The sequence below is a fragment of the Platalea leucorodia genome, assembly GCF_965183815.1.
Source record: "Platalea leucorodia genome assembly, chromosome: 5".
NCBI lineage: Eukaryota > Metazoa > Chordata > Aves > Pelecaniformes > Threskiornithidae > Platalea > Platalea leucorodia.
In genome coordinates this window covers 58,873,159-58,988,488 of record NC_138827.1, presented here as the reverse complement: position 1 = coordinate 58,988,488, position 115,330 = coordinate 58,873,159, and the positions used below count along the sequence as shown (strand labels likewise).

At 44.5% G+C, this 115,330-nt stretch overlaps 1 protein-coding gene across 5 annotated transcripts; it reads right to left on the bottom strand.

Moving 5' to 3' along the window:
* Positions 1 to 17,722: 17,722 nt before the first annotated feature.
* ADARB1 (adenosine deaminase RNA specific B1) lies at positions 17,723 to 108,678 on the bottom strand. 5 transcript variants are annotated; one of them, XR_014228400.1, is made up of 11 exons: positions 108,546 to 108,665; positions 65,041 to 65,115; positions 57,298 to 58,220; positions 47,626 to 47,740; positions 45,096 to 45,264; positions 44,433 to 44,581; positions 43,655 to 43,823; positions 33,019 to 33,200; positions 24,601 to 24,779; positions 22,615 to 23,873; positions 17,723 to 17,790 (listed from the first exon to the last, which is right to left on the bottom strand). XR_014228400.1 is itself a non-coding variant. In XM_082314272.1 (11 exons), exons 3-11 carry the CDS (start codon positions 65,066 to 65,068, stop codon positions 23,697 to 23,699), a joined length of 2,091 nt encoding a protein of 696 aa, XP_082170398.1. In that variant the 5' UTR covers positions 65,069 to 65,115; positions 97,716 to 97,777; positions 108,546 to 108,678; the 3' UTR covers positions 17,832 to 23,696. The 5 variants fall into 5 exon arrangements, 4 of the variants coding, with proteins under 4 accessions (XP_082170398.1, XP_082170396.1, XP_082170399.1 ...); XM_082314272.1 differs by lacking the exon at positions 17,723 to 17,790 and adding an exon at positions 97,716 to 97,777 and having other exon boundaries at positions 17,832 to 23,873; positions 108,546 to 108,678; XM_082314270.1 differs by lacking the exon at positions 17,723 to 17,790 and having other exon boundaries at positions 17,832 to 23,873.
* Between the last annotated feature and the right edge of the window lie 6,652 nt (positions 108,679 to 115,330).

The following is a 115,330-nucleotide window of genomic DNA, read 5'->3' as shown; positions in this document are numbered from 1 at the left end:
GTGGGAGGAGGCTCTGGTGCACACGCTTCTTCAGTGCCTCTTTTCCCGCTTCTGCTACAGACTCCATCACACCTTGGAAGAGGTACATGGAGAGCAGCTGCACGTAGTTGACATCCTGGTGGAAAGGAGGAGCAAGACCTCAGCACCGGCTGCTCCAGGCCCACCTGGCCACGGGTCTGAAAATCCCCAGGGCTCAAAGTTTCCTGGCAGCACCCAGCGCCCGTGGTGAGGGGCACAAAGCCTTACGTTGTCAAAGAGCGGCCGGAGCCTCTCAGCCAGCTGCAGAGCAATGGGGCTGGCAATTGGGATGTCTCCGGCCAGGAGCACCTTGCTGACCACATAGAGGGTCATCCCGACCACCTCCCTGTCTGCATCCTGCAGCAGCTCTATGAGACCTGGCAGCAGGAACTGCATTCTTTTGGCCTGTGTGGAACACAACGCTGTGTTGGGAAGCCATAAAAGGCTGCACTGCCAAAACAGCTCCGGCAGTTTGACCCCACGCTGCTGCCTCGGGGCCCAGAAGCCAAAGGCCTGCCCCAAATGACTCGGGCAGGTGAACGGGGAGGCAGGAGAGCTGGGAGCAGCTGCCATAGCTCCCAAAGCCCAGCCAAGTCCAAGCTACTGTGTTACCCAGCACCCCTTACGCAGCCCCAGCTGGCTGCAGCCTTCTCACCATGAAGTGTCTCTTGCAGAGCGCAATGAGGCCTCTGAGCACCAGGCGACGCATCACTCAGCGCTCACTCTACAGGTACCTTGGGACGAGCTTCAGGATGCTGTTAGCCCATCCCCTTATGTCAGGGCAGGCCAGGAGCTGAAACACACAGAGCAGTGACAGGGGTGCCTGGCCGGCAGGACGCTAGCACCACGCAGGGCTGGGTCCAGCCAGCAGCACAGGGCGTGGGCACCGTCCCAGGCAGCCGAGTCCAAAGGCAGCAGCGGCTGCAGAGAGCCCCTGGGCTCCCTGCCCTGCGCTGCGGGGCACATGGCGCAGGTCGCTCACCCGCTCCGCAGTGCCTCCCAGCTCTCAGCAGCCTCTGACTCCTCGGCCTTCGAGGAGCCATGATGGAAGAGCGAGAGCTGGCGCTAGGGAGGCACGAAACACAGGTGGGGACAAGCGTCACCCCAGCAGCGAGCGGCCAAGGGCATGCAGCAGAGCCCACCCTCTGCCCCAGCTCTGCCGACTGGGGCACGCCGTGCCGCTGCGGCTACCAGAGGGCAGAGTGGTGGGAGGCAGCTCAGCGAAGCAGCGCTCGCCATCATGCTCACCTCGACAAGGAATGCCATGGCAGGGACCTCCCACCGCGGCTCCTTCCTGCTGAGCAGCTCGACCAGGTAGTGTGCGATCCAGTAACGCAATGTCCTTGAGATGCCGCGTATCTCTCTGGCAGGGGGAAGAAGGCACCATCGACCCTGAGCAAGGGGGGCAAACCTCCTTCGGCACTGACTCACACAGGCCTTGTCTTTCCCCACCACCCCTCACCAGCAGGCTCCTTTTGGGGAGGAGACTGGAAACACACCCTTCCTGCCCCACAGCCTTCCCTTCTGAGGAGACCCCTTTCCTGCCCACAGGGGACTCATGTCCCCCAGGCTCTGTCGCTGGCCCTCAGTGCATCCTGCCCCAGCCAGCTGCCCTGGGTGGGGCTGGCTGCAGACAGACCCCCCCGCTCTGTGCCGTCAGCCCAGGCCCCACGGGAGGGGTGGCTGGTGCTTTGGGAGGTGGCTGCTCCTGTGCACCCACCTCTCCCAGGCTTTTCCAGTCTGCTGAGCCATCCTTCAGTGACAAGGCCCTCTCTACCCACGACCTGTCTGCAGGAGACGGGTAGGGGGCCCTGTCTGCAGTACAGAAATGGTGGGGGGAGCGGGGAGAAGGGGGCTCTCACCTGGCCAGCAGACCCATTGTGCAGTGGTGGACCTCAGCGTTGAGGAGTGTGTCCCAGCCATGTTTACGTTCGACTTCAAACACCACCTCCTCATACTCAAGATGGCAGAGCAGTGCTTTCACAGTCAGCACTGCAAATCTGTGCGCAGAGCAAAGCCCAGGACACACTGGGAGCCCCGGCCCCAGCTCCGGGGCCATGGGAGGGATGGGAAGACTGGGATGGAGCACCTGTTGGGGTTGGTGGGAAGGCAGCCTTCCTGCTGGCATCGCCTCCAGAAGGGATCGACCTCCTCTGGCATCTGCTCTGTGCTGGAGAAAATTTGGAAGAGTAGAGCCAGGAAGAGGCATGGGAAATGCGCCTTCAGCCTCTGTGGGCACCTGGGCAGCCGGAGCATCTCCCACAGTGCCCTGGTTACCTGCAGAAAACAAAACACCTGGAGACAGCACTCAGTGCCGAGATGGCCCCATGGCAGGGCCTGAGCGTGGGAGGACGAGGCTCAAGCACTGCCCTGGGCCACGGGAGATGCAGGGGGAGCACCCGGCCTGGCTGCCTCTCAACCTGCCCCTAACCCGGGTTTCCAGCCCACTGCGTGAGGCAGGGAGATGCAGTGGCGGGGGAGGATGGAGAGCCACCCAGAGAGGCGACCCTGGGGATGAACAAAGGCCTGGTCCAGAAACTCACGGCCAGGGCAAAGACGTCCTTTTTGTCCCCATCAGAGGTGACCGTGCTGTGCAGCGGCCAGTCCCCCAGCACGCAGAGCAGCTCCAGCAGCACCTTCTCTACAGTCCTGCTCGTGGAGACCATCGCCCTCCACATGGTCGCAGCAGCTCTGCAGGCCCAGAGCTCTGTGTCAGTGGGGGTCTCAGCCACAGTGCTCTGGCCTGGGCAACCCCGGGGGCCCGGGCTGGCCACCGGCCCTGCCTTTGCCCACTGCCCCTCACCGGCAGCACCCAGCAGGCCTGCCCCTGCAGGCAGCAGGCGGCTGAGCATCGGTGCCTTGAGGGGCAGGAAGGGAGCGTGGCAGTGGGCTCGGGGGCTGACACGCCAGGGCTGGGAAATGGAGGGGCCGGAGGGTCCTGAAAATCTCTGTCTGTCTGGCAGCCCACATAGGACGGGCTCTACAGGCTGGTGGGCTCTACAGGCTGGTGAGCCCTGAGCCCTCAAGGCAGGTGGGCCCCGTACCTGTCGCATGATGGGGCACAGTGCAGGAGGGTCACCACCACATCATGGGGGTGCGCGTGGGTCAGCTCCAGAAGAGCGTTGTCCAGCCTGTGCTTGGCAGACACATCCGCGTTGCACGTGAGCCACTGGTAGATGCACCTCACGATGCTTGGCACCTGGAGAAGACACGGCTGAGAGCTGTAGTGCTGCCAGAGCGAGCCATTTCCCCAGCTTCCCCCGAGAAGTGCTTCCCTTCCCACCACACTGTGCTGGCCTAAGAGGCTGTCGGGGGCCCAGCGGACCCTGCTTCAGGGAGCACACAATCCCCAGGGGAGCTCGAGCCCTGGCCACAGGCTACTTACATGCTTCAAATTGGAGGCATCGTTTTCCACAAGCACATCCAGCACGGCAGCACAAGCCTCCGCATTATAGGAGCCAGAGTCTGCCATGCCCCTGACGGCCGCGATGGTGGTGTCTTCACGCACGGCGGGCTTGAGGGATTCCCAAAACACCTGCAGGAGAAGGAAGGGCAGGGAAGAGAGGGATGTCACATCCAATGCCCCGACGGCAGTGCTTGGCTGAGCAGCGAGAGCAGGCCCAGCCCAGGTGGGGATGGCTGCGGGTACCTGTGCAATGCTGTGGGAGAGGGCAAGGGCGTGTTTCTGCTCCTGCTCCTCTTCTGGCAGGTCCCAGTCTGGATCGGGCAAAGTCCAAGCGCAGGCAGAGCTGAGGGGCTGCGGGAGAGGCTGGAGAACACAGCCAAGCCCCGCGCTCCCCAGACAGGGCCAGCCCCGGGACAGGGGCTGGTGGGGACACTGCCCCCCGTCTCTCTGGCCGCAGATTGGGGCTGGGGGTGCCCAGTGGATGGAGCATGGCCGGAGCCCAGCCATGGGGCACAGCCCCAGGGCTCTTTCCCTGGGGATGTCCATGGGGGATGGGATGGGGCCAAGCCGGCTGCAGCCATTAGCCCTGTGGCCCAGCTCAGCCACTCACCCGCTTGCAGCGGCTGGATCTCCTCCACCTCATCAGGCTGCCATGTTGGGGCAGCCCCAGTGCCTTTCTCCTCCTCCTCCTCCCCCGCCATCCAGGCCAGCCTGGGCACGCTGGGGTGTCTCTCCGCCATCCTGCTGAGGCCTGGCCTCGGGGGCTCTTGTCGCAGGGATGGGAGATGCCTCGGAAAAGCGACACGGACGCGGGTCTGCAGGGAACGAGGGGGCTGTGCAGGGGCTCCTCGCAGCCCTTCTCCGTCCCATCCTGTCCCGTCGCATCCTCCGCGCACTGTGGGGTGGCCACGTCACCGCCAGCGTTCATGTCATGGCGGGTCATAAAGGGCCCTGTGACCTGCTGACACATGCCTGTCCCCTGGGCCTCCCGCTGCCCTGTCCCCTCAGTGCGTCCTGCCAGCATGTCCTCGGGGCCTCCCGCCAGCCCATCCCTCAGGGCCTCTCACCATCTCATCCCCTTGGGGCCTCCCAGCAGCCCAGTTTTCAGGGCCACCCATCGGCAGCACCTTGTTACAGGGCCACCGAGCCTTGGGCAAGAAGGACCTCCAGGTCTGCCTCGCAGCACAAAAACCCTTTTTGCTCTCACTAAAACAAATTTATTATTATGGCATTAGTAATTTTTCTATGCATATTATTGATAATATTTGTTCAGTGAGAGCAATGCGATTGAAGAGGCTTCATTCGTGTTCATTTTGAACATCTTGGTTTAATGCTCTGTGACACAGCGATGCGCAGGTCCGGTTCTGGGGTCAGTGTATTTGGGTTCTTGGTTTAATGGCCGCCGTCACTGGAAAAGAGACCTCCAGCGGCCATGAAGCTCCAAATGCGAGAGGGGCATTGTTGGCAGTGCTTGCTGCATCCTGATGGGCCCCCTGTGTTTCTCAGTCCCACCTTCTCAATTCTGCAAAGGGTTTTGCTGAAAGTCGGCCAGGAAATTTCCTCCATCCCGGATGTCGCTCAGTTGTTCTTGCTAACAAATCAGGAGGTCTTGGTGCCTCTTTCTATTCTTAACAAGTGGCTTCAAAACCCTCTGAAACTCTTTGTCTGGGAGATCACAAAGCAGGTTAGAAAATTCTGTCTCCAAGTTTTAGCAGCATACAGAGGGAGAGCTTTTACGCATGACATGGCAGCAAAACCATTTGATGGAAATGTTTCCGAAGATCTGCTTTCAAAATGCCCTCTCCCCAGCACGGTTCCCTCACAAAAGCAGTTACGTTCTCGCTCCTTGGCCACATGTCACCTTCACCTTGAAGGGACAGATTAAGAGTGTTTATTTTTCTGAAAATATCTTTTGGGTAGTGTACTCCTGACAGACCCTTGTGCTCACAGAAGCAGCCAGCAAATCTGGAAGATGTGTCTTTTTGTGCAAGAAAATGCACAACTCACCTTCACGTGTGACAGCTCTTTCAAGTGCTTTGCCATGAGATGACCAGCAAGCAAACCTCTGTGTGGCACAAAAGATTTTTGTGGTCACTCCCCATTTCATGACCACGTATTGTAAAGACTCCACGGTTTAAAGGTCTTGTTTTTATAAAATGAACCACGTCAGTGCAGCACTTTGCGTACTCCTGGCTCCAGCTTCCATGCTGCAATCACTTGCCTATGAACAACACTGTGAGTGGCTTTCACATGCTACCTCTGCAACCTCACCCTGGGATCTGATGTTTTATTGCAGCCAAAGCAGCCACTCCGCCACTGTCCTGCCTGTCTCGGACCTGGACCATTGCCATCACGCACACTGTGATTTGCTTCTTGTGCCAGGGGTTTCCACACCACGCTGCCCAGCCATGTCAGGATCCTCCCCACAAAAGCCCATCTCGAACATCACTGTACAGTTGGTGAGGCCCTGGGAGATCTTAGGCAGGTTGGAGGTGGGGCTGGAGGAAATACAGCACCCGCATGGCTGGAATAACATCAGCGATGACGCCAACTCTGAGATAGCGCCACAGGGTAAGACACAGCAGTCTGCTTTGTGGAAAGGCTGTTATTCGTTCCTCTCCTCATTGATGCAACGTATGAACCACCTTATTACCCTCCACAAACAAAGCTTCAGCTGTCAACTGTCCACCAGTGAGCCTTGTCTATGACCCTGTCACTAGGAAAACAAAGATCAAAAGAGATGAAAAGCCTTACACTTTTTCTACAACTGGGGATCCAGCACATATTTTGGGGGCCTCTCCAGGGTTACTGCTAAGAAATTTCCCTTTGTGGCAGACATCACTGGAGGGTTTAACTTGCTCTACCTCTGCACGGACCTTGTAGAGCACCAGCCTGTTGGGGACTTTGTGGTTCCTTTATTGCACTGTGTCCCGACTGACAGGAATAAATAGAAGATTGTGACGGTGACATCTGGTATGCCACACTACGTGCCGGTAAACCACCAGTACATCGACACAATCACCATCAAAATAGACTGACTAGGACAAGCATCTCACATTTTGCTTTGTGAAGGTGATTGTGAAGCTGCATCTTTGGTCCCGGAAGCCTCTGATATTTTAAGAAACCACATCAAAACGGTAGTGGTAAAAAATTATGGAGACCTGTCCTTTGACATGAACTATCACAGAGCCCAGGGCAGCAGTGGTCTCCCTGGGTTTGAAGGCATTCCTGTGAAGTATGCTGTTGCTGTTGGACATATATACTGTAGGCTATTCTGTTAAGCTACGTATTACATCACCACTCAAGATACTGCAAGAAAGATGTTTGGACATGTTTCGAAGGTTGTAATGGACAAGTTGGAAATGCCAGTAAAATAGAGGGGATCAGGCCTTGCTTATATTTATAGAAACAGCCTTAAAAGAAAGTGATGCCCCTGTCATGCCCCTGAAAGGGAAGGCCCACCTCATCCCTTTAAAAAAAAAGAGGAGGATGCCTGACAACAGAACGGCAATAGAAACAGAAATCCCAGAGAAAAAGGTCCCGTCCTACCACTACATTCTGATTTTACCTGGGATAGAGTTAATTTTCTTCATAGTAGCTTGTATAGTACTGTATTTTGGATTTGTGATGAAAACAGAGTTAATAACACAGGATGTTGTTGCTTTTACTGAGTAGTGCTTGCACAGCATCAAAGCCTTTTCTGTTTCTCTTGCTGCCCCACAAGCAAGGAGGCTGGGCTGCACAAGGAAGCTGGGAGAGGACACAGCTGGGACAGATGACTCCAACCGACCAAAGGAATATTCCAGACCATATGATGTTGTGCTCAGCAACAGAAGCTAAGGGAAGAAGAAGGAAGCGTGGGATGTTTGGCGTTCCAGTGTTTGTCTTCCCAAGTAACGGTTATGTGTCATGAAACCCTCCTTTCCTCAAAATGGCTAAACATCTGCCTGCTAATGGGAAGTAGTGAATGAACTGAGGACTACAAGAACCTTGCTAGGGCATGCAGAGATGCAGTCAGGTAGGCTGAGGCTTGGCTAGAACTGCAATTTGCCAAGAATGTCACGTACAACAAAAAAGGATTCTTCAGATACATGAGTAGTAAGCAGAAGCACAGGGAAGACATATGCCCATTACTAAACAGGGCAGGGAATGAGTCACTAATAATGACGACAAGGCAGAGGTTCTTAATGCCGCCTTTGCCTCTGTCTTTATCAGTGTAGCTGGACCCCAGAACAAGTAGCTATGACAACACGTGTCAACCCACCAGTGGAGGAAGGGCTGGTCTATTGCATCTTGCAAGAGCTCAACCCACATAAATTGTAGAATCATAGAATAGTTTGGGTTGGAAGGGACCTTTAAAGGTCATCTAGTCCACCCCACCCCCCCCACCCCCCCCCCCCGCAATGAGCAAGGACATCTTCAACCAGATCGGGTTACTCAGAGCCCTGTCCAACCTGACCTTGAATGTTTCCAGGGATGGGGCATCTGCCACCTCTCTGGGCAACCTGTTCTAGTGTTTCACCTATGGGCCTGGATGGAATCCACCCCAGGGTGTTAAGAAAAGTGGCTGACATTGTTGTAATATTTGAGAAGTCATGGAGATCAAGTCCCTGATAGCTGGAAGAGGGCAAATGCCATGCCCATCTACAAGAAGGGCCCGAAAGAGGATCAAGGAAACTACAGGCCCATTAGTTCCCAATCCCTGAGAAAGTACTGAAACCAGTCCTAGAAACTATTACTAATCAAATGAAGGTGATTTGATTGGGAAAAGCCAGAATGGATTTACCAAGGGTAAATCATGCCAGACTAACCTGATCACCTTCTACAACAAAATAACATCTTCTGTTGAGATGGGGAGAACAGTGGATGTTGTTTACCTGGACTTCAGCAAAGAATTTAAGACTGTCTCCCACAGCCTTCAGCTGGACAAGCTGGCAAGGTACAGATTGGATGGATGGTCTGCAAGATGGGTTGGAAATTGGCTAACACTCAGAGGGTTTTTCAACATCTTCATAAATAATCTGGATGATGGGATTGAAAGCACCCTCATCAAGTTTGCTGATGACACCAAACTGGGTGGTGAGGTGAACATATCAGAAGGGAGAGCCATCTTACAGAGAGACCTGGACAGGCTGGAAGGGTGGGGCTGGCAAGAACAGTATGAACTTGAACAAGGCAAGTGCAAAATCCTGTACCTGGAATGACGTAACCAAAGAGCCCAGTACAGGCTATCTGTGTGGCTGGGAAGCATCTTTGCTGAAAGGGACCTGCGGGTCCTGGTGGACAACCAGCTGAACATGAGTCAACAGTGCACTGCTGCAGCAATAAAGGCAAATCATATCCTGGGTTGCACCCACAAGGGCATTACTAGCAGAGATAGAGACATGATCATCCCACTCTACTCAGTGCTTGTCAGCCTTCACCTGGAGTACTGGATCCAGTTCCAGTCCCCACAATTCAGGAAAGATGCAGACAGTCTGGAGAGGCCATGAAGATGATCAAAGGGATGGAGAACCTGCCCTATGAAGAAAGACTGAAAGAGTTAGGTCTTTTCTCCCTGGAGAAAAGAAGGCTCTGGAGGAATCTCATCACAGTATTCCAGTACTTAAAGGGCAGCTACAAAGAGGACGGAGGTTCTCTCTTCACAAGGAGCCACAAGGAGAAGACAAGGGTACAAGTTGCACTTGGAATAATAATAATCACTCACTGGAACAACCTCCTCAGGGATGTGGTGGAGTTGGGGGTTTTCAAGATGTGATTAAGCAGGGTCCTAGGCTCACTTTCCCATGAAAGGCTGGACCAGATGATCTTTTGAGGTCCCTTCCAACCCAGGCTATTCTATGATTCTATGACTGAATTCCTTATTTTGCTTTGCTTGTGTACACAGCCTTTGCTTTACCTATTAAACTGTCTTTATCCCAGCTCAACAAGTTTTCTCACTTTTAATCTTCTGATTCTCACCCCTATCCCTCTGGAGGGGAGTGAGTGAGCGGCTGTGTGGGGCTGAGCTGCCTACCAGAGATAACCCACTACACACTAGAAAAGGAAATATATTTTTAAAGGGATGGCTTTTCCTTTAAAAGGGATGGCCACCCAGAGGAATGTACCAAATCTGAGCTGGATTTGTTTGAAGTGTCCCCAGGACAGACCAGTACTGAGAAAAGCTTGTGTATTGAGGTGCCTCAGCTTTCCACTATTGCAGAGTTTGCACATCTGGACTTTTTCACAGCTGGGAACAGGGAGGATTACATAGGTCTAAACAACACCCTACTGTATCTATCTTTGCTGCAAGATTGTTAAAGCTGATGCATCCTACCTCAGAGCCAGTGAGGCCATGGGTCTTCTGAATTATCCCCCATTGGCCTCTATTTTCAGCTAGCTGGCCACTACGCTGGGGAACCAACTGATAAGCCAGAGCAACCACTGCTACCCCTCCCATGCCTTCATTAAGTTGCTTCTCAGTCACAGCTGTGACATGCTGTCCATGCACTTCTCCACAGGGCCATCTTACAAAGACACAGGAAGTGGTCATGCTGGATGGTGTTGGGTAATCAGGGGTGCAGGCAATGCTCAGCTCTGACAGCCCAGAATAGGAGGATGGAACCCTTGTGACCCCTCCACAGCAATCTCTTCTTTCAAGACAATATTTTGCTGAAGAGTGTGGATGTAAAAATTAAGATGATGGGCATCAAAGATGGTTTTGTTTGATGAGCTCCCCAGCAGCAGGAGCTTGCAAGGTGGTTATTGCCTCCGCCTCATTGCTTGTGAAGAAGGTGCAGGTGGCGCTTGGAGTGTGTTGAGGGTACATGGAGGCATTACTTATGGTCAGCTAAATACCCCATGGACTGGGTGGGCATGAAAGTGTCACCATACCAACTGTCAGTTGTGTCAGCAGCCAGGAAAATTTGTTTCTGGAACATCTGCCCAAGCTTGTTGTTACTAGGTTTGTTGATAATGGCATTTTTAGCAGCAATTATGCTGAGAATCCTTTTAACTTGCCTTCCCAGGTGCCCTTACACAACAGATGTGAGGCTCTGGAATTAGAAAGACAGGGACATGATGAGGTGGATGACGATCCATCTATGCTAGAGGAGTCACCAAGACCAGGTCAGCCTATTCCCTTTATCATGACCACCTCCATGAAGAAAAAACATGGCTTTTGAGGGGAACAGATGAAACCCACATTTTAGGGAAGTTTCCTGCCTCCCTGGAGCTCAGGTTAAAGACGTTACCAGGAAACTTACTAGCTTGGTAGGGCCCTGAGATTATTATCTGCTATTGCTTTTTTGTGTGGGTACCAACGAAGTCACGATGAGAAGTCCAAGGGTGATCAAAGAGACTTCAGGGCCATGGGGAGATTGTTAAAGGTTTCAGGAGCGCAGATAGTATTCTCCTCTATCCTCCCAGCTGTAAGGAATGACATCTAAAGAAATAGGCGGATCCAGTTTATCAATATCTGGCTCTGAGGCTGGTGTCACTGGCAGAATTTTGTTTTTTTCTATCAGGGGATGGTCTATGCAACACCAGGCCTGCTAAGGCCCAACAGGATTCACCTGTATCAATGGGGGAAAACAATTTTTTCTCATAAGTTAGTGGGGCTGATTGAAAGAGCTTTAAACTAGATTTGGAGGGCAAAAGAGATAAAATCAGGCTTCCTAGTGGTAAGCTATGGGATGGCATGACAATGTTTGAGGGATGGTGTGCTAGTAAGGGCTTTCATGATGTACTGAGTACACTGGAGAGCATCTGAAATATTTGTACGCTAATGCATGCAGTATGAGGAATAAACAAGAGGAACTAAAAGCTTTGGCTCAGTCTCAGAGCTACAACATCATTGGCATAAGGGAGACTTGATGGCAAGAGTCCTGTGACTGGAGTGCTGTGATGGCTCTTCAGGAGAGAGAGGCAGGTGAGGTGGAGGGGTAGCACTGTATATAAAGGAGGGATTGGACTGTACAGCACTTGCAGTTGAGGACAACATGGTTGAGAGCCTCTGGGTAAGGATTAGGGGCAAAGCTAATAAAGTGGATGTTGTTGTGGGATTCTACTATAGATCACTCAGCCAGGATGATGACACCATTGTTTTATCCTACAGGAACTAAGGAGAATCTCCAGATCAGTTGCCCTTGTCTTTATGGAAGACTTCAACTTCCCAGATGTTAACTGGGACTGTCATACAACAGACTTGAAACAGGTCCAGGAAATTGAAAGAATTGTAGTAAATGAGGCAACATCTGGCTGACAGACAATCAATAGTGGTGTTCCCCAGGGCTCAGTTTTAGGGCCAGTCCTCTTCAATGTTTTTATCAACAACCGGGACGCAGGAGTTGAGTGCACACTAAATAAGTTTGCCGATGATACTAAATCAGGGAGAGACGTTGATTCCCTTGAGGGCAGAAAGGCCTTACAGAGATATCTTGATAGATTAGCACACTGGGCAATCACCAACTGTATGAAATTTAACAAGGAAAAATGCTGGATTCTGCACCTGAGACAGTGTAATCCTGGATGTATGTATAGACGGGGACAAGAGGCTGGAGTGCAGCCCTGCTGATCTCTTTTCTCCAGTGTTCAGTGACAGGATACGAGGGAATGGCTTAAAGCTGCATTGGGGGAAGTTCACGTTGGCTATTAGGGAAAAAGTCTTCACTGAGAGGGTGGTCAAGGACTGGAACATGCTCCCCAGGGAAGTGGTCATGGACTGTTGGTGTTCAAGAAGTGTTTGAACAACACTCTTAGATATATGGTTTAACTTTTAGGTTGCCCTCTGTGGAGTCAGGAGTTGGACTCGATAATCTTCATGGGTCCCTTCCAACTCAGGATATCCTACAACTCTATGAACTTCAAACATTATTATATAAATCTGTGGCCTTGTAAGTGGATGGTGAACAAACACCAGCAAAATCGCTGCAGCCTTATTTTGAGAATGGCTGCCGGTGAGAGAATACACCCAGCTCCTTCAGATGATCAGCAGCTGGATGAAAGATCATAGCCTGTTGGCTGACAGGGAAGAGTTTGCCCATGGACATACCCTGTTCACCTTTGACCTGTCTCCAGACGAAGAATGCGCTGATCACTGTTTGACTTGTACGATGCCATAGTCATATGATGCTATTGCTATATGTCAAAAGTACTACAGCAGGAGTCACCTGAGCCAGTGAAGGCTGAACCTCGTAAGGAACCAGGCAAGTGCAGCAGTGATCCAACCTGAGCTGGTTTCAGCACCCAACAGTCCAACACAACACACAGTCCTGAATGACCATCGCAACAGAGGAAGCTCAAGTCATGGACTAAATTAACTGAAGAGACATTTGAATGGACATTTGAATGGGCGTGGCTCACAGACTAAAGAAATGATACCTGTGTATATGACAAAGGACGAGGAAGCAGGCAGTGGTGGCTGATAAAAATGTATTGACTACTGTAGGATGTGAGCATGATGCAAATAGTATGGAATAAGCGGTGGAGATGATTGTACTGGGTTTGGCTGGGATGGAGTTAATTTTCTTCACAGCAGCTGGTATGGTGGTGCGTTGTAGATTTGCAACCAGAACAGTGTTGACAACACACCAGTGTTTTAGCTATTGCTGAGCAGCACTTGCACAGCGTCAAGGCCTTCTCTGTTTCTCACTCTGCCCTCTGGAAGTAGGCTGGGAGTGGATGAAAGGCTGGGAGGTAGTGGTGTGGTTTTGTTTAGATGATGAAGGAATAGAGGCTAATAAGATCATGATGATATATCTTTTCATCAGTGGCTGCTTTGTAATACAGTCAAATGACTTTTATCCTGCCACCGACCAGTGGTCCTGGCTGAGCACTCTACAAGCTCCCCATCTCACTGTGCTGCAGCAACCCACTCCTGCTCCCATACAAGTCTGCTGTTGAAATCTGCTCTCTTTAGATGGTTCATCTTTTATTTTGTTGTGTAATACAAATATTCAACAGTGGCCCCCACCAGAGGGTTCCCATCGTTTCCATAGTAGCAATTGATACAGATATGGAAAAAGCACCCATTACCTTCAAAAGCTGTCAGCACCCCATCACTGATTGCACAGCCATCCAAGAAGTAAGATCCTACTTGATATTCACCACGTTGTAATGCATAACAGATTTGAATATTTTCAGCCATGTACATAAGAGAGGGGGCCAAGTATCTCTTTTTCCTCCGAAAAAGAAGGGAGGGAGGAGTGCAACTCTGCTAGGTTATAGGAATGTTCACCAGTATGTGGCCATGTGAGTAGAGGCCAGTGCAGTGCACTGAGAGGTGCCTGTACAGCAACAGACCTTCACCTTTTCGCTGTGTTCTGCCTCACAGAAAGTGTGCTGGGTCATCACTGTAATCTCATTCCCATATGCATAGCCTCCCTCAAAGCGTTTACCTCTTGTTGGCAAAAATAACCCAGGGGACCAAGTAACTTGCCTGCTGGTCCCGTCGCAGGATGAAGGCTCTTTCCTTCACATCTTCGCCCATGTTGCCCACACGATGAATGTGTGACAGGGCTAGCCAGTTCCCCATTATCTGCACCAAGCGGTACCTGGCAGGAGCCCAAAAACACAGATGCTGCGATGCGGGGGCAGGGGAAAGCAGATACAAGTCCCCCCTGAGCCATGGCATGGGACACAGCAGATCCTCACGGCAACATGCCAAACCCCGCAGGTGGCTAGCAGCAAGCTGCAGAGGCAGACACAGCTTGGCTGGGTGGCAAATGCTGACTCAGCCTTTACAGCACCAGCAAAACCACAGCTGCAAACTGAGCCCTGTCCCTGCATGGGGATAGGCTGGGCATGCTGGCATATGCCAGCCAACAGCAGCCTTGGGGATGGTGCCCCACAGACAAGGGCTGACCAGGGACCCTCTCCCACACCCTGTTGCCCTTCTGGGAATTCAAATGGGTTCTCATCTTGCGATTTTGAGGTTAAAAAAAAATTGCTCTGAAGGCTGTCTGCCACCATGGCAGATGTCCCAGTGGTGCCCATGGCTGTGGCAGTGATGCTGCAAGCTGTCCACTTCAAATGCGGGTACACTAGCTAAGCTTGAGGCGATGCTTCTCATGCCTGGGAATATTTTTGCTTGTTTTTAAAAGGCATGCAACCATTCCTGCATAGCATCTAAAGTAGTTGCCACTGTTCACTGTTGCTATGAAGCATTATCTTTGAACAGCTCTAATGTGGGCATTAGCTAGACCATGACATTTAGCAGGTGGATATGTCCCAAACACCTTTGCTGTCCTCATAAATATTGAATTTTGGCTGACATGCAAATTCATTGGGAAGCCTGAGTGTTAAGTTGGAGACATGGTGACGTTCAAACATGAAAAGCTTGACCTTGATGGTCAGTGGCTGCCTCCAAGGGTGGTAAAGATTTTCCCTTGCCACTGGGTCCCACCTCCCAGAGTAGTCACCAGCTCCCCAGGGCAGCAAGTACAGGCCCTCCAGGACCTGCCCGTCTGGGTCATCACATAGGTGGCCACCTCTGATCACTGAACCCAGGTGCATTTGCAAGCATCCTCACAGGCGTGCTCAGGAGAGTGAGTTCCTGCTTACCACTTACCTCAAACTCTGTAAGGGAGCACGTGGTGCTTCCTCACTGCGCCATAGCCAGCACTTCTGTGGGGGACACATCCCCCTGCAGGAGCTGGGGCGGGGCCAAAGGCTGCCGCAGCCCTGGGACTTTTACAGGCCCCACTTGAGTGCAGGCTGTGGGAGCGAGAAAAGTGACATTTTTAGCAGCTAAGGTCACCAGGTCTGGGCTGATCTCGCATTGGGAAGAGCTGGGTCAGCAGCAGCACCAACAGGCCTCACCTCCATGTTCACATTGTGGCAGGGGGCACGGGTGAGTTGCAGTGATTCTGGCTATTTGCAAAGCCTGGAAATGGAATTCAGAGCCCAGCTCTTTGATGAGGCTGCAATAGAGTTGAGATAGGGAAGAAGATGGGAAAAAAAATCCATTAAAACATCCTACAGTATCTGCAGACTGGTGCTTCCTGTAAGACACCAGCACACAAAAAACTGCTGACTCACCTCTCCCATAACCTTCCCATAGCCCTCACCAAGGAATTTGCCACAAGGCACCAATTTTCAAGTCAAGGAAACCGAGTAAACACAGCTTCACCTTCAGGGGGAAGAGCTTTTCCACCCGCCCTTCCTGCCTCCAGCCATCACCATCCTGCTTTCATTGCACAAGGAAACACCTCCAGAGGAGATCGCTGCCCTCCCCTAAGTTCCTGCTGCTGAGTCTGGTGCAATAGGTCCCTGAGCCAAGATGGTCTCAGCAGGTGACAACGTCACCTGGCTGGACAAAGCCCAGTGTCACCAGGCTGTGGGGAAACATGTCTTAGCCAGGAGCTGCTCTTGTGTCTGCTGCCTCTTGAGGTGGTGCCACTGGCTGAGCAGACAGGGTGGAGGGGACAGAAGCAGATGCTAGGAGGAGGAATTGCTCTCTGCTCAGTGGCCTCATCTGCTGGAGGGATGGGGCCCTGTTGTTACACAGCAGCTCAGACGCCAGATCCAGCCAGCACACGCATGCTCACAGCAGTGGGCAAAGGTGCTCAAAACTCATGTCCTTCCTCCACAAAGCTACTGCCTTTCTTGGTGAAACAGAAACAAGCTGTGCCTTAGAGCAAACTGCCCAGAGCGGAGTGGGTGGGTTGTGCTGTGCCTCTGCCAACCCCATTGCTTCCCCCTCTGAGCAGTTCCCACTATCCAGCATCATCCAATTTGTGGTTGTGCTGGGGACCATGGCATGTGGTTGGTGACAATACGCATCAAGCCATCATCTCAGAAACCATTTTTACACTGATGGAGTTTTCTTTTGTATGTGCCTGGTCTTTGCTTTCCCTGTTGTCCATAAGGAAGGTCACAGAGCTTTACAAGGGGTCTTTCCAAAAAGGGTGCATCATCCATGCAGGGATCTCCCATCTTGCTCTTTCTCCCAAACAGGAGCTGAGCTGATAAGCCAGGTGAGAACAAATACCAGCCTGAAGGCCACCATCTGCATCAGTCCCACAACAAGCTGGTTGTGGAGCTGAACTGACATTGATCTGTCTCCTTTTTAGGATTAATTTCCTCCATGCAGGGTCAGATGAACAGTGCCCAGATGGCAGTCAGCTCTGTCATCTCATGCGGTTTGTGCATGGAAAGGTGTGCAGGGAGAGCACCACCTCAGTGGCCCATGAGCTCTGCATCTGCTTCTGGAGGCTGGGCTGCATGCAGAGGGGTCAGGGGGTCCCTGCCATGCCCCAGCCATCACTGCAGCCCCTGATCTGAGAGGACATTTCTGTGGCTGGTCAACTCAACGGACGCCAGGATCTTCCACTCCTCTACTGGGGCACTTCGGGGGGGGGAATGTCCCAGGGCTCTGTTGGCGGTTTCCGGATGCTGCTGCAGAGATGTCCCTTGAGCAGGATGCAAGAGCAGCACATTTAGGACCAGCCTCTCTTACTTTGCCAGGACAGGTGCTGACTAAGGGCGAGCACCAGGTGGTTGGGCTTTTGCTGTCCCCAGCACTGGGGAGCTGGGTTCCCACCCCTGGTGGCGGCAGTGCTGGCACCCTACAGGGCTCACTCAGCCCACCCGGCAGCGGGGCTCAAAGCTGCGACCACGTGCAGGATCCAAACCCAACAGAGGATGCACACTTGGATGAAAACCCTGGTGACCACCAATAAGTCCCTAGAAATTAGGGGGACATCCACTTGGCATTTGAGTAAACAACTGCAAAACAACATTTTCCAAAAGCAGCAGCAGTCGCATAGCCCTCCCCAGCCGCAAGCCATGCATCGATGCTGGAGGTGCAGACCTGTTGCGTATTTTCTTGCCCTCCCCTCTCCTGTGCTCTCGCCAGCAGTGACACCATGCATCACCCACCGCACTGCCCCCAGACAGCAGGTTGGTGTTCCACAGGCAGGGAGGGCAGCTCCCACCTCCAGAGGTTCCCCTTTCCAGCTGCAGGCACCCGCACACCCTGGGTGCTCCCGCTTCCTCTGTGAGGTGGTGCCGTAAGTTCCCAACTGTGCAATCCCTGCCTCCCTCCCTCCCTTTCTCTTTGCAAAAGCTGCGATTTCAGAGATTGAGTTGGCAGCTTCAGAAATACACCCTCAGTTTACTTCCTCGCTAGCTCTTCAGGATGTAACCAAAACCACCATTTCAAGGACATTATTTTGTGACTTTTCACTTATTTTTTTGCTGCCACTAGAAATATCAATATACAAAACCAATGATGAAACTTAGCAATGATATAGCTCTTTATATTTTCAAATCTCTGTACAAACATCAATTAAACAAAGCAAGGTAGTATGCAAAACAGTCATTGTTTAGAATAATTGACCGATGGGTTGTGTTTCAGTGGTGACACCAGGATAAGAACAAGTGTGCTGTAAGGAAAGCGACAAACCAGAGGCAAAATGAGGTCTTGTCTTCAAAGTTAGGATTATGAATGGAGAAAATAAGTGTTGAGGACAATATTTGAGAGTGTTCTTTAACATCCTTACACCAGGTAGGTAAAGCTAATGTATTTGCACTATCACACAGGAAGACTGGGGAAGAAAAACTGCTTAATGCAAATAATATATACCTATATATATACATGTATAAATATATATTCACACACACATTTGATCTTAAATTTGTTAAAGATGTCTCAGTTGAACTACAACAAAAATGATATTGGTATGATAATGATGAAGATATTAAAAATGTAAAAAACCCTGCAGTGACCTCGACTGGGGATCTTTCCCTCCAGAGAACAGAAATTCTTTAAATCGTTACACCTGATGAGACTGGCTGGCCTCAGTACTGACAGCAAACACAGCTCTTAATTCCTCTTTTCTGGAATGACTGAAGAAAACAAAACATAGCTACCCATAAAACTCATTCCTGCACATGCAAATGCCCTTGGCACAATTAATTGCCCATTTATTAACAGGCAACAGGACAGACCTTTGGCTGTAAAGGCTCTAAAAAACACCATATGTTGACATGATCCAAGGAGAAACTCAGGTCCTATCTGCTCTCCACCGGCTCCGATAGGTTCAGGATTTCAGCCACAGCTCATTTTTTTGAAGCCCCCATAGGTTTGCATCGTTCCTACCACAGCCAGCTCAATAGAAACAACGAAAGAAGTTGTTTTATCAGAAGCACCGTAACAGCTTAGGCACGTGATGCTAGTGGATGCACTTAGGGGCCTTAGTTTTATCCACCTGGGTGTGTTTTAGGGACACACACCACCTGCTTAGTGATGAAACACCATGCATACTGCGGCTGTAAATACCCAGCCTGCCTGCCAGAGAGACCCACGCAACATTCTTCCTTGGGGGTCAACCCAAAATTGTTTTAAATAGTCCAGAGCAGTTGTTTCCATAAAGAAATAGCAGCAAGCCCAATGCACCCTAAAAGCCTCAGATTTGCACACAGCTGGGGCCCACCTGTGCTGGGACATCTCTGGGAAAGCTGGTGGCTGGGAAGCACCTGCTGCCAAGGGGACAATTCATTTGGCCCATGCTGCTCATCTCCTGCAGAGGGCAGGAGGGAGCAGAAATCCCATCCTACGCCATCATTTCTGCTTTAGGAACTAGAGAAAGCAGCAATTTCTCTCTCCTCCTCCTGCTTCCGTCAGATGCTCACTCAGAAACAGCTGTAGCATATCAGACTGAGCTACCAGCGGTCTCCACTGAGCCACCAGCAGGACAGGGACCTGCCCCTGCACCAGCCCCTTCCTGGCCCTGCGGCACCCAGTCCAGTGTCCCTTCCAAAATCCACTTCATGCCCCTTTCAAACACTGTGCCTCTGTTAGCTCAAGGTAACTCTGGGATAAACGCCAACTCCTCTCCAAACAGGAACACGCTAAGTGAAGATGCAATCTTTTAAACTCAACTGAAAACATTTGGCATTAGAAAAAAAACCCAAAAACAGTAACACACAGCGATTCTGAGACAGGATAATTATATTTTATACATTTTATTTCTGTGGGTTCTTAGGTTTTAAATAACATTAGACATTTTTGTACTGACTGTATACCTGAATTGCAGCTCTTCTTTCTTTTCAGTAAACTTTGGGATAATTTTCACAGTGGACATTTTATAATGATAAAAATGCAAGGAATTCAAAGTGTAGCTTCTCTGCAAGTGTGAGCCTCCCAAGCATTAAAGCCTAATTTAAGGAATGGCAATAATAATCTTCGCTATTTAGAAAACCATAGATATTTAAAAAAATATATTCTCTATTATGTGGTGACCACGACCAAGCAATTCTTAGAATTGATTCTCAATTCCTCGTTGGTTATTTTTTAAAAAGACAGCTTGGTTTCAAAAGGCAGCACTACTCTTCCATGAGACACACGCTCTGCTTCAGGCTACCAAGCACTCTGAACCAACAGCTTTATTTCATGCACATTTTCACTGAGAGAGAGGATGAGATTTATTTTTTTCCCTTGGGTCGGCAGCACTCTTAGACATCACAGAACTGGACTGATGAAATGCAACACCAGCTCCGAGATCCTTAGACTTTCAGCTGCAAGTTATTTTAGATTTAGAGGACATACAGAGTAACAGCACACAAAAATCTTCTACTCCTGAGTTTCCTATGTAGTAACCAGTTGTGAAAAGATTTCTCTAAGATGAGGAGAAGACCAAAATCACCAGCTGTACAGAAATCCCATTGCTGTACATTCATAAGTATGCAGAGTCACGATTACCATCACTAGCTACATGAGGGAGAGCACGGCCTGCGAGCATGAGAGCTACGTGGACATCCACGCCGTTGGGGGAGAACAGTTGCTAACCAGCTCCTACACACAATACTCTTCACACACAAGTGGTAAGAAATAATCTATAGTTATTACCAGGTCCTGAGTACAGCCATAACCGATACTCCAAGTGTTAACCTTTAGGCCCAAATTTTCTTAAAATGATCCTGCAGAACACATACATTTCAAACATCTATATTTAAAATTATGTATTTTACTAACCTACAAACTTTATTGTAGCTAGACTGTCATCTGAAAAACACCTTAAATTAGATTTCAAGTATTCATCAACATTAAAGTTGTTACTCTTTAAGTCCTTTGAAGATCCTGAGACAAACACTCATATTCAATAAAAAAATAAGAAAAAAAATAATTAGAAGAACTGAAGCAGCTCCCAGAGCAGCATTGCAAGTCCCTGTGCAGTCCAGCACCCATCCACCCAGCCCAGGCTTTTCAGATAATACCACTCAGCCTCCCAACCCACGGGAAAGACTGACAGCTCCTAACAGAAAGGTCAGCCACAAAATTCAGCAGCTGCCAGAAGCTGAGTTATCTTTTGCAGCCACTCAGAATTATATACATCGCTATCCATTCTTGCTCAGTGGTGGTGATTTGCGAGGAATATGGGAGCATCAGCAATCACAACTCTGCCTCCCAACTTCATTCCATGTATTAACTGCACAAAACGGAACAAGCAAGTGAAGGAAGCCACGCAGTATTTTATTGACTTCCAGAAGACAGATACGGATTGCATACAACCCTGGAAAAGTTTTTAAAATGTCGGAATTATAAACAAGAGAACTCATTCCTCATAAATAACCTGACACCATTCCTTCGTCAAAAGATTTTGGCATGGAACATATTTCCTTTACAGTTTAATTTTAATCACTCATTTGAACAGCTTAAAAAACTATGTCTATAATAATACTTAAATATATTGCTCATATTTGTGACTTCATAAAAAAAATAGTTTGAGCTAATACTTTCCTAGTCATCAAAAAAATCCAGAGAGACACCAACTTTTGAATGAGCACTTCAGAAAGATGGGTAAAAATAATTTGCTGGAAATTATCAACAGACTTCAGTTATCAATAGACTGAGCCCCTTAAAAATGTGCATTTCATCTAATAGCAGTAATGATTTCAAGAAAATGCACACAGTGCGACCAGCTTTCCCTCGATCCTGCAGAAATGTATGCACGTATCCAACTACAGCCACAACAGACTTCTGCAACATGAACGAGACAATGTTGATCTCAAAGTCAGATGCCCGAGTGCTTGCAAAATCTGACCACATACAATTAAATTCCTTCTAGTTTTAGAATAGGTCAGTCCAAGCCTCAGTTGGATGATGACCACAAAAGCCTTGTTGGGCTGGCAGAGGCCACGGGAGCACTCTTGGTTTTAATGAGAAGCGGACAGGACAGCTTAAGTCGCCAAAGCTGAATTAACACAGCCTGTCTATTGCAGCTTGCAACATTTCTTCCTCTGGTGTCTGGAAAAGGCAGTAACCTGTGGAAGCAACACAGTCCTTTCCAAAGGGATCACTAGGCCACAGAATTGCTCGTCTTCCCACAGCAGTACTCACTATTACCCATAATACTGCCAAAAATGCGTTGTTTGCACGTCAATGCATTACTTCCAAGACACTAACCCAGAGGCTTCAACTAATGCACAAGTGATTTTCAGGTTTGATCATTTTTTTAAGTTGAAAATGGGTTCCTACATGAGCAATAACGAAGCAGCACATCTCCTTGGCATTCATGATTAGCCAGAAGTGTTTTTTCATCAGTCTCCAACACCCCAAGTATTCGTACCCCCTAGAGATGCTGGGGCTGAGGTACGGTAACTCCAGTTACAGCTTCATGATACACAGGCTTTGGCCATGAAGCTGGACGAAGGGACCCACACTCCACTGCCTCCGCAGATGCACTGGCACAACTCTAAACTGGATCTCTGACCCAATGTGGGTCTGAAAGTAACACTTGACTTCAAAGCATGGACCTGCCCGCTGATCTGATGTCCCATGCAGCACAGGCAAGGGGCGGTGCAGCAGAAGGACAGGAAACAACAGCTGGAGCGGTGGTGCACCAATTTGATTTTGTCAGGCAAACTCCCATGTCACAAAGCGTAACTTTCATCGTTTGCAAAAGGAACATGGAGATGCTCTTCAGAAAGCACAGGTGATACCTGGATGAGCATGAGCCAAGGGATGTGTTTGGACACACGCCATGTGAGCAGAGAAGCGATACCGGACGTTGTCTCATTGCTCCTAAACATCATGTACCAAAAAGTTTTTAAAAATGCCTTCTATACACCAGTTAATCAAACTGATCTCACAATATTGCCCTTCTATCTTACATTTTTACATAAAGCAGAAGTGTCTACACCTTTAGGAAAAACACCTTTCTAAGTAATCGTCAAAGCAAACGAAAGCACATTTGAAAGCAACTTACCTAATTAGCTTCATGAAGACCATCACACATGTAAAGCCAAAAGGCAAGGAAATCTCAGAGACACAATAACTTGGGTGAAAGCAGATATAACTCACAGGAAAGAAGTTTTAACAACTTTTTGTCCATACAAGAGCTTTTCATTTCTTCGAGAGGAGACCAATCAATACCCAACAAGTGACTGTTTTTGGCAATTCAGGCTTAGTGCCCTTAAAATGAGTGATATTTTTTTTTAAGTTGTCATATTACTGTTACAGTTACGATTGTATTCTGATGAGTCCTTGGGATATATAAATCACCTACTTCTTAAACACGTTTCTGCACGTTATAGACTAAACTTCTTAACTTACAAATAATTATTTTGCTGTTTCCAGTCTACAATGGTAAAAAAAATGAAGACTTCACAATGTGTGTAAATGGGAGGTAAATGTATTTTTAAAAACAGAATAAAAAGCTGCATGTTAAAAACTGGATCACAGACTAATAAATACATACATCAAAGACATGAAATTTTCAGCAGCTGGTTTTAAAGAGCAAGGAAGTGGGGAAAAACTAGCTGTCCAGACTCCATTCTGGCTCTGTGGTCTATATGCTAGAAATATCTGCAGTTCAAAACCAAGTTAACAGAGGAGTAGAATCAGCTTTGTCACCTATTCTCTTTTAAAAAAAAATTAAGCTACTTCCTAAAAGTGTGGTGCAAAACCTAGAGAAACTTTCATTTCTTCATGCACTTGATGACATTGAATTAAAAAAAGAAATTATTTTAACCCAGAAAAAATGAGTCATTGTATACTGTAAGGACAGCCTTACTGCAAGTTTTCTACAGTAAAAGTATTTCTAGAAATGCACCAGAAATTACCTTCCCATAACAAAATATACAATTATGTGTCAGATCATCATTGAGTTTCAATACTCAGGCAAAACAGAAACAGTTACTATGAAGTTTCAAAAAAAAACCAAAGGAAAAAACCTAACTCCAAACAGTAAAAAGATGTTTTGACAGCTGTGGAGATGCCAGAAGGCAATGCTGGACACCAGGAATTTCCAGAACAACCCCCTTTCCAAAGTGATGTGCAGTCTGTGAATTAGACCGTGAGAGAAAACTGATCCTGTTCTATGGGCTTCTCCACCCAGGCTCCAAGTCCTGCCTTCAGGAATGCTTTAAACAAACACTCTTTGGCAGCTTGATACTCAGTGGCTCCTTGCTTGGTTTCGTGGTACAGGTTAGGCTTGAGGATCTTTGAGCGCAAGCTAGAGGAAAGCTGTGTGGATTAAAGACAAGAAAAGAACAGAGACAAGAAACTATTAAGCCAAACAGTTTGAGAGTGACTGAGCTATTAAAACAAAGCAATGAACTACTAAACCAAATGTTCAGGCAAAGGCAGACAAGTACACAGTACTGCTCATTCCAGCCATCACGGCTCTGTACCCAGCTTCACCGCACCCAAATACAATGTTTGCCTCTTGCAAAGCAAGCCCTTCTGCAGCGCCATGCCATGGCAGAGGCACTCTTTGGACTAGCCTCACCCCAGCTAGCCTGCCTTTTGCTTCCTCTGGATTATCATCTGCCTTTGGTGGAAGAAATCTAGACACTGAAAAGCCACTGACAGATACTTTCTTGAAGCTTTTCTTTCTAAGAGACGACTAAGCGAAACCTCAGTATGTTTGACTGCAGTGAAACTGGGATTATCCTTCCAAATAAATTAAAATGAGAAGGCAAGCTCAAAGGAGATACCACCCTTTGTTTACTTAGCTATAAACCAAGGATTATTACATCCTTGCAGGTATTTTGGACCTTTCATCATCAAATTAAAAAATAAGCTAAACAAACAAATTGTTCTTTTCACTTACTACATGGAGCAGTAGCTAACATCAGGCTCAGCTTAAAACAGGCTCAGAAAGTGCCTTCTGAAGACAGAAAGCAGCATGCACAGATGTTTCATTAAGAATTAAGATGAAATGGAAGATCTAGCACTCTGGAAGATATACCTTTGCATGAATACGCATCCAGCGGCTGTAAAAAGCATGCTTACAAAGGCGAGATGCACGACCCATTTCATCTTTGCCGGTTGTAGCATTAATAACTTCAAGACCAGTGTCTCCTACTGTCCAGTTCACACTGAAGTTTGGTGCTTTCCCTGGTTGACGGGCTTCTGCATTGCTAATACCTGAAAGAAAAGCAATGTTTAATGACAACAGTAAATACTAACTCGTGATTTTTGTTTTTACTGAGGAGTAAGTGATACAGCAGAGCTACTGAAATCACATTGCTAAGCAGTTTTACAAGTGGATCTTTTATTCTGAGGAAATTCTCCTGCAGATTTTTCACCAACTCACGGTTGCATGCACAACCATGCACATCGCATTCTCACCCTGGCTAAAGTGCCCCCTCCTTCTGTCCTTCCTAGCAGGGCAAATGTGCATCGCTGGAGCTGTGAGAAACCAGCCTCCTCAGCAGAGGGGACTGCAGAGAGGCCTGTGGCAAGGGTCCATGCGGACGGTAACATGAGTGCCTTGCCACATCCATCTCAGGAGGATCTGGTCTTGCTTACAGGGCAAACAAATGAACTAATTATTAATCCGCAAATAACTATGAAGCAGAAAAAAAGTTGCTCTGCTCCTGCACAAGAAACCGCTGCTCTCAGAGCCCACTCAGTAGCGGGACAAGTCGAGTGTAGGAAAGAGCAGATGCTGTGAGGTTTTGACAGTTATAACTCTCCAAATCTCCCTTTTACTTTGCTGTTGTAAAAATTTAGGTGCGTGTTGCTTATCTCATTTCAAAATGGGTGTGAAACTATGAACCCTGGTCATGTTTCAACACACAGTTAAAATTCAGCTAACAACTTTGGACTGCAGTCTTATTCAGTGAGGTTGTGCTTATTTAGAAGTGCCTACAACGTGCTTTTTCACTTTCCCTCATAAAAATGGAGAGCAGCGGTATGAGATGGCAGGATGCCTTGCAAACCAAGGCATGAAGGTGCCTACATTTCAGCATCTGTCAAGCACGTTTCATTAAAAGCTACCAATCTATTTCCTCCTTCTTACGGACTACACCGGGGCACGGCGTGACTAGCACAGGCAGCAGCACTGATGCTGTGGGCATCCAAGTTAGACATCCTCAGCATCCTGCACAGAAAGCCAAAACTGGCAGATATTTGAGTCTTTCAGCGTAAATCCGGCTATGCTTCAGCTGCCTCCCCACTTTACATGCCCATCGCTACTTACAGTGCCCAGAAATGGCAAAACACAGGACTCAAGAGAGGACACAGATCATTTTGCTCAGATGTTAAATAGTGTGACATGTCTCAAATACGGCTTCATCTCTACTAATGAAAAAGCAAAGCCACCAGAAGTCTAACCCAAGTGTGAAGCGAGGCCGGCTGCCTGCCCAGGGCAGGATTTATTCCTCCACAGTACCCCAATGCTGCAGAGACGCACTGTATATAATGACCACAGTACTGTGCTTGAAGATCATGGCAGCTGCTGCCATGCGCGTGCAACTCCTCTCCTGGATATGCAGCGGGACGGCGCTCGGTGCTTGCAAGCAGCAGCCAGGGCCACAAGTTTGGGTTGTGCGTGCTATGGAAAAGCTGAGGAGCACATTGCTTTTGATCCTGCAGACATCATAGGGGTGGCAAAACTCTACCTTTAAGATGTCTCAGTTGTCTCACCAGGAGAGAACAAACAGGATTATTTTCTTCCTAATAAGTAAAGATCCCATTTTTACTCTAACGCAACTCTCACTGAGAGCCTATTTCAAAACCACTCCGATGTTATGCTAGGTCCTACACTTTATAAAATCTAGTGAATTTGTATAAATTGAACATAAGTATTGCAGCAGGATGCATTTCTGACTGATATTTGAAACACAATCTAATAAACAAAGTTAAGCCAACCTCATGCACCCAAGTGCAGGACTGGCTCACTTGGCCCAGGTCTCACAGCACCTCTGGGCCCAGCGCAGAGAGTGTGTGACATACGAGGTCTGAACAACACAGCAAAATTTAGTTTGCTTACTGTACTCAATTCCTCATTTACTAAATAAACAAACATTCTGAAATACCAATCATACTGAACTGCCTGAAGCTGTTGTATTTTTATGCTTGGTTTATGTCAACCTGGTCACTATGACTGATAACCAGTAGTTAAGTGAATAAGTAAATAATAAAAAATAACCCTACCATTCCCCATTTTCTTAAAATATAAGCTGAAAAAGTTGAGAATTGGAACAAAAGTTTCCTGAAGAGCTCTTTTGTGATTTCTTTTAGGAGATGCATCCAGGAGCTAAAATACAGCAGGATGCCACGGATCTAGACCCTGTAAATCTGAACATCGGTGAGCAGGGATGTGGGATCCACACACTGACCGATCCAGGAGGGCAGACAGCAGTCCCTGCTGAGCAGGTACCATCAAGAATATCACACAAGCAATACTTGAGGAAGACCCAGCAAGAAAAGGGCTTTATGACAAGATGAGAGTCGAAAAGTCCTCATCACAGCTTCTGTGGTCCTTCTGAGCAGCTGGCAATGAACATGTACATCACACCTCCTGAAAACTGGAGCTGATCATGCACAACGCCTGTGCATGTCCCGTGCCATTGAAATCCAAATCCTGCAGAGCAAACACTGCCACTCCATGAGTCACACAACAAGAAGCTTGGACCTAAACACCTAATAAATCATAAATTTTGGGTGCACACAAAACAAATCGGAACTCTGAGTCTCCAAAAGCATATAAATTCAGGCTGCTGTTGTGAAGCTTATGTGAAACAGACCCACGTTGACAAACCTCTTAATCAAAAATTGGTTTTACCAAAACTACTGAGGCAAGAGGGCTAAGAAATTGCCACCACATGACAAGCAGGTCAGTCATCTTTTTTCTTTAATTTAATGATATCTATACTATTACCTTTGCTTTCTTTCCATACACTACTGAACAAGTACAGCAATCAGATATAGTTCATCGAGGAGTACTGCAAAACACCATTTGCTCCTTGAGCCTGCTCCTACTACTCAGACACCTGTACCATTACAAGCACTTGCACAAGCCCGGTGCCTGCTCCTGCCCTATCAGCTACTCCGACACCTGTGACATCGCAAGCACCTGCATAAGCAAATCAAATAAAGATGAGGAAGCTGAACATCCAGTATGGACTACATTTCCATGGCAATCATGCAATTGCATTCCTTAGGTTATTTTGATGAATTAAATAAATTAAAGATTCAGAATTTCAAACAGACTTAAATAACAACAGTCTGTTCAGCTGCTTAATTATCTGCATGAACCGTGGAGAGATGGCAAAGGAGTCCCTGAAGGTGGATCACAGGTAGCACGGACAGGGAATAAAGGTCATCTCAAAAGCAAAGCATCTGATAACACTTTAGGTGGATCATATCTTCCCCCTCTAAACTTAGACATGAACATAGCACAATAAGCTGAAACTAGTAATGGGAGAGAAAGCTAGCACAGAAAGTAAAATATTTTATTCTCCTTTGAAAACTGATATAACTAAGCTATTTAGAGACATCACTCAGAACTTCTTTTTGAATATTATTATAATGGGATATAATAAACAAAAGCAAAGGTCACAGCTCTTTGTGCCAGTGCTTATATAAATAATAAAGCTTGACAGTTCTTTGAGGACAGAGCTCAAAAAAGCTTAATTAAAAAGGAGACAGCTGAAAAACACCAATGTGAACAGGAGGATAAGGTACCAAGGAAACAGCCAAAAAAAATCACCAGAAGTTCTGCTGAAGGATTTTTTTTTGTTTACAAAAAAAAAAAACGGCAAAGGTAGACAGCAGTCAGAAAAGTGCTGAGGAATAAACATTTATAATAACAACTCTTGCTGTAGTGGCCGAAGTCTTCTTGTGTACAAAAAATGAACGAATGTTTTGCAAAAAGGGTGGGTGTGTTCCCAGGCCAGAGCCCCTGTTCACAGGCAACGTGCCAGAGGAGCCATCTCAAATTGAGGTGCCATTAAAAATAGTTCTAGTATATGTGTATAAAGTAAGCAAACACCGGTTATGGCACCCAGACAATATTCAACCATGTTCAAGGAAACTAAAGACGAGGCAGCAGGAACAGCAGTCAATGGTACATAACCTCTCATCACAAACCACACAGGTTCTCCAGGATGAAAGATGGCCAATGCAACTCCAATTTTTAAGGAGTTTAGAGGTGTGCCAGGGAACCACCAGTCAATAAACATGACATCTGCACCAGGAAGGCTGCAGGAACTACAATAATGCCCTACTGGGCACAGATGTAAATACAACAATATTGGGAAAGACTCAACAAAAACTGCCTTAGTAACTGAAGAATGGAGGTGGCCAGTGTGATACTAATTCTTAGAGAGTCCAGGGACTAGAAGGCCTGTCTGTTCAATGTCTACCTTAAAAACAGACTTAATGAACACCTGGATGAAGACAGTCTCCTTGGGAAGAGCCAACACAGCTGGAGACCCTCAAGCTCTGTGCAGACCTGGAAAGTGTGTGTGTGGGGAAAAACAAGGTGAATAAGATTGGTGATGATACTAAGTTATTTAAGAAGGTAAATAAGAGAAGCAATTGCAAAGAGTAGCAGAAAAAGAAGTTTACAACATTGGGTGGCTGGGCAATAAAAAGGCAGATGAAATTTCTCACAGATAAATATTAGGTAATATACATGAGGAAAAAACCAAGCAATTTTGCATAAGGAGTGCTGGACTTGGAGCTGGATATTAGCATTCAGGAATAAGATTTTAGTTTCTAATATTTAGTGCTACCAAAAGGTCAGGTCAATGATGAACAGTAATCAAAGGCAGCAAAGTGAATGTTAGGAATTATTACTGAAGGACCACATAACCGAACAGAATATCATGATGCCACCACATAAATCAGTACTGCTGCTTTATCTTGAGTATCAGGTGCTGCTCCAGTCTTACTAGCTCAAAATCGCGATTGTAAAATGGAAGGGATGATCCTTACATGTAAGGGTCTCCACGCAAGGAACAACAAAGCAGACTAAGACTTTTCAGCTTGCAAAAAATAGGACTTATGTAGGAATATGGCAGAGGTATATAAAACTGAACACCATGACAAAAGCGCCATGACAACTGCTTACAGCCTGTATCATACAAAGCACTGAGGAGCATCTAATTAAATTAGCAGAAAGGAAATTCCATTGCACAAATCTTTACATGTCCTACAGCCCTCCTTACTAAAGGAGACTGTGGATGGTAAAAAGTTTAAACCAGCTCAAAAAAGAAAACCAGGAGTTCACGAATGAAAGATCCATTAAGGATTTCTAAACACAAAGATTCTCAATACCTGACTCTGGATGTCCCTGATCCACAGATTACTGCTGCGATTCTCAGGAGGTATCTGCAGAGGCTTACTACTTCCTTTTGCTTTTCATTGCCTACCTACCTGTGGAAAAGAGCACTGGGCCGGATGGATCGTACCTTAATATCTTGGTCTTACCTAAGACAGTTCTTATGCGGGTGACAAGACAATCAGCAGATGTGACACTGCTCCAGGATGTTTCAGCCAAGAACTGAAATAGAAAATACCTGCCAGCAGCACCATGAGGAATGGGTCAAAACTGCCAACAACGTAATTTCTGATAATACTCTAGTAAAAGATGGGAAGCTCTAGAGAAACTAAAGCATAAGAAACTATCAACTGACTGGACATCAAAACAGAGATGCATGTATTAATATTATAATCACAGCTAAGAAAAAAGGCATTGTCCACAAAAACAAACACTACTGCAGGGTTTGGGCTTCACTTGAGTAGCCGTTGCAGACAGGAGAGCACGTTGGGGTCCAGCCTGCTGTCTGCTTTGTGGTCATAGCCCCAGCAGATGCCATTAGCCCAGGTCCTTGGGCATCTGAGGTACACCTACCAGCAACAGGAACCATACGGACAGGTGCCTGATGAAATTTGGTTCACATTAGTTGCCTCCAGTAATGAAGAGCTTGCATTCTATATGTAACACCCTACTTTCCCCCGGGTGAACGCCTTCATGCCCACCTCCCACAATGGCTCCAAAAAGAGTCTGTGCAGATTACCCTGAAGACTGACACTTGTTATTGGCTGATTTATGCAATCATCCCCATTCTATTTGATTGAGAAATTTATCCCTTTTCAGATTATTCTAGAAATTCACAAGATTCAAACCTGTCTTCTCTTCAAACAAGCTGGACAATTCTCAGTGAGAGCTCACGTGCCCTCACTGCTGTGGTGCTAAAGGCATCGCGAAAGGCTGGATCCTGCAACCAAGGCTTCCAAGAGTCAGAGCACGGAGGGAGTTTTCTACCAATATATGTGTTTCCCGCATCCCCTAGCTGAACACCAGCTACTCTGATATGCATATTCACATTTAACTTGCTGGCAAAAGGAGGTATAAGTAGAAAATATCCAATGAGGAGAGAAAGATGATGAAAAGACAATTTTTAGCAGTAGATAACAATAACTCAGTCTGACTTTGACTTAATGCAATTGTCCCTGCAGTCATAAAACTTGTTTTATGAGAGGGAAAAAACCAGTTTTTACAGTACTTTCTCAGCTAAACAGGTGAGACCGTGGGAAAAGACAGCTATTTCTCTTTTAGTTCATCCCTCTGGTAGAAATGAGTCACGATCACACAGTTGTGTCTGTGGTACCAGGAGGAACATAGAATTGGGGAGAGGTATTTCTGCGGTGCTTATTCCAGGTAAGAATACACTGTAAAATGTGTGAATCAAAGAGCAGATGGGTAGCTACACAAATGCCCCCGCTGAATCCAACAGCATGGGTCAGAAGACTAGCTTTCAAGACTGAACCAGTAGAAGAAAATCCATCAACACAATTCTCCGCCCAACCTCCCAAAGCAGCTTCCCATATATTTTTGAGACATGTATTTTCATGAAAACTCAACAGCTGAGAACATTTCTGAACTCTCTCTACTGCTCAGCAACTCCCAACTGAACTGTTTAAACAGATGGTGCTATTTCATGGCAAATAGATGATAACAATATTTCAGAAAGATGATTTTTAAGAAGACAAGGTACTATTATATGTTCTGAAAAGGATAACAAAAACTCCTCCCACCCCACCCCAAACCTGCTGTCTCGAAGAACAGATAAAAATTCCCCAAAATCAGGCAGGAACAGTCCATACATCAGCTAGTATGCCCATACAACAATGTAATATTTGGTACTGTGAGTGTTGTAACTGTTACTTACTTGCTAATATAAGGACAAATACGTTACTCAACATTTTAATACGTCCCAGTCCAGGGAATCCTTATTAATTGCCTTTCTTACCTAAAGAAATGCTGGTTGTTCAATATACTCTTTTCCCCACTCCCTCCCTAAATCTATTTTAGAAATTCATGTCAAACTTTAAACATGCTTTAAAATACTGAGCTTTTTCTTCCCTGGAAAATAAACAGACACATGCTAAAAGCCAAGCTCTACAGAACAAAGCAATGCACACAATGAGAGGGAGGATAAGAGATTTCCGTTTTCAAGCTTTCACAGCAGTACTGTAACTAGCAGTTTTAGAATTTAAGACACTTCAGAACTTTCTTTGAAAGTCACGGCTCCATTAGAAACTATGACCTGTTAATTCAAACACTGCCATTCCTTTTAGCCCCACTAGAGCCTAGGATCAGCGTAAAGCCAAAGAACAGTACTTAAATGTTCAACAGCAGCTGCAAAAGACAACCACTAACTACAATGGCCGGGGCTTACCATATTGCTGTCAGTCAGATATATTTAATACTCTATTAAAAATATTCCCAAAGAATGGGCCACTGGGCTCTGAATGCAGCATTTGTGCCTTAACCTACAAAGTGGAAATTAAAATATTATTATTGGGTCATGCAAACAAGTTGGGTGCCATGCTAATTAAAGCCAACGCTGCATCCAACAGAGATTGATGACAAAAAGAAAATACAACCAATGGCAGCTGTGATGTTCTCTCCATCCATTTTTAGTTGGTTATTGATCTAGAAATTGTGAACCAAATGTGTCTGTCTTGGCATACTGATTAATGATGTGGATGTTCAACAAATATCTGCAATGGCAAGAGAAGTGACAGTGAGAGCTAATACACTATTTCATGGGTGGGAAGAGGTTTCACTAAGCCAGGGCCTTCAACTTGCCTCACATATTGCTAGGGCACGCACCAGACAGCAATTATGCGAAACAGCATCCAAAGTTTCATACCCCAGTTCTCTCCACCTTTTAACTCACAAAGGGTCCTTGATATGGTATTTCTGACTGAATATCTATATTAGGTTTAGACCATAACTTCTCTGTTGTAACCAGAAAGCAGTTTACTCACAGTACATAATTTGCAAAGTTTTGAGAACTGCAAAATCACATTGCTACTGGAACAGACTTAGTTACCGGCACGGCCTTCTCCATTAGATACTTGCCACTAAGTAAAGGTCTGTTGAGTGTATAAAGAGGTGGTAGATCTTCTATCTCTGCTATCCTCTGGTATACGGCTCTGGATAGATGATCCCCATGATATAAACTCCCCAAGATGATGCTAGAGAAGTAAATTGGCTCCACAAAGAGGCTAAGTAAGGCTCCTTGAATACCCAATACGTTCCACCTAAGAGGGAGGGAAAAACAAAACAAAAAAACAAAAAAAACACTTTCTTTTTAATGGAACAATTAACATCTGCCAGACATAATAGCAGTCAATCACAATGGACCAGACTTTCAACCCTTCCTCTTGACCAGCACATGACTGTGGTAGCATAGCTGTGACACCTGCCAGAATTTCAGAGATCAGCTTATGGGATGCTCAATGAAATCCTGAGTATATCCTGACCTATAGCAACAGGTCTACTGTCAGCATCCATTTCAGGAGCAGACTCCATAACTTTACTTCCCCACTAACATGTCTGCTGATGCCTTTCCAGCACCCTAATGCCAGAGATGGGCAGGATCATTCAATCAGAGAAAGCCAAACTGTGAGATCCTCAGTCAGAAACAGTAGCTGATGCCTCCAAAAGACACCTGGCAGTGGGCAAACCATCCTTCCCAGAACACAAGAAGGATTGTGTCTGCAAGACCTCAGCACCTCATCACCATAAGGGAAAGCTTGTCCTTCACACCCTAGCCAAACTGTCCACATCCTGCTGCCAGAAAGGACATATGCAGTTGCTTGCAATATCCACGAGCGGGGAGAAAACTGAATCTGAAAACTGAAAATATGCAAAGAGTACATATACTCTTTGCTCACTTTAGCTGCTTCATAAACTGCAACCATAAATCCGTATCCGCACCACTGTGACCTACACTGGATCAGGTCCGGTGGCAGGGATATAGCATGCATAGGAGCAAAATACCGATGTTTTTTTGTACCTATGTTCATTTGATCACGTTTTGGCTCTCAATTTGTATGTAACAGCCATACAAAGTATTTTTTAAAACCTCAAAGTCTCCTGCAGAGTTTTCTGACTGTCCTTGTCTCTGAGGTATACTTGCAAACACCTTGGCACTATTAAAATAGCATACTTGAGTACAGCTGCAACACCCAGACACAAGTAGCAGGAAAGTTTCTTTTCATGCTTGAATAAAACAGATGAGCACAACTGAAGCTCTCATGCTTATATAGCATTTTAATATGTCCTTATTAAAAGGCCCATCCTAAACCAGGTTGCAAGGTTCCCCTAGGAAAACAGGGAACTCAGATGTTGCTAACAGTGTTTCTTGCAGCTTGTGCCGGGATGGCATGGGTACACATCATCATCATTTCAGGCTAGAAACTATAGAGCACAACTGCTTCACTACTGCAAAAACTGAACTACACATATTGGCTACAAGACTTGCAAAATGTTTAAAAAAAAGAGTAAACCAAAAATTGCAATCCAAGGAAACAATTTCTCTTTACTGAGAATGAAAATGGAGGCAATGTGCATTAGCTTACTCACCTGTCATTAAAAAAGCTGGTCCTAATGAATGAGTAAAAATACTGTGCTAATAAAAAATAAGGCATATTTTACATTGAATAAAGGCATATTTTGAAGAACACTGAAAATGCAATCAGCCACCAAACATCAGAGTAAAGATATGAAGTGAAAATTATTGCTTCCCAGGGCCTAGATGCCTTTCTAAGGACCTTGCCATGACTAGAATTTTGTAAGCAGAGAGGTATTTCAAGTGCCAAATGAATCACAATAGTATTTTCTTGTTATTTGCAGTATTACCTACATCAGGCATAGAGAAGCATATGGACTGCTACAGACACAGATAATATTATGGAAGAAACATCTCAAAAGAATTCAAGACTAAGCATTGCAAACTGGAATCTTACAATTGTATCTGAAACTTTCAGGCACACAAACAGAGCTTCCGTCAGTTAGGCACATCACATTTTACTTTTCATGACTAGTACTTGAGTGACAGATGGACATTTTAAAAAAGGCCAAAACATTCCTCTGTCAGGCCCTAGCTCCCTAAATAAAACCTTTGCCAGACCCTTTTCCTTGCTTCAGTCTTCAGTATTTCCAGAGCTTGTGTTTTGCTGCTTCTTCCCACACTTGCGGACCTTCTCCAGCACAGAAAATGAAAGCTGAAGTTTGTCTTGCTCAACTTCTTTTGATTAAAAGAAGAGGAGGAGTATGGACACCTGAACAAGCTTCTGCAAGGTGAACTGTATGAACTGGTATTACAAGAGCTACTCTGTGACTGCCCACACGCCTGCTTTTTTGCTGGGGTGTGCTGCATCACGTTTACCACTGCGGTACATGCTCATGAGCACTGGATTCGAAGCAGCTGGCTTGCTGCAGAAACCGTTCATACAACCAAAGCCTCAAGTTCTTAATATTGATTAGGCAGGATTGGATGGTGTTTAAGTTTATAAAACCAGCTTTAAATTTCAATTGTTATAATAAAAGAAAATATACTTTTCTACTGAAACATATACTTGTATGAGAAACTGCCAGTAATGCAGAGATAAACACGAAACCCAAATGAAGTTCTGCAGATTGTAACAGAGTCAAAAGGAAGGACTGCACAGAGACTTTCTTGTTGTTCCTTTTTTATACTGTACTTCTTTCTGTCAAACAGTAATTTCTCACTTCCATTAGCACGTACACTAAAAACAACCTTTATAGATATAAACTGAGAAGAAGCTACACCAATACCACGCATCAGTTTTCAAAAGGCCACAGGCATTGCCTCCTGAAATGGTAAAACTGCCTCATCCTTCCCTTTTACAAGCACGAATTGTCAGAATGCATGCCAACAAACACTGTCAATCTAAGTACTAAGTTTACTGAAACCACAACTTCTTTTGAAGTTAATGGGTCAAATTCTGTATTTCACTACAAACAGTGTGTGAGGCGCAGAGCAGAAAGCGCAACATTTATTACAGAAATCTTTATAATAAAGTCAGCGTTGCCTTTCCAGTGAAACAATTAAGCAAAGGATTTTTTCTTCACATTACAAATAGTATCAGAAAAGGGTTAAGTAACTGAAGTGACTTAAATCTAGGTTACAAACTCAAACCTTCCAAGGCTCAGATGTAGATTATACATAACACAGAAATGAACCTTTCCACACTGCAGTAGAGCAGACATAGACCCTGGCCACAGCACAGTACTCATTTAGGAGCACTTGATGGCTCAAGAAAGTGCAAATGGAAGACAACTCTCCCATCACTAATTCACCAGTTTAAATCTTTCCTACACCGGCCATGGGCAAAAATGCAAAGCTCCCACGTAAAATGACCTGATCTTGGGTCCAGTATTACTGCGCAGATCACAGAGCAAACCGGACCCATGCAGTATGTTTTTCCACTATTAAAGCAGGAAAATGGCACCATGTTTGCAAGAGAGAAAAGCACTAAAGCACAAGAGTAAGTAGAATACAGGAATGCTGCATCACATCAATGGCGATACTGAAATGCTTAAAGTAGAGCATGTAGACAAGAGATTTGCCAAAGGGGAAGAACACCTCAGCAGGCAGGGAGACACCCTCCAACATAAAACTCACTGGAAAAATGTGAGATGCTTGTCTCAGCTGAGCATAAAACCAATGCCTCTTATGACAGTATTTTACATATTCTGAGTGTTCTGGTTTTAAGTAACTACAAGAATTTTCTGTCACAACCTTTATAAAACTTCAAAATAAATTTAAAATACAAGCTTTTATATTGACACAAAGCACGAGCCACAGGATTTAGGTCCAGACTGCCAGTGCTTCCATGCAGGTGCCTTGATTTGAGCTGCGTGCCTAGATCTCATTACAGTTAATGGTGATTTACTCAGCAGCTGAGTACCACCATAGTTGTTGGGCTGAACAGCTCTCCATCAATGAGTCAGCCGTCTAATGCCAGGGAAGCTGGAGAACCTGGTGTGGATGAGGAAACCTGCAGCCGAATGCCAGCTGCGTGTTCAGCAGCGTGCAATACTCTTTCAGCTTCAACTCTGCAGTTCTGCCAGTGATGCACGGCACAAGGAAATGCAACCTGATGTGATGCCAGAAAGTTCAAACAATGGCTTATTTACTCATCTTGAACTGGCCTTTCACTGCTGAGCTGCCTTTTGTGAGACAGAAGATCATTCAGAGTCACCAAGCAGTTTGGTTCACTCTTTACCAGGGGCTCATTGAGGTGATGTTTAAGCCCTACCATGTTTCACAAGGCAGCAAAATTTCTAAAGCTCTTCTAGCAATAATTAGAAAAGTACTTAAGCATGAGAAGGGAAACAAAAGCTGCAAATCAAAACCACAGCTCTCCTTTTTCCCTAGACAGGCCAGCCAACACACCACAATGGCCCAACACACTGCAATGGCACCTGGATTAGGAGGTTCAGTGTTCCCATCACTACATGTATGAGCTACTGTTGCTTTTCTGGGACAAGGATAAAAAGAAATGATAACTTTATCTGACTATCTGGCCACTGAGCAGCTCCAAACAGTTAAAAAATATAAGGAGGACGACAGTCAAAGAATGCTGTAATTTGCTGCTGCTATAAAGTGTGAAGTTGCACCCCATCATTTCCCCAGCACTAAGCCTGACTGAAAAGGACTCTGCCTATCACCACCTTGATCCTCCTCAGCCTACTAATTTTATTGCTCATATGGGTTTCCATAAAGTCAGATCAGTGACATGATTCAAGTTTTTTAAAAATAAAACCAAACCCTGGCCTTGTATTTTTAAGAGGCAGTTTCTCTAGTCTGGTTTACAGCACAGCTCCACAAACAACTGTGGGACCACCACTGAGAGGCAGGGAGATGCAGCACACAGGAGGGATGCAGCACCTGGGCACAGGTGCTGGGAGTCTCCTAAAACACATTCTCCATCAGAGAATACACTACCGAAAGCACACTCCCAAACCCATCTGAAAGTTAGCTTGCTTTTAGAAAGGAAATAGGCACTGGACAAATGATGCTTTTTCCTGCAGGTATTCTTATTGATTTTGGAGGGGCCACTCTGCTGAGCATAATGATGCAAGATGGAGCAAACTGTCTGAGAAGCAACAAATTACATCTGGTCTAACCGACATATAACATGTATCCTTTTAGTAACCTCTTATTATTCCTCTCTAAACTCATTATTATTTCATAAATTCATATATTCACTGTTTGCTATGAGGAAGAAATAATACATAATTACATACAGTGCTCTCATTTGGTATCAGGTTTGTTTATTGAGAACTTCCATCAGTTGTACCAGCAGATCATCTTTTTTTGATGAAGTCTTTTTCTTATACAAAAACTCTGCTTTCCACTGAGTATTTTTGTTTAGCATGAAAAATTCAGCCATCTAAAAATTTCAGGTGTGAACCAAAAACTACTTCAATTCAGAAACGCTGCTGAGATGTTTCCCTGGGAGTATAGCTTGGGGGGCCTTGTATCCCCACTTTGCTTTACAGTTCACAGTTCTCCATGCACACTTAGCTACAGTGAGACTAAAAGACCTGATTTTCCCTGTCACCAAGATTTTGCCATGTCCTCTACCTCATCTATGAAGTAATCTTGTGCCTGAGCATCCAGAGAAATGCTCTTTCAAACCACGACATCTCACCACCATTACAGACCCCCATGGTGGCCTTTGCAGATCTGTGCACATGAATTGTGTTCAACTCCTGACTATTTACACAGAGAGTATTCTCTGTGTAGTGTGTGTAGTGTGCTCACCTGAGGTTTTATAGACAAGCACTGCACTGGGGAAATCTGAATTTTACAAATTTATCATACTCACTGATTTCCTTATTCTGTATTCACCACTATTGTTAACAATCTGGAGCATGGATGCATTTTCTCAACCTTTCTGCTGTTCTCAATCAGACTGCATTAAAAAAAGAGGGCAGAGAAACCAGAGACCGACACCAAATCAAGAGGATTCCTCTCTTCCTTGCTGTGTTGTTACACTTCTGCTTTAGACTACTGTGTGCTCAGAGGCAAGGGTATCTACAGTGGGTTCCTAAAAGGTCTATTGATTTCTTCATGACACACAGCTGATTTCACAACTCTTGATACATGAAAAGGTAAGTACAATTTAACTCTGCAGCAACACTTTCACAGGGTGTGCTAGTGCACCTCTTGCAAAAAAAACCAGGTTGAAAATACATGCTTCAGGTAAAAACTCTCCTCTGAACTTTCCAAACCCAAACTGCATAGAAATTCTGTTATTCGCACTATTTTAGAGAAAACATAGAAATGAGGGGAGCCTAACAGCAGTAAGCAATGGAGCTTGACGCTAATATCAAATGTCTTAGTATCACTCTCAATAATTTTTATGCAGACAGTAGTATGGAGGAGGTCAGTCACTATGTGTTGCATTTAAAATGGTGTGCATGTGGAACTGGTGTCAGAATTCATCATAGGAAAATGAATAGTCTCCTTCAACTACCATAATGAGAGTTTACTGTTGAAAAAATGAAGTTATATTTATGATAGACTGCAAAACCTGACAAGAACATGTTTACAATTCAAAGTGCTGCTCTTATCAATATCATTTATAAACATCAATGACTATGAATACAGGAAAATTATTTAGTAGGCATTTTGTTTATGTCAATATTTTACTTGCAACTGATGGCAAGGGAGAGAAGGTGTCAATGGGTGAGAAGATGTCAGACTATCCCCAGAAAGCATTTTGCCTCCTCACATGCATCTCCTTCCCTCCTCCGTGACAGAGGCGCACAGCTCAGACGGCAGCTGTCTCAGGGAGTAATCTCAAAGGGAGGCTTGGCTTACCACGACACCAACAAGGTTTCAAGGTCTTTTGAATTGCAACATGAACGAAGAGCTCCCCATGACCACTGTGCATCCAAGATGTGGGGCAACTTGCTTCTTACCACGAAGACGCTGGAAGCTGCAGATCCAGGGGCTCCCGCTAGCTCTGAACAGAAGGCGCTTGTGTTTGCAGTAGCTGCGCCCGTGGGTTTTCCGGCATATTTCTGGTTTCCAAGACTGCTGTGATCAGCCTGCCAAGTTTGAGCCTGGCAGCATCCCCAAGGATGCTTGCAGAAGAGCCCTGTGGTGGCCTTCACCTCTGTAGCTCAGTGACAAGCACTTGCCTGTCTTTGCAACCATGTTCACTGCGGTTCATCATTCATGTGCAGGGACACTTCTGCTGCTCAACTTCAACTCAGACCCACACTGGGCAGGTCATGATCTGCTTGCTGTGGACACACATCTAGCTGGGCTTTAATCTCATCACCTGGCAGAACGAATGGGCAGAGCTGACTTCATTCAGCTAACTGCAATCTGGTTTCTTTTCTGATTTTAAATCCAATTTCTCTTTGTTCCCTTAAGAGATTAACTGAATCTCTATGACCAGCCCGTGCCTTTCATGAGCCACAGCATAAACAGGCAGCAACATCTTTACGTGGAGTGGAGCCAGAGCTTCTTTTACATGAAGTGGCTCGGTCAGCGGCCCACACTATCAATCAGTAAGTGGAAGAAGTCCATGGTCTTTGACAGTAGCACTTCTCGCAAACATCTTTTTATCTATCCTGAGGTAAGATTTGCAATTACAGACAAGAGAATCTGTTTTCCCTTGTAGCTGTACCTAGGCTGGCAACCACACAGCTTGTCCCAGGTTTTCTGGTGTTGCCTGGATTTGCTGCATACCAGTGAGCCTGGGTCAACACTCAGGTCACTGGTTTGAGAGGTTACATCATGCTACATCTGGTTATTTAGATGCTACATCTTGGGTAGTGGTTTCCTACCACTTTTCCCCAGGTTTTTTACCTAGGTGTCACACAGCCACCACATATCAAAGTGAATACATTCACATCGGCCACTGTCACTTGGGTTAAGAACTGGTGAGAACTGCTCTTTCTGTTCAGAAATCTGTTCAGAAATCACATGGCTCTGTCATGGAGCTTGCCACTTAGAAATAACTCTCAAACTCATGGATGGGCATGGACATAGCTGCAGAACATGCAGCCTTTAGTGAGCATGCAATAGGATTTTAAGATGTGTTTGTGCAACTTCATCAGTCCCAAAAAACTAGGTGGTAGGGTCAAGAAGACAAAGCCATTGGGGAAATAAAGAGAAAGATTGAGTTGCAAACTTTCATTCTGATTTCCCACCCTGAATAAGCCAAAATGAGGCTAGTGCACGGGCACATGATGTTCTTTCACATGAAAGATTATCAGAAATAATATTTTCCCTTCTTTAGAGTAGAAGAGCACCAATCACTTCCCCTTTAACAACTCGACCTAATGTTAAAGCTCTTCTCAGTTCCTACAGCCTTCCTACCAATGAAACAGGGTGCAAAAAAATTTTGTTCTTCTCAGCAAGACATTAGCCACAACTGGAATGTTTCATGAGAAGTTAAGTAATTATATGAAGCCAAAAAACTTAAAATGAATGTGGGTGGAAAAACACATCAAAAGGAGAATGACAAACCCAGACATCATGAAGTACCATGAAACAAGGTTAGGATACATTTAAAACAAATGCATGTATATTAATGTCCCAAAACAGCTACTCTGGTCACAAAAAACACCCTAACAACTGCAGTGCCACCAGGCACTAACACACTAGGATATTCCTGTTCTAATGCTTCTGACCCAAATGGGATTATGTTCATGGCCCTTCCATGTTTCTCACAATACTTATTGGATGTTCCTACCAGGCTCAGGAGGGTGCTAGACAGCACACTGCAACAAAGCGCTCAGAGGCTAGAAATAACAGCTTGGATTATACATATAATCCACACAGATGGGGCTGTTCAGATACAGGGAGTTTTCCTCCTTGTGCAATCCTGCAACCCGAATTTATCCATGTCTTTTCCAGGCTGGGACTGTGAACCTTTGGGAAAGCTCAGTGGAAATTCACAGGGCTCAGGCATACTGGAGGACTGACTGCTGGACACTACACAGCAATGCGTTCTTTCAAATGTAAATGGACTAAACACGGTCATAAGTGTCAGGGAAATGTAAAAAAAAAAAAAAAAAAAAAAAAAAAGAGAGAATATGAAAATTTGGGCCTCCTTACCCATCATACAGTCTTTGTTCTGGGTCAAGGGGTTCTATTTGCTTTCTTCACTGGCATAAACAAAATTATTCCCATTAGCCCCAAGGAGAGGTGACAGCTAGCTACGCAAGCGAGAGATGGATTCTGTTCTGCATCACACAAAGTCAACAAAACAGTCAAATGTGTTCTAGCTCAACAACTGTTTTCATTTTTTTATTTGCACTAACAGCAATGACGATGTGATAAAAGAAGTCAAATGAATGTGGCGCAATTACTGTGTCGGGTGGTTGGGAGAAGTCCCTGGCATGAAGCTGGGGAATTTATTTGGTGAATTTTACTGAAAATATTATAAAAGAAACCGAAATGTAATCTTTGTAGAATTACCTTTCAACAACCCACTGTTCTAGCTTCTGAAAGGCCCTATCCATTTATGTTAGGCGGATTTAACCTGAAGTAAAATGTCTTCCTTTAGTAGAGATGCTGATTACTTGAGACAAGACTAGAGGAACAAAGCGATTAGATAACCTTCCTCCTGTATTTTTGATTTGGCATACACAGTTCACAAGAGTAGTTCCAACTTAATACACTTAATTTTTAAATCAGGCTAACTGTGACTTGACAAAACAGCAGAGCTATTTAATTAAAAAATAACTAAAATATCATCAGCTGAAAAACTTGGCATTTCTCATCTATTTTGCAAGAACACAGAGGCTGCAAACACACAGAGTCATTTCAAAAAATTATGTTGCAACTCTCTCATAATTCTGATACTGCTGCTAAATTTTTTTGGGTGGTAATCATTTGTCCATTTATGATTTTAAACAAAAAAAATCTTTCAATCTTTGTCAAAAAGGGTAACAAAGAAGGAATCGAATAAAATATAACTAAAAGCTAGTATTGGAAACAAAATATTTAATTACAGAAAAAATATTTAAACTAAATTTAAAATAATTTTAAAGTTAAAAATTAAAAGTGCCCACCAATTAAGATTTTTTTTAACTCAACACATATTCCCTGTATAAAATAATACAAATGTAAACCTATCCATGGAAAATGTATTTATCTTCGATATCATAGAATCACAGACTGGTTTGGGTTGGAAGGGACCTTTGAAGATCATCTAGTCCAACCCCCCTGCCATGGGCAGGGACACCTGCACTAGATCAGGTTGCTCAAAGTCCCATCCAACCTGACTCTGAACATTTCCAATGATGGGGCAAGGATGTATAACATCAGAGGAAGTTATCCAAATATAACTAATGTAATATATTTATTGCACTGTTTTGCTAATGCTATACTACTTTAGGGGGAAAAAAAAAAAAAGCATTCCTCTGCTATTTTCCAGTGATATAAATACAAAACCAAGCTGTCATGACTTAAAGTGGCTGGAATGATAGATATGATTTCACCTTGCCTCTGAAGCCAGCAGAAGGTCTGACACCAATTGCAGGTGAAGAATCAGAGCTTTATCACTGGAGTTACAGCCACCCCCATGCTACATCTAAGCAATGAAATAAGCCAATCAATAACGTGCACGTTCACTGCAGGTATCATGCAACCCTCCTTTCCTGTTCAGCAATAAAAAGCAATAGCAAGGAAACCCATCATTCCATATCTCACCTCGCTATCTTGTCACTGCACGACATGGTAAGTAGCCTTTCTCCTTGCAATACGCCATCCCATGTCTGGATAGTGGTAGTGGAGCGCACAGGGATGGTCCCTTCCCCAGATTCTATTTTTGTCCGTAGCTGTCCTCTCGCTTTGCGGTTTGGATGCCTGTCCCCTTGATCTAAATGACAAAAATCACTTACAATCAGCTGAGAAACATTCTCAAAGCATTTTACAGATAGCATTAAATAAGAAGAGTCGATTAAATGTATTTGCCTGCGTTAACTGCTGGCTTGCATAACGATTTCTATTGTTCCTTGCAAATTAGCTACAGCATCAGACATCTCTCACAAATACTGTCTTCTAAAACACACTTGCAATTAAACCAAGCTTTCCACGAAGGAGCAGTATGCAGCAGGTAGCTCTTCAATTCTGTTCTGCGTGTTACAGCATTAGAATGAAGTTAATGGACAGATCAATAAAGGGGCAGGCAGACAACCACTGTTAAAAGATGGAAACAGTGAAACGGTTCGGTTAGTTCTGTACAAATACTTGCTGACTCACTGGCTTATCTCGGCTAGCATTCAGCCTCTTCAAGACCACATGGTGGATCAGTCTATACTTAACTTCTACCACACAGGAAGAACAGCTCAGATTTTTTTTGAAGAGATCTTTGTCTAACACACATCTACACTAAAAGGAAAGAAGACACCTACATTTTAACTGTGCCACTTGTACATGCTCAAAGAATACTTTAAACACCCTTGCTTGAGTAGGACTGCTGTCATACCCTCTTGTGCTGCTTCATGTGGTGAGAAAATCCTAGCATCGCCACAAGGAGATGTGCTGATATAGAGATGAAACTGCACGTTCTCCTTCAGCTTAAACCCGCCTCGCTCCGATTTCATAAAAATGGATTTTTGTTGATCTTCTTTATTGCTGAAACAGAGAATAAAGCTAGAGTCAAAACTGACATTAACACGTAAATAACCATAAGCTGGGCAGTCTTAATAGGCATTAAAAACAAACACAGGATGTCTGGAAATTTTATAGCCTAAAACTAACAGTTATTATAATCAACAAAATTAAAAGACTATTGAGATAAGAAATAGAGACTCCTTGACATCCCCAGATGTCAAGAGCTTTCAGGCACTTAGCAACAAATGAAAAATCACCACCTTTTAGCCCACTTGAGATTATTTTGATTTACATGTTTACACTTTACAAACTTATTCCCAATTATTTTTTCTGTCCTCTCCTCTCATGATTGACACCTAACTGAATACATGTTTTGTTAAAATCAAACTTTAGGGCAAAGGGCCTGAGCTCTAAATTATACACCCTAATGCAACAGGACAAGTGTTTCACATTGAAATAATTAAGAGAGATGTTTTACACAGACACCTTTTCAGCTCCGTGTGATCAGCTCATCTTCCTTTTCCCTCCAGCTTACCTTAGATAAAGCTCAAGTTGTGTATACAGAAATTTAAGCAGGCACCGGCGAGATATAATTTCTGCATGGCAATCATTCAATGCAAGACCACGATCACTCATGTATTCACCATTGATGCATTTTGTTCCTGTAGAAACACTTATTACCAGGGCATCTTTCACATCTGTACCTGCAAAACAAAATTTCACAAAGAAGATGCAATTAAAATCACAAATAATCTAGCAAGTGATCTTGCAGAACCCAAACAAGGCTGCTTTTTTTTGTTTGCTTCTTTAAAAAAAAATGGTTTCTGATACTTTCTTTAAAGCAAAAGCTTCACTCAGCCATACCCTCCCTGTACCAGTATGATCTATAGTTCTTGTGAGTTCTTCAAGTTGGAGTTCAGACAAGGTAAAAATTGAAAACCTGCAGGGAAAAATTGCTCCTTCAGGAAGAGTTATTAAAGCCGGAGCTCCAAAGATTGTGCTTTTTTCCTGAACCCCAGGCTTCCAGCATGTACCTTCTGGCCACCTATGCAGATATTCACAGCGACTTTAGAAATCTGAAAGGCATTGATTTATTAAAACAGCAACATGTTATGGAAGCATATTAAGCCAACAACAGGAAAGGTAAGACTAGGGAATAAAGAAGTTTAAATTCTTAAACCACTGTAAAGCTTATCAGCAGTATAATGCTTTTAGAAGTGTAGTTCTTGGTATTAAATCATTCCATACAATAGAATTAAAAAAATACTTTGGCTGTTTTCTATACAGAGAACTGTCTTTATGACACACAGAAAAAAAAAAGGTCAGCTGCACGAAGAATTCAGAAAGACAGGTCAAAATGTTATATCCCTCTAACAAAACACTCAGCAAAAAAAGCCCCAGCAATCCCTCTGAAGCTCTTGAGGTCTCACCAGCAGAGGCAGATAGCAGCCAAGCCTTGCAAATGCTTGCTGCTGTCTTCCTCCCACAGAATAGTTACTGTGGTACGGAAAAGCAGAAAAACCACTTTCAACGCATCCCAAGCACCGAGAGTTGAGGATCCTCCCATAACCGCCTGGCTGCACGACAACAGTGCCGATACAAGGGGCACAACTAGTAGTTGGGAATTGGTAACTGAGCAATTAAAAAGGTAATTGAGACACGGACTGTTTGAGCTCTCACTCCTGGTGAAATATACAGCCTCAAAAAAAAATGAACTTGAGCCCAGCTGCCCCCTCCTTCCCACAGAGCTGGAGGAGAAGACCACGGAGGAGAAGCAGGGAGCCACTTCACTCTACAATACAAGGCTGTGCAATGGGGTCATGTAATTCCAGGGGTTCCCCAGACACATGTCCATGCAAAGATGGTTTCTAATTCTGAGACTGGGAGGGGACACAGCCGGGACAGCTGAGCAACAGTGACCAAGGGATATCCCACACCATAAGCGTTGTGCTCAGCAACAGGAGCCCAGGGAAAGGAAGAGAGGACGTTTGAGGTTATGGCATTTGTCTACCCACAAGTCTTCTCGCCCTCCTTCCATTTTCTCCCCATTCCCCGTGAGAGGGCAGTGATCGAGAGGCTGGGTGGGTGTTTGACTGCTGGCCAGGGTGAGCCCACCACGGATGTCTTGTGACAGCGTTTGGGCCACATTGCCCCCTTGTCACAGTCCCCTCTCCCTAGAGCACGCGGTTAATATCTACCCTAACCAGCACCCTCAGGCCTCTCTGTTGCGTGGAGGAGGCCCCTACAAACATCCCCACAGGAGGAAAGGGCTGGCGTTGCCCAAGTCACCAAGGGAAGGCTGTACATTTATCACCGATATTCATCTGACTCGTACAACTAATTGGGGACATTTTATGACAGGCCCAAAATCAATGTCCCATCAAGGGTTCAGATGGATTGAAGACCAAGATAAATCCTGTCCCGAGGAAAATTCAGCAGTAGTGTGGTCACAGATCAGCTTAGGGCAGAACTTCACTGTTTTGGGTGACCTGGCAGAGCACGGATCTTGTGCCAGCAATCACAGAGCCATGACATTACTGCAGCTTGCACATGCACACCAGTTTCAGCTACCAAAACATAAGCTGCTTTCTTCAGATACTTTTACTAAAATGACTGAGACACAAAGCACTAAGAATAAAATATAGCAAGAATAACTCTAACAAAGTGCAAAACCGTAAAAATTTGGAAAGCAAGCGTAATTTCTCACATAATATGCCAAAACCCAAGAATGCCATCTGTGTGACCGATGCAGTGAAATTTATTTTAGATTTACTTTCAAAAAGTTGCATGATTAATTTTAAAAGGTACATGTATTTTGTAGACCATGAGTTATCTCAGATGTCTCAATCAGGCAGAAGACAGGACCTCTGTGGAAACAGAAGTATTTGCAGGTCTAATTTTCCTGTAATTATCTTTAGCCAAGATTTAATTGCTATATTTAGTGCACCTTGAAGATTAAACAGTAGAAATATATTTCAATACTAGTTGACTAAAAAAAGATTCCTAGAATGCAGACAGAGCTCTTGTATTTAAGCAGTTAAAATAGTACTTTTTTTTTTATTTACCTGTTGTCATGACAATTCCAGCAAGGACTTTTCTACGTGCATGTGGAGATGTGAAATTTTCTGTCAAATCACTGAATTTATCTACAACCAAGCGTGCAACAGCATCAGCTAAAACCTGTAGGATCATACAGAATTGCACATTAGAAAATTAAACAAGTAACTTAAAAATTACAGCAGCATTAGGTTATAAAGATTTGCACTTTTAAATGATCTGACACAATAAATTAAATGAGTTTTTATTGTTCATTTTAAGAATGGACATTGAGGCATCAAGCAGTATATCAAGGAGGTGGCCAGGTCCAATTTTCAAGCATACTGAGCACTCACAGCTCTTTATAAGTGGAAGCAGAGCTCTGTGTGCTCCACATCTATTAAAACAGGGTCAGACAGCCCTAAGCCAAGCATCAAAGTACCTAATGCTCATCATCGTTATGAACATTTGAGGCTTAGGAGAACAACTGGATAGACAGATAAGTCTATACTTTCATGCTCAAACCTCAAAACACATCATTTCAGTATCCTCAACATTGGACCTGACAAGAAGATTGAAGTGCAAAAACCAGGCTCCTCAAACCAACATGTAAACCTTTTATAACAATCGAATTCATTACCTAGCTATTACATAAATAAGAACGAATCTGTTTTCAACACTGGTTAAACACTTTCTATTTCTTATTTTTACAAGACATATACAAATCTGGGAATAGAAAATGTCAATGTATAACCCAAAATAAGCTATCTCAAAATTAGGAAGGATTTATCTCTTTCACCTCCAGGAAAACTTGAACAATAACAGTCACAGCCTTGTTGTATCTTGCCAGCAGGGTTAGCAAGCAATGTCAGTCAGGCTGCAGGGGGGGCTAACTTCTAATATTAAGGAAAACTTATACCAGTCCTGCTCTTGTTGAACAATGGTTCAGTTCAACACTGCTGCTAATCTCACCTGCTGTTTTTAAGGCAGCTGGAACTGTAACAGCTAGAAGAGATGAGTCAAGATCAAATTCTGGAATTTTCACCTGAAAAGAAACTGAAAACCAGGGAAATCTATGCAATAGCATTGCTAGCACAGCTGGTTGTTCCCAAGGAACCAGCTTAGAAAGGCAAGTTACGTGCTAGACAGCGTGATGAGTGGTCCCCGCGGCTGGCAGGAGAGACAGGGCAGCCCATCCCCACCCATCTTCCACCAGCACCAGGAGCGGCAGCCGGAGAGGAGGAGTGGACAGCTGGGGCGGGAGCTCAGGTCCCTATCTCGGAGCACCATGTGTAAACAGCTTGATCCGGTTGTCCGTGTGTTGGCACCCAGCAGTACTTGAGATGTTCTGGCGTAACCACCTGGCCCACAGGCTGACACACCAGAAGGACACAGGTCCTGTGTCATACCTGCCAGCACCATGCAGATGTCTTAGATACCCAAGAGCATCCAACGTGGTGCTAAACACACGTGTAAGCAACTACATCAAGCCCAAAAGGATGCTTGTGGCTGAGAGTCTTCTGCTTACAAACTGTCTTTGGGCTCTCAGTAATGGAAGATCACCACTCTCAGCCCTCCACAGAGCCCAAGGCAAATCAACAGGGCTGATGGGCAACAGTATACAGAGCTTGGGGGCACCCACTTGAAACAGTACAAACTCTTGAACATAATCAGTTCTTAAAATAGATTGCCAGGGTCAAAGGAAAAGAAAGACAAGAAAAAGAGGGTTTGAAGACTGTCAGCCTGATTCACCACTGTTTTCTTAACAATGCTTATGAGAACCGACAGCCTAGAAATAACGTGGAGGAGCTCTCAATGTTAACTTCCTTCTGGAAAAGCTTTAGCAGCCAAGGAAGCAATAATTAAAGCTCATGCGTCATGATTTCAGAGCTCAACAGCTTTTTCCAGAATCTGACTGGAGACAGCAACCAGCAGCCAATGGTGACTGAGGTCACATCTGCACCAAGCATTGGTCAATGTTTTGCAATTGCACAACTTACATAGCCAGAAGACTCTTGACATTGCAAATACAAGTTTTCTTGATGCATTTGAATGGACTGCAACTCAGAAACTCTTATCAACAGATTGCAAAGTTTTTCAGGAATGCAATTTTGCTCAGAGGCTACGAACATGTCTGGTTAGGCACTGATCTTCAAACAAGGTCTTTTTGCTGCTGCACCCAAAATTGTGTTACAATCTGTGCTCTGACAGCAGCACAAAATCTGCATTTAACTGTGCTAGTACTTAGCTAACACAGAAAGCTGAACTTTAAGGTAAATACACAAAAGAAAAATAATGAGCGACAGTTCTATTATCACCCTGGTTTTAGAAACGGAAAACTAATACACGAAATGCTTACATGATTAACTTCCCTGCAGCCATGCGGCAGATCACTGCAGGGACAAGAAACAGAGTCCCCATTCCAGTGTTTTATCCATGCGTAATTATGGATGCTGCTTCCCAACTGCGAGTTTTATGCTCACTTCTGTAACATATATATTTTTCTGCTCTACCTTATGTCATGACGTGCTGGACAGGAGAACATGACTGGCAGCTGACAAGCTACCAGGTAACGTAAAATCATGCTGAATGACATTATGATGGAATATACTAGCGAAACAAACTTTTCAAAATAGGGATGGACCTGATCCACAAAGAGAATACATGCTTCAGAGAAGCTTCAAAGCCTGCCAGAAAGGCTTGCCATCCAGGTAATAAAAAATATGGGTCACCCCTTCTCCAAAAACAAGTGAGCACGATGACTAGTAACTGGAAGAGTCTTCTCCGAGGCTGAGCTACACAAAAACACAAAGTTCAGTACATACCAGAAATGGTGATTCTGAAATGCTGAACCAAAACGAACCAGTTGCCAAGGATGAACATAGAGAAACGCTTCTTCCAGGATCACCAAACACGGGTAACTCACTACACAGATCCTCAACCCACCCAGCCAAATGGAGGCGGATCTACAGACACATGCGATTGCCCAACCCCTGGGGGAACCAGGGCTGGCTCGAGGAGGTTCTCATCATGAGGTGGGAACTTAAACTGCCAGGCATTTCTGGGAAGAAACCCATGGCCAACTTACCTGCCAATACTGCTGAGAAAAAGGCTACTTGAACAGGAACTGGGTAGGATGCTTGCATATAGGGTGGACACATTTGCTTTTTCCAAAAAGATTATTTTTTTCACATAATAAGCAAAGCAGAGGAAACTGTGGTGTTGGTATACAAGTGAGAACATGGTGAGTCCTTCTGGGAAGATGTAAGCTGGCACAGAAAGATGGAATGGGGCTATATCTCAAACAGCGTGGAACTAAGCTGCTGGCAAGGAAACCTAAAAATGCTTGAATGAACATGAAGCCAGACACTGGAGAGGGCTGATAAGAAGGACTAAGCAGAACTCAAGCAAGACAAAACGACCACTAGAAATGCAAACAATACAGGAAGAACTGTAGAGGAGGGGAGAAAAAATCACTGCCAGAAAACAGGCAGATATATTCAAGAATTTTGTATTCTATTTGATACTCAAGTTGCATGACAACAGGTGGGTGGTCAGGAATAAACACTATTAAATGTCTACACATTTAGTTACTACGGTTTTGGTCTTTTATAAGAATACTCACCCGATAAATTAGAAGACTTATCCTTTTCTCCCAGGTGGTCTATTACATTAACATAGTTAAGAGTCACTAAAAGCATGGAAGCAATGGGAATAAGGCAGGCTATAAACAGACCCCTGCAGAGCCGGGAACAAGACTTACTGGCCTAAAACGATGTCCTTGCTGTCCCCATCTCAAAACCAAGGACTTTAAGCTGTCTCCACATCAAGCCCAGGCCACTGACTGGCCTGGGTAGGGATCCTACACTTCTCATTCTGACTCTACTCCCTTTCATATAAATAAATATTAATTGGAACAGAAATTGAACTCGTATCTCACTTTCCCAGTGAGCACCCTAACATCTGACATGTAGTTTCTCTACCCCCACTCCTGCATTAAATCATTATTCAAAGTTGGGTAATTCAAAAAAGGAAAGACCTAAAATAGCTGACAGTTTGCTCATTAAGGCACGTGAGCTCAAAGCTATTTTGGGTGCGCTGCTCCTTTCTCTGATGAAGTTACAGTGAATCCACTTGTCTTCTACACATGCAGACTGATTTTGGTTAATATATATCTTGCAGCAATGTTGTAGCAGAAGCCCCCTGACCATCCATGTTTTAAAATATTCTGAAGCTGACGAAGTTCAGGTCTGTCTGGATCTGAAAGAAGACCTTGTCAGGCCATAGAGACCTCCCCAGATGAACGCTGGTGAGCACCCGCATGGTGGAACCAAAGGCAGCAGGAGCAGGGGCACTGCATGGGCTGACACTACCCAGCTCTCACTGGGGACCTGACTCAAGACCTCCCAATCTTTTGTGCTCTCCAGTGATACTTCTCAAGCACAAGTGTCCTCCCTCAGCTTTATTTCCTCTTACCTTCACAGTTTAGGACTTATGTGAACTTTCACAAGCTGATGAGCAGTCGCAGTGCCCATGGTAGGTAAAATCAAGGTCCATTATCTCTCCTCTGACAGTGGCCAGCATGCACAATTCAGAGAAGGCGCAAACATATCTATGCTAATAAAACAGGGTAATTATTTTCTAGTGCTCCAAAGTTTCATTTATTTATTTAAAGGAACTGCTACCAGGCAGTAGATTCTCTCCTTTCTCATGCAAATGTGTCTTTTACATTTCCGCCAATTCCACAGCAATTACTCCAACATATTACTCATTAATTCCCATAAACACATTCAGCATTATCTTTTTGCTAAGTTTGAATGTTACATTCTCATTCTCCTGTATACACTAAGCAGTCTATTGCAATAAACTGCCTAGAGCTCTTCAGTACGTCTGCAGAAGCAGCTTTCCAGATCTCGGATCATTTTCATCATTAATTTGTATATCTTTCCTATATTTGAATACTTCTTTTATAGTTCCCCCCCCGCCCCAAGTTGAACCAGGATTAACATAGCACTTCAAGTAAAAGTAGCCATTGCAGTACTGGTTCTCACTCCATTCCTTCTGCTTAATGTTTTGTTTCAATGTCTGTCCATAATGATATACAGGATAAATTGAATTTGCAAGACAATTAGGTGAATGATTAAAAGTATTCCCTCTAGTGGATTTTTAAAAATTAATTTCACCTGCAGCTACACTGCTTATTTGTCTAGCGCAAGTTGCTTTCTCTCACAATAGTGCAGCTTTCACTAATCTAAATAAGTCTGTTTTTAAACTCTAATATTTACAATTCTAATTCTCTAATTTCCACCTCTTTGCATCCTGACTAATCTTTTTAAGTAAACAGTTTGAGGAAATCTGGGAAATATCATCATAAAGCTTATATGGACGTTTTCCTAAGAGAGGCCATTAGTGGCCTAAAGAGCATACCTCCACCAGCAGGTTCCTACCGTCTGATGGAAACCGCTTCCATCAGTAATGCCGGCAGCCTGGGCCAGCAGACTTTACTGAAAGTCACCTTAGGGCACACCAGGATGCATGCCTCACGTTCAAAACAAACAAGATGAGACTCTTCTTCCCACAATACACACTTAAACAGTGGAACTTATTGCTACAAGGTGCTGTGGAAGGTAAAAGATTACAGAAGTTCAAGAAAGGGTTGAAATTCATGAGGGAAACAATAATCCATCAAGGACTCTCAGATGGAAAGACACCACTTCTGGCTGAGAAAATCCTTGAAACACAAACTGCTGAAGGTTAGAAGCACATGCTGGGGAAGTACTGCTACCAATATGCCCTTTTCTCAGTTTCTTCTAAGGCATTTGGTACTGGCCTGAGTACTTCTTTTAGGGACAGCACCATCCCACCTTTGACAGAGGTGTGAGACCCCTCACGGCCTTCCTTGGGAAGCAGGAAGCGTCTAAGGGAAAAGAAAAAAAGGAGAGAAAACAAGCGATCTCTGGGAGACTTCTCTCTGGGTGATAAAGAGATCAACAAAGAATAGGGAAATCCAATAGAGCATCTGCTGCTCCTGAGATGTGCAAGGATGTCCTTGTCCCATCTCCTGAGATGTCCAAGGTGCCGTTCAGCAACAGGACTGGCTCCGCGTCCGGAGACAGCCTCAGCCAGCACCAGCATCCCCTGCAAACCTCCCGCTTGGCAGTGCTGGGGCTGCTGGCAGGGACATGGCACTGGGGCAGGATGATGTGTGAGAAAGAGCTTTTGTCTTGCCCAGCATGGCTCTTGCTGTGGTCGAGTGCTGAACAATATTCTTTTCCCTAGAAATCAGATTTGGACTTTGCACTAACAGTTTTCAAAAACCTGGTTACATCGACTTCCACACTTCATCCATAAACGTGCGATCCTTTTGTTTTCAGAAGTGATTTTAAAAGACTATTCACATTTTGCGGTCTTCTCCGGTTCTCATCAACTACCAGTGCTGCAAACCTATGACAAGCCATGCACTTAAACCTTTTAATGATATTAATCTAAGTATGCTGAAACATGCAGTTTTCTTCCATGGAAAAGAATAAAACTTGAAGCACACACATTTTAGAGCCCTTGGTATGTCCTGTGGCTTACTGCAGAATACAGGTCACCCCCTTGCACTGAGAGGTGGGAGGTAAAGTGAGGATGGTTATGAATTTACAAAGTGTAGCTAACCATAAAAATATTTTCTTTGTTTTGGAGAGGCAAGACCCTATAATGCAAGACTGACAACCTCTTCTGTTTTAACACACTCGCTGCCAAGGTAATAAATGCATGAGGGCTGATTTTTTCAGCAGGGTGTTTTTACCCGCTCTGAGGTGCATGTTGAGTGACTTACTGGCTTTAACTCACTTTCCCAGCAAAGAGATTTTCCTCACCGCAGGCAACATTGCTTCATCCCTCACAAAAGGTCAAGCTGTAAGCAAGCAGATAAGCTTGCTTTGTAGAGACTGGTTTTAAATGTATTAAACCACAGGATCAGCACCTCGATAACCCACCCTACAGACCATAAGATTATACCTACGCCCATTTTATAAGCTGATTTCTGATGTCAGCTGCCCTTCTGTACCATTCAATAGCTTGCACATGCATTTCCACATTTAATTTCCCCCAGAGCGCCTGCAGCTATCAGGAGGTGTGGGATCACAGATGTGCATTTCAGCTGATACTCATGACCACCGCTGGAGCAGGGATCATCTCTTCTCTCCTCTCAACTATTTCTGCTCTACTGCTTTTTCTCACGAGGCAACACAAATTAACACACCAGCTACAGAAAGGTTTTGAACCCGCCACCCAGGCAGTCCATTCCAACGTCTTCATTGGCACAACCACACTGTACTTTTACTATTTCCACTGAGCATTCGGTATTTGGATTTTTTGCCCCCTTGCATGTTTCTAGCTTCCATTTTTTTCCAACCCAATCACCATTTTATTTGGTCTATGGGTTATAACAAATCCTATCCTCATTTACATCATTCCTGCACTCTCCAATGTTTGCAACTTCACCCAATTTAGGATTATCTCCCAGTTTAATGTCTTTACACATCCTGAGTAAACACTCTGTAAAAAAATAAAACAACTCACAGAGTTAAAAAAAAAAAAAAAGAAGATAAATAAAGCAGGACCTGAAAACATCACAAATCCCTTATTAATCATTAATAGATACCAGACCAAAATCACTAAAATGTAGCAGACCATGATATAATTCCAATAAGTTGACAGCTAATTATAATTAAAAGCAGGATAATTCATACAATACAATGAAGTGTAGAAAGGACAACGATGTCCTGATCACAAGCAGATCAAAAGCCTCTGAATAAATAACTGACTTTGAATCGGGTCTAAACGAGTCAGCACCAGCAACCTCTCCCTTCCCACCCAGTGTATCTGGCATTACTCCTAAAGCCCACTGGGTTCTCCTCCACACCAGAGCAGCCTTTTTCGGTGCACGCCTATAAGAGAAGTGAAATGCAAGCTAGCTCTGGGGCACGCTTTGTTGTACACAATATGGGTATCAAGGTCAGTGTAGGAGCACTGGAAAAAATTACAAATAGCACTTGCATGGGTTGCTTCTTTGTTATTTAACACTGTACCCTAGGCTTGAATGCCCTGATCGTCCCATAAGCTCTGGGACAGCAACCTAGGACTCAGTCAAAACCTGACAAAGGCAAGGAGCTCAGAAAAACCCAGCACTGCCCAGCAGTCCATCAAAGTCCCTTAAAGAAAAGAGGCTGTGTAAGCTGTTATGCGCTGGGCTGATGGGCAGAGAAACAACTTTACCCTCTTAGAATGACACCTCTTTCATGTCTTGGCTTGTGGATCTTTCCCACTTCCCTATTCCAGTTCCAATTTTCACCATTTTACTGATTCAAGAACTAATAACACATAAATTACTGGCAGTGAAATTTTTTTGGTTCCTGGGGCCAAATCTACTTTTAAAAGCACAGCAGAAAATGCAGTCTGAAAGTACTGAATCTACTGAAGAAATTATAACTACCTGAAATAGCAGGATCCTAGATTTGAAAATGAAGGAAACATTCATCAATAATGCAATAATTGTGCAACATTAAAAAAGAAAGCATATAGGAATTTCTAAACGATGCATATTGTCCATGCATTTTGAGAAAACAACATACTTAAAATAGTCACAACATCTACTTACGCTCTTCAACCCCACATTATCAAACCAGACCAGTATCTTGTAATTTTAATGAAATCTAAAACAATATTTTTGAGATGAAAAAGGGCAAAGCCTTGAAATTCTCATAATAAACAGATCGAAAGTCACGAAAAAGTCACAGGCAAGTATTTGAATTTAGACAGGCATATAATATCATTAAAAAGACCCAAGAGACACAGTAGAAAGAGGGTAGTTGAACAATCATTACTGTAGTTTGACTGGGGAGAAACACAGGCAAGCAAATAAAGGAGAATTTTTCTTCATTAAAAAAATAAAAAATTACTCCATTCTAGCTACTTTAAACTTCTGGTCTATGTCTGGTATGTTTGATACTTTCCCTAGTTCATTAATTATTTGATTTAAACTACTTCTCATCCAGATTTACTTGCCTAAGTAACTTACATATACTTACTAACTTGATTAGAGCACAATCCTTTAGATGACAGCTATTTAACCACAAATCTTGGATACAACCATTGAGATTGTGTCGTTTATTTAGACCCTGGAAATACGTGGCAACTGCATCAGCCTCACTTAATCTGTTCTTGACTTCCATTATTCAGCTCTGTTAATGCCAACAATTTCAACTTGCAGAAGAGAACGATTTTCTTCTCTGCTAAAAACTGTTGTATCAAATAATAATTTTGCTTAAAGCAGTAATTCTGACTTGAATTCCATCTAAGTCTTGCTGCCTAAGACAAGCAAGACGCGATTCAACCCTTCCTCAGCACAAACCATAATCCAAGCTGGCACTGCACTAGGCTTGGTGCTTTCTTACGTGACATGATCAAGGCTGAAAGCATCAGCAACAAAGCCTCCTTTCTGTCCAACAGAATACAAAGAGTTCATGCAATTGTCAGAAGTCATAAGTGGATATAAATCACCTAATACATACATATATATATATATATGCACACACACACCTACAGAAGCAGAATAAACAGCAGAAATGCTATTCAAACTGACACAATACTCATGACTTGGCTACTCTTGGTCACTGCTCAAAGACATCAACAAAACTCAAAGGGCTTCTCACCTGTGGCAGGTGTAACTGGAGCCCCTCGCTGGGAATGGGCTGTCGAGATGGGGTCTGGTCCAGCTGCATGTTAAACAAGGATGCCAGGGCCGACTGAGCGGCCCGAGCTTTTGCCAGCTTTTTATTCCTTCCCGAGCCTTCAAATGTCTGACCGTCCACCGCCACAGCCATGACAAAGTTTTTGGCATGGCTCTCCCCACTCTCCGAGAGAAACTCATACTTCAGCCCTGGCCGCAGCTCATTGAGGATCATGACTGGGTTCTTCCCACTGGCGGAGGGGTAGGGTGATGGCGTGGGAAGAGGCGACTGGGAAAGGCTGCTGGCTACGGCAGACGACGGCAAACCGTAGTCCCCGCTAGAGCTAAAGGACCCATCCCCATTGGACCCTAGGTAAAAGGAAGCATCAGAAGGGACCGGAGTTTCGAACCCGTTGAAAAGGGTGTCGGGGAAGTCTGCTTGGTCAGAGGTGAAGTCTGTGTTGACTGACAGAGTCCTCCCCATTGCCAGGTGGGCTTCCGAGGCGTTCGGAAACTGGACAAAAGACCGTAGAGCCTTCTCGGCAGCGTGAAGCTTGGCTTTCTTTTTTGTCGGGCCAGACCCCTCAAATACCTGCCCGTTGACTTCGACTGCCATCACGAACATGGGGGCATGGACTGGCCCTGTCTGGGAGAGGAGTTTGTACTGTAAACCGGGTTTAATCTCATTAAGTTGCATCAGGGCATTCTTTGGCAGAACAGGGCCAGGCGTTTTCTTCCTCTTCTTCGGGCGAAATTTGGAGTTGCCCTCCTCCAAAGGACGCTTTCTGCTGCTGCTGCCACCACCATTGGAGAGCTGTGTCCCCTCCCCAGTGCCTTGCCCACCGCCGTCCTTGGGGGGAACGTTGTCCACGTTGCGGTTTTCTTTAACATCGGTGCTGCTCGAACCTGCGGTGCCCAGAAAGAGTAACTTACAATGCCTTCGTTGCAGGATCTTGTAAATGCAAAATTTATAGATTCCTTTATCTCTCTTTGTAACTGGTTAAGTGATGCGTGCTCACAGGTTAAATGTTTTGCAATACGATCAGAGATAATAATGCAATACAACCTCTTGATAATTCAAGAAATAACACACTGAAAAATTATTTTCAAACTACATATTTGATACAATCACATAGCAAAAAAACATTGCAGCTTTTTTTTTTTTTTTAACATTTAAATCACGCTGGAACAAAACTTTGACTCATAAGTTACGTTTGGCCTGAAAAATGCTTTAAAGCCAAAATATAAGTCACAGTAGCACACGCCTATTAAACAAAGAACTACCATTAGTAAAATAAAAGTGGATGCTTAAGACCAATACTAGGAGATGGATATTTAATTCTGCTTTATTCTTATTTTAGTCATATTACTTTTTTTTTCTCAGTAATTTTAGTTGCTCATTGAGCAAATTGAGAAATGACATAAACAAAACCTGAGCCATGAAAAATTAGGCAGTTCTTTGGTAGGCATCTTGACTGAAGAGAGTTTGAATGCTTTTGTTTCTTTCTAGCTATTCCATATTCTCCAAATTGAATTCTTTTTTATGCTTTTCCTAGATGTTCATTTCACCTCACCGCAATTTGCTCAGGAACTACAGCTGCCCACTGTGCCAGCATAACCACAAGACTACTTCATATATTTCCACAAAGCCTTCTATTAAGAAACCTTATGATTGTCATTTACAAGCTATTTTGTAATTCCTTGCAAAGAAAACTGCTGTCACAGAGTTACAAACCCAAAAATAATGATAAAGATCCTCTCTTAAGACCATGCAGAATACAGGAAGTGTGACAAAAGCTGCGCAATCACAATGATATTTTAATAGGGAAAAAAAGGCATTGTAATATTAATTTAATGATTTATTTTCTGAAGTAGAAAGTTGGGGTAATGATATGTCAGAGGTATATTTAAAGAATTACATTTGCTATAACTGCAAAGACCTCATTTTTACCCTGATAAAGAAACTAAGGAAATTAATTATTTGTGCTTTATATTAGCATTTGTGAATGAAAAGGCAAATTTAGGAGGTCAAGTATTTCTAACTCATTTGTCCAAAACTTCTATATTACATCTACACTGATACTAGGTGACAAATATCAATTGAAATGAGAGCAAACCAAGGTGGAAGCTCTCTTTCACAGTGACAAATTTCAGCCACACTAAGTCTTCCCTAAGAATCCTCTTAACATGCACACATCACTTCACCCAGGTTACAAAGCTGATGGAATGGTTACTAAATTTTCATTTATAACATCCTCCAGCAAAAGCTCGATAGGTTACTCCTTTCGGTGCTCAAAGAGAAAAAAAAGAAAAAAAAAAAAGATCAAAAGACAAAGCCAAAGTAGGAACACATTTTGTTAAATCACAGTAGCACAACAAAGAACTGTACAGTACTGAACATCGAATTCCAGTCAACTAATTCGGCCAGGAATGAAACACTAAATATTCTGAAGCATTTCATTGCTAGAAAGCTGCTAAATTTAATGAAGTATCTCTTGTAATGTTCAGTCACAAATTATATTGCCTGTAGCATGTGTGCTATAGAGCCACAACCGTCAATACACAGTGTTCATGCATATCTCTTCTTTTTATATATATATATATATATATAGTGAAGGAATCTAAGGACAATAGAGTGAATTTTTAGATCTTTAAATCTTCTTACCTGAAGCTGTAATGTCCAAATATTACATCTCATCTAAAACACCATTTTTGGAACATTGCTCTTACTAGCAGCACCAGGAATTTGCTATCAACCAATATGACTTTTAGGCTAAACAGAAATCATTTAGGTAACACTAATTAATGTTAGGTAACACTAATTAATGATTAACACTTAATCATTTAGGTAACACTAATTAATTAATTTTTATCTTTCTTTTTATATGAAGTCTGCTACCACTGCCTGTGGAAACCACAGAAGGAAAATACGGGTTGAATAGACTCCAGCTGAACGTAAAAAAAAAAGAACTTTTGCATGTAAGTACAGCAGCTGGAGGAACTCCTAATCCATCTCACGACAGAGGTAGGGGAAACAATGCCCTGACAGAGAGAGGGGACTTGTAGGAACCAGGAGAGAAACTCGCATGCTTACCTTGTCTCAATAAGAAAGATGGGAAGAAACCTACTCCTGGCCTGAGAGCTACTAGGCTTGTTAGCTTTGGAGAACCTGCAAGATGGAAGAAACTAGGAGAGAAATCAAGCAGGGAGCTAGCAGCCTGAGTCAAACCCAGAGACTACGAAAGTAGGCAAGTTTCTACATCGTGGAGGTGATCCACATCCAAGTCTTGCATGTGATGGAAAGAAAAAGACTTTCCGTGTGAACCAGAACCCAGGTTTGTTTCAACCCACAGAGTCACTGGACTGCAAGAAAGAGCAACTGCTTCTCAGGCTGACGGTGAAGATGTGCTTTCAGTCCTTTTCCTTAGCCTGTCCTTCCTGGCAGCGGTGAGGTCCTCTAATTATCTTAGGGCTGCAGAAGGTCTGACAGGTTAGTCAAAAAGTAAGAAAGATTAACCTGTTAAGGTCAGAGAAGTCATCTTGTTTAATCTTGTCCATACTCAGACATGGAGTAACTCCTCCAGCCCAGCCCCTTCCTGCTGTTCAGAAACAGCTCTCTCTTTTCCAGGCATCTCATCTTGTTAGAGAAGTTAAGAACGGCCTTACTAGCTCATCTTCCCCTTGCCTTCACATTTTTTTGAATTGCTTTTCAAGACCCCATAATCCCTTGGTATCCACGTCATTACACAATTCATGAAAACATCTTCCATTGCTTGCTTTGAACCCCCATCTGCTAGTCTCACTTAATGCATCTATTGTTTTTTATTTGCTGTTTTTTCAATTTGATGATTCTAATGTTAAACATCCTCTGCTATACATAATTTTACAGAGATCTCTAATATTTCAACCTTGTCATCCCTCCTCTGCACCGCAGGGATCTAACTGTCCCTTGTCCTGAGATCATCCTCTTCTCAGAGCAGCTCCTTATTTCCCCTGCATGCTTTCTGACATGGGAGGAGCAGATCTACAGCTGGATGCACTGTATATTTGCTCTTCTTGCTCTATTCTGCAGTCTTTTTCATTCTAGTAACACTGTTTTAGAGATCGTAAGACTTTGGGGAGTCTCTCACTCATTCAAAAGAGAATGAGGGAGGGCATCTTCACCCTCCGAAAGCTCAGATTCAGGATCCCATCATAGCTCAAGCTGGGAGCATCGGTACTCAAAAGGAGCAAAATTTTATTGCTCTAAAGCAGAGGTCATGGCAGACATGGATCACCACTCCATGCATGTTCTAAAAAACAGTTTAGATAATTTCAAAGTCTATCGGTCTGATTTGGAGACCAGTATTAAGCTTTGTGCTGCCAGCATCACAGCTAAAATAAGGCAGGAAAATGAGAACTGTGAATGCTAAAACACTCTTAGAAAGTATAAAGCATAGGAGAGAGCTGGCAGGAGAAAAAAAATTACTATCTATCTGATTTATAAAAAAAAAATCTCTGCATTCAGTAATGGATGGTCTTCATTACCCTTTTTTTCTTTTTTATTAAACTTTTATTGGGGTTGACAAGTGTCCATATGTTAACATCGTACATCTTGCCTCAGAAAGGTTACACAGACTTGGTGGATCTCCTAACATACTCAAAAATCAAGAGGTTTAAAAACAGCCTGATCCCAGATTTTAAATATACTTTCAAATCTATGCCTTTTCCAGTCTTTAAGTAAGTTTTCAAGAAATGAATGCTTTAGAGAGCTCTTTAAGGTTCCTCACGGCTGCTGTGTTTTCAACATTTTAAAGTAGCATTAATGCAGATATAAATACTTGATAATGGGATCCTGTTTTCTTAAACATTACTACCCATGATTTAAGAATAAGGCTTTTTTTCATAAGACTAGCTTATTTTCTAGTCACTAAAAATAGGTGAGAGCTTTGACTAGAGATTTGACTGACGTCTGTAGAAGCTGCCTTAGTAAAAATCATGATAGCTGACAGTATCACGTGCTTCAGTGGAAGAAAAGTCCTGCCCCTGAAATCTTGTTTGAGAGGTTTACAAACCCAAGAGCACTTGAAGAAGGAAAGCGGCATAGGAAATTTTCATGTCAGTAAAGAAAGAAATCTTCCGTTCAAGTGTGTTCATTTATTTTTGGTTTTATTTCCTGTAATTAAAAAGTGTCTGTAATTAAGATGCTTTATCCATTGGGGAACTTCCATTACCTGCTTGCTGAAAGACAACACTCTCCCTGGTCTATCTGATCTGGAGCACACTTAATTAAATTTAGATGACTCCTAGCTGAACTGAAAGATGTTTCTAGCTACCCCTTATACTCCTGCTCTCATTTACTGGCCTGGAGAAATTCTAAGTCAGTAATTTTTTCATAAAAACAGGCAGAAAAAAACATGTGATGTCTTCTGAGCATCATTTCAGAAAAAGAGGGAAAATGATCAAAGAGAAAGGCTAGGACAGCCACATGCTTAGTGTCCCAAGTGTTCTGCAAAATGCCCCACTTCTCCCTTGCCCATAAGGTAATCGATAAGGATAGGCAACAGGGTGAATTTATACCTAGCAAATCATTTCTTTCTATTGTATTGATGCTTCTGCAGGGCGCTCTGATTTGAGGCTCAGATAATATGCAGATGGGCTTCTGGCACAGATTCCTGGGGTGTTCAGAGTGCTGCAGACATACCCTCCATGCAAAGCAACAGAAAATCAAATAAAAATATTCTGAAAAAAATCTTTCCCCAAATCTCTTGTAACATCTTCTCTATGTTCAACAGATAAAGGAGGAAGACCTTAAAACCTGAAGTCTGAAACATTGTATTTTATCAGGGATATTAATGTAACCTTATCACTGTCTTACATTTCAGCTGAACTAATACAATTTTTAATCTGGCTTCTGTAGAGCAGTTCTAGTTATGCAACTGCAAGCTACAAATGTTGTATATGCCCACCTTCCTTTCCTGTAAGGCACTTCACAATCTTTAGAGACAGAAAAATACAGAAAGATAAATTTTTTTTTTTAAATCTTTGCATGAATCAAGGTGAAAAACTTAAGAATTTGAACTTTGATTTCTCCCCCCCAAACCCAATGATTTAACATTTCAAATTCATGATGTTTGTGTGGGCATACAGACACAGGAAGGTCTGCTTGCACCTTCTATTAACTGGGCTCATCCAAGTAGACATTGTTATCTGTAGTTTCCTTTCAAAACCATGGTACAGATGACATCTCACAACATACTTCTGGGAGACAACTGCAGTTACACAAACGCATGCCCCAAACCTATAACAACTCCACAGAGCCAGCCTCCTGACAAGACAAAAAGTTCAGTGAATGGTTTCCCATACTGAAGCACTAACACACAAAAAAAACGAGAAGCAGACAAAATTTGTGTATTTTGCTTAAGGACACTTACAGAATGCCCCTGTAAAGAGATAGTATTTTCTCCAGCTCAGGAAGGCACCTTTTATTCATGCTCAAATATACTCCTTATTGAGATAAGGGGATGTTTTATCCAAAAAAGGATGTGAATTATCCAATTACAGCTCTTTTACTTTTTTGAAGTCGTCCTTAGGGAGACCACTTTTAGAAACAGTTAAAGCATCCATCTGAAGTAATTTCTTTTATACCAAGGAAAAGAAAGCATTAGCAAGCTTATTCCAGTTAAGTTCACTCTTTCAGTTGAAGAAAAAAGATGCATTCTAGACCAGATAATATTTTTAGGGTTTTGGCGGGGGGGGGGGGGGGGGGGGGCGTTTGTGGGTTTTTTTGTTTGTTTGTTTGTTTTTAAACACAATGATCTAACTTCTTTATCTCCCAATAAAAATGTTCTGTAACTCCTTCAGACTGAACTACAACTCTTCTGCTGCAAAGCCTCCTACACTGCTGGGCTTTGTCAGTTTTGCCAGAGATGCGCCGTTTAGCCATCGTCGTTTAGGGGAAAAATAAGCACGTTTGTTATTATAACATACACAACTATTTACAGTCAAGCACAGCACATCAGCATAGCAGCAACAGAACATTTCTCTCATTCACAAAAAAAAGATAGCTGAAAGGCCAATAATAGTAAAAACATTTTTATAATATTTTAATGAGAACACTTTTCTCCACGGGTTATCAGATGTTAATTTATACCACAGAGCTAGCAATCTTGCAGCACTTTGCCAGTGTATGCATCAAGTTGATCACCATATTTGACTATTTTTGTGCTTAAACACATCTTCATAATTCAGTAGTTCAGGGTTGGAACAATCAGCATCTAATGAGAATAATCAGCCATGCAAGACCTGAGGGGAGCTCTTCTAGCTCCTCTTTTTGCTTTTCCTTCCTCCATTTCTGCTTTCGCTCATTTATTTTATGCACTTCAACTCCATCTCCTTCGTCTCACCACTCCCTTCTGACTGGTCCCTAACCCTTGGCATCAGCACTACTGGTATTCTCCCTCTCTTCTTCATTGCTGGTTCAATACAGGAAAATATTTTGTTTAATTGGTCAGTTGTTGGAAGAAAAATACAAGACACAAGGTATAACTAGAGTAGCATACAACCATGTGTATTTAAAACACTTCTAATGCAAAAGCTCCAATTCACTCTTCTATACTGTATTATAAAACATACAAAGAAATAATTTTAATTTGTGCTTCCGAAGTTTCTTCACAGTCATCCCTGTGCTCGTGAGAAAAAGTCACCTTCAGAAGCAATTATTACTGTGTAAATAAGCACATCTTACTCATGTTTTCTTCATCGTCTACATCCATTGTGAAATATTTTTGCTGGTTTCTTGGCTGGCGGAGACTGCTTCTGTCTGGAAAACAGAGAGTGGGATATTTAAGCTTTAAGGTACCTACATACAGGGTAAAGCATTAAATCTCCTTTAAAAGCAGTGGCCTCTGCACTGGCTTTGCTTTGGGCTGTCCACGGTTTTTGCTCAATTTTCACATAGTATTTCCCCAAAGTGCCTATTTCTGTAGCTGAGGTGCACTCTGCAGAATTGCAAATTCGACAAGGTTTGCAAGACTTGAGGTTTTTGTATGATGAACTACAATATTTTTTATCTGAAAGAGTATGTAAACTACTTTATCTCACTACCATTTTTTTTAAAACTCCAAAATAATGTCAAATCCACTCTATAGGTTACCACACAGACAATTCAAGCAGTCAAAACACTGAAGATGCAGTTTTTACCCAGCACCAAACTGATCAATGTCTGTTTGGTTTGGTTAAATCCTGACCCAAGATCCGTCCTAAAACTGAGATGATCATCTGAGATGATCATCAATGACTGAAAGATGTAGCCCCGTATCAGGCGAAGGACAGAGTGGGTAATGTAACCCTCTCCCCTACATGTGGATTTTCTTATTAACTGAAATGTTCAGATGATATTACATATAGGTTATCTAGCTGTGGGGAAACAGACTTTATTAACCACAGGGACTTCCATTTCAAGAGAGACCAAACTAAAGGTAAATATAAGCATCTGACATGCAAAAGACGTAATCTACCTAGCATTTGGTTTGAAAGAAGGCACGACTTTTACCCAAATCAAAAGCACTTATTTAAGGGTGATGGGTTTGTGGTTTGGTTTTGGTTTTTTCATTATGCCAGTTTTTTTTTCCTGAAAACTAATCAAGTACATTGTAACTGTTGCTTTCTAGGTAATTGCTCCAATCTCATAATGCCACGAGTGCTCCAACAGGGAGCACTGAACCCCAAAACCATGCAGGGACTTATACTTTTAACAAAAGATCCATTATTATAGTGAGGAAAAAGTGGTGGAGCATTAACGGGTTTTGCATTCTTACACTGGAGTGGATCAAACCATGGAAATTTGCCTTGTACTTGCCAATCTGTTGTGCATTTGCCTCTTAGCTTTTCTGAAGCATTAACAACTAAGCATTGCACTTTCCATGTTCTGCATTGCCATTTTTTTTTTTTTAATATAATGCATTCATTTTCTGCTGATTCTTTGTGACAATTAAGTGTTTGGAACTTACCTGAAGAGAGTTAAGTCCAATACAAATGCAAAATCATTCTGTCATAATCTAGTCTTGTGTAACATCTGTAAACTTTGATTCCTTTTGCTGACAATCAGATTCAATTAAGATTGAAGTCCTACTTTTAAGTGCATCTTTGATCCTACTCTGAAGCTATTACAAATAGGCCACAGAAATCACGGGGCAAAAGTTCAACCTTCTTTTGTTATTTCCAATAATACAATTATCTCCCAGCAGAGTTTCAGTCTTCTTCTTAGCTTGCTTTTACCATCTTTTACATAATTTTACAGTATCAATTCTAATTATCCATGGACATTTTACTTACACTGTACATATCTTATAAGTTAACGACTGCATGGATACCTTCGGGTAAGTGTTCGGCATACTGCGGACTTGGCAGAACAAGCGATACCCGATTCAGCCCAAGGCTGTGGTCACATATGCCAGATCAGATGAGGGAACTGATTCTCACCACCGGTATATCGCTACTGGTACCAGTAAAAATATCTGGGTGCTGTGGCTGGCAAGAAGAGAGGCACAGTGATGCCTTAAGAGGATACTGCCAGGAATGGTAACACGTTGTGAAACCAAGGGCGAGGCTGCAGCTGGAAGGGATGGGGAGAACAAGGTGGGAAGCAGAGGATTTTTGCACCTTCAAAAGCATGGGAACACTGGAAGGTAGGTGGCATAAAAGATGATGCTTGGTTTCACGCTTCTGCATGGGCTGGCACAAGTTACAACACTAAAGTATTTGCTCTATTATATTACGTTTTGCCCTTCCCTCAGTGAGTACACACATCTGTGTCTCTCATCCAGCTACCAACATCAAATATTTAGGAACTTCAGTGCTTTGAGACTTCTTTAAGTGTCAGCACTGGTGGAAATCAGACAACAGAGTCAAAAGTTATCAAGAAGAGGAACCATATAAACCAACATGGTCACTTGATAAGGTTGACACAATAAAATCAACATGCATTTTAACATAGCCAAATGCCTGCTCTGTAACAATGAATTTGTTCCATCTCTCTTCCCACCTCTTGGGGGAAAATCTAGCTTTAATTCCACTCTACATTAAAACTGTAGTCAGCTTTAGCTAGTAAACAAAAGGCAGAACTTTGCACTGATGTTGTTTTTAATGCACAGTTTGCATACTATAGTAATCCGACTGCATAGTATGTTATTACCAAGTTTCGCAAAAAGAAACTAGCAATTCCACCCCTTTATTATCTTAGTAGACACTTCATACAAAAGCATGGCGCAAATCCAGAGTCCAGATCTAAACTCCAAACATAATGTTCTGTTTTGTTCTTTTTTAAGTCAATTTGGTTTTATCTTTACTAACATAAGAAGGAACAAAAAAATCCCACAAAAACTTCCATCCAAGAATAAAAGATATGTAGGAATACAGAAACAAGTAATACAGCTAATTGCTCGACAATAGTATAACCCACAGGGATGATGCATGTGCAGTCCTCCTCCAGCACCGCAGCCACAGAAGCAGCACTAATCACCCGTGTAGTCCAAACAGCTGGCTGAACCATTGATCTACTGATCAACACAAACTTCATCGCTGACCTGCCAGGAGATGACTTCAGGACAGGATAACTGCATGACCTGCCCAGTGAAACTGTCACTTCAAAAAACAGTTTTTTGTAAAACTGCCACCACTGGCATATAAGTGATTAAAATGTAAATGTTAAGGGTGTATAACAGAAATGTCAAGAAACTTGTATTCCAAAAATAAATACTAGATACTGAGAAATGAAGAATGACATTAAAATATACATATAGATGTGTAAGTTTGCAACTTTAACATCCATGCTAAATATTGTTATTCAGTAATTTAAACCAATGAAATCTGTTTATCCTCAACTAAACAAATCCTCAGCACACTACTATTTGCAATCTTCACAGCTTACTTTTCACTGCAGGAGTAAGCAGCCCTTACTGAAAATGTAAAATGTGCCTTTAGCAATCATTACACTAATTAATGCTATGCCTCTAATAGTAGAATGAGAAGGAAATATATCTCTATGTTTGTCACCATTTCACACACAGTTTCAAAAACAAAGTTCACATGCCTGCAGATATCCTGAATTTCCTACCACCACTCCAAAATGTTTATAATCATCCCAGTTTGTGACCTGAACGAGTGTCTTTGCTCAGGCAAGACAATTCCTTTTCACTCCCCAGCCCTGTCTGGAGAAGACACTGATTTAAGTAAAGAGGATTCTGCACAAACAGGGAGGAGAGGCAGTGACAAAAGATGCAAAAACACACTTCTGAGCACAATGAAGCTGTTCAGATTCCCCACTAGCCAGATAGCATAAAGCAGATCGTAAAAATATGACAAGTAAGACAAGCAGTAAAACTCCCTGCTAATTTTGTCACCAGCAGTGCAGAATTTCAAGGGGCACAGAGCTAAAATACTTGACCCACACGTACTACTTCTCCTGAGACTCGCAGGAGTGCCTAAAACAAATCACAGAATTTCCACAACTTTTTTTTTTTATCCAAAGACTATGTACAAAATGACTATGTAAAGTCCATCTTACATGCATCAAAGCTTTGGGTAAACTGTGGGTTTCGGAGCGGCAATCTCTCTTCCGTGCCCCTGTCATCATTCACCTTGTGTACCACAACCTCTCCACTGGTCTGTAACAAATCCTGTTTTCCAGGTAACGTGCATATTCAAAGAGCTTCTTAGGCCATCGCTTCCAGCCTGGGTACACATACACGCACTCATCTTCTACACAGCGGGTTGCTCTCCTTCCTCCATCCCTTTTGCTTCACAGAAAACTTGTGTGGTTCTTCACACCAGCCCAGCTCCATCACCACTTCCATACGGCTGTGAGACCAACTGGAACTTCATGCCACAAAGACATCAGCTGTGACTGTCATACCAGGCTTTTGTGTGAGCTGTATCACATCAGGAACGAGCTCCCTGTAAGTATCCAGAAAGCTATATTATCCTCTCAAATTCTACCCCAAAGCTCTCTTCTGCTGCAATGCCCAAAGGTCCTAGAAACTGCTACCCAGGAGCAGGTCTGTGAGCCCACATCGCATTGCTGACCTTGCAACACCACTTAACATACCATTTACCTTTCCTCCCACACCACTAAAACTGATAGGCTTCACCCCCTCAGATGCTCATGCCTTGTTTGACACAGCACGAGACAGCTCCAGCCCCAAGGCAAATCCCTTTAGCATTGGAGGACCACTGACATACTACTGTAGGTGGGCTATTCCTCATCTGAGCTAAAATACTCATGATGACCTGAGGGGGATGCAGAACTTCCCATCGTGTTTTATCCCAGCTGCAGGCTACAGCAGCCACAATCCTGGCCACTTCAGGCTGGCTAGCAGAGTCCCTGTCTTGTGACAGCATCTGTCCCAGTGCAATAATGGGGAAACAAACAAATCAGTAACTAAAGTTGCCATAAACTGGTGCGTTTTACTAAGCAGAGTAAAACAAACAAATCACCTCAATCACTCTTTATTTAGGTAGAGTTTAGGAGTTAGAAAAGCATTTGAAACATACAAGTGGGAGCTGATGAGACTTCCCTTTCTTTCCGACTTCAACGGCTTCTTGATTTCATCCATACACTGAAATATGCCCCACTGTGCTGAATGGGGCAGCAGAGTCGCCTCTACTGCTTAATACTGAAAGAAATACCAGCCTTTTCACTGCAGGTGAATGTGTTGCTGTGCTAGTGTGTTATGCTGAACAAGAAATTGCAAATGTGCGTATTATTTAACGTTGGCAAGTGTGTGTTTTATTGCCTTTCTTGCAGTACCACCTGTCCCTAGACCCACTGTCACTGGGGGCTGGAGTAGCGATGCTTGCATCAATGCCAAGTACACAAGTGCCAGCAATAACCAATGAACAACAAATACTTACTGAGGAAGAAGGCACGAGTGAGAGAACTGGGAAGGGAAAACAGTTATTTTCCAAAGTAAGTCAAAAGAAATGCCTACAGCTTGGAAACAAATACTTTCATGTAGGATGTGCATGCCCAAGAGCGCAGTGGGAGGAAAGGAGGACAGGACGCCCAGGCACCCTACTTTGCTTTTTGCTGGAGTGCTACACAAACGAACGGCGAGAAACACCGAGCTGCTGAGATTTCCCCGGTCCCATTTGGAAAGCAACAGACTTTGGAAAGAAGACACCACTTCAGAAAATCAGAGACGTTGTCCTAGTGCGTACTCTGAACAACACATTCAAGAAGACGTCTGCCATCAGTCAGGCTCTCTGCAACGCAACAGCTCAAGGCAGGCTACCGTCAGGCAGGCAGGACCACATCCCTGCCTGATCCAGGTCTCCATAAGACCTGGAAACGCCTTGCTCATCAATTTTTAATGACAAAGCATGCCATGCTTCCACTGCGGCAGCACCAGATTGGGCGTCTCTATCGCACCTGGTCACGATCCTCGCTAAAGCAGATGGACAGAGGAAGGGGAGAGGATCATGCAAATCACATAAGCCTTTTTCCCTTAAAGAGATTAGAAATTTGAGCAGAACTTTTGCTAAACAGGCTATTCTTATTTGCTCTATAAAAGCTGCTTAAATTTGCTTTCCTATTACCATAGAGAAAGCCTGATTCCAATCCTAATTAACTCTGTACTATCAATAAGGCTATAACTCTTGACATACTAATCTTACCACCAACCAGATTATCTATTATGTATATTATGGACAGTATTATGCACAGTTATGTATAGCAATTAAGAGAAAACATTTCTCTACGGTAACAGAAGAAGCGCCACTCATTCATATCAGCTCAGATACCACAGTCAACATATATTTAAAATCCAGCTGTGCCATAAAAATAAAAATTGTGTCTACAAAAGGTGAAATTTTTTTGTGGGCTACAAAAAATGTTTATGCATTATCACAAAAGCATCAGTATTTTATTTCATCATAATGATGCATATTTCATGACAACCAAGCATGGACCAACAAGGCATTTTGGCATCAGAATCGAACTCCGACATCTCCATAGTGTTACCGGCCTGTTGTACACCATGATGAATTTGGGAAGGTGATGCTTGCTTGTTTTCAAGCTACCCCTGCCAGTACCGTATATTGTACGTTTGTACACAGTACGTCATGTAAACTATATGTACTTACTAACCACATCTCCTGGTTTCAGCTGGGATAGAGTTAATTTTCTTCCTACTAGCTGGTACAGTGCTGTGTTTTGGATTTAGGATGAGAATTATGTTGATAATACACGGATGTTTTAGTTGTTGCTAAGTAGTGCTTACACTAGTCAAGGACTTTTCAGCTTCCCATACTCTGCCAGGGGCACAAGAAGCTGGGAGGGAGCAAAGCCAGGACAGCTGACCCAGACCAGCCAAAGGGCTACTCCATACCATATGATGTCATGCTCAGTATATAAACTGGGGGAGTTGGACAGGGGGGCAGTGCTCGCTGCTTGGGGACGGGCTGGGCATCGGTCGGCGGGTGGTGAGAAATTGTACAGTGTATCACTTGCTCTGTATATTATTATTGTATTACATTATTATTATTATTACTATTACCACTATTCTATTTTATTTTACTTCAGTTATTAAACTGTTCTTATGTCAACCCACGAGTTTTCTCACTTTCACCCTTCTGATTCTCTCCCCCATCCCACCAGGGGGTGGGGGTGGGGAGAGTGAGCGGCTGTGTGGTGGTTAGTTGCTGGCTGGGGTTAAACCATGACACCACATTTGGTGATTTAAAACATAAAACTGAAGCAAGTGTGAAGACTTAATACACTCTCCCTTGAACTGATCAGCAAAGACAACAAAACCAAAGTGATACTTTTTTTAACTATTAATTGAAACCAAAACATATTTATTGTTTAAAAAGCACGCACTTCAAATATGTTTGGAAAAAAGGTAAGATGTTCTAGAAGTACTGTATTCCAAAAGACGTTATGCTTTCCAAGCTTGTGAGTATCAGTTCAGGATAAATTTTCCTTGAAAATAAATTAATTATTAGAAAAAGGACCCAGAAGGTTGTTCAAAAATTAACTTTCCTTTTGAGTAAAGATTCTTTTCAGAATTATTTATTTCAATGTGTATGAAACAGTAAAATAAAATACTCCCAAGACAATAAAATGCTTTAAAAGCTTTAGGCAGTTGAGGTATTCCTAAAGACCACAGGTAGCTTTACATCAATTTTAAAAAGTCCACATCACCACCACATACACATGACTGAATAAAGATTAAATGCATAAGCAGGTGGCTAAGAAATTCTTATCTGTGCCCAGAGTCAACTGCAATTATCACTGTGCCAGGCCAGAGAGATTTTGGGAGAGTGAGAGCTGATGCAAGTATCAGGTCTGAGCTTGAATTAGAAGAAAAATAGGAAGAAGTTAGCTCTCCTTTTGATTTATTGCTCTCAGAAGCATGATGCCCAGCAGTGTTCAAGCCTCACAACCCAGACAGAGCGTCACCACTGTCCTAACAAATCCAGTTTTCAAAACTCACGTTTGCTGCTGCCTGAACTTGGAGGGAGGGTAGGAAAACGAGTCTGCAGCACAAGCCAGGCAGCTGGCACAGCAACCGCCTTGGTCTGTGCTGTTACTCAGATGTTGCTTAAAGCTTAAGTATTTATTAAGATAAGCTTTTATATCCCTGTTGACACTAAACACAAATCTTGGTGCTTTGCTAGGTAGGCTCAGACCTGGCTTAATTTTTCCATTAGTTTTAGCCTTGGTGACTATTTTTGAAGCACAGTATAGAGACTTTTTTCCCCTCCCGGGGCGGGGGGGGGGGAACCAAAAACCAAAAACCAGAACCAAAACCAAACAACAACCAATGTTCTTACTGAAGTACTAGAGCTGCTAAGGAAACATTTTACTGTACTGCCATATTTGCATTATATAGCATCAGCACAGAATCATAGAATTGTTAAGGTTGGAAAAGACCCTTAAGATCATCGAGTCCAACCGTTAATCTAGCACTGCCAAGTCCACCGCTAAACCATGTCCCTAAGCACCACATCTACACGTCTTTTAAATACCTCCAGGGATGGAAACTCAACCACTTCCCTGGGCAGCCTGGTCCAGTGCCTGACTACCCTTTCGGTGAAGAAGTTTTCCCTAATATCCAACCTAAACTTCCCCTGGTTGAACTTGAGGCCGTTTCCTCTTGTCCTATCACTTGTTTCTTGGGAGAAGAGACTGACCCCCACCTCGCTACAACCTCCTTTCAGGGAGTTGTAGAGAGCAATAAGGTCTCCCCTCAGCCTCCTCTTCTCCAGGCTAAACAACCCCAGCTCCCTCAGCCGCTCCTCATAAGACTTGTGCTCCAGACCCTGCACCAGCTTCGTTGCCCTTCTTTGGACACGCTCCAGCACCTCAATGTCCTTCTTGTAGTGAGGGGGCCCAAAACTGAACACAGCACTCGAGGTGTGGACTCACCAGTGCCAAATACAGGGGCACTATCACCTCCCTGGTCCTGCTGGCCACACTGTTCTTGATACAAGACAGGATGCCATTGGCCCTCTTGGCCACCTGAGCACACTGCTGGCTCATGTTCATGCAGCTGTCAACCAACACCCCCAGGTCCTTTTCTGCCAGGCAGCTCTCCAGCCACTCCTCCCCCAGCCTGTAGTGTTGCATGGGGTTGTTGTGACCCACAACAACCCCATGCTCAGTGCAGGACCCGGCACTGAGCCTTGTTGAGTCTCATACACTTGGCCCCAGCCCAATGATCCAGCCTGTCCAGGTCCCTCTGTAGGGCCTTGCTACCCTCCACCAGATCGACACTTCCACCCAACTTGGTGCCATCTGCAAACTTACTGAGGGTGCACTCCATCCCCTCATCCAGATCAGCAATGAAGATATTGAACAGGACTGGCCCCAACACTGAGCCCTGGGGAACACCACTCATGACCAGCAGCCAACTGGATTTGACTCCATTCACCACCACTCTCTGGGCTCGGCCATCCAGCCAGTTTTTAACCCAGCAGAGAGTGCACTTATCCAAGCCGTGAGCAGCCAGCTTCTCCAGGAGAATCCTGTGGGAGACAGCGTCAAAGGCCTTACTAAAGTCCAAGTACACAACATCTACAGCCTTGCCCTCATCCACTAAGCAGGTCACCTTGTCATAGGAGGAGACCAGGCTAGTGAAGCAGGACCTCCCTTTCATAAACCCACGCTGGCTGAGCCTGATCCCCCAGTTGTCCCGCACGTGCTGCGTAATGACACTCAAGATGATGTGCTCCATGGCCTTTCCTGGCACCGAGGTCAGGCTGACAGGCCTGTAGTTCCCCGGATCCTCCTTCCGACCCTTCTTGAAGAGCAGCGTCACATTTGCTAACTTCCAGTCATCTGGGACCTCCCCGGTTGACCAGGACTGCTGATAATGATGGAGAGTGGCTTGGCAAGCTCCTCTGCCAGCTCCCTCAGTATCCTTGGGTGGATCCTGTCTGGCCCCACAGACTTGTGGGCATCTAGATGGAGGAGCAGGTCAGTGACTGCCACCTCTTCGACAACTGGGGCTTTATTCTGCATCCTATCTCCATTCCCCAGCTCAGGGGCCTGAAAACCCCAAGGATGACCAGTCTGACTATGAAAGACTGAGGCAAAGAAGGCATTAAGTGCCTCAGCCTTCTCCTCATCCTTCGTGGCAAGGCTACCTTCTGCATCCAACAAAGGATGGAGATTCTCCCTGGCCCTCCTTTTGTTGCTGATATATTTGTAAAAACATTTTTTGTTATCTTTAACGCCGGTGCCCAGTTTAAGTTCTAGCTGGGCCTTCGCCTTTCTAATCTTCTCCCTGCATAACCTCACAACATCCTTGTAGCCCTCCTGAGTCGCCTGCCCCTTCTTCCAAAGGTGGTAAGCTCTCCTTTTTTTCCTGAGTTCCAGCCAAAGCTCTCTGTTCAGCCAGGCCAGTCTTCTCCCCTGCCTGCTCGACTTGTGGCACATGGGGATGGCCTGCCCCTGTGCCTTTGAGATTTCCTTCTTGAATAACATCCAGCCTTCCTGGACTCCTTTGCCCTTCAGGACTGCCCCCCAAGGGACTCTGTTAACCGGACTCCTGAACAATCCAAGGTCTGCCCTTCTGAAGTTCAGGGTAGTGGTTTTGCTGACCCCCTTCCTTACTTCTCCAAGAATTGAAAACTCTATCATTTCATGGTCGCTGAGCCCAAGACAGCCTCCGACCACCACATCACCCACCAGGAAGTTATCTCCCACACACTCCAGGAACCTCCGAGACTGCTTTCTCTCTGCTGTGTTGTATTTCCAGCAGATATCTGGTAAATTGAAGTCTCCCACGAGAACAAGGGCTAGAGATTGTGAGACTTCAGCCAACCGCTTGTAGAATATTTCATCTGTTTCCTCATCCTGGCTGGGTGGTCTATAACAGACTCCCACCAGGATATCTGCCTTATTAGCTTTCCCTCTGATCTCTACCCATAAGCACTCAACCTTATCATTCATTACCTTTGTTGAGCTCTAGACATTCAAAACACTCTCTAACGTACAAGGCTACCCCACCACCTCTCCTTCCTTGCCTGTCCCTTCTAAAGAGCTTGTGGCCATCCATTGCAGCACTCCAGTTGTGTGAGTCCTCCCACCATGTTTCTGTGATGGCGACCACATCATAGTTTTCGTGCCGCACAGTGGCTTCCAGCTCCTCCTGTTTATTGCCCATGCTGCGTGCATTGGTGTAAATGCACTTCAGTTGGGCTATAGATCTTTTATCCAACACAGGCATGCTACCCCTAGGCTCATCCCTAGCAAGCCTGGTTTTATCCCCTTCCCCCTTTGAATCTAGTTTAAAGCTCTCTCAATGAGGCCTGCTAGCTCCTGAGACAGAATCCTTTTCCCTCTTTGCGACAGGTGAACCCCATCTGTCTCCAGCAGGCCTGGTGCCATGTAAACTGCCCCATGATTGAAAAACCCAAAATTCCACTGCTGGCACCAGCCTCTGAGCCACGTGTTAATGAGGTGGGTCTTCCTGTTCCTTTCCATATGCCTCCCGGCTACTGACGGGATGGAGGAAAACACTACCTGCATAACTCCAGTATAACAAGAGGAAATTAGTTGACTGTAATAGGACTTGTAAATAATTGTCACCTTACTTTAGCACATCAAACTGGCTCCAGTTACTCCTGCAGCACCACGGCTTGCTCAAGGACAAAAGACTTGGACAATTCCTGTTTGAATTACTACAGAGGTGATCAGCAAGCTACCTGAACCGAGCCACAAGTGAGAAATGCTGTACAGCTGCCTCATGCTGCTGTACCAGGGATAAACCCTCCTGAGGAGCTGGGTTATCCATCTGGGTTCAGCACCACATCCACACAGCTGAACATCCTGTTCCTCCAGCCTGAAGTAGAGGAAAAGCAAGCTCCTATCTGCTAAAAGCATAGGTAAAGAGAACCCCAGTTGCATAAATATTTGTATAAATTAATGTCAACTGTTGGTGGCATTACTGAAGTTTATAAGAGACAGAATTTGCACAGATTTTGGGTTTTTTTTAATTAAATAAGTGTGGTAAACAGATTTTTGGAAGCATCAATTAAGATGAACAGCCAGGAAGAAGGATGAGTAATAGAAGAGCTTTAAGGCACGTAAGAGATGCAATGCTAAAGCAATAAATGATGCAACCAAATGACACTAAGCTGTCTGTCCACATTTTCTAATGAAGCGGTTGCATCCTTTTAAGATTTAACCATATGTGCTTGAGAGTTAGGCTAAACATATTCTTGGCGTATAATGAATAACCACATTTTTTCTCAATCCTTTCCTTATAAAAAAATACACTTGAGAAAAATGAGCTGTGGTCAGCTCTTCCCTCCAGCACCCAGGACTGCAACAGCGGATTACTCCTGTGTTGCTCTGCTCGCTGACCTGCTCTTTTGCAGAAGTCACCTAACACAGACCCCAGGCTAGTAAGCCCAGCCGAGCTTGGCTGAATGCCTACCAACCCTGCGTCTCCACCCTGTACCTTCCCATGCTTTGGCTCCCTAGACATCATGCTGCAGGCACCGAAACTCACCCTACATGGAGTGGAAAGGGTTCAGGAGAGTGTATTGGGTTGGAATGTGCCACCTACGTGATCCCATCACTACATGTCAACTCAACAATGCACATTCCCACTGTGTACAAAGCTGTGCGCACACCATCTTCCCAGGCAGGGAAGAGCTAGAAAAACAACTACAACATTTATATAATATTTTAGTATACTAACACAGATTCTTGGTTCACAAACTCCACAAGCATCCATAGACTCCTCCCTTTCCTTGGCAAACAACTGCTCAACTGATCTAGACTGACCCTACTTGACCCTACTCTCAAACTCTCCTACCAAGGCTATGATTTGACTTTGACACCTATAGCAAGGATTAAAGTACACCTGAAGTCTCTTTTAGAGCACCACAGGTGGGAAGCTATGCTGAAAAGCTGCGTATTTTTCTTTACAACTCCCCTATACGAAGCACATCACTACAGCAAGAAGACTGTGTGCATTTTATAGAAGTAACACATCACTGATTTCCATTACAACTAACTTCTAACAACCACCCTCTTAAAAGTCAAAAATACTTTGAAGAGAATGAATTATATGTACTTATTAATGAAGTCCAAATAACATCTACTTTTCCTAGCAAATAACATTCAAACAGTACATACAACATGTAGGAGACAGTATTTAGCTGAGGCAGAGAGAATGAATTTCTCAGCACTTTTTGTACACATATTAATTAGGACACTAATCTTCCAAACTTGTTCCCACTGTAGTCCATGGATTATTTTTATTTTTTAATTTTTCACCTGGCTTCCAGAAGTACAGGATTAGGTAATAAAAAAAAGATTTTTAAAAGCCCTTCCATATAAAATAGGCCCACATATGCTTTCAGAAATTGGGAGTAGATTTTTTGAAAAAAAGGATTCTGAACCCAGGCTGCTCACTACAGAAAAGAGCTTCCTCTCTTGCCACGGCACGCTTGATTACTTCTGAAATCATTAATAATTCAGTTATCATTTCACTTTGAAGAAGGAACAGCTTTTTTGACCTTCCAATCTTTTATTCGAGCAGCTTTCATAATGCAGCAAAACTGCAATAATAAAACTCATTCACTGCCTGTAAATAATCCATTTAGCAACAGACATCCAGAAAACTCTGAGGTCCTACAGGCATAGAGTCTCTGCACTGCTTCAGCATCGAGATTTGGTAATCATCGGTGGCATCTGAACAAGGACAGCTTCCAAAGGGACTCCACTGAAGCCGTGCATTCATCTCCGACAACAGGTGTGAGTAAACTCTAAAATTTTATTCCTAAAAACCTGCTCTGGGATAAGTGACACAACTAGAGTAACACTCTCTGAGAGCACTGGAAAAACTTTTATTTTGGGAAAAAAATGTAAGAATAAAGGAAGAAGCTTAATTGCTGCTCAGAGATTTACAGAGCTGTCAAAAATAACAATGAAGAATAATTGACATAAATATTAGTTAACTGATTTGGGTCAGTGCATATACAGCATTTTGTACAGAGAACAGGATTGTGGAGAAAGCCTGCTCCTTGGCTGCATGAACTGTTTTCTCTCAGGTATACTGCTAAAATAAATTCAGGTTTCAACTGTACTATGCTGGCGTAATAGAGGGGATTTTTGCTTTTAACATGGAGCGACAAACCAAAATCCAGCTGTTAGCTAAATACAGTCACTGAAGCCAAGTGATTCTGCATAGCAGGACACCCTGCAATATTTAGATCACAAGCAGTAGTGCAAAAAGCTTTCCTTTTCTAAATGCATTACATGCCAGCCATGTGAAACAGAAAAACGACATCTAAATGTATGCTAATTTAAGTGGAGTAATGATAAAGTACAGTATATTTACACTTTCAACTCTCTCCTGGTTTCGAAGTCTCTATTTCCCATAGAGTATTTCCTAAGATAGGAAGAACACCAGAAGTACTTCAAAATATACTAGCCAACACAACAGTATTTGCTTTTATTTCCCCAAGAGACTACTTGAAAGATTTTTAACTAAATGTTGGCTATAGCAACTACACACTACATGAGTACAAACAGAGATGTAACTTCCATTTCTTTTGTTTGAATATTCTGCGTATTCACTGCACAAAAAAGAAGTTGTGAAGGACTTAACAGCTATCTTGGCTTATCCTCATCATTGAGGAAAAGCTAGATATACCTTGGAAGGAAAATATAGCGGCTACCCAATGTTTTGTGTTAAAAGAGAATGGCATATATGCAAAAAAACAACCTGACAGCTGAAACAAAACTATTATTAGAAGAGAGTAGAAGTCAGAAAGCTGCAGCTTTAGAGAAGTTTCATATTTGTTACAAAGTACTCTCCTTCCAAACTTTGAAAGATAGATGAAATAAAATGTTGGGAGATGTTGAAGGATTCTGTCCAAAATATTTCTTTTACTCTATAAATCCAAACAGAAAACACAGAAGTTGCACTTAGCAATGAAGGTTCAAACCTCACCTGAAAACTTCTACATTTATGAACACTCCCACACACACACTTTGTTTTGACTGTACAGCAATTAAAACACTACCTTTTCGCTCCGATCGTTTCTTCCTCCTCCGTTTACAGCGCCGCCGGACCGCGCTGAAGAGGGTCCCCATGCAGAGAGCCACGGCTAGAAGAGATGCCATGCACACACCTACAGTCCACCGCTGCCAGCCCGGCTCACCAGCCTGCTGCACCCCCTTGCTGCCTCCTAATGAGGCAGTGATGTGTTCCCAAAAGGAGGGTTACCCCTGCACTGCCTTGCACTCTTCACCTAGCTGAGGCCCGTTCCTCAAACCACAGGATGTGCTGCACAGTTCGATGAACAAAGATGAACAAACGCTGCAGCTCATCCCTACCCGCCGCAAGAGGCACATGTGACAACCCTTCGGTAAGTGAAAGGGGCAGGGAAGGACAGTTTTCTTAAAAGGACAATATCGAAGACATCCTCACTACTAGGTGTGGAAAGGCAAATTTATTTTTATTTTGTTATTAAAAAAGGACGGCAACTCTTTGGTGTGGCTTCAGCCTTATACATATCTCAGAAACGAGGAGAGACATAAGCAAGGAAACATTTATACATCCTAGTGCATGAAATCAAGATACCTTCAGCATCCTTTTTAATTGCTTCTCATGTTCTTAGTTATATATTTCATACATTGCCTAGAAACACGCAAAATATATTTGTGAATAGCAGGAATACACAAACATGCAAAACTCCAAGAGCAATGTTTTAGCTGCACGTTTTCCATACAAGGGTTTATATGCTGGGACTTACCGAGAGACTTCCCAATGTCAACATTAACTGTAGCTTTTGCCAGCCTTTTAATGAACAAAAAAGCAACATGTGACATTATGGGATACTGTGATATTATCCTGTTTCCCCAATTTGAGCAACCAACTGAACACATGTTCATCCTGTGGATCAGCAGCACAGACTGGAGGTTGCAGCTATGCTTTAATCCTGCCTGCAGGTTAAACCTCGCAGGACAAAAAACATCTTCCAGCAGGGGATGTTTGCAGGTGCAAGCTCCACAGGTTTCTTCACTGTGTTACTAGAGTGACGAGACTTCTCTGACAAGTCACCTCTACCTGCTCTCAGACCTTCATCTCTAAGTATACCAGGCCTTGGCACTTTGGAAGACAGCACATGATCAAATCTAGATAAACCTCTGGTAGATGACTTACATGGACCATCATATTTTGACAACTAGACAGGATAGCATTTTTGGAAAAACACTGCCACTTAAATTAGCAGTACTTCACTAACCAAAACCAACACACTCAAGCTCACCACTGGGATTGGGTTGACCTGCTAACAAGGAGCCCTACCTCTCCACCTCCTGCCCCCTCTGCTGGCACTTGTTCTCCAGATCCCAGGTACCAGCTTTTTCATCTCCAGTCTGTGATGGAAAGCTTCTGAGATTGAGTTAACTTGTTGACTGAAATTATTTCTGCAAGAAGCCTAAGTGCTAAGGGCTGCAAACTTCCCCGCTTACTTCAGAGGAGCTGAAGGTCTACTTCAGCATCTATGTTAACGGATACTACTTCACTGAGGATGAAGAAATATCAACAGGACCATTCGCGCGCAGTTTACACAATTTAAAAAGAAGAACTTGCCATGGTGGAACAAGTCACCAATGCCACAGTCATGCTACCACATGTTCACCACCATCAAGAAGCCCAGGAGGAAATGAGTCCCATCATCATCTAAGACCAACTGCCCAGACAAGTCTTCCCAGGGGACATAAGGTCTGATCTTCCTTTGCAGCAGAGAGGGTTGGGCATTTTATGCTTCCAGCATTTCTCCTTTCTTAACTAAATACTGGCTGCTTGGGCTCACAGACCAGAGGCACGCTCTGGATTAACATAGCAACATTTCTCCCTTCATGGAAATGAGAAATAGCCTCATTTAAAAGTGACGATAGTCTGACATCAGGCCCTGCAACGCTACATCCCCGACAGCTCTACACAGTCACGGCAAGATTAAGGCCAACATCAAGGAAACCCCAGTGAAGCCCACAGCTCCAGTGTCAGCACAGGCACTAGCTGTACAGGGGCAGAGCACTTTCCCATCTGACCAGACCTAAGTTAAGACTGAAGTTAGCAGTTCTGTGCCTCACTAGTTAACAGTTTCAGGCCAAGTTTGACATTTAAATCCACATTAATCTGTGCATGACAGGGAAAGGACAAGAAAGGTGAGGTATCTACATGTACACAGCCTTGAAGGAAAAAGCACCACTGATACACAGAGAGAAAAAGGTAACACTCCTTAGGTGAATAGGAATTCTTTTTGTTCCTTTGAGCAAACAGCATACTTGGTAAAGAGCTCAGTGGTTTCACAGGCTGCTTTTTAGCTTTTTACAATAATTATTCCAGCTGTTGAAACTTTCACCACCTTGTTCTCACCACAGGTGAGAAAGATGTGCATAATTCTGTATTTCTCCTTCCCTTTCAGGGAGGAGTGGCCGCATTAGGTACTGAAAGTTCAAAAGCAATTTTGCCTTCAGCAATGAATTTATCTGCCCTAACCTGCCAGAGATTTGGTTCACAGGACTGGGTGTAGACTGAAAAAAAAAGACTCCAGCTCACCTCTGTAGCCCTCCTCTCCAAAGCAGCTCCTACTCTACTGACCAGTGCTCCCCAAAGCAAAGTGCCTCTGGGGTATGAGAATCAGGAAAAAGATCTGAGAATTTTAGCTTGAAGAATGACAGCTTTCAATAGAGAAATAAAGTCTTTAAAATCTGACTACTACGGAACATACACAATGCACTTGGGAGAGAAATGACCTGCTGCATTCATTTGCAGTTGGCACATCAACAGTTTTAGGAAATAAAAAATATGCAATCTGTAATATGCATAAGATTCAATATTCAATATCCAAAAATATATTGCAACGTCTGCATGATTAGAACAAAGCAGGTTAAAAGCTGAATGCAAGCAGGCAAATGTGACATACCAGAACAAAAATGCAGCATTCAGTTTTAATATGTACCTTGGAAGCAGTAAATCCCATAACATCTTGTATTTCACAGATTCAATGCCCACAGAGGCATCAAGGAGAACCTGGACTGCCTTCTTTCCAAAGAAAAAGCAATTCCCAGGGGGAATTCGGTTACATACCTACACAGCTCAAATACTTCCATCTCACCTGCCTCACTGAATTAGGAATGCACAGACACTAAACAACTAAGGTGTCGTCCATCAAAAACTCAGAGGTAAATTAACCCAAGTGAGACCAGAGGCTACACAGCAAGACTGATGGAAAAGTTCAGTAGCTTCTCACGAACAAAGCCAGCCTAGGTTTCTATGGATTTATGGCTTGTGATAGACAGGGTTTTGTGGCTAAGTATTTGTGAGTTCCACCTGGAGACCCTGTAGCTGTGGCACCTACAGTCCTTTCCCATCTGGGTTCCGTAGCACCAGGCATGGCTCGAGGCCATGCTGTAGCCCTTCTGCCAGACACAGCACTTAGCAAGTGTCTCCTTCACCCAGCACTCTTCACAAAACTCATAGGAATAATCTATCATAACTTTAGGTACCCACCAGACTCACTTCAAATCAGATAAGCTGGAAAGCTGCTGGGGAAAGGAGAAAGAAGGCAAAAAGAGTTTGGTCACAGAACACAAAAGAAACTCATTACTACTTTTTTCTTCTTCTTTTTTTTTTTTTTTTAAATATATTGCATGAAAATCTCTATGCACCAAAAACATCCTTACAAACCTCATTTAGTTACAGATTTGGCCACTATTATCAGCTTACTTTATACACACTTTGAAGAAATAGTCACACACCGTACTTCGTAAGCACTCAGTGATTTTTTCTCCACGTGCAATTCATGTACGTTTCAAGCACGAGGATGGCATTACAGGCCAAGAGCAAGTTTTCCTTCAAGTTTTGTGTACTGCAGCAAGAATGAATATAAATTAGCAGCAACTGCTAGAATTTGTATAGGCTAATTACAGCCTGAACATTTGCTCAGCACAGCAAATCTCAAAACACAAAGCTGCTGGCTGCACACCAGGAACCCCAAGAGCGCCGGTACCATACGCCTCAGCTTGCAGTTCAACTCCTCAGGTGATTAAATCTGCTCCAACAGCACCATCTACTGTTACACTACATAAATAATTGATGTTACATCTATTGCCCCCTTGACCAAGGAAGTCTAGAGCCCAGCTCCAAATCAGAAATAACTTACAATGTTTGCAGATTTATTCTACAGTAAACTATTTTGGAACATATATTTATTATGAAGTTTTGTATCCTTTGTCTGTATCCTTCTTACTGGCTTACTTCGAGGACTGAACATCTAATTTTTAATGTACATTATTTCTGAAGGACTCTTCCAATACGCATGACTGTCAGAAATGTATTTAAGATGTGCTTCCAAGGAAAAATTGATAACCATTCAGAGAAGAAAACTGAGCTGCCTAGATCTCCCAATAAGTAACACCAGTATTTTCATCATCATTTAAATGATAATAGATGCAGTTACTCAGTGCTGCTATGGAAAATAATAGCTAATTGAAAGAAAAATATAAAATCGTTTTAAAGGAGGTTAAAAAAGTCTCAAAGATCTTGAAGTTCTTTTATAAAAAGAAAAAAAAAAGTCATGCAGGTAGGGTGATGTTTCGCATTAAGAGACAGACTTATAAATTGGACATATTTCCTCCTTTCCCACCACTATCAGTTATCAAGCTCGGCTCAAACACTCAAACTCTCAAGTCCTACATGCCAGCTTTGCATATTTATTTTACTAATATGGATTGGATACAAATTTGCAGTCAGAAGGGTATTTTTTTTTTAACATATATATCGACTTGATACAGTTCGATATTTCTGAACAATATTTTCTCTCTTTTCAAACTGTACTGATCCAATATCTTTTAAGGGGTTAAATACCTCCTTCTTTAAATACATTAAGATGAATTCTCTCCTCCAAGTTATGATCTGAATGCATCAATCAGAAAACAAAGAATCTCGCTAGATATTTGCAAACATGGTCTGCTTACCTTTTTAACTATTAGAGACACATGCTGATTCTGCAACCTGCAAAAGAGGAAACGGAGTATTTTTTTCTTTTACAAATTTAAGTGCATTACAAATGGCAACTCCTGACCTTAAAAGGGACAGATTTCTGATTCTGTAAGAATAGTCCATACTGCATATACACAGTCACAGAGCCAACTCCCTTGTAACCTCAGCAAAGGGAGGGGAAGAAACAATTCTGGACATTCCTGGGTCAGGGGAGGGGGCGGGGTGGGGAAGGACTGAAGCTGCTTAGTACTTGGGGCCAGGAGAAACATCCCAGAGGCACAAGCAGCTACTTAGCAGAACCCAATCTGCAATCTCTGCACCTTCCAGCAGAAGGTGTCAGCAAAAAATTTGGCCAATAATGGCTTAAAACTAAAATCAACTTCTCTGTTATCACAGCCAACTTACACTGCAAGCAAATCCAAAGTTGTTGCCCTGTTAGAATTTTTTAAATTTTGACCTTAAATTTTACTTTTAGTGGTCGATTTTTATCCATATAAACAACAACTCACACTACAACCCCCTTTTCAAACACCAGTTTCTTAATACTACTGGAATCAGCTTGCATTATCCTGAAGTCCCTTCAAAACTGGAAAAATCCCTCAACTACCAGCAGTGGGGCAGGAAAGAAATGGCAGATGTAGGGTAAGAAGGGTACAGAATAATGGGAAGGACTGATGCTACAAGAAATTTTCTTTTATTTCCATAAATACATACAGACTGCACGGCTGTTCAATCAGGAACAGATGGTTTTATTTTTACAGATAGCCTCCTAGTTATAAGAAAATATTTATATGACTTTATCAATAAGAAGATACACTATTCTAAAATGATTGAGCAAATCACAGAAGCTATTTCCAAAGCAACAGAGTATTTCAGTCAAGTGGCTACATTCTGCAAAAACCACATGCAGTCCAGCAGTTTATCAGAGAGGGGACACCACCTGTACTGTAAAGGATTTTGATATTTGCACCTTGAAAAGACAAAAATTCTCTGCTGTTGCACTGCTCACAAGAGGGTGCTGGCACCCTACAAAAACTTTCACTAAATTTAAGTTATACAGCATGCACAGCTATGGACAATACAAAGTGATTGATGCCTATATCTTAAATTGTTTTGGTCGAGTTAGACAAGAAGGGATCTGACACAATATTTAAAGTCCATATACTAGAAGATCGCATTAATTCAATCTTGGGTTTTTTTTCAAAAACATTTCAATTTCCCAACACTTCATGGTGGCATTTTCCAATAATCCAGAAAAATATGCCAATAATATATTGGACTTAGTATGAAGTAGGAAAAATGCCTAGAAACCTCAATGCAGTGTCAACTGAAGTCAGCTTCCCATGCTGCAATGGCCTATACTCAAGCTCACCAAATGGGGATACAGTATTTACAGCATGATGATTTATCATTTCCTTTCGTATTTTCCCAACCTAGTAGCCTCATAGCCACAACAAAAACCCTTCCAAACCCTTGGAATATGAGCTGTCATCTATGTATGATGTGAAATGCCAGTATTTGCGGCAATCTCTACCAAAAAACCAAAATATTTTTTTACAACGAGTTTTTGAGAATTCTCATTCTACACGAGCATTGCTTTATTTAAACTTATATTAATCCTGAGACAACACAGTGCTAGTAATTTTTAACTAAGTTTTTACATTAGTATAACCTTGAGTTCTTTTAGAAATTGTATTCCTTATACGCCACATTACCCCAGTTGGTAATTCCCCGAGTTTCAAACAAATTAAAGAAACACAATTCATGAGGCTTGGGACTTAAAATAAGTTTACCACTAAGTGCAAAAAATCCTAATGTATTGACAGCTGCAGACAGTTTTACAGGGTAAGAACCAGCCCACAGGCACGGCGCATAAGGAACAGTTTTACAGTACTACTTAAAAAAAAAAGTATCTACTGTGAAAATCCAAACGTTTATTTTCTAACTCTTAGTTTTCTAGCTGGCAAACCGCAGCAATCCAAGTCCGCGCTGAAGGAGGTGAGTGGCAGCTGGCAGGGTGGGCATGCACAGGGCTGGGTGCTGCTTCTGCAGGGCACAACCACACTGGCACCACAGCGCCTTTGCCCACCCCCAAGACACTACATTCATCTGCTCACCACCAGGAAAAAACACTTATTTTTTTGTTTAAAAAAAGCACTTATCTTTTAATCTCATTCAAACTGGGCACGCCATGCCATTTGCACTGGGTTTTTGCTGGGCGCAGAGCCACGTGTGCAGACACCTGCTTGGGGACCCGAGGGCGTTCGCTCAGCAGAGGATCGCTCTGCCCTGAGGTTTTCTGGCTCCCACACCAACATCAGCAGAGAAAAGGCCCCTGCAAGCCAGCCTCCAGCGTAGAGCCCTTGGTCCGGCACTAACCCCCTCCGCTGGCAAGCATGGGCTGACGAAGCTGGCTTTGCTGCTGAAAGACTGTGAGCAGTAAGGAGGGGCAGAGGAAAAAGTGAGACCTGTAGCACCTTAAACCAGTAAAGACACTAAATAGGAAAGAAAGGGAAATATCACTATGTTACAAAAACCAGGAACAAACCTCTCATCTTCTACACATCTGAGCTGGCTCTGCCTGGTGGCAGATAGATACCTCAGGGCTTGCTCAAGTCATAACATGCTTCCCCACCACCTTTTGCAGGGAGACCAGTGTTTGCCTGCCAGAAGGGGCTCCTCTAGGAGCTTGGCACCTCCCCGCAGCATCTCCACATTATTATTTCCCCCCCCCAAAAAAATCAGTAAACCAATTCTTACTCCCTTACAAATGTCAGGAAACAAGCCCCGAAGACAGATGTGCACATCACCTCATTGGCATTTGCTTCCCTCATGAAACTACAATTGTCATTTTAATACAGGTTTATCCTCCTGCCACAGACAGGAGTAAAATAAAGAGTTCAAAAGCAAGCCTGAGAAGAGTTCTTTTTCATCACATTGCTGGAATAACAACTATAAAGCAAAACAAATGGAGATCAAGCGACTTCCAAAGAGCTTCATTTCTAAAAATGACTAGTGAGTTTATTCACTCAAAAAAGTTTGGAAACACACCCAACATGCTTTATCCCAGGGCAGCAAAGGATACTTGAAACCCATTTGAAGAACACGTCATGTTGGACATTTAGGCCTTTCTGAAAATACTAACTTTTTAAAGTTCAACTGAAAACGTTTCAAGGCAATGAGAATCGAAGCAGAGAGCTGATGACCAACTTCGTTGCACAGACTGCATCTCACATGTATAAAACATCATCTCTGGTTTCTCAGAAGTAATCTGTCAGCCCTTTGAAAACTTCCTTAGGAGAAAGGCACTGAGAAGTGCATCCAGCTAAAATTTTGAGGTCTTCATTGGTCAACAAATAGTCCTAAAATCTTTGAGAAAGGAGAAAGATTTAAGCAATGAAGATCTCCTTCCTTGAAGGCAATGAAGGCCTCCTTGGCTGAGAAGGTGGTGGGGGTCCTGTGACTCCAGCTATCACTGCCACCTTGCCTGAACAACACCCTGCCCCATCCCAGGAGCCACCAGCCCATCCATCTTCTCCAGCCCAGAGGAGCAGAGGCACACCGCCAGGCAGGGACCCACATTATGAGGTCAGGATGGCGGAAAAAAATATGGCTAATCACAAAGACCTCCGAAACACCCACCCACAAGGGACAGGAGGTCCCACCTCGAGACACAAACCTGCAAGAACCACCCAAACACAAGGTAACTGTCTGGAGGCACTCACCACCAGCCATGTGGACAGGACAAAAACCTGATTCCAATCTTTACATATTTAATTTCCTATTTATTTTACTTTTCTGGTGTTGAAAAACACAGGTAAGCTGCCGAGGCATCTCAACTGCACGCATTCACATGACAAAAACCACAGGTATGTTAAATCCAGCATCATCTGCCTTTCTAACTTCAGCCCTGTCTCAGGAAATGGCACTGCTTAGAGGTGGAAAGCCAACCGGATTGCTCAGCTCATTCTTGCTCAGTTTACATCCTGACACAGACTGCGTCAAGACACTTCACAGAGAGGTCAAACAAGAAACTCAAAAGATGGTGTATTTTTCCTGCAGACACAGCCATGGTTTTTGCCAACTGATGTGCACCCTCCCCAGGCACTAGGGAGCTAGGTTTTTTATTAATTAAAATAGACTTGCCTCAGCCTCTCAACCCCAGATTAAGGAAAGCAGCTAGAAGAAACCTTTGCTCCAGCCTGAACTGTCCACCCATTCCTCTGCTGGGACACAGGCGAGTGCCAACGCATGCCAGCTGCAAAACAAATGCAGGTGATCACGATTTTTTGGTTGGTTGTATTTAATTTCTAGAATTTGTGCCTCCAGGTATTTTTCTATACCATCTTCTCCTTCGACTAGGAATCCTTCCCACTTCAAACTGCCACCATCAGTTTCCAATGGGAAGGGTGCCTCCAGTTTGAGACCAGCTGTGAACAGCTACCAAGGCTTTGTTCCCACTCTTCCTCTTCTCCCATTCTCCTAGGGAACAAGGGGAAGAGATGCCTTCATGGCAGATTTTGCCCCTGGCCCAAAAAAAACATAGCATTAGCCTGCAACATGACACATCTTTTCATACACAAAGGGGATGATTCTCCACCATAAACTATAAACTCAGTTCAACAGCACAACTACAGAACTGGGTTTTCCTCTGGAAATAGTTTTTCCACCTAAATATGAAGAAACAATTTGACATCTATGATGGTACCTACCTTAATTTATCAGACTGAATTAATGAAATAATAGTCCAAATCCAAACCATGATCCTTATATCCCTTTTGAATTGCTCATTTAAAATTCTAAAATAAATTAGGAAATACTAGCAACCAATCATCATAATGAAAAAAATAGCTTAGGAAAAAAGGACATAGATGCTGCAATTGGAAAAAGCAGGAAGTGCAGTTTATACACAATACAAAGCTGTTAAATGTGTTTCCTTCCCTTGGCATAAAATAAACTCTTTTTTTGAACTTATGCATAGAAAGTATCTGTTTGTAAGACACTGCAAGCAACCAAGTTCACTGACACTTCAAAAGCTATGAAAATTCAGCAGCTATTAAGCAACAGGAATCAGGTTAGTATCCACAGGAAAAAAAAAGTATGCTACTCCATAGTAGTAATAGCCAAGCTACTACTGCTTTTGCTCCAGGTATCAAATAAGATTACATTTATCATTTATTCTGGAACACTCAGATTCAAACCTGTTCAGGAAAAAATATTTTTTCAAACATTCTCTCACCAAAAATGGTTTCATATATCCACATAATACCAGCAAGGAACTTTTCATTTCTGATTTTTAATTTCGTGATCCCCTACATTTGAAAAATTATATTAACAACGCATTGATGTAGTGGTTATTCATGACAGTCTAAAGCCTCAATATAAAATTTAAATACCAAAACAACATTATTTCAAAATCAAAGATTTTAATGCCACTCCTCCCTTCTACAGGATCGCATCATCCCATGTATAAGAGGAGTTACCTTAGAAGAGAATGCAACTGAAGCCAAAGGAGTTATTCACATGATCAAAATCACCATAAATGTCTTCAGGGGAATCTAGGCTTTAATCTTGTTTATCGTGATTTCAGTAAAGCTAATGTTTAAACATTTGCATTACTCATTTAGCTGTTTTAAACATTAGTCAAATTGAAATAGTACAATAGTGCAATCTTGAGACTAAGCAGCAACTTTTGAAAGACAAAGGAATTTAAGAAATCAATTTAAAGTAATTTCTCTGTTCCATATTAGTACTTTTTAGATAACAGCTACAAGAAAAAGATTAGTCTGGACTACAGACAGGCTGTGGATGAGAATTTAGGCTAGAGGACCGGTGGGGACAGGACAACCCACCCGTCCCAGCTGCACCGACCCATTCTGGCTCTGGAAGATGCTCCACTAAGACAGAGACGTTCCTGCACCAACCAAGAAAGCTGCGGAAAGCTGTTGTCTCTGCTACAGTGAGCGATCAGGGGTTTCTGCTTAACACATCCTGAAAAAAATACCTGTAAAATCTCCTGCATGCTTGTTCTATATATGTTCAGCATATACTAGAGGACTGCAGATGTTTCTTCATTTGAACAACAGCAATATTTTTAAGACTTCAGATCAAAGCAGGCTGATTATTTTCGTTCCTACTTCCTCCCTAAGGCAAAGAGAAGATGCACGTGAGCTACATGGACATTTTGTACCTTAACATGAGACTTCAGAAAAATACCTCAATGTTTAGTAAAAAGATGCAAAATACTTATCACTCAGTTTAACAGTGTTCAAAACCATGAGATTATATCCTGCATTAAGGACATATGAGTATCTTCTCCAGCCTTTACTGTGGGAAGTCACTCCCCACAGCCCTTAAATATGTTTACTGTTCTAGGACCTCCAAAACAACACACCTTATTCATAGACTTCTACTTTTAAATGTAGGACAGGATGACCGAGCTGCTGCCAGGCAGAAAAGTGAATTGCTGCTGTCAGCTGCTTCCAGCCACCCGCTGTAACGAGTGGCTGCTGACAAAGCTGGGACACAGACCAGCAATTTGCAAAGGTGGGGTGAAGTATGCCCACACCAAGCAGCACCTGGTAACGAGACATACCTCACTAGGAGCTCCCAGACCACTTCTGCAGCCTGAAGAACCAACACAATTTATTGCTGGATTTAAAAAAAGAGCATTGAGTGAGACTAGGGTTACCTATCTACACCTGACAGAGGAGAAGTGATATGAAGGAGATTAAAAACCCCTCCTCTCAACAAGTTCCAAGGGGCCCAGGTGCACCCACACACAGAAATGACTGCAGGAAAAAACATCTCATGCAGCCCAGCAACAGAATTTCATTATTTTTATCAGCAAGAAGATTAGAAGGCAACTTGATCACAGTTTATAACACCTATATGAAGACAAAACAGCAGAAGAGGGTGCTACAACTTCAGTAAAAAGAGTACACCAAGATAAAGTGTACAGGCTGCAAGCAGGGCTTAACATGGATATTGTTTGTGCGCATTTCGGGCTTAGCCTTTGATATGAATCACAATGCTAACCATTCTCCATCAGCCTGCAGCTCGCCAACAGCTTCCTCCACCAGGGGAAACAGCATGAAACTGCATCCGCTGTGCGCAAAAAGCCAGGAAGCACAAACTAAACCAGGGAAACAAAAATCGTGGATTGCATGCGTGTACCAAAAGCCAGGGCACCCAACAGCAGCAGCGAGTACTCTGCTGACTCAGCAATCATCCTACTCAAGCAGACAGGTTGTGGTCACTGCCAGTGCATGCTTTATTATTATTATTTTTTAAATAAATGTTGTGCATTTAACGTGGGAGGATTTCAGAGCTCTTTAATCCTTTGGCTTTAACTTCCACGTTACAGGAACTCCATGCACAGGGAAATGAAAAGAATGCAGAAGAAATCTGAATCATGCCGTTTTCCCGAACAAAGGACCAGGGCATGATTAGCTGGAAGTCATGTTTCCAGGTCAGCTGTTTTCTCGCTGCTTCCCTATTTATACATATACACCCGTTCTGTGCTCTGGGCAGGGCTGAGGACTGTGGAAGAGCGACACAGAGACAGGAGAGTGGCTAAGCTCTAAGGGAGCTGGGAAGGGGATGAGTTGCCAAAGCTAGTTGCCACAGGCTGCAAAGAACCATAACTTTTGCCCTTCTCTTGCACAGGGGATTGCTTACATACCAGCACGCACAGCTCTCCCCCACAATCCCAGTGCAGCTACAGCTGTTTTCACAGCCCAACCTTGGGGCTGGACCACGAGCAAGGACTCTGACCTACCTGCAGGCACCTGGTGGCTCTTGCCCTGCCGCACAAGGCGAGGAAAGGGGGATCATGCAAACTTCCTCAATGCAGCAGGGAGCCAAAAAAACAGCGCCTGCATCTTAAACTGGGTTTTCTTCCTCGCAGCAGCCTGCTCTCAGGCTGTTGCAGCATGCAGGGAGAGCGCACGGCAGCAGCCTTGGCAAGCCGAAATCAAAGCACCCCGTGTTTGTAACTCAAGCCTCGCCAACAGTCTGCATTTCCATGGTGGCGGCTTCCAGGATTTTTGCATGTGTGTGATCACTGCAATGTTCCTGGAAAAAACAGCTGCTGGACTTCTAAGAATATGAAAGTGTTCCCTTTCATTTCTAAAAATCACATTTTTGCTTTTCCCCCATTACAAATATGAGCAGATTTGAAGACCTTCAAGCTAACTTTTGAGAGGGCTTGACACCCAGTCAGTCTTCTGAGTTCCTGGAAGCCTTCCTCAGGACCTGGCAGTTGCAGCTGGCTATTGGGGATCTCACTAACACAAGACTGACTCAAACTGTCCCTTCCAGAGTAGTTCCTTGTGTTATTCAATATTAAATATCTGTATGATAAAAAAAAAAAAAAAAAAGCCCACACTTATGGTGTAAAATCTGACTTCCATCACCACTCTGGTGTGTGGGCAGAGTGTTTGCCATCACAGAACATCAGACATTTTACAGCCACGTTGTGCAGAAACAGTACTTACCACCTTCTTACTCAAGGAAATTGTAATACATCCCCGAGTTTGATAAGACCAGCAAGGAAAACGCTGGGTAGAGTTTGGACAGGACAGGAGGAGAGAGAGAGAGAGGGAGGATGCTGGCATGACCCGGGCACAGGTCAGGATGGTATGACCAGAACAGACCCTTGGCTTGCATTACTTGCATAAAGAAAAAGGTTTGAGAAGCCTTGTATGTTGTGATTCTCAACCACAACTGAGGGCAAATAGACCAAAACTTGCGAGTGTACCAAGACAGAGACTCGAGACTACAAAAGACAATTTTGATGCATTACCTCCATAGGCTGAGTTGTCAGTAGGTAACTTGGATGCTCATTTGCATTAGTCTTTTTGAGTTCAGATAAAGTTTGATAAATACATTTTCAGATAATATAACAACTCCTGCTGAGTATTAAAAGTTGCTCCTGATGATAGCCAAAGGAAATGAGGCTAACAAGAGCAGAAATACTTACATATCTACTTATATATCTACTAACTAAATTATACAAAGTGGCCCCAAAGAATCTCCTAGCAAGACAAATCTGAAACTACATATATTTAAGAGGGGGAGAAGCAATCAGTCAGTGATGAAAGTTCCAGATACAGAGCAAATTTTTTCTTAGCTTTTGTGTGTTTGAAAAGTTCCATTAAAAAAAACAATTTAAATATTAGGGCTGAAAAAATTTGGTTAAAGGACTGTAGTCTTGAATAGAAACACAGACGTTCAAAATGCAGTGAGCTGAAATAATTCACTTCGCTGGTCCATATGAAATACAAAATGCTTCTCCCAGCTTACATCCAAAAACCCACCTTGCCCTGTGTTTGTGGGCTGTTGAGCTGACGTCCAGTGCCGTGTGGCTTCCCAGGCCCTGGGGATTCCCTTACTGCTTGTGTTTTTTTCCAGGACATCCCAACCAGCTCAGCTTTACCCAGCTGCAACACCTGCTATAGCTGCACACCAGGAGTTTTGCCCCATCTCAAGCTGCTGCAGCTCTCAGTGCAGCCACAGCCGGGCTGGCACTCACTGAGTTGGCAGATGTGGTGATGCAGTGCCCTCAACCATCAGGCTGTGCTTTTCCCTCCCCAGTGGAGTGAAGGCTGGCTTATATTGCAAACTACCAATATTCAGGTCATTCCAACAAAAACAGAGGGAAATAAAATACAGTGTTTAACATTGAACGCAAAGCTCAGCACATGCTGAAGTTGAAGTTACAATTCATGGCTAACAGATCTTGTGTCTACAACATTCAGCAAAAACCCTGAAAACAGGATCCAGATGATCCCAAAAATCAAAACAATGAAATGGCAGGGCATGAAGGTAAGTATTTCTCCACAAAAGCTGGCTGATTTACTTCTCCCAAGTACCAGTCTCTTACAACCTCATGGGAACTTTGGGGTTGACTCCTCCCTTGATTAAGAGAGAAAATACCACTTCTGTGACTTAACTACCACAGGTCACAGCAAATGCCATTTTCCACTATAAATAGGTTCCTAGCTAGCTAATCTCTTGGTTCTTATGCCAAAAGCTGCCCCCTTCCATTTATTTTTTTGGGGGGTGGTTTCTCCACCCTTTGTGCACTTACAAGTACTTTCCAAATTCATTAGTTTTCCTTGAAAGCAGGGGTTAGAGTTACTTAAATGGCGGTTGCTCACAAAACTATACTACGGTAATAACAGCTGCTAGTAGTCATGTTAGAAAAGAGGGGTGAAGAAATTTCAGTCTTAAAAAAAGGGACAAAAATATAAGCCACATGGGTTTTTACCCCCATGAGTTAATTAAATCCAGGTCTTAATAATGGGTGAGAGAAATGGTATTTCAGTTATACATATTGAGCTTCAGATATTATTTTTAATACAATTCAGAGTAATTACAACATCTTGATGGGGTTTTTTTGTTGTTCCCACATCGGTTCCTCAACTTCAGTACTTGCATGTTTACTTTCATCTGTGCTGCTGTCAGTATCTGCATTCCCTAGGTTGTGTAAAATCTATACTGCTGCTACTGCTGTTTGCTGGGATGGGACTTTATTTTGAATCCACGAAGACATCTTCCTGATTCATAAGCAATGCAGCCTTATAACTGTGATAACTGGGAAAGCTGGACAAATATTTATGGTGGAAGATGCAAAAATTATTTTTAGAAGAAAAAAAACACTTTGAATGGGAATTAATTCCTCTATATATTAGTTGAGCCACTGTTGAGTAAGACTGGCCAAAAAGAAAGCCTTGCTGAGCAAGAGCAGGAGAAGCTTCAGAGAGGACCAAATACCCCATGGGACCCCAGCGGTCAAACTATGCATTATCATTTACTAGGCATCTCAAGTGCATCAGTGAAGCACTGTTTAGAAGCAGGCATACTGACCTTGCCTAGATTTTCAAATGGCTTTTGCCAGTGTTCCCCTCTCAAGAAACTGCACATCTTTCGTAACAGTCACCATCATCAGTCAGATGGGGAAGAGACAGAGTTGGAGTTAATACCACTCATATCAATAAAAATAAATCAATATAGTATTTGATAGAACACCATAATAATTAACTAGTTCTGCAGAGATGATGGTGACTTCCAGAATGAGAGGGCTTAAAAAGAGAGAGGACAGAGTTCTGCCAGAGGGGACATTTTGTTGGGGAAAATTTACCAATACAGGAGAATTATTTATATCAGGAATTTATCATTGCGCGAGGCATGGCAAAATTGCATACAGGACCCTACCCATCTTTGCCATCTCTTGCAAATCGATATTTCAAAGCAGAAAGCAAACAGGGGAGGACTACAGGGTGATACACGGCACAGGGAGTTTGAGGGAAGTCTCCCAAGAGCTGCTCAACCTAAGAGAACAAATCAGAGTATGACTGTGCCAAATACAGCAGGGAGAGGAAAAATGAGAAGCAATTATCTGTCCTGGAAGGAAGCGCTGTACAGAACCAAATGAGGCTTTTTGTATGAAGGCAAGAAATAATCGATGCTTTTCAGTCAGAATTGATACATGCTGCAGAGGACGTCAGAGCAAGGTCTACACCTGATTAGCCAGGAGTGCCTTCATTTTTCTACAGCCTTTCAGAAAACATTTCCAGGTGGCCCCAGGAGGAGGAGAGCTGCCAGCATCCCACGCATGCCGCGGGAGGGCAGCAGCTGAGCGGCACCCAGCTGCCGGCCAGCCCTGAGCCCCCACGGAAGGAAGGACGGAAAAGCTGAGGGAAGCCAGCCTTCACCTGGGGCGCAAGGGGCACCTCCCCATGATTTGGCTGGAAACCAGAGCACGTGTCTCTCTTTTCCCCTGCTTGGTTGCATTTCCACTCCCGCCAAAACCACAGCACTGCAGTGCCATCCAAGCTGCCTGCTGTGGTACGGGATGCTACTGCCATTCTTCTCACCTCGCGGGGCACGTACATACCTGTACCGCCACCACATCCCTCCTCCATCTCTGCGACTTCCCACACATACACCACCATACATATAAGGTCTAAAGGTCACCTCACCACAGGTCCCCAAGGATTTAGAAACAGCAAGAGATTAACAGAGGGACGAGCACTGCTTCTGTACAGACTATGCTGCATCTGCTCCTGGAACAGGGTGGAAATTACCCATTCCCCTGGCACAGGGGAGCAAGTAACTCAAGATGTAAAATTTGCTTCAGGTTCAGATTTAGATTATGCTACTTTAGTGCCCTTTTACTGTATCTAAATTATTTTTAGACTGAAATTTTTATTCTGGACAAAGTACTGATCATAAAAAAATATACATATGCATGTATTTCATATATATGCATATACTGCACACATTTTCTGTGAAGTAAAGAGGAAGCTATTTTCAGAAATACAGGGAGCTAGCTGTTCTCTAAACAATGCACTAAACAAGAAACCAGGATTTTAGCTCTGTGAGGTAGAAACCTCCAATAAGAACACCAGCAGCCTCCTAACACAAATCCAGAAGTCATTTATTCAAAACTATCTGACCACACATACATTAAAGTAGTATTCACTACTAATCCTGCCAGAACGATGTACACCTGAAGTCCAACAAACTGTTGGAGCCAGAGGAGTTTGCATACATTTTAAATACCAGTGGATGCAAAAATACCCATTTATACTCACTTTCACGGACTTCTGCACAACTAGGGGTTCCTGCTGTTTTCAGGCCGCTCAGAGGGCTGTGCTGTTTCCATGTTTCACAGGACAATTCCCATACCTCCATATCAAAGGGACCTATACAAGTCTCATAACCATCATCATCAACTGCCCCAATGCTCTGCAGGCAAAGAGCTCGTTATGGGTATAGTTAAGACTTACACAAGATGATGGTTATGGCTCAACAGCAAGAGCAGCAAATACTTTACAGTGGCAGTGCAGTATTCCATTTTAAACAATTCACTCACGTTTTATCAGGACAGTCCACTGTCTAGCTGTTGTTCTTCTGGGTCTCCTAATCAGAGCAAGCCTGCAGATAAATGGATAGCGTTAGTGCTTCCTACCTCTTCCCAGGCAAAGGGACTATCCTGTCCTGATTAATATGCTTGTTTTACAAGTTATGTCACATTTGGACTATAGCAATGTACCGAGCCTAGGCAAGAAACCACCAGAACAAAGCAAGGAAGGTATGCAAGCCAGGGAGCAGCACAAATACCAAAGCCAAAACCTTAGCTAATGCTGAGGAGCTATGTTACACTGAAAGCTACCAGGAGAACAATTCCTTTCCCTACTTTCTACCACTGCACGATAAAAGCTATGACCTTCAAAATATTGGCTTTTTGTTCTTTAGGATTCAAAGCAGCCTGTTTCATCCAAGCAGTCCTATAGATCAGGTGATACTCTGGCAAAAGAATAACTGTCAATATCCATATTCCTCAACGGAGCTTTTATTGCAAGAATCAAATGTTGTATTTGTAGGCTCTTCCACATTCACTTAAAGCAATCAAGAGCAGCTATTTAGAAAATGTTCACACAGCTATCACGGAAACTTGTTTAAGACTGGAAAGACAACTTTCTTTTAAAGTAAACCCCTTGAACAAGTTACTGAGGAAACAACGGATCAAAAGCAGAACAAAGGACAGCACTGGTGCTGAGAGAAGCAGCATATCTTCACAACAGGGGTGGCAAAACCAGCCTCAGAAGTATCGTCATTCACCTTTGACTGAGATCTCACCCTCTGACTGTTAAACCATGCTGGACCCTAAATGAAAAGCAGGCAGTTTTGCCTAAGAAAAAATGCACAAGGAGGCCAAAGGAAATGGAAAATGAACAGTGGAGTTGGGAATACTGTCTAATAGTGCTGAGTATTACCTGGGCTACAAAAAAAGCCTGAAATGCCACGACCTGCAATGCAATGAGGGGAGAAGGGGGGGGGCTGAGAAAAATGTATGGAGTTATAGGAACACTAGCTATATTTAAGCTATATTATATTTAATATTATAATTAAAGCTATATTATATTTATTTAAGCTATATTATATTTATTCGGTCTCCAGGAAAAGTGACCATGGCCTAACGTTCAAAGTTAATATTTCTAGTGTGCTGAAGCTCTCAGCAGAGCGAGGAGCAGATCCACTGAATACAGTGACCACACAAACTTGCTACCTTTGGCAAACTGGGGTGAGCAGCCTACGTCGAAATCAAGACACCTCCCGCTCCGCTCCCACGCGACAGATCCAACACTGGAACACGCGGTTCGGCGGAGGGACGGGGCGGCCCGCGGCGGGCGGCCCCCAGCCGAGCTCCCCCGCTCGGCCCCGCTCGGCCCCGCTCGGCCCCGCTCGGCCCCGCTCGGCCCCGCTCGGCCCCGCTCGGCCCCGCTCGGCCCCGCTCGGCACCACGGAGAGCTCCCGTCCTCCCTCCGGCCCGGCAGGGGGGGCACCCAAGGCCGCCCACGCCGGGCCCCGCAGCAGCAGCGCCCGTGGAGCCGCGGGACAACGCTCCCGCCGCGCGCCCTGACGCCCCCACTGCTCCGCGGGGCTGCAGCCCTGAGGGGAGGCGTGCGAAGCTCCTGCACGAGGAGACTGGCAGATGTCAATCACCACCGTGGTCTTTTCAAGTCAGTCAACCCTCCTAAAAGGGAAAATGGAAAGTTTGCCACGAGACAGTCATTTTACTTTCAAATCAGGAAAGAAACGTTTCACAGACCCTATCTATGGAGTTTGTACACAGAAAAATTACTCTCAACAGCACCAAAGAAAACAAATGGGGACAGCACAGTACAAGAAGTTATATGCATGAAGAACGATGCTATGTCCCAAAAACATAAATAAATTATCATCTTGGCAATAAAAACAAGTCAAAGCCCAAAAGAACTATTTTACTTCTGGGCAAGTTCATTCATAGATCTTATTAATAGTGAACCTGGTTCCTTTATGAGCTCAGGAGCAGCAGGAGGAAAAGCATATAAGAAGATTACGTTAATACTATATTTAAGCATATGTAAGGACAGTGAATGAAATACTGATTATTCACTCACTTAATTCAAAAAAAACCCACAACCACTTACTAAGAATAGCTTTCAGGGGATAAGAGAAGAGAAACTAGGTTGCACCAGAGAAAAAAAAAACAGACACAGCTACAGTAGTACTCGCTGTCCCTCATTATCTGCACTCATCAGGGCTGAGGTCTATGGAAATCAACTTTGATACAAAAGCATCAACAGGGATAAACCACCCAAAGGCTTTCAGACTAATGCGCCCTTTGCACAGACAGAAGTATTTCCAGCTCGTTATCATCATCACGGAAAACAGCAGAGCTGGGTTTAACGTAACTTCCCAAATTTTTGCCAAGAGGTTCCAAGACGTGGGGGGATGGGGGGGAGGGGGGGGGACGGGCACAGGGAATCAGACTTTGCAGATTTTACTATGATGGAAGGACCTCACAGTCCTCATGAAATAGAGGGGAGGCTACCAGGCTCAAGGTCCCACCAGTCCAAGCATGTAAGCTAGGCTACAGAGTTGAGAGGATTTTCTGCACTTTCTTGAAAGCTCTTTAGTCTGGGAGACTTTGTCCCTTCACCTGTGCTTTGTCAAAAGCACAGGCACACACGCTCCCAACCAAACCTCCGTGCTTTCGCTCGAGTCAGCTGTACTTTTCTGTTGCACATTCTTAAGAGCCGCTAACTCAGCAAAGGGTCCTGATTTAGCTTCTGATTAATCAAAGGCTGAATGCTCATTAGCAATTGAGGCACAATCCAATGACAAACTTACAGGCAGCAGGCGTGCCCCTATAACTCATCTCTGCCATCCTCCGAAGGGAGCCTGGGCACACACTCCCACCTCGCTCCTCCATGTGAGCTGAAGCAGAGGTGGAGACAAGCAGGAGACTGTCAAAAGCACGTTCCCAATGCAAATTAAAATACTAGCATACACACCCAACACACAACTGCCAGGATCACTGGTTCGAGTTAAGCATTAATTTCCAGCTCCACTTTGTTATCAAAACACAGTATCACACGACATCAAACTGTAGAATACTGCTTGGCGCTGGTAAGCAGCAGGAGATAAAAAGCATCTGTAAAAATACAACTAGAAGAATGTCTGTATAATAACACATTAAATCCCAGGAAAGCACATCTGCTCTCAGCACTTGAATGACGACTTCGCTGGCTGTAAGAGTGCTTCTAACCAAGAGAGGGGCTGCAGCTCCAGAGAAGACATCAAAGCCAACACTGCTGAGAAAACAGAAGTGTAGTGCCACACGGCTGCTCTGAAAAACTTAAGGAGAAAAAAAAATGGGAACATATTTTAGCTGAGCTGGAAAAGATGACTCCAGTTTAATGTGGAATATGACTGTAATTCACAGTTGCCTGTGGCTCCACACCTCCGAAAGGGCACCCAGACTTTGTGCACTCCACAGGCAACAGGTCTGAGGGGCTGCAAACCTACAGATGAAGTCAGTGTCCAAAAGGGGACGTTCAACCAGATTAAAAGTTTCAGCTACCAAAGCTACCAAAATTGAAGTGAGGAAACAATGCTATTTCTCATACAGACTAAGAAGCTATCACGAAGGAGATCTCTCCCTACATAAAACCCCTTGCTAATTTCCATAGTGTGGAAAACACATAAAACACACGTGCTACAAAGTTCTTTCCAGGATGTAAACTTGAGCAAAGGTTATCAGGATTAAAAAAAAGTGGGTAAGCACCTGACAAAAGAGAAGTTATCTTCTCCTCCTTTGGTATCCCAATGTAAGCTACATGTGTGTGTAAAGAACGAGCTTTAAAACTTGGGCAACAGAGGAGGGATATAAACCCAGTTCCCCCATGGAGCTAACTTTATTACAAGTTTCTCACAAACGAAGCACAGTTCAGCCATTGGCTTATGTTCATTCTTCTCGTTTTTCAGAGACTTAAATATACCAGTACTGATCCTCTATCTTTAGATGTGAAAAGCATGGCAAGTGTCAGGACAAAAGTGGTGTTGAAATGTGTTGTCTTAGTCTGGTTTTGATCAGTATATATTTTTTCTTTACTATCCTCCTAATAGCATCCAGGGTGGACCACACCAAGGCTCCATCGTCTTGAGGGCTATACTCTTCCCTCAGCAGCTGCTGCAAGAACAGGGCACGCCTGTAGAGATATTTTTCTTCAATACTCTCCTAAGTCTCCGGTAATTTCTGCTGCACAAATTTCCCAATTTACAGTCCATACCTTGGTGCTTATATTGTTCCTAGCTGGAGTCTTCTGCTAGGGCTGTCCACATTTATTTTCCAGCTAATCTGCATGCATCTGTAAACTTTATTAATGAAAACATAGGGCTGATCATGCTTTTGAATTAAAGATCCTACTATGCTCTTACTGGGAGAGTCATATAAAGTCCTTATTATTAAGTACTCAGTACCTGTGCTCAATATTTGAGGTGAAAAATAAAAACTCATTTTGATTCAGAATGGGCTTTGTAAACACAGTTTTATAAAAACCTGCAATTGAAGTAAGAAGTCAAAGATATTTTTGCCCTCTAATAGTTTCCCAGCACACTGTGCCCAAATATTAGAGTATAATTAAGCAAGGAAAAAGGCAGTGAAAGTTTAAACTTAAAGATTCATTTGCTAATAAAGATGAGGAGCTGAGTAAATCAACCTAAACAAAAACCAATCTCATTTTAGCTGCACTGAATGCTTTCAGCAGAAGCCCTTCAGAATGGAAGAGGCAGGTACTAATTACCTCTGCAAATCTCAAAACTTAAACAGATTAAACGGGAAGAAAATACTTCTAGTTGAAGCTGCCTCACAATCCCTATGTAAAAACTTCATTTTCACATGCTACATCTGACAAATGAAAGAAGAAAAAAAGAAAAACTAATGTTTTCCATACTTGCTTGTTCTCTTTTTGATCAAATTTTAAACAGCTCATCTCTGTTGATTTGACAAAATTAATAGCAGAAAGGAGGAGGGAGAGCCATTGGGAAATTCACTCTGCACACGCAGAGTTTGGAACAATGATAAATTGGCATCAGTATAGTCCTTAAGCCTAATATTACCAAAGGCACATCACTAAATTGTTTATGTGACTTAAAGTATTATAGCAACAAAAGCAACAGACAGCAAGGTAATCAGAGAGAGTTCACCCTAACATGCAGCACCAAACTCATCACCAAATGAGGAAGATTTCTACTTTCCTTTAAATTCAAAATATGGTATATTCCTCCCACCTTTTCTCTGAACGAGAATACTCAGGATACTCAGCATCTTACCCGCAAGACAGGGGTCCAAGAGCTCCATTCTGCTAGAATCTCTTTAAACTAAAAAATAAATTTAAAAAAAAATATTTTCCTGTTTCAGTATGCCTCACAAAGGAAAAACCTCAGAAACCAAAATGGAAAAGAACATTGGTATAAGTATCTTAAACTCATACTGGTGCAAACAGGAAAAAGGCGATACTCTTCAATCCCCTGAGCAGACCTTCCTTTTGCATCTCTGCCAAAAGCACGCTACACAGAAAAATCCTGACCCGAGTGGTTTACGTGGCACCCATAAAAGGATATTTTCCTGGACAACTACAAAAGCCTTTACAGTGAAATTTAAAATCTTCACTCATCTCCCTCCCCCTGCAGCCCCAAGGGGCAGGGTGAAGGACAGTACCCAAAACCTTTTGTTTTCTTCTATCACATATGACAATGCAAGATTGCTCATCAGATCACTCCTCACCACTTTCACAAGGAAAAATAAGGATACTCAGCTTCTACTGGAACTACTTATGAAACTCGATTTCCTGTTTGTCTCCCTACCACGAAGATCCTCTGATGTCTAATAATATCTTTGCACTCAGCCAACAGCTTTTCTTCCAGCAGAGCACTAATCTGAGAATTTCCTCCATACAGACTCTTGTCCTCGCACAACTTCTCAGCACTTACCTTTGGCATCTCTACCCTCTTGTCAAATTTGATGGACTTTTCAATGTGTTGACCAATTTCATTCAGGGGCACTGACAGTGTGATGCTTATGCAATGGGAAATTGAGCTCAGAAACACATGGGGGTGGCAGAAGTTCCTGATAAAAACATTTGTTCACGAGGCAATCCCGACTGAAAAGCGTGGACATCATCCTCACTTTAAGACACAGAAATGCAAAGAGACCTTGCCCTACAGCATCAGGGAAGAAATTTCTCCCCAAGGAAAACAAAGCACCATTCCTCTTCAAGCACATAAATAAAAAAAAATAATTAAATGTAATAAAATAAAATTAAAAAAACAACACAACCCACAAAGATATAAAACCATAACACTGTGCTATCAAGTACAAAGGAAAGAAGCTTCTGGCCTCTGAGCTTCCTGGCACTTCCACAGATGCTCAGTATGGCACATAAAAGCTCAGTAATGACCAACTTCCACCAACACACACATAATTACTGAAAGCAGACCGATATTCCCAGATCCCTCTAACCAGCAGATACCCACAGAGAACACTTCTGTGATCAGGTTATTCCCTGGCTCTGTTGGCAGCAGGCTGGACGTGCATCCAAGGGGACAGCACTGAGTCACAGCCCTCAGCAGCCAGCACTGACTCAGCCCTGTGCTCCCTGCCAGCAAAAGGAGGCTCAAGGTAACCCGCATAGCTTTTGTGGAGGCGACGAATTCCCTTTGCATGGGGACAGACAAACGCCATGGCTGACCCAGAGGCAGAGAACATAAAAGTGATCCCAATTCCCTTCGCAACCAGATATCCTTGAGAGGACGGCTGTTTGGGGCATCACTCCGAGACAAGCTCGGCTCCCAGAGCAGTATCAGTTACATGGGTTTCTTCTTTTTTTTTTTTTTATTATTTTTTAAATGCACAGATGTGCTGCTGCCTTGGTCAGCTACAGACCCTGATACTCACAGCTGGCTCGTGCCAGCTCCCAGAGTCTGCTGATGGCCTCTTCAAGGATTCAAATTGGGAAAACAAATATTTCTCATACCTACCATACAAAAGACATTCACTAAAAGGACTGAAAAAAAGCACTCTGCTGTTAAATGGTAGGAAAGAGCAAAAACCAGACGCATTGTATGCAAAGAAGAAAGAAACTTGCTTTAAAATGTCATTTCATTTCTTTACATAATCAATTTGCTAAGCTTTTTTCTTTTTTTTTTGGTCATGCAACATTTATACTATAAAGGTATTTCCTTCAAAACCAAGGTACATAAATAACAGCTTCTACTGATAAACACAGTCCAAAACCACAGTTTTAATCTTTGGTACTTAAACTTAAACTGAAATCCATAGTACGGCAGCTGGATGGCCTGAGTTTCAAAGGTGCCAAGCACTTACTGGTTTCAGAAGTTGCAGAAACAGCAAGTGCTATGCATCTCTCTTCATCAGATCACATGCTTAGACGTCCAAAGAAAGATCCTCACCTAACGTGTCAGGGTCTTGTGCCCACTGAACTGACTTCAAATGCAAGAGGCATCGACCTGACAAGCCACGCTCACTGCTAGCACCTGGAGACAGCTTATTTCAGCCTTGCCTAAAATCGTCCTGGCACAGAGAGGCACTAATGTACTTATTCAGCCCCTGCAGCCAGTGAAAAGTTCCTCACTAGGGGCACACCCACCACTGCCATCCCCAAAACTTCCTCAAGTCACAGATGACATCCCAAAAATATCAATGCCAAGTTCCTTAGAGGGCATGTTGTACTTCTGGTCTGTCCCACAGCTCTCCAACACAAGTGCTTGCCATCACCCTGTTTAACAGGAACCCTTCGCTCTCATGCAGGATCTCTGACCAGGGAACTGCAAACAACCAAAGGCACCGGTGCAGGGTACACCGAGCACAGAGATGAGTTTGCTGGAGAGCAGCAGAGCCTGACCTGGTTGCAGTCCCAAACTGCGACGATGCCCTGTCTGAGCTAATAAGCCCAGCCATTTAGAAGGCTTTACTCATTTAAGTCAAAACACAGTTGGCTTTTAAAAGAGAAAAAAGTCCCATTTGCTTATAATACACAAGGTAAATGTACTCTAGAAGACTTAAGTGCTCATAGCAAGCAAGAGGCCTGCCAGTGAAGGCCTACGACATCGTATTTCCATTCCCGAACCACATACAGCCCATGAAAGGGCACTAAACTTTCATCAGAGCAGATAAATCTAATTAAGCTGGGGGGGGGCGGGGAGTGCAAATATAAAAATGGCCTGAGGTCTGTGAGCACAGTGTGAGCAAAGCTATGAGAGACCTCCTGCTTCAAGCACTAAGCACAATATCCTCTACAGTACCTTCTCAGAAAACAAGTCTTCATAAAGCAAATTATCCTCCTGCTGAAAAAGCTGGGCTGCTCTCTCTTGAGCTGAGGAGCTGGTGCTTTCGCATATAAGCCACATCGGAGGAGCCTTGACCAGCACGCTGGCTGCTGAAAAGAAACTTTAAAAAGCACGTGTGCATGGGGGATTAGGGCCACAGCTCATCTGTTATGCCCTGATAAACGGTACAGCAAAACATGAGAAAATTCCTCACACAATCATTTTTCTTAATTACTGAAAGCAAGAATTGCGCGTTCATGCAGCCGTGCCTCAGCAAACTTGGGGAAGGCATCCCGGGAGGCCAGCCTCGTGAAGCTGAGTGCTGTGATAAAGAGACCGGCACTGGACAAGCACACTGGTGCAAGCAGCGCAACCACAATCACGCCTGAGCTGCTCTCTCCTCTTCGCACAAAAACCGTGGGCTTACCAGCACAGACAGAGCTCTGCGCTTAATTAACAGAGGACAGTGCCTCAAAGAAAAAGTGGTGCACAGTCACCTGTCAAAGCTAACTGCTGGCCATGTTTCTGCGAACGTGGCAGCATACAGAGCAGGAATTGTGTGGAAAAGACAGGACTGTTCAACCTTGGGCTGCCAAAGGAGTGGTGGGAAGCTTTCTGTCCTGCTGTGCCAGCCCCGAATGGCGAGGGTTACTGAGCTTTTCCTCTGGTTATCACACGACTACACACCGTAAGGGCCAAGAACCACATTATTCGCTGCAGAAAAAAAAGTCAAACAGAGGATTTGGCAAAACCCCCAAAAGCATCTATCTTGGACATCCTAGAAGTAACAAGAGTCATTCAAGACATGACTGTTTATACTATGAGACTCATTACACAGGAGGCCTGCCTATTTTTAGAGGTAGATATCACTACAATTGAGTGCTAGATAAACCCAAACAATTATTTTAAAAGGGTATTCCATCACTAATTATTCTAAACATATTCTGTGCTCTGTGGGTTGGCCTGCTGCCATTCTAAAGCATAACAGCTCAGAGAACGATGCTACGACTTCACTCGCGCGACACTCGAACAGTGGCGACAGATAAGTCACAGAGTAAGCGGCGTGTCCATACGAGTCCAACAGCTGGGGTGAGCTCATCACCGCTTCTGCATGCCAAAAAAAAAAAATGAGACCACAATCTTGTTTATGCTACAAAAACCAGGAAGTTTTAATTTATCACCAAAAAAGATTCCCCGAGGAATAAACACGCTACAAACAGTGGCAAAAGCCCTGGAGCAGCAGCACCACATTCAGAGCCCCAGGACTCATATCCGATACGGCACAATGTAGAAACATCAACTGTGGTTTGCTGCTGCTTGAAAGAACCTACTGGAGATGAAAAAAAAAAAAAAAAAAAAGAGATTAGGCTCCTGAATACAGACTTATTTGCCCAAAGAACTAAATAAAAGCCCAGGCCAAGCATGTTTCTAAGGACCAGCCTGGCTGCTGTTGGCTACGTTGCTCATCGATCTGTTTTGTGGTTTCACCAGACTGAGCTCAGAGTTCTGACTGCTTCACAGCCTCCTCTCCAGCCAAGTGCTACCAGCGCTCCCTCACTCTGAATTTTGAGAGATACAAGGTGAAGACACAGGCAGAAAGCAGGGCTGGACCAGGCCAGCAGCCGCCCCTCGGCCACAGGCCAGCCAGGCACCCTTCGGGGCAACCGAACGCGCCTCAATTTCTAAAAACGCGCATGAACATTTTTGAAGCAAACCATTCTTTTTGCAAAATAACAGATATTGCAACCACAGTTTTGTTCCAGCACAGCCTAAATCCAACCAAATCCAGGAGGAACCACGAAACCCAAACCCACCGGGGGCCAAAGCAACAGAGGGCACACTAAAAAAAGGGTTTCCAGGGTATTTTAACCAGCCAGGAAAGAGAGACGCTGCGAGGCGAACCCGCATTTCACGCCCGAGCTCCTCTCGCAAGGACGTGCCCGCCTTCCCCGCTGCAGAGGGCGGGCAGCGGGTGCCGGGAGGCGGCGGCCAGCCCTGGCTCCCCCGCAGGGCGCACGGCGGCCCCGGGTGGCCGGACGGCAGCCGGGGGAACAGCAGGGGAGGGCGGCCAGGCCACCGCGACCGCCGCGCTCACCTTCCCCGCCAGCAGCGGGCTCCCGGGCGGCAGAGCACCGGGCGCCGGAGAGCAGGTACCCCGGTCCCCGCGGCTGCCGCGTCCCCGGGAGGCAGAAGAAGACGCCGGGCTCGGCGGCCGGCCCCGCCGGGTGGCTCCCCCGGGGCGGGCGACCAGGGCCAAACTTCCCGCCGCGCCGCCACCCCCTCAAAATGGCTTCGCCGTCGCGGCCCCTGGCCGGGTAAGGCCGCCCGGGAGCCCGCCCCCGCCCCGCCGCCGGGCACGACCGTGCCCCGCGCCGCACTGCGCCCCGCCACGCCGGCGGCCGGCACCCCCGCCCCGCCGCGCTCAACAGGTGCGGGGCGGCCGGGCCCGCCGCCGCCGGCACCTGCCGCCGCGTCAGGACCTGGACAGGTCCCGCGGGGCGCTCCCGCCGCCGCGCCCGAGCCTCACCTCCCCCGGCGCCGCGCCGCTGCCCGGGCCCCGCCGCCGCCAGCGCCGCCGCTCCGCCATCCGCGGCCCCGGCCGAGCCGAGCGGCGGCCCCCGCTGCGCCGCCGCCGCCGCCGACACCGGCTTCGTGCGCGCCTGCGCGCGACCGGGGCTACCGACCGCGCGCGCCCCCGCCGACGTGCAGGCCGCGCCTGGCCCGCCAGCGGCGCGAGCGCCGCTCGCGGGGCGGGGCCGGGGCAGCGCCGTTATTCCCATTGGCGGGCCCCGGGCGGGGCGGGGCGGGGGCGTAAGCAGGGAGCCGGCACGCGCCCGCGCCCGCGCGCGCGCGCACCGGGGACGGCAACGGGAGTGAGGCGGGGCCGGCTGCTCGGGGAGGCGGCGCTGATTGGGCGAGCGCGGCGGGGCGGGGCAGGGGGCGGGGCGAGGGGAGGGAGCGCTGCGGCGCAGAGCGGGCAGGGGCGGGGCGGGAGCGAGGGGCGGGGCCGGCGCCGGGCTGGGGGCGGGGCCTGGGGCAGGGGCAGGAGATGAGCCCGGGCCCGAGCCAGAGCCGAGGCCTGGGCCCGGCCTTAGGCCTGGGGTGGGGCAGGGCGCCCTTTAGTCCAGTGTGGCTCTGCCTGTTCCCCAGCACACCGCTGCCTTCACCGGCACTGCCCACGCCACACGCCCCACTGGTCCCCAGCCAGCGGGTGGCCGTGGGCCAGGCCAGCAGGGCTAAGCCAGGCTCGTTGCTCCCCGGTCAAGGCTTGTGCCAGGCCTCAGCAGGCAGGTGGCAGCGGGCTGGCCTGGCCGGCTCTGCGGGGTGTGCTGGGCTGGGCGCCTGCATCACCCTGTGCAGCGTGATGGGTGCCGGGACCGGCCTCCACAGGGGTCAGTGCTGGGGATGACTCCTTGGCTGGGCCACGGCCACCCAGTGCCCCCCGCATGACCTGGGCAGCCTACAGAGATAAAGCAGACTTCCACCAAGTGCACGGGGACAGCTGCAAGTGAGATTCCTACAACAAATACTTTTAGGAAAGCAGAAAACAAAATATGGTTTAAGTCATTAAAATGCCTTTAGCAAGTGGAAAAGGACTTTATGGTGTTAAAACAGTCCTACGGGGACCCTGTGTAACATGCACGTGATGCCCAGCTTGCGGCAGCACCTATGGTTGAGGGCACCCGGATGCTGCTCAGAGACCCGCCAAGATGCTCATCATCACCAGGAGCATGTAAGCCGCTGATGAGCTCCTCTCCCTTTGACTTTGTTTGCCTTTAAGACCCACACACCTTCATTTTATTTTTCAACAAAGTCACTTTGCATCAAGAGGCTCAGAAATGCCAATGTTGGTTCAAAAGAGGAAAAAAAAAAAACAAGTCACCATGTCCTCCATGCTTAAGCCCAGGGACTTGCAACTGGCCTCAGAGTCAGCAAGGCCCAAGGACTGAGCCTCTGCATTTCCAAAATCATCTCAGATGTGATGTCCGTGTCTGAGTGCATCCCACCATGCCTAGATGAGAAGGCCAAAGAGTGTTTTCCAGCAAACAGTGAGTGATCTCCACTCAAACACCAGCAGCAAAGTGCATCTGTGCTTCTACTGTGTGTATCTCATGGCTTGTTATGTAAATTATGGCTTCAACCTCTTGCAGAACAGCGAATCCGAAAAGGTTTAAATAATTGCTTTAAAACCTGGCTCTCACACAGTCTGCCTGCGACAGCAGGCTTAGAGCAAAAGCACACGGTCACTTTGAGGAGCAGGTTTCTGCGTGATGACTTGCATTTTGCTCTTGACATCTGTGGTCTCAAAAGAAGCTCAGCCTGTGAGATGCAGTGGGACACAGCACGACACAGTGCTGGCCTCGCTCTTCCCGGCTTTGGTGGCTTTTCAGGCTTGCAGCCTGTTATCACTCCTCTCCCCTGTCCTTCAGAGCACTTAATCATGTCCCAAAATCTCATTCCTGGCCACAGCTGACCACAGATATCAACTGATCGAGCAGAAATCTTTCCCAGCTTTCTGTCCCTTTGAGGTTACCGAATGAAGACAAAAAGTTATTAAATAAGCCATCAGCTTATTTAGTTTGCCCTCGGGTAATATTTTTCTGTCTAAGAAGCCACATTAAACATTATATACTGCAGCCTTTTTGCCTGGAGTGTGGTTTCCAGAGCCAAGTGATGGAGCAATCATCCATCACACATAGAGGTGGAACAGTGGACACCCCCAGTCCCAGCTGCACGTGATGGGAGATCTCAGGGCGGAGGTGTTTCTGGTGAGAAGAGCAAGGTGTTAAGCGTAAAGTCAGTGAAATGCAGAATAGATGCTGGAAACATCATCATCAGAAGCTTCCTCCAGGGGACCAATAGGACACATAGCCATGGGGTGCACCAGCCCCAGGAGTCTCTACAGTGGGTAAAAGAAGAGCAAAGATACAGAAAGTACTGGAGGTACCAAGGGGAGGTGGAGTGCTTCCCCCAGCCCGCCTTCCCACCAAAGCAGAGCTGGGTTTCCCCACCCAACACAAAGTCTGGCCGTGGATGGAGCTCAAAGCCCCCAGTTACTGTTGACACCAAGACACAAGCAGAACCCAGGAACCACTGACCTTTGCATGGAGAAGAGGAACATCCAGAACTGCAACAGCAATGCTGAAACCAAGGTACCATGAAGCGAGGTGGGACCTTGCCTGCAGGGTCCCTCCTAGAAGACCACTCCTGACATCCATTCATCCTGCAGCTGCCCACAGACTCACAGGTGGCATCCAGCTTGCTGGCCACCAGAAAAAGAAACTGTTCATTAGAGTAATTAGGATCCAAAAGGAGGGGACATTTAAATAAAAGATATTTAAAGGGGATATTTAAAGAAAAACACATGATTTTCTAAGGCTTTGACCCACGGACACGCAAGTAGGAAGAACCTCCAGTGGGAAGAGCCTCTGGCATCTCCCATCTGGCTTCCCCTGGGGGAAGCCAGCGCTGGCTGAAGGTGAGGTGTGCCCAGCCATCGCAGGAGCCTCATGTAGAAATCAATCAGACAAAAATGATACGTGTTGCTGCATCAACCACCTTGGTATTATTCAAACTTCATGCTAAGAGCTTGGCATGCTTTCTCACCCATTTCTCTAGAGCACTTGGGTGGTGGCACCTGCATTACCACATTGCATTGTGCTCCCTTCAGTGCCCAATGTGGGCTCCACGTGCAGCACCGAGTGGCTGCTCTGCTCGCATGTGGCTTCTTCCCTCTCTCTGTTTGTTCCTGGCAGGATAAGGATCTGTACACATGCTCACGGGGAGGGTGAAGAGGAACAGCATGAAAACCCATGCTGAAAACAACAATCTATTTTTATACTTCCTCCCTTGCAGAGACAATCCTCCGCCTCTGCCCTGCTTGGGAGTGGCGGCACCCGTGGGCAGGCAGCTCTTGGCCAGCAAAGCGTTTGCCTCCGGGAACGCCTGTTCGTGTTTCCTTATTGTATTTTATTTTCAGCTCAAGGAATTTAACACTAGCTACTATTTTTTCCCCCTGTAGGATCAGTGAAGCCAGCAAGAACGAAACCGTGTTCCTCAGTTCCACCTCTGTGTCATGGGCCAAAGCGGTTGTGTCCCACCAGGCTGTTGGGGGAAACTGCTACAAGGGCAGGAGCAGGAGGACAAGGCTGAGAATTAATTACCTTGACCGGTACCACTGACCATGATGAAGATCACAGCACTTGGCAGAGCAAGCACTCCCGCCACTGGACTGGAAGAGACTGGGGAGGTGCTGGCCCCTGGGACAGCTGTCTCCCCCAAGGACATCTGGATGTCCCCCCCAGGACAGCCAGAAGTGCACCTGAGGATGTCCCTTTTGGCCCCTCCGGAGTCCAAGGGACAAGGAGGGGGTCTCTGACAGCTCCAGCCCTGCGCTGGAGAGAGCAAAATCACTGGCAGGGCCCCCACAAGGGCTCACATTGGGCAGACGGCGCAGGTGCGAGGGTGGGATGGGAGGCACGGCGTCCCCCCAGTCTCCTCACTCCACTGCGGATCAACTTGGTTCCCTACCACTGTGACAACGAAAAGGGCTCCCTCCCTGAAAAGCGCTGGCCTTGCCGAGCTGCACCAGTGTTGCTGATGCTTACGAAACATCACATTTTTCCAAATCATTTGCGTTTTGTCTTCCTGATTTTCATTCAATTTTTTTTTTTTTTTTGCTTGGTTTGTTTTCTGTAAACTTACTTTAATAAATGAATGGCTTTTTAACAATGGCTTTTTCATCTAAGTCCTGGGAAATTGGAAATACTAGGTTGTTGCTTGTAAAACCAAGCACAGCACGTTTCAAATGCCACAAGCCAAAATCAGTTTTACATTTTCCATGCTCTGAAATGGTTTTCTGCCATGGGGTTGCTTGATTTGCAAGCTGGCCTCACTCCTTAGGGATGCCACACCCGAGGACATGTCTCGGGGCTCAGTTAGCACCGGTGGAAGCAGGGCCGTGCCCGGCACAAGGCTTCTACGTGGGATGATGCTCCCTCAGCATTCCCCAGCCATGGCCAATTTGCCAGCCAGTGTCACTGGCGAGGCTTGTGCAGTGTTGGAGGTCACAGAATCATAGAATCATTTAGGTTGGAAAAGACCCTTAAGATCATCGAGTTCAACCGTTAGCCTAGCACTGCTGAGTCCACCACTAAACCATGTCCCTAGGCACTGCATCTACCCATCTTTTAAATACCTCCAGGGATGGAGACTCAACCACTTCCCTGGGCAGCCTGTTCCAGTGCCTGACTACCCTTTCGGTGAAGAAGTTTTCCCTAATATCCAACCTAAACTTCCCCTGGTTGAACTTGAGGCCGTTTCCTCTTGTCCTATCACTTGTTTCTTGGGAGAAGAGACCGACCCCCACCTCGCTACAACCTCCTTTCAGGGAGTTGTAGAGAGCAATAAGGTCTCCCCTCAGCCTCCTCTTCTACAGGCTAAACAACCCCAGCTCCCTCAGCTGCTCCTCATAAGACTTGTGCTCTAGACCCTTCACCAACTTTGTTGCCCTCCTCTGGACACGCTCCAGCACCTCGATGTCCTTCTTGTAGTGAGGGGCCCAAAACTGAACACAGCACTCGAGGTGTGGCCTCACCAGTGCCAAATACAGGGGCACTATCACCTCCCTGGTCCTGCTGGCCACACTATTCCTGATACAAGCCAGGATGCCATTGGCCCTCTTGGCCACCTGAGCACACTGCTGGCTCATGTTCATGCAGCTGTCAACCAACACCCCCAGGTCCTTTTCCGCCAGGCAGCTCTCCAGCCACTCCTCCCCCAGCCTGTAGCGTTGCATGGGGTTGTTGTGACCCAAGTGCAGGACCCGGCACTGAGCCTTGTTGAATCTCATACAGTTGGCCCCGGCCCATCGATCCAGCCTGTCCAGGTCCCTCTGTAGGGCCTTGCTACCCTCCAGCAGATCAACACTCCCGCCCAACTTGGTGTCATCTGCAAACTTACTGAGGGTGCACTCCATCCCCTCATCCAGGTCATTGATAAAGATATTAACCAGAACTGGCCCCAACACTGAGCCCTGGGGAACACCACTTGTGACCGGCTGCCAACTGGATTTAACTCCATTCACCACAACTCTTTGGGCCCAGCCATCCATGTCCCTGCAGGACGTGGGGTTTCAAGAGCTGAGATGACTGTGGGCTTGCCAGAGCTACAGATTTCAGAAATGACTGACTCTTCCCAGAAGCGTCACCTGTGATTTCAGGGAATTTTGTCTTGAAATCTTGCGTCACTGCCATGTCTGACCACCAGCTGAAACCTCCTGCTGCTTTTTAATGGCTCTGTCTGCATGTGTCCTCTGCGTCACGCATCTTCTGCAGGCAACTTGCCTGCAAGCTCTGACCTAGAGAATGGAGTTTAAGCTGAACTACCCATGTTTTCGCATCCCAGTGGCCTTCGGGGCAGGCACTGAACACAGCCCTGCATGCTGGTCTTTTGCCATCCCAGCGCATAGCTCTTGCAATGCAGTTTCCATTCCACACCCACTGTGCTGGAGCGACACCTTGCACCCAGTGTGCCGGTTCATTCAGAGGTGCTTTTAGAGTCGTTGCCCTCACCTGAGGGACATGCTGGATGCAGTGTTGGACCCAGTGCCTCCTCCATCCCATGCCACCAACCCAACAGAAACTGCATTCCCGGAAAGCCCTAGCAGCAGATCCAAGCTTGGTAGTTTCCCCCTGCTGTTGCCATATGATCCTCGATGGAGCAGCAGCAAAGCCTGGGGAACATGCTTCCAAAGTGATGATGCAAAAAGAAGGAGGAGGGATGTTTAACCCAGACCTTGCAGAGGGTGGGAAGTTGGCTGTCCTATGGAAGGACAACAGCATCCTCACCGGGGCAGTGGCTGCCTGCTGCAGGACACCTGGGAAGCACAGATGCCTTCTCCAAGATTTAACAGCTTGCAAACAGCAATCCTTCTTAGAAAGGAGACGGCTGGGGGAAATTCTGTGGTCTGCAGCTCCCCACCAGAGCGCCCTGGGCACATCGCCCAGCTCCCTGCACCCCCACCATGTCCCACCCCTCCTGCCCCAGGGCCTCGGGCACCCTGCAAACAAAGTTCCCACCTATTTGCCTGTCCATTTGCCCGTGTGGAGCCTGCCACGCTCCCAGACCCTTCCCCACTGTGGTGCTGACCCTTGCCCCATGCCAGACGAGCTCACAGGCATTAATTAGCCATGTATTTATTTCTGAGCCGAGAGCACTACAGAGCATGTAATTTAATTCTTATAAAAATCATCACTGCCTCAATTATTCAGTATGCTTGCCCCACTGCCCAAGCTCACTTGCTGATGTTTC

Bases quoted from the DNA above. Each gene is read 5' to 3' on its own strand.
- ADARB1 (XM_082314272.1), bottom strand. From the start codon at position 65,068: ATGGATGTAGACGATGAAGAAAACATGA. The intron at 43,824-44,432 runs GTATGACAGCAG...TTTGTCATTTAG, and splicing joins ACATGAAGCAGCACAAGAGG to ATCAAGGGGACAGGCATCCA. The intron at 24,780-33,018 runs GCAAGTATCTAA...CTTTTCTTTCAG, and splicing joins CAACAGACCTTTACTTAGTG to GTATTAGCAATGCAGAAGCC.